This window comes from Arachis ipaensis, chromosome B5 (genome assembly GCF_059453495.1).
Source record: "Arachis ipaensis isolate K30076 ecotype BB chromosome B5, ASM5945349v1, whole genome shotgun sequence".
NCBI lineage: Eukaryota > Viridiplantae > Streptophyta > Magnoliopsida > Fabales > Fabaceae > Arachis > Arachis ipaensis.
Window position 1 is genome coordinate 150,327,592 of NC_142440.1, and position 144,179 is coordinate 150,471,770.

Below are 144,179 nucleotides of genomic sequence, written 5' to 3' on the forward strand. Positions count from 1 at the left end.
TTTTATTTTTTGAAGATAATAAAATATTAAAATTTTTAAAATAAAAACTAAAATTTTAATAATAATCTTTAAATTAATAAATATAATAATAAATTTTAATTTTTCAGTTTCTGTCTTAATATTTTAAAATAAATGCTATCTTAAAATATACTTCAGCTCATTATTTGGAGCAAGGTTTTTTCCAATTGCATTTCACTGAATATCCTAAAACGGCTCATTTTTTTAACTAATGGAAGTTGTTGTTGTGTTATCCTTAGTTTAAAAAAAGCTGTGTTTTAAATCATTAAATCAGAGGTTCAGATTTATATGAAATAAAAATTAAATTAAAATTTACAAGTCAGCTTTTTAGTCGGATAAGTTTGAATTGTGGGGTCATTTGTGAAATATTTTTTTTATTTTCACCCAAAGACAATTAGACGGGTCAGATTTGTATGTAAATAAAAAATTAAATTCAAAAATAGAAAATTGGTGTATTAAATTTGTAAATTAAAACATTTTAAATTCAAAATTGACGGTCTGATCATCAAATTTATGGACTATATATAACTCAGCTCGTGGTCAATTACACATAGTTCATTTTCTTCTTCTCTCTCCTTCGTTTTTCTCCAACTTTTACTACCAATGTTAGAATGTGAGTGACAATGTATTAAAAAAAAATTAGATGATAGAATTATATTAAAAGTATATTATTATAATTAAATTTTATTATAAATATTTGATGGAATAAAATTTATATGAAAAAATTTGTTTAAATTTGTTATTTTTTATATTATTATTTGAAGAATTAAAATGTGTAATTTATAAAAGGATAAATTTTGTATAAATATCTTATATCAATATTTGGTGGATTTATTTATTTTTAAATTATATATTTAACTGACAAAGTGAGTATGTAAGAGATCAACTAGATCACAAGTATCATTTATCGAGTTATACATTGAGTTTGAATAATTTAAAATTGATCGAAATATCGAATAGAAAGACTACAATAGTGACAACGAGAAAAAATTTAAAAGTAACTATAAAATTATTTATCTAAATAAAAGATGAGAATTAAACTGATAATATTATAAAGACAAATGTGATAGAACGTAGAAGTGACAAATGCACTAATAAATTAATATTCTTTTGAGGAATTATCTTTTATGCATATTAAATTTAGAGGCTATACATGTATCAAGATTTTTTGAATATTTAAATGTAGAAATATGTAATTTGAATAATTAATATGATAGCTTTATATTATAGAAATAATTAAATTTGACATACCTAATATAATATGATTATTATTAAGTACTTTATGCAGTTAGTCGAATAAAATTGGTATTATCAGAAAAATAGTATAAATATAGTATTATTTTATAGAAGTTATGTATTTGTATTTGTTTATTTAGTTATGTGTAGTATTTTTTTATTTTTAAATTATATATTTTTCATTTTATTTATATATATTTATTTATAATTTATAAATTTTATATTATATGTTTTTAATTATATGTTATTTATGAGTTATATATATGTATTATTTATTACTTTTATGTATAGTTGTATAATTGTTTAATTATTTATGGTGTTGAGTTGAAATGAGACCAAAAAAAAAAAAATCAACCGGATCGTATTTATCATTTAAGTATTCGTAAGTATATAAGTAGAATTATTTAATTAAATATTATTTAAGTGTTTATACGGTTTTTATATGTAATTTAAAATTTGTAGCAGAGTTTTTTATTGTGGCAGATAATAATAAAATTCAGTACTAAAAAGATTGTGATTGTGGCCGTAAAACATTATTTCATTTGCAAAGGCGTAGATTATCGGGTGTATGAGTCGGAATCTTAGAATTTTTATACCAAATATATACAGTACAGCACAAATTGTAGTTAGCTGATTAGAGTTAGCATATTTGTACTAGAACTACTATTTTTTAAGATTATTTTAAGCTGGATTCCATTACAATTGCAGAAGTAATTAAGTCCTTAGTGGAGGCTGACCCATCTATAAAGGTGAGATTTGTCATTAATGAAGTTTAGTCGAAATTTAATCACATCATAAGTTATTACAAAACATGGTTAGCAAAGCAAAAGTTAATGAAAAAATTTTCAGAAGTTGGACAGCTTCCTATGAAGTTTTGTCCAGATGGTTTGAAGCTATGTGTCACAAGGAGTTATTGATGTATGAGTATCTTTAGTTGTTTTCTTTAGTATTTTTTTCAATAAAGTTAGTGAATTTTTTATTATAATTAAAATTTTTAGTGCTTTAATCAATATTTTTTGAAGTTGCTTTGAGCTTTGTTATGTAAGAAAGGAGAAAATGACAAATAGGTTCTGACTTTTTGCCCCGCGGACATTTTCGTCCCTGACCATTGAAAAATACTTTTAAGTCTCTGACCTTCACAAAACTTGGACGGATTAGTCCCTCCATCCAAATGCTTCCGTCAGACCCAACGGAAAAGTCTGACGTGGCTCCCATAATGCTTGTCACGTGACAAAACTCTGTTCAAACCTACAGAGTTGAATGGTAAAATAGTGGAGCAAGCACCGTATGAGAGGAAGGCTCTCAAAAGAGAGAAAAAGGCAGTTGAGGATGAAAAGCTCTGTTACCTTTGTCATTACTATTATTTAGGGGTGTTCGCGGTGCGGTTTGGTTCGATTTTTTAGAGAAAAGTCATTCGATCCAATCAATTAATTCAACTGCGATTCAGTTTGGTTCGAATTTTTTATCGAGACCATCCGAACCAAACCAAACCAATTGAAATCGATTTGGTTTGGTTCGGTTTGTTCGATTTTTCAATTAATTTCAAAAAAAAAAAGCTTAAAACTGCAAGAACTGTTAGAGCCAACACTGAAGTATAAAAGAATAGTAAAATTGCTATGAAGGCTGTGACATTCATGACAAATTAGTGGAACTTATTTAGTAAAAATCAAGTTCAATTAATCATGAAAATGAGCAAGAGTTGAGGGCTGAGAGTGGAGCAAAATAGCTAAAAATAGTTTGCAATAATACAATAGAATAACTAAGATAGTTCAAAGTTTAACAAATCAAAGGAAACATTGGCATTGTGTAAGTATAGATTTGCACCATTATATTTTTCTTTTGCCCAATCCTCCAAATTATGTATATCATATATTCCCAATTTTCTATTACTCTAAGGATCACAACCCCTTCATCTTCGTGTCGCCAACAGAAGCTTAAAAATTCAACCCACCAAAAAAATAAAACAACCAAATTAAAAGAACCCCATTTACGAATACATAGTATACTGAATAGTGAATACAACAAAAAATGAATAACAAAAAATAGAGAATTAACCAGTTAGAATTGGCTATATAAAAACAGAGGCAAGAACAAAAATTACAACAAAGACTACACGTAACAAATAATCAATAAGAACAAAAATAATGAAATTAAACAATCAAAGCTATCAACAAATAATCCTAAAAAATAATCAGATTATAATTAGGAAAAACAAAAACAATGAAATTAAACAATCAGAGCCATCAGCAAATAATCCTAACAAAAATCAGCAAGTAACAAATGATAAATTAAAAATAGAATTATGATAACAAATTGTGAGAAATAAACAACATTAAAATTGTGAGAAGACTGGGACTGAGAGAGGAGAACGGAGTCTGAGACTGCGCGACTGAGAGAGGAGTTTCTCTAGCAAGATAGCAAAACATTGTTCAACAAGCAAAGAACCTAAAATCAGAAATAGAGTTATAACAAAAAAATTAATACCAAACAATGAAACTGAGTTATATTGATTTAAGTTAAAATTCAACATAGGCTAGAGATATGTGATTACTAGACAATGAAACTAAGTTATATTGGATAATCATTACCCTCTTGGCCTAACTAACCTTCAAAATGGAAATCAAAAAAATTTCTAACTTATAACATGTGCAGAAACTTGTTTGAAACATCATTCATTAACTTATTTTAATCTCAATCTTCAAAGTCAGCAAACAATTCAACAAACAGAACAAAATCAGCAAGTCAGCATCAATAACCAGCAACAATAATAAATAACAAAGTCAGCAAACAATTCAACAAACAGAACAAAATCAGCAAGTCAGCATCATTTTTTTTTTGGTGACTGAAATAAATTAAACAAAGAAAAACAAAAGAAACAAAACAAGGAACTGCTTAAATAGAGGGACAGTCCCGTTTAAGACTACTCTTAAACTCCTCCCAAGGTGAAAGAAGCTCCACATGCGAAAGTTGTAACTTCATCACCATCTTTGCCATAGTATCTGCCACCGTGTTTGCATCTCTCATAATCAAACGAAAGTCAACACGCCAATTCCAATGCATGATATCTCTTATTTTGAGCACCAGTGGATCAATAAACCCAAAACCATCTTGAGTAACAAGATTAAATGCTTCCACACAATCCGTCTCACAAATAACATCTCGTTGACCCACATCCCAAGCTAAGAGATATCCTCTCCAAATAGCAAACAATTCTCCTTGAAGAATACTATTACTCTCAATCATTCCCAAACACCCCCTTTGCCAGCTCCCATTACAATCTCTAATAACACAAGCAAAACCAACACTATCACCCGAACCAAAATAACTGGCATCACAATTAATCTTAAAAGTACCAATGGATGAGGGATTCCAAAAACCATTTAGAGTAGAGGGAAGGGACATACGTTGTAATTCAAAAATATTTCTAAGCTCCTTTTCTGAAGTTAATGCCAGACAAATGACTTTTTCCGGAGGCCAAGTTTCATGGGGATTAAAGATGTCGTTATTCCTTGCTCGCCATATCCACCAAAGTCCCGAAAAGAACTTGAACGGGTGTTCTCTGCTATGATACAAGAACCAGTTCTTCAAATCCAAAGGATGACAAGGAATATCCAACCTTTGCCAGACAAGCTGAGCTTTTGGACAATCCCGAATACAATGTATAACCGATTCCTGGCTAGAAAGACATCTTGGACACCTATCCGATGATGACATCCCTCTTCTAAAGCGAAAACTTGCAGTAGGAAGAGCCTCCTTAAGACACAACCAAGCCAAAAACTTATGCTTTTCCGGAACAAGCTGACGTCAAAGCCAAAGCCAATTCTCCCTCTCCTCCCAACCAAACAGCTGCTTACACAACCACAAGTAACCATTGCGTGAGTCATAGACTTTGGCAGCAGACCCACTCCAATACCAACCCACTTCCGGACCTGCTTGTTCATCTGGATTGTAAGAGAGAATATTATCTTTCAGATTTTGAGATAAAGGAGAATAAAGAGTATCCAAATGCCACCTACCAACCGACCAAATATCCTGTATCCGGAGATTCGAATCAGAAATGTGGACATAATCCATCTCATTAGATAACCGTCCTTCTCTCCTCCAGCTAGAAAACCAAAAATTCTGGTTCAAATCTCCAATACACCAAGCAAACCCATCCTTCAACACTTTCCAAGCCTTGCAAAGACACCTCCAAATGGGAGAGTCCTTGTTCTTAGGATAACTAAAACAGTCATATAGAGATGATCGGTATTTGGCATCCAATAATTGGACCCATAGCTTGTTTGGCTGCTGGAAAAAAGTCCAAACTAGCTTCCCAAGAAGAGCAATATTTACACAATAAGGATCTCTAATCCCCAAACCTCCATATTTTTTTGGAGTAACCAGTACCTTCCAACTAACAAGATTCAATCCTCTTCCATCAACTTGTCCTTTCCAAAGAAAATTCCTCATCATAGACTCCAATTTACTAATGATTCCTTTGGGAAAAATAGAGACTTGCATCTGGTACGTGGGAATAGCAGCGGCAACAGAATTAACCAAGCAGAGTCTACCAGCCCGATTGAGTAAACTCCCTTTCCAGCTTGCTAGCCTACTCCGAATCTTATCCAGGACACCATTGAAAGCTGAACGAGTCACCCTAGAATGGCTAAGGGTAACTCCAAGATACTTGCCCAAATCCTGGACAAATCTGATAGAGGATACCCCAGTGAAAACCTCTTTCCTTGTTGCAGAGACATTCTTGGAGCAAAGCGCTTTAGACTTCTCCACATTAATCTTCATCCCAGATGCTTTGCAAAAAGTCTCTAAAACCAACATCACATTTTGCACTTGTCTCTTTGTAGCTTTACAGAATAGAAGCAAGTCATCCGCAAACATTAAATGGGATATTCTTGGTCCCCCTCTAGAAATAGCAACCGGCTCCCACAAGCCCAAATCAACCTGATGACTAATAAAGCATGCCAGTCGCTCCATACACAACACAAAAAGATAGGGTGACATAGGGTCTTCTTGTCTAAGACCTCGGCTAGGAGTAAAGCCATTCAGACGACTCCCATTCCAAAGAATAGATAAGGAAGAAGCAGTGACACAATTCATAATCAAATTAAGTGTAGGAATAGGAAAACCAAAGCTCTTAAGGGTATGAGCTAAAAACCTCCAGTCAACTCTGTCATAAGCTTTCTCCAGGTCAATCTTAAAGGCCAGTGTGCCTTTCTTTGATTTAGTCTTCTTCATAAAGTGGAGGACTTCTTGAGCAATAATGATGTTGTCAGGAGTTCCTCGTCCCGGAATAAATCCTCCTTGAAGCGGGCCAACAATCTCCGTAAGATGAGGACGAAGCCTATTAACAAGGACCTTCGTGATGATCTTGTAAACTACATTGCAGAGACTAATCGGCCTGAAATCTTTCATAGATACCGGTGATTCAACCTTTGGAATGAGAACCAGTAAAGTCTCCAACATTCTCGGATCAAGAGTAACACTGGAGAATGCCTGCTTAACCATCTTCCAAACATCAAGACCAATGATCTCCCAATATTCTTTGAAGAAGAAAGCTTGAAACCCACCGGACCTGGAGCTTTAAAAGAGTTCATGTGAAAAACAGCTGTTTTGACTTCCTCCATAGTAACTGGTGCCGTAAGATTATTGCAAGCTTCCTCATTCAGAGAAGGAAGAGGCACATCACCAAGGCAACCCAAATCAACATCATCCAAATGACAGAATAAGCTTTTATAGAAAGACTCTGCTTCTTGTCTCAGAACCTCTGGATCAGTTTCCCACACTCCATCCTTGAGAAAAAGGCCATGAATCTTATTATGCTTCCTTCGCACAAGAGTTTGAATATGAAAGAATCTTGTATTCCTATCCCCGAACCTTACCCACTGCTCTCTGGACTTTTGGAACCATAGGAGCTCTTCTTGCACTAGAGTATTATTATAATCATCAAGCAACTGTTGCTCTTTCTGACGCAAATAAATACTATCCACCACTTCCAAACGCTTTTGTAAATAATTAATCTGCTGCTCTAATTCACATTTCTTAACAAAAATGTTACCAAATACCTTCGAGTTAAACTCTAGTGAATTCTTCTGTACTTCTGAAAGCTTGCCATGAATTCCTCTATTACCAGACCACCATGACTGGTTCACAATATCTTTATACCCAGGATGAGTAGCCCAAGCAGCAACAAATCGGAAAGGTCGATTCCCTTTAGGCTGAGGACGACCTTTACAACGCACCAGAATAGGGCAATGATCAGACTGAAGCCTATTTAAAACTTCTGCATAAGCCTCTGGAAAGATAGATAACCAACTACTATTTATACAGACTCGATCAAGCTTTTTTGCCACGTCAACATAATTTTTCACCCTCCTGTACCAAGAAAACTGCCTCCCGATAGTCTTCAGATCAAACAAACCACTATCCCCTAATGAAGTAGCAAACATGTCTGCTCTTTGATGAGAAAATTGACAGCCCTTAGATTCATGAGAAAATTTGACTTCATTAAAATCACCAAGAACAATCCAAGGTCCTTGAAAAACCATGGATTGTGCAACAAGATAATCCCAAAGGAGAACCCTTTTATTAAATTGAGGACTGCCATAAATACCACTACACCTCCAAATTAAATTATCAAAGTGAACCTCAACAGTAACACCCTGATCAAAAGCATCAATGAACTTACAACAAACACCCTTCATAGAGGATAGAAACCAAATACCTCCCTTATGCCCCTCTGCCTCTACTATACCAACAGAGTGATACCCCAACCTTTCCCAAAATAATTTTAAATGCTGAAAAGGGGAGTGAGTTTCAACCACAATAAAGAAAACAGGTCTAAATTTCCTAACAAGTTCCTTACAATGCACCCGGGCTAACTTATTAGAAGCACCCCTAATATTCCAAACAATCATATTTAAACTATCCATAAATAATAGGGACAGAATAAATAAGAACATAAACTCTAAACAGAATCACCAACCTCAATAGGTGGTTTGTCCTGCGGTACTGGCACACTCTGATCCTCAATAATTGCCACCTTTGGACCCCCTGACACTGCACTTGCCATGCTTCCATCTACTAAGGTTTCCTCCGTTATGCCACCATTTTTATCAACTGGCGAGTTCTGCAAGGAGGAAGGCCGAGGACGCTTCCGTAGAGAAATTCCACGACGTGCAGGAGTTCTGCGCGATGGAGATGGCGCAATTTCATGTTTTTCTTGCTTCCCCATCCTAATGCCAGTTGATTTGCCTCCATCACCATGCAAATTGGGCTTTGGAACCCTTCTCGAACCAAACTTGTTCTGCTTTCCATCTTGGTCCTTCAAACCTGATGACTGGCCCATTGTAAATTTTTTCTTACGCAGCACTTGTTGCCAGCCCTCTCCATCATCCATGCATACCTCATTAACAAGACCATCAGGCACGTGAGGAGCCAATGATTCCGTAACCACATCCTTCCCTTTAACAACTCCTAATTTCTCACCCAAATCACGAGCTTCTGATTCAGCCTCTTTTTGAATCTCATGATTGTTGTGTGGCACTAGTGTTGGGGCTTCATTATTTTTTCCATCACCAAAGAAATTTATGTTTCCTTCCAAGGACTCCTTCTCCATGCACAACGATTTATCATGCCCATACCGTGCACAAGTAGCACAAATCAACTGTAAACTCTCGTACTCCACTTCATAAGTCACACCCTCCACTATAATATGTTTGATTACAGGCAACTCAAGATTAATTTGAACACAAGCTCGGGCATATTTTCCTCTTTCTGCAAGCTTAGTAGCCAAATCTACTTTCACCGGAATCCCAATTGCAAAAGCAATTCGCAGCATTGCTTGTTCCTGGTAGCACCAAATTGGAAGTCCCGAGACTCGAATCCATACCAGCGTTGATCCAAAGGATTTTTCGCATGGCCTAAAATCCACATCCCATGGCTTTACTGCAACATAGTGACCGTCTATCAACCACGGGCCACCAAGAATGACTTTCTCACGATCCCCAGCAATATCAAATTTAACCAAAAAATATCCAAATCCCACATCCAACAAATCAAACCCTCCTTTGATGCGCCATACTATCCGGAGCTTATGCATGAGAGCCGTGTAGCCATAATACTTATCCAGCACCTTGATCACGATGGCTTCCTTATAAGGTTCAGCTAGACAGCTCTTTGCCTCCTTTGTAAAACTGACACTTGGTGGATGAGAATCACCCTGCTTACCTGTCACCGTCGCGATACCATCCCCAGATAAAGACCCTACTAATGCAAAGGCCTTAGACTTTTCTGCACCAATGACTTTATCTCTGAAAGAGACTTTGGATGGCTTTCCTAACCCCTCTCGAGAAGAACCCTCCTTAACACCGGATACACACCCACCCACGCTCTCCCCCTTATCTCTTCCGATGGCATGGCCATCTTCCTCACCGTGTTTCACCCTCAACCGCTCGCCCCCGCTTTCTCCTTCTCTCATTCTCTTTGAGTACGGAGTACGTACTCTTTCTCTGCTAAGTATAATTTAACCAGCAACAATACCTAAAAAATACCAATGCTGAGTATAATTTAACCAAATTAACAATGAATCAACAAGTCAGCAATAAAGTAAACAATACCAATGCGGTGGCTGGGTGGGAGACTTGAATCAGTGACTGGTGGGTGCTGTGTTGTGGGTGGCGACTGGCGAGGGTTGTGGATCTGCTACTGCTGGGTGCGAGGCTGTGAGGGTCGGGCTCTGCTACTGCTGGGTGCGAGGGAAGAGGGTCGTGCTCTGCTACTGCTGGCGCTGGGTGCAAGGGATGAGGGTCGTGCTCTGCTACTGCTGGCACTGGGTGAGAGGGATGAGGGTCGTGCTCTGCTAGACTGTTACTGCTGTGTGCGAGGGTCGTTCAGGCTGTGGCTGGGGCTTCGTGGTGCTCTGTCTGCAAAGAACGTGGTGGCAGACTAGGAGGAACGTGGGTTCGCCGCCGTGAGAGGAGAGCGCCACTGCAGAGAGGAGAGCGCGACCGTGAGAGGAGAGCGCGACTGTGAGAGGCTGAGACTGAGAGCTTTGGATTGGGGGTGGGAGGCATGGGGTTAGGGCTCACTGCTGCTCAGGAATCGCGCTCAAGGGAATTGGGGTTTGGCCGTTTGTAGGTGGGGTCGGGGTGTGGGGGGGGGACTGGGGTTGGTTTTTTAGGGGTTTTTTTACTTTATCGGTTCGGTTCGGTTCGGTTAGAATTTTCCTGGTCAGAACTAAAAACTGAACCAAACCGTAAAAAAACTGCAAAACACATTTTTTTGGTTTTTTTATTTTCGGTTTTGTTCAATTTTTCGGTTTTTTCAATTCGGTTGGTCGGTTTAATTCGGTCCGGATTGGTTTTGAACACTCCTATATACAAGAACATTAGACACCCTAACCCTAATAAACATATTCTATCTAACCATCTATATACACCAGAGTAAGGAGTACCTAATTAACAAGGTAAAATACTATTTAATATATAACCTTAATTACATCCCCCCTCAAGCTGGGGTACATGAAAATTGATGAGACCAAATTTGTCATTACAAGAGAAGAAACTTTTAGGTGGCAGTGACTTGGTTAGGATATCAGCAACTTGGTTTGTTGAAGAAATTGGAAGAAGCTTAATCAGTCCTTCCTGAACTCTATCACGAATAGTATGACAGTCAATCTCTATATGCTTAGTCCTTTCTTGAAAGACTGGATTAGCAGCAATATGGAGAACGGATTGATTGTCACAGTACACAACAATAGGACGAGAGAGGTATTCTAAAGTCTTTCAACAAGTAAGAGAGCACACTCCCTCACAAGTGGCAAGAGCCATGGCTCTATATTCAGCTTCAGCCTAGGAGCGAGCTACAATGTGTTGCTTCTTACTTCGCCAAGAAATCAATGACTTTCCAAGAAAGAAACAAAACCCAGATACTAAAAGTCTAGTGTCTGAACAAGCTCCCCAATCTGAGTCAGAGAAGGCAGTGAGTGTGATATTGTTGGAGGTGGAAAATAACACTCCCTTGGCCGAAGCACCTTTAAGATATCGAAGTACATGCAGAGCGGCTTGAAAATGTTTTGTTGTGGCACAATCTAAAAACTGACTGAGTTTGCCAACTGCGAAGCATATATCCGGCCATGTATTGGTGAGGTAAATTAAACGTCCAACTAGCCGTCTATAAGGTGCAACATCATCAAGAGGAGTTCCTGAAGATTTAGATAAATCAGTTGTATAATCTATTGGCGTGGAGGCTGGTTTTGTATTCATCAACCCAAACTCATCAAGCAAATCAAGTGTATATTTGCGTTGATACATGGCAATGCCCTGCTGACTTCTGGCAATTTTCAAATCAAGAAAAAATTTTAATTCGCCAAGATCCTTAATTTTAAATTTGTTATCCAAGAGCTGTTTAATCCTTGTAATTTCTCTCCAATCATCTCCTGCTAAAACTAGGTCGTCCACATAAACAAGGATACATGTGAAGCCTGAATCAGATAGTTTAGTGAACAAACAACTGTCTAATTTTGATTGAGTATATCCATCTTCAATGAGAACACAACATAACTTCTGATGCCACTGTCTACTAGCCTGTTTCAAGCCATATAACGATTTTTCCAACTTACAAACTGAACCAGCTGGCATTGTCAATCCTAATAGAGGTTTTATATACCATCCTTTAGTAGCAGCAATAGCTAAAAGCATTCTTAAAGTAGTGAGTTTGATGACTGGACTAAAGGTATTAAAGTAGTCAAAATCTGCTGTTTGAGTGAAGCCTCTTGCAACGAGCCTTGCCTTGTGGCGTTCTACCTCACCATTGGGTTTGAACTTGATCTTGAAAATCCATTTGCAACTGATTGCCTTCTTTCCAAAAGGAAGGGAAGTCAGTTTCCATGTTTTATTCTCCTCAAGAGCCTTCAATTCAGCACTTATTGTCTTACGCCAGCAATCATAGAGGATGGCCTCTTCATAACTCCTTGGTTCTATGGTGGAGGATATAGCAGTTGAAAAAGTTTTATGCCTTATTGACAATATGTTGTAAAATACATAGTCAGAGATTGGATACTTCACTTCAAAGGAAGTTGGAGATTGCTGAGCCGAAACATTGACTTGCATGCAATGATACTCTTGCAAATAAGATGGCTGTTTTCTTTGCCTGCATGATCTTCTAAGTTCATTAGCATCAGATGTGCTGTTTGGATTACTTAATGATGTAGCAGGATTTAAATTATTTGCTTCAAAAATGGAAGGTTGGCTAGAAGAAAAATTATGAGATGCAAATTCAAGTGAGTGAGAATTAGAAGAGGATGATGCATGAGAATTAGATGCAGGTGCATGAGTTTCAGAAACAAGAATTTCTTCATTAGAATGAAAGTCTCTTGATCTTATCAGTAAATTATTTTTTAAATTAGAAAGAGTGTCCAAATTAAGCAACTTATTTGATGTTTCACTACTGCAAAAAGGATCTGAATGAAAATTCATTTCAAGATGAGAAGCATTAGAATTTTGAGAGTACATATTTTGAGAGTACGAATTTTTAGTGTCTAAAGATTGATCATTTGAAGACAAAATCTCTTTGAAAGAAAAATAGGATTCATAGAAAACAACATTTCTAGAAATAACAACTTCTTTGGTTTTAATATCAAGTAAAATATAGCCTTTTGTCCTTGATTTATATTCAAGAAAGACACACTTTTGTGCTCTATGATCCAATTTCTCTCGATGAGCATATAAAGTAGAAGCAAAGGCTAAACAACCAAAAACCTTTAGAGATGTTAATTCTGGAATGTTGCCATTAAGAATCTGATATGGACTATGTTTAAATGTAACTTGGGGTACTCTATTAATTATGTAAATAGCATGAGCCACTGCATAATGCCAAAAATAATTTGGAAGATTAGAAACAAATATGAGAGCCCTAGCTACATTTAAAATATCTTGACGCTTTCTTTCAATAATTCCATTTTGTTGTGGTGTTTCCACACAACTTCTTTGATGTAAAATTCCTTTCTTCTGATAGAAAGAAGTCATAAAAAATTTCTGGCCATTATCAGTTCTAATGGATTTTACTATGATTCCCTTTTGTATATAAATCATTTCAACAAAATTCTCTAAAAGAGAGCGAGTTTCAGATTTTTTTTCATAAAGAAAATCCAAGTAAATCTGCTCCTATCCTCAACAATGGTTAAAAAATATCTACGACCAGAAGTAGATGCTGTGGCAATAGGCTCCCAATGTCAGCATGGATCAAATCAAAAGGGAATTCAGATTTACTCAAACTATTCGAAAAAGGTAACCTCTTTTATTTTGTAAAATGATATGAATCACATGGTACATCATTGTTTGGACATAAGATGAATGGATGCATTTTTCTTAATTGTTGTAATTTACTAAAAGAAATATGGCCTAACCTATAATGCCAAAGAACACTCTGTGAAGTGTGTGAAGTGTCCTGTTCTTCTGTCATAATATTCAAAATCTTTTCTTCTAATTTGCTAAAGTTAACAGTCATCTTTGCTTGAGTATTCATTGTATACAGTCCTCATTTTTTATCAGCAATTCCAATCATCTTCAAGGTAGGCCACTCCTAAATCTCACAATTATGAGCATTGAACATAAAACAAGATAAGACATTAGTAACTTTTGAAATAGAAATGAGATTACATTTAAAACTTGGTACATATAGAACCTCAGTCAAATAAAAATTAGCTGAGAAGAAAATTGTTCCACATAAGGTTGTAACAATCTGTGAACAATTTGGCATGATAATTTTAACAAATGTGAGCAGTTGCTCCAGTATCTAAAATCCAATCTTGAGAATTCAATTCAAAATCGAAAAGAGAAATGAAATGAAATATACCGGCTAAAGGAGCATGAATGGTTGCCAAATTTTCATCATGAAGAGGTTCTTTATGTTGCTGGAATAGTGCAATAAGTGCTTCTTTCTGTCTATCCGAGAATATCCCATCCAAAATGATATGGCATTCATTTTGGATAACTGTGGGGTTGCATTCTATATTACTTGCAACTACCACTGAGTTCACTGAATTAGCTGAAAGAGGTACTCCATTAGAGTGATTTGGTTGCAGATGTGGTGGAAAGCCATGCTTCTGGTAACATGTATCCACCAAGTGACCTAGTTTTCCACAATAAGAGCAAAGTTTGGGAGCTCCTCTAGTAGTACCTCTACCACCTTTACCACGCCCTCTTCCTCTGATATTGTTGGCCCCAAATTGACCTTTTTCACCTCCAGTATTGACAAATTTGACATTGCCTTGGCTAATCTGGCATGGCTCTCTTTCACCTATAGTCTATAGATTTAGTGTGAACAGCAGTCACTAACATTCTAGAATCTAGTTCGATGAGATGCATCATTTGTCTCTCTTGTTGAAGAAGTAGAGAAAAAACAGTGTTCACATCTGGAAGGGGCTTCAGCAACATAATATAGGAGTGCACACTTGCACATTGGTCATTTAAACCTCCAATAAAATGAATCATATAAGACTGCAACCTATATTACCTCATTATGTCTAATCCACAGCTACAATTACTCAAGCAAGCACAAGTTGGTATAGGTCTGAATTCGTCTATTTCCTCCCAGATCCCTTTCAGTTTTGTATAGTAAGAGGTGATGGATAACTCACCTTACTTTGTGCTGAACAGATCTTCTTCACGCTCAGCAATCCATAGATCTCACTTAGGTGAAGGTAGTAACAACTTGAAAGATCTTGAAGAAGGTTGGTGTTAGATCTAGAAGTGGCTTGGAAAGCTTGAAATGAGCCATCATCTTTGCAAAGTTCTAAAAATCTGCTGCAGTGAAATTTTGCGTATCTGGATTCATCACCTCTGCCTCATTTGTTGTCATTGATGAATAAATCGAACAGATCTACCTTTCACGAGCTACTCTCACAGTCTCACTACAAGTTCTCGTATGTGGTGAAAGATTCACACTTTGTTGTAGGCTCCACGCTCACCGTACCATGACAAAATTCTGTTCAAACCTGCAGAGTTGAATGGTAAAATAGTGGAGCAAGCACCATATGAGAGGGAGGCTCTGAAAAGAAAGAAAAATGCAGTTGAGGATAAAAAGCTATGTTACCTTTGTCATTACTATCTACTTAATATACTAAAACTGGATTTTCCCCAGCTAATAAAGGTGACATGTCGATTTCTCGTGACTCTGTTTTTCCTCCAAAATGAATGAAATTTTTTTTATTCTAAATTATTTTATAAAAAATATCTTTATATCTTTATTATAATTATATTATAATTAATATTTAATGAATAATATATAATTATACTAATTTAGGAACATATCTTCATTATAATTATATCAGATCAATATCTAATGTACTATTAAACTACTTATTAATTATCAATTAAAAATACTTTTAATCATTTTAATAATAATAATAATAATAATAATAATAATAATGATACCGGTCGTAGTAATCATGATAAGAATATTTGATTCTAATTATAAAATGATCAAATCTTATGATATTAATAACGCATATTGATTTTAAATATTTTTAGTTATTTTAATTATATTAATTTAAAAAATATTGATATAATTCTAATTCTTATTCATTATTCAATAATAATAATAATAATAATAATAATAATAATAATAATAATAATAATAATAATAAATTGTAATAATAAAATTAAAATTATCACATGGGTAAAGTAACAACTTAAAATTATAATAATTTATCACGGGTAATCATAAAAATTATAATAGGGTTACGTAAAATTATTTTTAGCATTAGCATATAATAATTGTACAAGTTATTTTTTTATTACTTTAAGTCGTTATAATTCTATTTTCTTATGATATTTATTTCAAACATTTTAAGTTAGCTGACCCGTGCATGATAATATATCTCTAACCCCTTTCTATTTCAATTTGTGTATATTAAGTATAATATTCTTATTCATTATCCGAGATTTCTTTGATTATGATAGAAGATAATAATTCTAATCATGATATGACAAAATTATATAATTTTAACAAAATTAATATATACGATGCGTAATTACTGTATATAATAAAAAATTATCTTAATAATGAATAATTTACATATTTATTTTCGTTTTACTAAAGTCTATATATAGTGTTTTTCTGTGGTACATGAATCTAAATTTGAGAGTCAACTCATAATTTTATATTTTTTTGTTACTACTTCATAGAATAAGAATGTATTCTTCGTTTTTTATTGAAGTTGATCCTTTTAAGGTACAATTTATAACTTTTTATAATATTTTCCATATACTCATTCTATTATATTATTTTTTTGATAATTTATTAATTATTGTTAATCTAAGTTATTCTTATCGTCTAATGTTCCAGTTCGATTGTCTTTTGCCACAATCGTTTACAATGCATCACATCCATGAAATACCTCATCGAGTTGTCTTCACTGATTCGAGTTCCAACTACATGGATGTAAGCGTTCAAAGAAAGGGCAATAATCTCTATTTTATCGAAGGATGGTTGGATCTACTCACCTATTATGGCCAACCTAATGGAATGTGGTTAAAGTTAACTTTCTTGAGAGGAGCTCGATTTTTTATTGAGGAATTGTTTCCACGCAACTTTATAAGCCAAGTTCAAGTTCCATCCCCTCCATGCTTTTTACATCTGCCAGAAAATCTTCGAAGTGGAGCATATAATGAGATTGAATTCTCTCAGCTTAAGTTCAGTTTTGCTAAATTCATGACAAACTCGGATATGTAATTTCAACGATTGGTAATATATTTAAATTTTCTTATTTTAAGCTTTTCGTTATTGGAATAATTTTATAACATATTGTGATTTTTTTCAGAAATTACTGGCTTTCTTTTGCATGCATGCAATGCCATTGAGGGGAATAAGGGTTAGTTTGGTTTTTCGGTGTGACAATTCTATACTTTGCCGTATTGCATGGATAGCGGATGATGAAGCTTATTTAATAAGAGGATGGTTTGAATTTGCACAAATTCTAAATGTTCAAACTTACGATGTTATTTCAGTTGGTTGTCGTTACGAGAATGATTCTATTCTATATGTGACTAAGGATTAGAATAGATTCAATATTGTTTAAGTAATTTGATTTTAATATTAGTATTTGATTAAATTAGTATTAAAGAATTTTAAATTATTGCCTCAATTTATATATTATGAATATTTTTTTGTGAAAATGCTATTTTTAAATATTTTAATAAAATGAAGTGGTGTCAGATATATTTAAGTTTATTTTTATCCTTTATTTCTTTATTTGTATTTTTATTATATTCGAAAAAAATTTCTACCTAAACATATAGTAAATCGTTGACCTAAACACAATTTCTTTGCCGATGAAAACAGATTTTATCTAAAAAAAATAATGAAACATGCATCTTTTGATGATATATACAAAATGTAATAGAAATATAGTAAGTAGATATTATGTTATAATAATATCTTTATTGTATATAATTAGCTCATAAATAATGTATAATTATATTATTTTAGGAAAATATTTTTAAGTTAATTATATCAAATCAATATTTAATATATTATTAAACTAATTATCAATTAATGATATTTTTTATTTTAATAATAATAATAATAGTCTATCCTTTTATTAAAACACTTGTTTATCTTAATTAATCTAAATATTTAATAATGAAAATAAAGGATGAATTTGTGTTTTGAATGATAATACAATTGTATATTTTTACAAACTTTAAGGCTGTGAGTAAATAAGTGATATAATAGAAAAATGCTTCTGAATATATAAGTTATAGGGTATTACTTTATTTAAATTATTATTAATTAAACGAATAAAAGGTCAGTAATTATTTTTAAAATAGACATTAAATTTAGTTTTATGGTATTAATTTGATTGAGTTGTTAATAAAATTTTATAATTTTTAGATTTATACCTACTCAATTTATGTATTTTATTTTATTCTACTTTAATAAAAAATTGAGACGTGCATTTTTAATTATTTATTTAAAAAAGTATAGCGAAATGAGTTATATCAATTAAAATTAATTATTGATATTGATATCAATTAATTGATTGTATTAATTTGTAATAACGTATAATAAATGTTGTGAAATTAATTATAATAAATTAATAATTAATAAATAAAAAACTAAAAGGGATTTTTTTATTGCTTTTTAATGGCTACACGTTTTTATAATTTTACTTTCTCTTTATCTTTTCCTTTCACATTTATTTATTTTAATTTATTGAACTAAATCAATTATATTAATTATTTGTATTAACTAATTAAGTAATTTTTAATAGGTTATTATAATTGTGTCTTTAGACCATAGGTTAAAAATATTATAAAAAAGTATTTTATAAAAATTATTAAAAAATAAATATTTTTAAAATGTATCCTTAAGACAAATTAACTAAATTATTTTTCAATTTAATGTGTTTGATTCATTCAATTGTATTAATTATAACTAATCAATTATATAATTTGATTTGATTAGGATAAATATTTCATCATTTAATATTTTATTTGATTCATTAAATTACATTAATTATAACTTCAAATATTTAATTTAATTGGAGTAAATATCAAATTATTTTAAATTTTGTTTGATTCATTAAACTAAATTAATTATAACTAATTTATTAGTTAATTTGATTGAGATAAATATTAAATTATTTAATAAATAATATATAAAGCAATGAAATAAATGAACTCAAGTAATTTAATTTATTATCTTATTATTTTATATATTTTTTTCTCCTTTTCTATTTTGTACTTCATGTAAAATATTTGTAATTTTTTATATTTATTTTTTATCTTAATTTTGCTAATATTTTTCTATGATTTTGGTTTGTATTAACTCTTTTTTTATTTATTTTGATTAATAATTCTTAAGTGTATTATTATTTTATTTAAACATAATTTAAATTTTTTGTAATATTTTTATAAAAGTTGATTAATAGGTTCTTCTTTAAAATATTTTTTTTGAAAATTTTTTAATAAGATCGTATTTTGATTTTTCTCTTTCATCCTTTGTATTAATTAATTATATTAATCTTCTATTGTAATACATTTTTTATCTACTCCACACATTATCTTTTAATTTCTATCTTCTTTTACTTTTTTTAATTGCTATTTTTACTTTATTTTTAATTATTTATTTTACTTTTACTTCTGATTTATCATAATTCATCACAGGTACTTTTTGAATTTAAGTAATTTTTTAGGATTTATTTTATCATTGATGCTTTTATTTTGTTTAGTGTATTTTTTTAGTCCGTGTTTAATATAATAATCTATAAATATCTATTCTATTATATAAAACTTAAATTTCTACACTTAATGATAAAATTGTCGTGGCATGTTTTTTATGGTGTTTTTTAATTTATTTTTTTAACTCATTAAATTCAATTTATGATAATAAATTAATTATATCAACTAATTAATTTAGTTAATTATTTAAATATTATACAATTTATTATAATTTCTATCAATCAATTAATTATAATTCAAATTGAATGATTATTTTGTTACGAAAATATTATTTCCTAATCTATTTATAGGCAATACATATATTAATTATAATCGCAAATTAAGTTATTTTATATTAAATGACTTATATAATGGTCATCTCATTTATTATCATAAATGATGAATTAAATAAGTCATTATTACTTTTGATTTAGAATTAAATGAGAATAAAACCAGAGATACTATTTTATTTGACCTTTAGGGTTTAATGGGTGTCACACTCATATATAAATAGTGACTTCCGAAATTTGGTTTCTAACATACCAAAGCCACATATGTAACTCCTTTTCCATAAAAGAAATTGTGATGCAACTCTATCAAGGATACAGAAGGTTTTCAAAGAATAAGGGAATGATCTGAATTTGCACGAATTCTAAATGTTCGAACTTACAATGTTGTTTCAGTTGCTTGTTGTTACGAGAATGAATCTAATCTATACGTGTCTAAGGACTAGAATAGATTAAATATTATTTAAGTAATTTATTTCTAATATTGGTATTTAATTAAATTAGTTTTAGAGAAATTTAAATTGTTGACTCAATTTATATATTATGACTATTCTTTTTGAATATATTATTTTTATATTTTTTAATATAAATTTTTTCTTTCTGATTTTTAAGTTTATTTTCTTTCTTGGATATATGTATCACCTTTTTTTCTCATTTTATATTTTAGATTAGTAATGTAATTATTAAAAAAATAAATATTAAAACATTACTATTTTAAAAAAAGGAAAGATACGTGAAAAAAAGAAAACAAAAGTTTAAAACATCACTATTAGAAAAAAAATTGTTAATATGCGTACGAATCGGCCGGGATTGAGGAATATATATGGATATAAAAAATAAAAAATTATTGCACGATTGTAGAATAAAAAATAATCATATATATAAAATAACATAATTATAACCAAAAAATAATTAATATACGTGATTTAAATGTTTTTAATATTCGGTAATATAGAGAAAATTAATATATAGAGAAAATTATTTAATAAAATTAATATATACGTATACATAAATAAAAAATTATTATAATTTTTGGAAATTACACATTAACTATTTTTTTCTCAAATAATTTTTTTTTAATTATATTATAATTAGCTCATGAATAATGCATGATTATATTAATTTAAAAAATATCTTTATTATAATTATATCAAATCAATATTTAATGCGTTATTAAACTACTTATCAATCATCTATATTTCAATCATTCTAATTATATCAATTGATATAGTTATAATTCTCATTCAAGTACAATAATTTTATTAAAAGATAGTTGATGCACACATTAATAGTGACCCATTTAATTTGATAATAATAATAATAATAATAATAATAATAATAATAATAATAATAATAATAATAATAATAATAATAAAGGTCTACACGGTACATGCATTATATTTTAAAAAGGTAAAATATATTTTAAAAAAAATAGGGTATCAATAATCAATTGTGATTAATATCAATATCAATAATTAATTCTTATAATTATTTTTGTACTACTAAAGGTTACATATAGTGTTTTTTTTGTAGAATAAAAAAGATTGTGATTCATAACATTTTCGTAAAGTTATATCGTATGAACACAAGATTAATTAGATAATAAATTGAATTTTAATTAATATGTTTTATTCTTTGCTCAATTTTTTTATTACTTATTTTACTTTTTATATTTACAGTAAATATTGAATGTAAAAAAGAAAAAAAATATTGAATATTTTATATTTTATTTATTTAGAGTCATAATTAAATTTGATATAATTATAACAAGTATCTAAATTAATAATAACATGATACTATAATTTTAAGTTGTATAATATAATAAAAAAAAATGTAGTAATTTATGTATACTTTCTATATAGCAATAATATTATATATATTTATATATCTCCTCTTTTAGCTCTTTCCTAAAAATATTGGCATATAATTAATGTCGATAACATATATATTGAGTAAGTATCTCTATTGAATTAATCATAAAGGTTAATAAAATATAATGGCATAAATTTCACCTAATTGTAGCAAGTATCTCCATTAAAAATATTTGCTAATTATTACCGTGTATAATTAGTGTATATATATATATATATATATATATATATATATATATAAAGATTAATAGTGAATTGTTACAATTATTTATTATCTAGAAAATTCGTACCTCAGACATAGATCTTCTTCTATTTATTATTTTTCATACCTAGGGGCTACTAACTACGATTCTATCAACAGTATTACTTATGATTGATTATGTAATGAAAAAGCTTGAAAAATAAAGGCAAGAATTATAAGGATATGGAAAGTCCCATCCAAATTTGACAAGAACAAGACAATTTACATAGAAATGATTCTCATGGATGATAAGGTAAGTTGATTATTTTCCATTATTCTTTCAAGTGATACTTGGTCTATTTTATAAATATTTTTTGTTCATATTTTAAGTTTATTTGATAAGTAAACCCTTGCACGAATCAAAGACAGTGCGATTTTATAGATTTATAAATGCTAATAGCATTTATATTTAATTTGTTTTATAGTGTGATAATAGTCAATATATTTGTTGTGGATTTAACTATTACTATATTATTTATAATCATATTCAGCATATATATTTGATTTATTGCAGAAAGTAGATTATTAAAAAAAACAATGCATAACATACATATTACTTTTTTATTAATCAAATTATTATAATTCAAATCAATTTTTAAAAAATAATTTAAAATTATAATTTCAATCTTATCACGTGCATGGCACGGGTAATTATACTTGTTATCCATATATATACAAGAACATTAGACACCCCTAATAAACATATTCTATCTAACCATCTATATATCAGAGTACCTCAGGAGTACCTAATTAACAAGATAAAATACTATTTAATATATAACCTTAATTACGTGGGTCACGCATACGCGTCGCCATTAACAAATTCCCATTTCTTCATGAATTCTCCACTTTGCATGCTTTTTTTTTTATTTCTTTCAAGTCATTCTTGCCTTCAAAACTTTAAATCACTCAAACAACCATATCAAGATATCGAATCAGAGAAAAGTAAATTAAATTTAACAATTTAAAGTGTGTTTGACGATTTAGTTTTTTTAAAGTTTCAATTTTTAGTTTGACTATTTTTTTTAAATTTAAATCAATTTAATTCAATATATTTTTTATGTACTATTTTTTTGAGTACTAATTCAAATGACTTATTTTTTAAAAAATGATGTATTTATTTCAAATAAACAATTTTAAATCACTAGTTTTGGATTAAAATTAAAATTAATTTTATTGTATAAAATTAAATTATATTAAAAAGACCATTTACAAAAATATTTAATTTTTAAAAATTAGATTAATTTAATAATAAAAATTAAATTAATATTATTTTAATTATAAATTTTTTTTATAATAATACACCTATATCATTTATACAAATTATGAATTATCTCTGTTCATGTACGGGCGGTGGCGTAGCATGATCTTCCACCGGCAGCGCCTTTCTTGCACGGTACTATAATAACACCCATTCATGCACTGTAAAAAAATGATAACTTTTGCGTTTACATTTTTACGTTAGATTGAAATTTATTTTCTATCTTCTAATTTTATCTTTCATTATTCGTATGATTAATTTTGTTGCTTTTTTTTATAATATTTTTTCTCTAGTACTCTCTCATGAATATTATTATTCTTTATAGAATTCTTATTTTCTTTTGTTTATATATATTTTTCACCTATTATTTTTTTTGTATAGAATAATAATAGTAAAATTATAGCGTACTAAAAAAGAGTACTAAGAGTACTAAAAATATCTATATAAAAATATCATAAAAAACTTTAGATTTATTTTCATCACTATCAAGATAAATATTTAAATTTTATTATTTTTAGTACTCTCTTTTATAATTGTAATTCTCGTGTACTATATTTTAGTGTAATTTTTTTATAATATAAATTATGATCTCATTAAAAAAGATAAATTAAATAAAAAATTAATCATAGGTAATAATATAATCATAAACGTTGGATTCCAAAATAATATTTATTGTGATAATAGTATGCCCAGGATCCAATCTAACATGATTGGCTCTCGTGCAAGTGGGAGATTGTTGGGAATAAGGAGTATGACCACAATCCAATCAATCATGTGTCGAATAATTTGTTATTGTTATTATATTAAAATCTTAATATAATAAAGTCCTTGATTAAATTTAGAGATTTATCATATATTTAAAAACTTTATTCTTCGATTGTACGAAAACTCTCGTATTTTATTCTCATTTCATTCTTATTTTCTCTCTATTCTTGGCATACATATATATAGTATGAGATTTGTTACTGATTTTAAATTTGAATCTCAATTCAAATTTAAATAATATCTTGTTATTTTAATTCTGAATCTTTCAAATTTATGAATCATATCATAACAATTTAAAATAGAATCGATTTGGATCTCATCCAAATTTATAATTCAAATTCAAGAAATAGAATAACTAATTATTCTCAAATCTCATTTAATATTCTCAATTATCATATTATTATTATATTCTTGGTGCTAGCAAAGAATATAATAATATTCTATTTGAATTAATATAATTATTTATTTGATCAAATCAAATTAATAATTAAATAATTCTACAGCAAAGATTAGAACACTCGTTAGTGTGTGACCCCATAGGTTCAATACTAAGCGAGTAGTAAATTAGTCATACTAAATTTACTAATCAAGGTTGGCGTCTAGCAACACTCCTTAATGACCCGATAGTATGAAGTAATATATTTTTACTAAGAACCTTAGAAGAACAAAGTATAATTCCTTCCATCTTTTCAGCTCTTGGTTAACCCTTAGAGTATGGTTTGATTGTCAAACTCTAACTTGTTACCATTATTATAATGAACTGTGAATGACCTAAGAAACTCATTTCTTCATTCATTCAATCCCTTGGCCAAGGTTTTATTCATCTCAGTCATTATAATCATAGAGCTCAAACTCTTTACCGAAAGTTGACGGATTCCTTATTGACTAATCATTAATTCTACAAGTATTTAAATCATACCGAATATCCATTCAACTAGCACCCTAGGGTATTAGGTGTCCGGAATCAAAGTATAATAAATACATTGTTAATTACTATGACAGTCGCAGGTCAAAGGAAACTCTATTACTATGTTCATCTTGAGAATATCCTATTGACAAATACACGGTAATTATAACCATTAGGAATTCTCAAAGTGAGTCAGTTCAATGGTCATATCTCTATATGCACCATCTATATATATAATTTAATAAATGAGATCTATTAATCTTCATCCAATGAAGACCATTATATATATATTGATCTTTCCGGATTATTAATGTCCTTTTTAATAATCTTATGACAAAGAACAATTTAGATTAAATTATAAAAGATTTATCTCTCAATATTATGGTCCCTATCACAATGGTAAATCTCTAAATTTAATCAAGGACTTTATTATATTAACATTTTAATATAATAACAATAACAAATTATTCGACACATGATTGATTGGATTGTGGTCATACTCCTTATTCCCAACAATATTAAAAATAAGATTATTGAGAGTACTGGAATAAGAGTACGATGTAAAAGAATACCAAAATAACATTTTGATGTCAAAACTCGCAATGTAAGGCTATGATGATGCAAAAAATAAAAAAGAAAAAGAAAAAAAGACGACGAAAAATGTTACTAACAGTAACTTTTAACTTTGAGAGCAGTTTCATCATTATAACTTTCTTTAATCATGTAGAGGTTGTATCATTCTTACTTTTCTTCTATTCGATGTCTTGATATATTTGTTTGAGTGATTTAAAGTTTTGAAGGCAAGAATGGCTTGAAAAAAATAGAAAAAAAGCATGCAAAGTGGAGAATTCATGAAGAAATGAGGATTTGTTGAATTCATGGTGACGCGTACGTATGAGATGAAAGTCTGCCAGGCGACGCGTACGCGAGACCCACGCGTACGCGTGACAAACATTACGGGAGCCACGTCAGACTTTTTCGTTGGGTCTTGGACGATGGACTGATCCGTCCAAATTTTATGAAGGTCAGGAACTTAAAAGTATTTTTCAATGGTCAGGGACAAAAATGTCTGCGAGGCAAAAGGTCAGAGACCTATTTGTCCTTTTCTCTGTAAGAAAATGTTAAAAATGAACAAGAATAAGAAGAGAGAGAAACAAGCACAAACAAGGGGAAAAAGAACCAAACATGGATTAAGCATGCAAAAATTGAAGCCTCTTGACTGTTGAAGGAAGCCCATGCATACTACTTGGGGTGCCCGGGATATAACGCACAAAAATACAACCTCTAATGGCTTGCATGAAGCCATGTCTACTACTTGCCAAAGCATGACCTCTTCATATTCCAACAAGCATAATTTGAGATAGAGAGGTCCAAATAAAGTAATTCTAGCAGCGTTAGAAAGCTAACATCAAAGACTTTCTAACAATATATAATAGTTTATAGTAGACATGAGTCTAGCACAGCCTCCTCCTGCATTGAATTCTTGCGTTATACTTGGGAATTCTCAAATTATACGTGAGAATTCCTGCGTATAACATGAGAATTCAAACATAGGCCAATAATTGCCAATGAAAGCATTGCGTTATACTTGGGAAGTTCTGCGTATAACGCAGGGTATTGGGTCACTACTAGGGCCTTCAATTATTCACTAATTCTTCATAATCCTTCATCAATCTCTCCAACTTCAAGTGTTTGTTGGTCCAAGATTGAAGTTTCAAGCCTATTATTTTAACTAAGAAAGGCACCAAGTTTTGAATTTCAATTACAAGGAAGATCATAGTTAATGAAGAATCATTAAGAAAATATTTTATTTAAATTAGATTTGATTCTGCTTTGATTAGTTTGAATTGTGAATTAGTTTTTATGGTTAATAAAAAAAAGGGAAGGAGTCACACATAGCTCTTTTCTCCCCTCTCTCTTCTCGAAGCCGTTTTTCAATTCATAATTCTAGATTTTTCTTTTGTACCATGAGTAACTAATATTCTTTGTTAAGATTAGGAGTTCTGTTCATCTTTTTATGAATTATTAATCTAAGTGTTTTACTTTATTTGAGGTTTATGCTTTGATCTATTTCATTATTGAGTTTTCGTTCTTTATCCCTAAAGAGTTAAAATTGTTGAAAAACATTCTAACTCCGTTTTGGATTCTAAATATTGTTTTGGAAAAAGTAATATGGCAATTAGCTTAAAAATTCATTCTCACTACTTTTTTATTTAACTATGAATAATGTTTTAAAGAGTGTGTGATAAACCCCATTTTTAGGATTTATCTTGTGTTGAATTTAAAGGATTTTATTAATTTTTCTCACATTTATTCACTAAAATAGCATGGTTTTGTAATTCTCCCTAAATTGTGCTTAATGATTGAAAACATACTTTTTTAGCCTTTAAAATTGATAAATTTAATTCACTTTAACTCCATTCGATGCCTTGATATGTTTGTTGAGCGATTTCAGGTTCATAAAGGTAATGATTGGGTGGATGAAGTGAAAAGAAAAGTATGCAAAGTAGAAAATTCATGAAGAAACGAGTATTCGCAGAATTCATGGCGACGCGTGTACGTGGCCCACGCGTGCGCGTGGGAAGGAAATCTTCCATGCGTACGCGTACCGTTACCCATGCGTACGCGTGACAAGCAGCACGTGACCAAATTAAAGGCAACACGCTGGGGCGATTTCTGAGCCATCCAAGCCCAAATCCAACTCATTTCTGAAGTTATTTGATGCAGAATTCAATAAGGAATAAGGGGAGAGCAATTAGTGTAGTGTAGAATCATGCTTTGGGTAGTTTTATAGAGAGAGAAGCTCCCTCTTCTCTCTAGAATTAGGGTAGATTTAGGTTAATCTTTTTTAGATTTAGGATTTATTTCTTGTTTTCATCTAGTTTTTCTTGTAATTTTTTGTTATTACATCTTTGTTCTTTTATTTCTTCTTGTTAATTTTTCTTTTATGCCACTTTAGTTTATGAACCCTCTTGTTAAGTTTCATTTCTTTTAATACAATTTGATATTTTATGCTCTTTTAATGCTTGTTTGAGTTATTATTGTTAATTTCTTGCATTTGGTAGTAGTAGATTTTATTATTCTTGCCATTTTAGCATGCTTTCCCTTTATACCTTTTAAGTGTTTGACAAAATACTTGGTTGGGCTTTAGAGTAGATTTTGTGCATTCTTAGCTTGGAAAGAGAAATTAGGTACTCTTGAGTCATTAATAACCAACTTATGTTGGTGATCTAGAGTTGTTAGTTGATCTTGTTTCTATTGACATTACTTATGGATTGAAATTAACTAGTCTGATTTGATTTTCTCCCGATATTGGAGATAACAAAATAGGATTACCTCTTGATAATTATTGTGTTATGATTAATGACAATGATAGAAAACCTAGATTCTCAATCCTTGTCATGAATGCCTCTTTTTAGTGATTGTTATCTTTAGTTGTTTGATTTATTTTCTTGTCATTTCACTTTATTGTCATTTAATTTCTCACTTCTTTATCAACCCACCCCGTGAAACTCGACCAATAATTGAACACTCGATTGTAATTCCTAGGGAGAACAACTCGGGAGCAATACTCTCGGTTATTTTTATTGGGTTGAACTTGTGACAACTAAAATTAAACTTTGATTGAAGGTTATTTATCGGTTTGGAACTATACTTGCAATTAAGCAATTTCTTTTATTGAGAAGAAATTCTAGACTGACGGTAACCTTTACATCAGTGTGCGACACGCATTGGTTTTCAATTGCTCTAGTTTGAATAAGTGATATAACATTCGGATTAGAAAACTTTTGGAAATCATTCTTTCTTGTAAGTTTCAATCTTTTAGAAATAATCTTGAATTTTATTTGAAATTAAACGAGTTTTGTACTTCACATTTTCTTAAATAATTAACTAAGAAATTAGTGATTAATTAGGTTAAAGAGAAATTGAATTGCCAAGAAATTAGAATTTAATTATTTATGATTTGTCGTTATTGATCTCTGCATGCCTCAAATAAATGAACATAAAGTTTATTTTCCTAGAGAGTGAGCATCTATGAAACATTAACATTCTCACTATTATTATCTTCACATTCACTGCTTGCTATTCTTATTGTTCTCTATTTACACGATTGATTCCTCATTCTCATTCCTCTATTTCTTTGATTTGTCTAATTAAAATAATCAATTAATCATTGTTGCCTAGTCCTTTAATCCTCGTGAAAACGATAACTCACTCACCGTGATATTACTTGATACGATTTAGTGTACCTGCCGAGTTGTGATTTTACAAAATTTTTCATCAGTCATCAACATCACTCCATTTTAAAACCATACCTGCATATCAGGAGAATGACCTAGTTCCTAATATTCGAGTGTTACTGGTGCGGATTTTCTAACCACAGACTTACCGGCAAGTGCACCGGATCGTACCAAGTAATACCTTACGTGAGTAAGGGTTGATCCCACGAGGATTGATGGATTAAGCAACAATAGTATTTGATAGGCTTAGTTAGACAAACAGAAAAGAGTAATTGAGAGTTTAAAAGCATTAAACAATAAAGAAGAGTTTGAAGACAGGCAGGTGAATAGGTGAGGAATAAAATATTGAGAAAGCAGTTAAGGCTTCAGAGTTATCTATTTTCTGGATTGACTTTTCTTATTAACTAATTTTAATCATGTAAGATTTAATTCATGGCAAACTATTTGTGACTAGACCCTAATTTCTTAGACCTTCCTAGTCTCCTCTAAAATTCATCAACTGCCAATTTCTTGGTCAATTAATTCTAATTAGAGGGTGATGATCAAATTCTAGTTTATATGCCACAAGAATCCTAATTATCCAAAAATAAAGGGATTATATGTCACGTATCCCATTAAATACAAACAATTAGAAATTCAGGATAATATGTTTTCAAGCTATTGTTCAAGTAAAGAGTTTTTCCAAGTTATACAAGAACTCAAATAGAACATGGGTCATACTTCCGTTCCACCCAAATTCATAAAATAAAGAACGAAAATAATTATTGAAATATAAATCAAAACATGAATTAAAATAAAAAAATAATATTATCAATCCATACAATAGACAGAGCTCCTAACCTTAACAATGGAGGATTAGTTGCTCATGGAATATGGAATGTAAATTTGTATGGAATAATGTTGTGGAATGTTGTTCTGGAACCACCCTATTGGGATCCCTTTTATAACTAATCCTAATAATGTAAAAATCAAATTTCTAAAATTAAAATTAAAATAATATCTTTTCCTAAAATAAGATTTGAATTTAAATTCGAATTAATTAACAAGTCTTCAGCTAATGGGTGGGGACCACTTGATTTGTCCCTTCTGCAGCTTCTAATCTGTGATTTCTGGGCTAAGAACTGGGTCAAAACAGCCCAGAAATCGTCCCCAGCGTTTTTCTGCGTTTTCTGCACGTGGCGTATGTCACGCGTACGCGTCGGTCACGCGCACGCATCGATGGTCCTTTTTCGCGAGTCATGTGGATGCATCAGTCACGCGTTCGCGTCATTTGTGCAGATTCCAGTCCACGCGTTCACGTCAGGCACGCGATCGCGTCATTGCGATTTCCTCCATTCCGCGCGGTCGCGTGAGTCATGCGTCCGCGTCGGTATTCGCTGGTTATCTCCTTGGTTTCTTCTCTTTCTCTGCAGAAACTTTATCAAATCCATCCGAATGCTATCTAAAATGAATAAAATTGCACAAAACTCAAAATAGCATCCATAGTGGCTAAAATATAATTAATTCTTAATTAAACTCAACAATTTATATGCAAATTCACTAGGAAAAGATAGGAAAGATGCTCACGCATCAGTTACATAGAATCTTCTAGCTAGAGTTATTATCGTTGCATTAGAGCATTCAGACATTGCAAACCAATTATATAGGTACACGAGACTCACTTGTATAAAAAATATAAGGGTTGTTTGTTAATTGCAGTTTCACAGGATCGTAACAATAATATTATGCCTGTTGCATTTGTCATTATGGAGGGAGAGACTTCTGATGTGTGACACTTTTTTCTCAATAATTTACAATAACATGTAGTGATACGGGGTCGTGTGGGCCTCATCTCTGGTCGACACGATTCTATTCGATACAATAATAGAGTTTGGTTGCTTCTGAGATCTTTTCACATATTTTACATCAGACATATAGAGTCAAACTTTTTGAAAAAATTCAAGACACTATATCTACTACAGAACGCGAACACGATTTGTGTTACTAGTATTATCCACAAATCCTAAATTAAACTTCATTAATTTAATTATTAAAATTACCAATTTAAATTATCATGACACTGACACTAAACAAAAACTACCAAAGATCCCAATATCAAATATCATCATTAAAATTCACCAACAAATTAAATTTTAATTTCCATCTTATTCTAACAAATACAATTAATAAACCTATAAAATAAATTTAATTTTCATTAAGACATAATTAATATATCTCTAATTTTTATTATCATACTAATTATTAACATAAACTAACTACATATATAACTAATACTTATCTACACACAGTATATTATAATACTACCATTTAATCATTATAAACAACATTAATAATCTACAATATTAACATTTTCATATTAACACTGAAAAAATTACAAAATAATTACTTACATAATTAGGTTAACTAAGATATATAATTAACAATTTAAAGTTTAGGATAATTAATTTTTTTAATTTTTTGTCTCTTAGAATTGTTGTTAAGTTGCACTTCAATGGTTTCTGATTTTAGACTGATATTGTTAAAAGTTGAGAATGTCATAATAAAGGTAGTAATAGTAGTAAAAGGGACCAGTGAGGAGAGAAGAAAGGAGCTGGAACCTCGCACCAGACGCGCGCCACATGCATGCACGATGTGTGTCTGCGGATAAACAAATCTGAGGCTCAAATTTGCGGAACTGATCCTCACTGTCCAATTTCAAAACATTCAACCTTCGTCGTCCGATTTGAAATGGGAACTAATTTGAGGGTTTGAGTGTATTCGTCCAATCTCCATCGATTTAAATCTAGTTTTCCGATTCTTGCACACACATTTTGGTCAATCGCAAATATGAGGGTTCGATTTTCTTCGAAAACTGATAATCTGATTTGTGTTTAGCTAAATCTGGTCCTCTGATTTGTTCGTTGTCATTATCCACATCCTGATGAAACACACCAACTTCTGATATCGGTGGAAATACCATTGTTACACCAATACAAAATTAAAAAGTGATCTTAAAACATGAGTAGTTCTCCTATAACTTTATATCCATGTCACGTGTATGCATCCCCAAACTATAAAATTACCATGATAAAGTAGGTAAATTTGAAGTTTAGAATTTAGGATATAGGATAGTCGAAAGTGGTGGTGGAGCTGGCTTAAATAGCCACTATTGGTGGTCAGTTGGATGTCGCCAACGGCAGTGATGGTCGGCGGTATGATGAAATTATGATGGTGAGAGAAAAGAAGAGAAAGAGAAAAGGGTAAAAGAGTAATTTTTTTAGGCGGGTGAATTTTTATTTAATAAATTCTTGAGTAAAATGTCTTATTTTTATCTCAAACATTTTATTTCGTCCTATTTTAGTCTTTTAGCCAAATTATTTTTTTTCCAAAACATACCCTTCTATATTAATTTTCTTCTAGATAGCAGCAAAAATCATAATTGTAGAGTCATAGTGGTTGTTGTAGTGATTTGAAAGTAAAAGTGACAGAATGAAAAGAAAAAATAACGATAAAAAATAGTACTTTTAGAAAAAAATTTAATTTTAACCAAAGACTTGAAATATAACGAAATAAAATATTTCGAATAAAAAAAGATGTTTCAAACGTATAAACAAATTTAAGATTTAAACTAAACATTTCTAAAACAATACTTTTTTTTTTTACATTTTAATTTTATAAAATATTAATTTAACTTGCTAAGATAGTATTTTAATAGAATAATTTTTTTTTGAAAGAAAGAGCTCAACACTCAAGTGGAGCAAAGAAAGACATACAAGACACTATGTCATTTCCGGCATAACCATCAACAACATGAGTTATTTACCACATCACTCTGCAACACATGAAAAGGTTTGAGCCACGCAATCTACAACCCCTATTGTCTTACTGTGAAAACTGACATCATTCCGTCGTAACCAAATGTTCCAAACAGCTGAGAAGAACCCCACTAGCCAGAACTTGTGCATCTCTTTTCTCGTCGGCATTGATCTCCAACTCTCAAAATGTTCTTTCAAAGTACCTGGTACAGCCCACGCCTGACCAAACTTCGAGATCCACGCACACCACACCTGCCAAGAGTGCTCACAAGTAACGAATAAGTGTTGTATATTTTCAACATCTTTCTTGCACAACACGCACAAATTATCATTCTATTGTAAGATTTCTAGTCTACTTAGCCGATCCTTTGTATTGACCCGGCCAACCAATACAAATCAGGTGAATAACTCGACTCGAGGCAGAAATAAACCCTTTCAAATTTTCTTGGTGAATCTGAATCTCAGAAGCTCCTCATCCAAAGTCTCTTCCTGCAAAATCTGCATAAATGAGTTAGTAGAATAAACTCCTTCCTTGTCAAATTTCCAAACCACTCTATCTTGCACTTATGCTATCAATCTAACAGATTACAAGACCTGAAGCATCTGGTCCAATGTATCTGTCTCCCATTGACGTTGTTCCCTCCTCAATTGGAAGTGCCAAACCTACTCTATCCCATCCCAGAACCCACACTCCCCAATAACTTATCCTTTTTTGTTTGAAATCAAGAAGAGTTTCGGAAAAGAGTCTTTCAACTTTCCCACTTGGAGCCATGTATCTTCCCAAAATCTGGTGGATCTACCATCTCCTACTTCCATAGCAAAGCCATCAATCATCTTCTGCCTTACATGTTGATCATTTATTTGCACTTGGCATATGTCTCTCCACGGGTCACCTCTTTCTAGTAATTTCTGAGTTGACAACAAGTGATTTGGGTTCAGGTTATTACAAGAATAAACAATCTTCTTCCATAGAGAACAGTCCTCTGATTTTTAGAAAATCACCACCACCATTTAAACAGTAAGGCAGCATTACGGACCACCGCATCACCCACCCCAATCCTCCTAACTTATTTAGTGCCTGTATCATTTCCCACTTCACAAGAGCCATACCAGGATGTCCATTATCCTTCCCCCAGAAGAACCTCCTCTATAAAGAGATGATTCATCGTGCAACCGCATTTGGCATCTGATACAAGTTTAAGTAATAAACAGGCAGACTATTGATTACCGACTCAATGAGCACCAGCTTTCCAGTTTTACTGAGTACCTTTTCTTTTCACAAATTGAACTTCTCTTCTATCTTATCTATAACCGATTTTCATAATGACATAAATTAAAATAGTCAATTTTAAATTCAATAGTTCTGATTTAAATTTTAAGAATGAAAAATATCTAGTAATCTCAAATCTCAAATCTAACCTAAACTCAATTTCGAGCATGAGGTTAATAAATTTTCGAGAATGAGTTTTACTTCAAGCTGCCAAGGCAGTAGTTCTGATCTTGATGACAAGACATTAAGACTGTTCTTGTCTATAATTATTGTTCTTCCAAAATATGCTTCTTTCTATCTACCATATATAAGAGTGTGGCCCATCTTACTTTTGATTAGCACCTATATGGAATAAGATTAATATACAAAGTTTAACCAAAGAAAACAAATTCAAATATTTTATTCATTTTTTAATAAGTATCGTTGTAAAACCCTACCTCCAAATCAAAGCCAATAGGACAACAAAAAAAAAAAAGAAAAGAGCCAATAGATTTCAGAAATTATTTTTTAATAATTTATGCAAATTAAAGCTCATTTTTTATCAGCGCAGATTCTCGGAATCAACGTCCTTGATTCTCGCAATACGTTGCATTCAGTTGGGTCATGTAAAATATGAATTTTTTTTACTCAATTTCATATTCATAATGACCACGTCATGTGATTATTAAATTAAGAATAATCATAATAATTAAAAAAAGAAAAAGGAGTGATATAAAAATGGCGAACCTAAGACCTTTTGGGGCTTGGCGGTGGCATGATTCATGTTAGGGTAGCTAGCAGCCACTCATTTAATTTGCAATTTTTCTTGGACCATATTTGACAAAAATAAATAAAAAAGTGTTTTAGTATTTTTATATTTTTCTGATTGGACCACGTTGTCAACATCCCCGTGAGCAGGAACCAGGTTCTGACAACTGCTTGGATCTCAATCATTCATGATATTTTCTTTGTACTATTCTTAGTCTTAGTACTCTAGATTACTGTAGCATAATTGTTTTTGATGTACAATGTGTATAATGAGTTATATAAATTAAAAAATAGATATCATTTATACTATTTAGAATAATCATTCGGATACTAAAGAATAAATATTTCATTTCAAAAATTTAAACTGATAAAAAAAATAACATTAATAGTTATTTCTCTAATATTGAATCGAATATCCATAAACTTCTATTATATATATTGTACAAATATTTTATTGGCTCTCTATATTTTTTTATTATTTTTTTCTTTTCAATATAGTCAAAGCCAAGTTCTTGTAATAATTTTTTAATATTAAATTATTAAGAGCGAATTTCTCAAAAATAATTCAAAGTATATGTTATATGTTGTTATGGACTTTTATAAAATATCAATAATGTTTTTTTTTTTATAATTCAAAAAATTAATACAAAATATCAATGATATTTTATCTTTTTATAATTAAAAAATATTTGTACTACTTATATTTTGTGTTGGTATTATAATAGTATAAAATATTAAAATAATTCACTTTTCTCTCTTATGAGATGTTAAAATGACACTCCATCCTCTTCCCTCTATTTATAAAATGTATATTTCCATCTCTTATAACTTTTAAAAAACCTCATCTTTAATCCATTTTAAATTTTTTTGTTTTAACTAATGTTAACTTTATCTATTTTAAAAAAAATGAATTATTTTTTACAAAAATACCCTTTAGCAAAACTTTTATTTTTTTTGTTATTAAATTTTGCTTAGTAAAATACTCTTTAATAAATTAATTTTTTATTAATTAAATTGTATTTTTATCAAAATATTTTTTAAAAAATTAATAATTAAATTATTTTTTTCTAAGATATCCTTCAATAATTTTTTAATTATTAAATTAAAATTTTACCAAAATTTTTATTAACAATTATTTTTATATTTTACTATTAATTTTTTGATATCAATATATATTATTTTAACATTAAATAAAAACTTTTTAATATGCATAACAATTAATATATATTTATATTGAAAAATAATCTTATTAAGATTTTTTATTTAATATTAAAATAATATATATTGATATCAGAAAATTAATAGTAAAATATAAAAAAAAAATGTTAACGAAAATTTTGGTAAAATTATAATTTAATAATTAAAAAATTATTGAAGGGTATCTTAAAAAAAAATTAATTATTAATTTTTTTAAAAATATTTTGATAAAAATACAATTTAATCAATAAAAATAATTTATTAAAGAGTATTTTGATAAGCAAAATTTAATGATAAAAAATAAAATTTATGCTAAAGGATATTTTTATAAAAAATAATTTATTTTTTCTTGAAAAATGAATAAAGTTAATATTATTAATTAATACAAAAAATTTAAAACAAATTAAAGAAGAAATTGTTTAAAAGTTATAAGGAAGAGAAATATACATTTTATAAATAGAGAGAAAGAAAATGTTATTTTAGTGCCTTGTAGAAAAAGAGAATGGTATTTTCTCAATAATTAAATATTCTTATATTTCATATTAAAATCATCTATATGTTATTCAATTTTTTTTAGTGATTCAATTATGGTGTGCTTTTGAACTTCTACTAGAATGCGACTTTGCATGCAGGGCATATAAGTAATTTACCATATTGTAGTATTCATGTCCTATTGTTAATTATTATTCTGGAAGGAAGAAGCCACCAAAAGATAATGAAATTATTATTGCTATGAAGTAAACTAGCTAGCTTACATAATTAATGAATTAAAAAAAAAGGTGAATTCCGTATAGTAGAAAGTTAAAGCCATCGATGGTCTACGTCTAGTCTCTAGTGCATAACTGCATACAATATTAAAGAGATGATAATTACGAAACTTAATTACTAATTTATTAATGTTAATAGTTGCCAAAGTGCATTACGGATAAAGAAGACGCAGAAACTAGAAAGTAGAAAGTGGTTAAAAATAAGTAAATATGTCACCTAATAAATTCTTCAATTCATCGTATTTTTCGTTAGTTGTTAATTAAAAATGCTTGATGCACAATAAACTCGATCAGTTATTATCTATATATTAAAAACTAAGAAACTAATGTTTTAGTGAAAAAATATTAATTACTTAATATTTGTATTTATAAAATATATATTATTTTATACGTATATTTCATATATCAATACATATTTTATATAAATAATTGATCTGTTAGCTAATTTTTTTAAGTATATTTAATGTGATTCGTTATTAATATATATAAAAAGGTGAAAAACAAAAATATGAAGAGTATATATATGGTAAAGGCCAAGTCCATTAAACAAAAGTATTGGCATCTCAAAGAGGAACAGAACAATTAAAGGAATGATGATGGGTCGTTCTCATTGATCCCCAAAATTTCAGACGTCAACTGAAGAAAGATTCCAATTTCAGTACCATGAAAGGTGTACAAGATGTCTCTGGTACGGGTTTGAAGGATAGATCGGGAAGCTGCGAGTCGAGACGAGGGCCGGATCCTTTGACTGAAGTGATGGGGAGAGGTACCTGCAAAGACACTCCGACGCTCAAGTCAGAATGAATCTGAGAGGTGTAAGGTGTTAGGAATGAATGAATACCTGGAGGGACTTGAGTCCTCTATTTATAGGTGATGACGAGTATCTTATCTTATCTTATTTGGCTAAGATAAGGTAGACGTTTGAATTCGAAAGTTGGTTAGGAGTTCTGGAGGACCAGTTTCGAGCCTTCTAGGAGAGAGGTGCGGATCGGACCCAGGAAACCGAATTTGGGTGTAGTCCCGAGTCCAGAATCTGTGGCTCGATCCGTAACAAAAAGAAACATATGTTTAACACAATAATAATTATATTAAAATTAATTATTAAAATATAAAATATATATTAAAAATAAATTAAATTATATATATTTATATAAAAATACATAATGATTAATTTTAGTAATTAGTTTAATTATACAAATAATAATATTTTTTTAATCCAAATATTATCCTAACAAAATACGCCTAAGTGCCTTGCTAATAATGCCCAAAGAACACATCACACTGCCAATTATTATGATAATACCTAACCAGCCTTAAGTCTTTTTGTCTTTTTATTTTTGTTAACCACTTAAGCCTTCAAGATTCTAATTATATATGCAATCCTAAGCGTTAAAATCATGGATCCTAAATTTTCTGCTTAAAACATACTAATGTAGTAATGTATGTTTTGTTCTTTCTCTTGTTTGATAGGTGCAAAACTAGAATATTAGTGTCTTGTTATATAAAACAATCGTCTTAAATATATACTAAAATTAATTATCAGTATAAAATATATATTAAAATATAAATATCAAAATCTCTTCCTCTTTCTACTTATTATAAACATGCCATCTTATCAGATAAGCAGGTCCATAATTATATCCCAATAAAAGAAACATTACATTGATTTATTTTTAAAAAATTATTAATTATTGATGAGTCAACTAACTCATACACCACCACTAAAAAATATGTGTGTATTTTACATTTTTACTATAACATCATTATCATCACTGTTAATCACATTTTGTGATGATGAATGGCAGGTAAATAATACAACTAGATACCGACCCGTAATACTAGCCCCCACCACATATATTGAATAGAGGGCTACATGATCATTAAAATAAAAAAAAAAAATATCAATACATTGTTATTACCATTGAATAGATATATAATATATAATTATTTCTTGTTTAATTAACAATAACGAAATGCGTCAAGCTCCACGTTGAAAAATAAAAAAGGAAAAAACACAATGCGTCAAGTTCCACTAGAAACTAAAATACAAAACATAATGCGTCAAGTTTTTATTAATTTTCTTTGACCAACTTCAAAAATAATTAAGAGAAAATTCACATCTATTGGACGACGTTTATAATGGAGATTCTTATTGGTTAAATCGTAGCTTAATTCCTTCTTAATGACATATTGACAACACAATTCAATAATTAAATAGAAGTACAATAATTTCATATATATGTTAAAAATAGTCAACTGACTTATAAAAATAAAACAATATATAGAAAAATGAATTCCAATGCATTATTGTTGTACAATTTTTATATAAATTAAATATTTAGTTATGCATGGCCACTTTAACAAAAATTATTAGACTTTGATTATCCAATACTTTAAATTCTAAAACTAGTTTGACATTGACTTTGTTCTACCCAAAAAATGGCAATATGTGAAACTATTCTTTTATAAACAAAAATTTCGTTCATAAAAATATAAGATTTATATCTAATAAAAAAGATAAATATTTTCTATAATGAACTATTATTTAATATAAGGCATAATATTCGATTTTAAAGAATCTTAATATATAAAGTTAAAAATAAATCTAAATCTTTTGCGTTTCTCAATCCACACATTCGCTATTACAAAATAATAGAATATTGTTTCTCTTTCTTTGCATATATCTAAATACTTTTTCAATCCTTAGAAACTTCTATGAACAACAGACTTTTTTTTTATAGGATGTTCCTCCAAAAAAAAAGCGTCCTGCATGAGAAAAGGAGAGGGAGAAGTGCTAGGCCATAAGATTTTGTGATTTATAATTGTTAATTAATTATTATTAATATTTTTAATAATATAAAATTATTATTTTTTAATTAAATACTAACCAAATTTTAATAAAAATATTAATCCTTCGATTTTTTCATCCTAATATATAAATCTATTTTATACTTATGAGTTCATCAAAATATAAAATAAAAAATATAACTGCTGATAATATAAATCTATTTTATGTTTTTTTTATTCTGAATTTTAAATGTTTTATGTTTATTGTTTTTTTTTTTTTTTGAGAGTGTACTTACAAGAATTTTATCTCTCGAGTTAGCATGAATTATAAAAAATATTAAGTTAGAAATTATACTAAATTTATGCATTTAAAATAATACATATACCATGAAATTATAATGTTATAAACTTATCTTCGTAGGTGATTTTAAAATTATAAATTGTCTTTAGGTTTATCTAATTTTAAGATAATAAATTGCACATTTCTCTCATCTTTTAAGTTCAATTCTCTTATATCTATGAATAAAGTATTAAATTAGTCTTTTATATTTGGACGTAATTTTGTTTTGATTTTTAAGGTTTAAAGTGTCCTATTTAAATCCAAAAAAGTTTCATTTAGCATCAATTTAGAGGTCAAAATTAAATAATTAACGGAATATCCTACATAACAACAGTACAAGTACAAGAACAAAATCGATAATTTGAAGAACAAGTACAAACTCCATAAGAACAAAATAATCATTGATGCATAAATACATTTATTTATCATTCTCTTTAATTTTATAGAAAATATTTTATTTTATATTATAAAAAAAATAATAAATAAATATATTGATGTATCAATAGTTGATTTTGTGCCTCTGGAACTTGTACTTATTCTCTAGATTATTGATTTTGTGTTTTTGTATTATGTTTAATGATAAATTAGAATAAATTATAAAAATTTAATTTATTCTCATTTTTTTATTTAAAAAATTTAAGACAAAAAATATAATAAAAAAAATATAATTATAAAAAATTAACAAGAATAATAAAAGAAAAAATAAAAAATAAATTGTGTCCCTTATTAATGTTTTTGTGTCTTTTTATTAAGATGAATACAAAATACACTAATTTAATATCTCTAAACACATTATTTCTGTCCATATATTCTCTGTTAAATATAATTTTATATCTCTATATCTTTGTTTTAGTGTCTTGTCTCTGTAAACAAACACAACCTAAATTTTTTTCATTATTGAATCAGATTCTTTGTTCATTACCAAACTTAGTTTGTTAAAAGTTTGAATTTTGCCTATAATAATATATTTTGAGTTCCATTTTAACTTTATTTGTAGATTTAAATTCTTAAATTCAAATCTTACATAGTTACTGTACAAAATGTCTCTTATACGGGTTGAGAGATGGATTGAGAACTTGCGGGTTGAGGCGTATGCCGGATCGCTTGACTGGAGCAATGGGGGGAGGTACCTGCAAAGACACTTCGACGCTCAAGTCAGAATGGATCTGAGAGGTATAAGGTGTGTGGAATGAATGAATACCTGGGGGGACCTGGGTCCTCTTATTTATAGGTGGTGATAGTTATCTTATCTTATCTTATCTGAGTAAGATAAGATGGGCGTTTGAATTTGAAAGTTGGTTGGGGGCTCTAGTAGGGTCGGTTTCTGGTCTCCTAGAGGGTTTTGATGGTCCGGACCCGGATAGCCGGGTTTGGGTTTATCTCGGGTCATGGATCCGTGGGCCGGATTCGTAACAGTTGCCCCCGTAGCGGGAGAGCGAGCGAGCGAGGTCTGTCGCTGGGAGATGTGGTTTTGACCGTGAGCTAGGTCGGTTTGTCGTTGGGAGATATGGTCTCGACCGTGAGCGAGGTCGGTTGATTCTTTTTGTCTTTTTGAGGGGAAGTCGTTGCGCCGGCCCTGATCTTTATGGTCATACCAAAGATTCGCCTGGCCGTTTTGGTCTGACGTGACTCTTCTGTGTCTAATGCGCCTGTTGCGTTTTTCGAGGCGTACTTTATTGGCTTCTTTTTCCAAGGGATTTATTGTGAGTGGACGTTTTTAGGTGTCTTTCCTTTATTGCCCCTACGCGCCTTTTTATTATTCAGGGCTATTTGCGTCTTTTTGCCCTTTTTTGAAACCGTTTTGGCTTTCCTTCTTACTTCCCTCGTTCATTTCGTTTTCTCTTCTGAAAAAAAATCTCCTTCTCTCTGTGGCGTTTCTGACGTTTATTTGGGGTTGAGTTTCTGCTTCCCAGCTTCGGCGTTTTCCAGGCTTGTTTTCTGCATTATCAGGTTGGTATCTCTCTATTCCTTCTTGCTTTCATTATTTTGTGGTGCTTTGTTATTTTGTATTTGCCATGCATTGCTTTGCCATTTGCTTTTTGTACTGCGTTTTGTGTTTTTGGGTGGTGGTATTCGTGTTTTGAAGGGGCTGAGCACCGCTGTGTTGGGTTGGTAGTGGGCAGTAGGTTTTCGGTTGTCTTCCTTGCTTCTGCGTAGGGTTAGTAGGCTGATGGTGGTGCTCCTTCCTGTTTTAGGTATGCATCGGCGGAGGAGTGAGGGTGTGGGTACTCCGATAGCCCCTTCCAGGGCATCCCCGCTCGCTATACCTGGGTGACTAGCGATGTGTGGGGCGTTCCGTTGCGGATGACAGAGGCCGATCTCCAACGGCTCCGTGATCAGGGGGCGATTTATGGTAGCGGTGATGCGGAGCGGCAGTACGAGCTTGCCCGTCCGGACGCCGATGAGCGTGTTTGTTATCTGAACCTTGATTCGCCCACTATGCCGGACTGGATGTGGGTTTATGAATCGATGTTTACTCGGCTCGGCGTGCGACTTCCTTTCTCGCCGTTTGTTCAGGATCTGCTGGGTCGGTGTTCCGTGGCGCCGTCTCAGCTTCACCCGAATAGTTGGGCGGCCGTTCGGTCTTTTGAGCTTGTGTGTCAGTATCTCGATCTTCCGGTTTCTGTTCCTGTCTTCCTTTTTCTATTCTTATGTACTCTTCCGACTAAAGAGGAGAAGCATAAGAAAGGGTATATGTCGTTCCGGGCTCAGCCTCATCGCCGCATATTTGGTTTCTTTGAAGATTCCTTTCATGGTTTCAAGAGAGAGTATTTTAAAGTGCGCCCTGTCCAAGGGCATCGTCCTTTTTGGTTGACGTTAGAGGGCGAGCGCCGGTTTCCGACCTATTGGAATTTTCGTTCCGGGCCGTCGGTGTTGACTAAGGTCACCTATGATGGTTTGTCTCCAGAGGATAAGAACATTGCTAGTGTCCTTTGGCATTTGTTCGGGGAGCGCCCGTTAAATCCTCGAGACTTTATGGGGGATCCTATGGCCTGCCGGGCGTATATTGGTGTGTGGCTGCTGCTTTCTCTTGTTTTTATGTTTGTTTTCCAGTTTTGTAACTTTGAGTTTTTCTTTGATTTTTCAGTTGAGATGGCCAGTGGCTTGACTTCTTTGGCGCGGCTGAAGGCAGCGATGGACCGGGAGGAGGGGTCGTCGGCATCTCCAAGTACCCCAGTCTCTAATCCTACTGCGGATTCTCGAGCTGTTTCCCAGGAGGTGATTTCGTCTGGGGTTAGGGTTGGAGCTCAGGCTTCCCCTGGCCCCGTGAACTCGCCGGAGGAGGAAGTCATTGTGGTTACGGCTGCCGAGGCCTCCCGGAAGAGGAAGAGGCCTGAGGAGCCTAGCAGCGAGAAATTGGAGGAGGATGGTGCTGTTCCTACCGTGATGGACCGACATTTTGATGCTTCAGGGTTCATAGATCAGTATTTGATGCCTGGCACTGAGCCATTTTTTGATGACTGCGATGTCTCTTTTTCAAGCTAAGTCAGTGTATCGCGCCCTCCTTCGATCTGCTGTTACTGTCCGGAAGGCTGAGCCCGTGATGGCTCAGGTCGGTTTGTTGGACAAGAAGCTCCGTCTCTCCCAAGCTGATGCGGCTAAGTTGAAAGAGCAGCTTGAAGCTGCCGAGATAGCGAGAGAGAAGGCAGTGAAGTCTTCCGAGGAAGCTGGGGCCGAGATCCTCCGTCTTTCCGAGGTTAAGACTTCTCTTCTCTCTCAGCTGGGTGTGGAGCGGCAGCGGGCTTCCGATGCGGGTTTTCAGGCAGCCGTGCTCCTTGGCGAGGTGGAGGATTTGAAGGTTGAAGTTGCTGCTCTGAAGAAGGAGAAGGCGGAGTTATTGGCTGATGCGAAGGGTGCGATCGTGGCTACCGAGGAAACAATGAGAGCTCAGGCTTCGGTGTTGGCTCCAGGTGTGGACGTGTCTGTGATGGGGGCTTTCAAGACCGTCCGTGATGGTCAGATCATTGACCTCGAATAGTTTTTATTACATTTAGTTTGAAACTTGGTTTTATTTTGGATGTTTGGTTGGCCCTGTGGCCGTGTATTTGGTATGTTTTGAACTTTTGTTTATGCCATTGTGGCCGCTTATAATTTGCTTTTTCTTTGATGACTCGCTTTTTCTTTGATGACTCGTGTGGCTGTTCAGGCTTTTATGTTTTTCGAGCCGTTTGCATGTTTTCCGAGCCGTTGCATGTTTAAGCCGTCGTGACTTAGGGCCTTTGGTAGGCCGTCAGCGTTTGAGGACATCTGTTTGTTAGGCCCCAAGGGTGATCAGTTCTCGGTGTTGTGGCCGTGTTTCTGTTCCTTTTGGGGAGGTAAAAAGGGGGAAAGGTAAAATAAAATGGAGTTTTATTGGGCCTCGTTAAAACCCTCAGTTTATGGCGGGAAAGAGTACCCGTGATTAATACTTAAATTCAAAGGGGAAAACAAATGTAGTAAAGAAGGAAAACGAATAATAAAAGAGAAGAAGAAAAACAAGGGGTGACCTAAGTAGGTTAGGTCAGTCTAAGTGTAGTAGTGTCGTAAGTTGGCGGCATTCCATGTCCTGGGGATTTCATCGCTGTTAAGTCATTCAAGCTTGTATGCTCCCCTTCCGATTGTGGCTTTGATTCTGTATGGTCCTTCCCAGTTGGGGGTGAGTTTCCCTTCTCCTGGGGTCGGGGTTCCAATGTCGTTTCGTCGTAGGACGAGATCGTTGGGTACGAATTTCCGTCGGATGACGCGGTGGTTGTACCTTAGGCTGATTCTTTGTTTTAGGGCTAGCTCCCTGACATGGGCTATGCTTCTTTCTTCGTCGATGAGGTCTCGTTCTGCATCTTCGTCGTTACCCCCGACCGTTCTCCTTGGGCTTGGCTCTCCTATCTCTACTGGGATGACGGCCTCCACGCCGTATGTTAAACGGAAAGGGGTTTTCCCGGTGGTCGTCTGAGGGGTTGTTCGATATGACCATAAGACTGATCCGAGTTCGTCGGCCCATAGTCCCTTGGCCTCGTCGAGCCGCTTTTTGAGCCCTTTGACGATTATTTTGTTTGCGGATTCCACCTGCCCATTTGTTTGGGGGTGTTCTACCGAACTGAAACAGTTGGATACATGTAGCCCTTCTAGGAATTCTCTGAATTTCCTATCGGTGAATTGGGTTCCGTTGTCCGAGATGACGATCTCGGGGATTCCGAACCGGGTTATGATCTGCCGCCAGAGGAATTTTCGGCATTGGGTTGCCATGATGGAGGCCAGGGATTCGGCCTCGATCCATTTAGTGTAATAATCTACGGCGACGATGAGATATCGGAGTTGACCGGGTGCCGTAGGAAAGGGCCCGACGAGGTCGATTCCCCAGGTACCGAATGGCCGTTCTGCCGATATAATGCTGAGTTGGTGGGGGGCGGCTTGGTGGATATTGGCGTGCTTTTGGCATTTATCGCAGTTCTTTACCAGCTGCATGGAATCCCGGATGATCGTGGGCCAGAAGTATCCTGCCCTGATGACTTTCTGGGCCAGGGTTTTACCCCCGATGTGGTGGCCGCAGCAGCCTTCATGGATTTCGCGGAGTATGTATTCCGTGTCCCTGGGCTCGACACATTTGAGAATGGGTTGCGAGAATCTGCGCTTGTATAGTTGTCCGGCGATGACCGTATAATTGGCGGCTTCTCTTTTTGTCCGTTTTTCCTCCTTGGGGTCTTCTGGCAGTGTTCCGTTGAGGAGGTATTGTAGGATAGGGTGGGTCCATGATCCTTGGCTGGAGTGTGTCAGACAGGCGTTAGTCGTGGTCGATATGGACGGTGACTTAACGACTTCCTAAATTAGCAACTTGTTGCCACGTCCTGGTTTGGTGCTGGCTAGCTTAGAAAGGAGGTCCGCCCTGGCATTTCGTTCTCTAGGAACGTGTTGTATGGTCACGTGATTGAATTCTTCTTTTAGTTCGTTTACCTTGGCAAGGTATTGTTGGAGTAGGGGATCTCGCGTTTGGTAGTCTCCGTTAATCTGGGAACTGACTACCTGGGAATCGGTATTTACTTCCAGGACCTTTGCTCCGACTTCCTTAGCTAGGGCTAGGCCTGCCAGGAGGGCCTCATATTCAACCTGATTGTTTGAAACTGGGAACTCGTATCGTACTGACTGTTCGATTACGACCCCGTTTTGGCTTTCGAGTATGACTCCGGCACCTCCGGAGGTGACGTTTGATGAGCGTTGACGTGCAGCTTCCATGACTCGGGGGTGGGGTTTCCCGGTGTCATCTCGGCAATGAAATCGGCCATGGCTTGTGCTTTGATTGCGTTTCGGGGTTCGAACTTGATTTGGAACTGGGATAGCTCGATGGACCATGCTAGCATTCTTCCTGCTAGGTCGGGTTTTTGTAGTACCTGTTTGACGCTTGGTCGGTCCGGACTGTCACGGAATGGGCTTGAAAATATTGTCGTAAGCGCCAGGAGGCCGTGAGGAGTGCGAAAGCTAGCTTTTCTAGGCACGAGTAACGAGTTTCTGTGTCTTGTAGGACTTTGCTTATGAAGTATATGGGTTTTTGTTCTTTTTTCTCGTTTTCGCGGATGAGTGCTGCTGCGAGTGCCTCTTCCGTTATAGAGAGGTATAGGTAAATGGTCTCCCCTGTTTGGGGTTTGGCGAGAACTGGTGGTTCCGCTAGGACTCTTTTGAAGTGCTGGAATGCTTTCTCACATTTTGCTTTCCATTTGAAGGGGGCTCCTTTCTTCATCTGTTTGAAGAAGGGGATTGCTTTTTGTGCTGATGCTCCGAGGAAACGGGATAACGCGGTGAGCCGGACGGTGAGCTTTTGTATGTCGTTAAGGTTTTTTGGGTTTGTCATATCGAGGATGGCATGACATTTCTCTAGGTTAGCTTCGACTCCGCACTGCGTGATCATGAATCTGAGGAACTTTCCTGCCTCTATTCCGAAGGCGCATTTTGTCGGGTTGAGTCGCATTCGATGCTTTCATAGGGTGTTCATTATGAGCCTGAGATCGCTGATGAGTTGCTCGCTTGATTCGGTTTTAGCGAGCATGTCGTCTATGTAGACTTCTAATTTGGTTCCGGACAGATTCTGGAATATCTTGTTGACAAGTCTTTGGTAGGTGGCTCCGGCATTCTTTAGGCCGAAAGGCATGACTGTGTAGCAGTACATCCCGTCGGGGGTGATGAATGCTATTTTTTCCTCATCGAGTCGGTGCATGGGTATTTGATTATAGCCGGAGTATGCGTCCATAAAGTTGAGGTATCGGTGGCCAGACGCGGCGTCTACCAATCTGTCTATGTTTGGTAGGGGAAAGGCGTCTTTTGGATAGGCTTTGTTGAGGTCCGTGTAATCGACGCACATTCGCCACTTCTCGTTGGACTTTTTTACTAGTACGATGTTTGCCAGCCACGTCGTGTAGGGTATTTCTCTGATGAAGTTTGCTTCGAGTAGGGCTTTTACTTGTCTTTTGACCTCGGCCGCTCGGTCTGACGACATTTTTCGTCTCCTTTGTGCTATGGGTTTGGCTTTGGGATCTACGGCTAGCCGGTGGGACATTAAGTCGGGGTCTATTCCGGCCATGTCGGCTGGTGTGAAGGCGAACAAGTCTCTGTTTTGTTTCAAGAATTGGGAAAGACCTTCTTTAAGGTCGTATGGAAGGTTCCTGTTGATAAAGGTGTATTCGTCTTTGGTTTGCCCTACTTGTAGTTTTTCCATGTCGCCTTCTGGTTCTGGCCTAGGTTGGCCGCCTTGTTGAGCGTCCAGGTCGGCTAGGAATATCCCAGCCGCGTCGCGAGACTTTTTTCGTAAAGCTAGGCTGGTATTGTCACATTCTGCTGCGACTTCTCGGTCTCCGTGGATAGTACCTATGGAGCCGTCTTCCGTTATGAATTTCATAAGGAGGTATTTGGTAAAGATGATGGCAGAGAAGTCATTGATTGTTTTTCTTTCGAGGATGACGTTGTAGGCGGTGGAGTCTTTTAGGACCACAAATTCTGATAGAATTGTCTTCCTTTGGTTGCCTGTCCCTATGGTGAGGGGGAGGGTGATGGAACCGTCCGGTTTGAGAAAGTTGTCTCCGAGTCCCGTGACGCCATTGTGGTGCGTTTGGAGATTTTCGTTGCGGAGCCCGAGCTTGTTGAAGGCTCCTCGGAAGAAGATGTTGGAGTCTGCGCCGGTGTCTACCAGTATTCTTCGAACTAGTCCCGTTCCGATTCTTGCCGAGATGACAAAAGGTGCGTCTTCGGCTGAGGTGCCGTGTTTGCAGTCCTCAAGTAGGAAAGTTATCGTTTTGTCGGCAGTGGTAGTTGGAGCTTGGTCTCTGACGGCCAGGACTTTGAGGTCCTTTTTTAGTGTTGATTTTGACTTGCTTGACACGTCTTTGCCCGTGATAACGTTTACTATTATGGTAGGATCGTCTTCTGGACTTTCCATGGGGGGTTGTTTTTGCGTTCTCGGGTTGCGCCCTTCTCTCTCTGGCGACCTGTCTCTTTCCGCGCGTTTTGGTTCTCTGATGATTTTGGCAAACTCTGGGAGCTTGCCGTCTCTTATGGCTTGCTCGAGGGCGTCTTTAAGGTCGAAACAGTCTTGTGTCCTGTGCCTGTAACCTCGGTGGTAGTCGCAATAAAGGGTTTTGTTGCCGCCTGTTCTTTCTTTGAGTTGTCGGGCTTTCAAGATAATACCTCGATCAGCTATCTGGTGGTATATCTCGGTAATTGGGGTTGTTAGGGGTGTATAATTAGAGAATTTGCCGATCCTGGGTGGTCGGTTTGTGTTTGTTTGTTTGGGCTGGTCCCTCTAATTTTCTCTGGATATTGGATTATGCCGAGATGTCGAATTTCCGTGTTGGGCGTTGCCGTGTTGCCGTTTGTTGGTGGCGACGACCTGGCTGACTTCCTCATCGTTTATGTAGTCTCTGGCGACGTTCTGGATCTCGTGCATGGTCCATACTGGTTTGGTGGTAAGGTGTTTGCGGAAATCTTCGTTCATGAGCCCGTTGGTTAAACAGAGGCTTGCGACAGAATCCGTGAGTCCGTCGACCGTTAGGCATTTATCGTTGAAGCGGTCGAGGTATTTTTGCGTGGATTCGTCTTGTTTCTGCGTGACCCCTAGCAGGCTGATGGGGTGTTTAGCCTTGGTGATTCTGGTTGTAAACTGGGCCATGAACTTTCGCAAAATGTCGGGGAAACTGGTTATGGATCCGTTAGGGAGGGCGTTGAACCATTTGATTGCCAGTCCGGCTAGGGTTACCGGGAAAGCTCTGCATCGGACTGGGTCGGCTGCACCTTCTAGGTTCATCCTGGCCTCGAAGGCCGTTAGGTGCTCCTGGGGGTCTTTGGTTCCGTCATACTTCATGTCCGTGGGTTTGTCAAATCCTTTAGGGAGTTTTGCTTTTAAGATCCTTTCCGTGAAGGGAGTGGCTCCCATTATCGTGTGTTCGTTTCTCGTGCGCTTGGTTTCTCGGTGTCGCCGATCTTCGTCTGAGTCATGTTGACGACTTAGATCACGAGAAGCGCTACGGTTGTACCTTTTACTGTGTCGCCGTTCTGGCGATTTTTCACGTCTGGGGCTGCGCGAGGTGCTATGATTGTTTCTCTCGTCGGGTTGGCGATCGGCCGCGACGAGATTTTGATCTAGAGGTTGCGTGGCTTCCATTTTCGGCGTTGCGCCTTTCCCCGGTGGCTATTCTTCCTTCTAGTTCCTGGACTCGAAGGTAGAGATCTTGGATTATTTGTGCCGCTTTTTCCCCGGTGTTTTCGGGGTGCCGTGGTTCTGCGGCGACGTGTTCGTTTTCTTTATTTTGCGCAGGAGTGGCGTGGTGGATGGTGCTTGCTATCCTTCTGCGGTTTGTGACCTCTTGGTGTTCGGGGGTTGGGTTCCTCGTTCGAGAGTTGTCTTGGCTTAGGGAGGTCTCTTCCGGTATGTCCCCCATTCCGGCTTGATTGGCGCAAGTTTCCCACAGACGGCGCCAATGTACAAGATGTCTCTTATACGGGTTGAGAGATGGATTGAGAACTTGCGGGTTGAGGCGGATGCCGGATCGCTTGACTGGAGCAATGGGGGGAGATACCTGCAAAGACACTCCGACGCTCAAGTCAGAATGGATCTGAGAGGTATAAGGTGTGTGGAATGAATGAATACCTGGGAACCTGGGTCCTCTTATTTATAGGTGGTGATAGTTATCTTATCTTATCTGAATCTGAGTAAGATAAGATGGACATTTAAATTTGAAAGTTGGTTGGGGGCTTTAGTAGAGCCGATTTCTAGCCTCCTAGAGGGTTTTGATGGTCCGGCCCCGGGTAGCCGAGTTTGGGTTTATCCCAGGTCATAGATCCGTGGGCCGAATCCATAATAGTTACATACACTTTAAATTTTTTAGGTTGACCTTATTTAACTGATATGTAAAAATAAAATATTCAGCCATTCTATATTTTATAAGATCAAATATTATTTATGTACGGTTAACAAAGTAAATTACTTAATGACAATAATAATTTGTATAAAAAAATAAAAATGTTGGGTTCAAATTTTTGTTCACTCATCATACGTATATATATTTTTATGAATATATATATATATATATATATATATATATATATATATATATATATTAAGAATATGAATTAAATAAATAAAATTGATTTAATACTTGCATTTGATCTTATTTACAGCAAATTGAATTGTCAACTTGCTTCAACTAAGTTTGAACGAATTATTAGACACCTGTAGATACGAGTCGTGTTGCCTATCGCTTTGCTGCTACTTATATTAATACAAAAAATTAGAAAAAAATTTTTAAACAGTTATTGACAATTATTTTAAAAGATAATGAAATTTTTAACAAAAAAAAAATATTTTTGATTTTTGATTTTTATTTTTATAAGAATAATTAATTTCTATGTCAATATTAATAAAGGAGTTAATCGATTCTATAAAGTTAAATATAAAAAATTGAAAAGAATATTTTTTTTTATTTAAAAACCTCGTAATCTTTAAAAAAAAAAATGATCAAGAATGGAAATAGTATTTACTCTACAAACTAATGTATTACATCTTCAAATGGTTGACGGAAATTCAAAAGGCAATTTGTGTTTATTATATAGACATCGTAAAACATTGGACAAAGGATGCTCTGTTTTCCCAAAACAGAGGAGTTAGCACTTAACCGTGTATGAAAATTCAACACAGAATATTATCAAAGTATCTCCAAGGTTTATTCTAGAAAGTGGCAACTAGTCCACCACTTCGTGTCGTGAACCCAAAGATGGAAAACAAAATGGTTTAATTACTGTATTATTAAACAAAATATTATATTATTGTTTTTCTACTCGTTTAGTTTAAATCGGCAGAAATTTTTTAGAAAAAATTGTGAAGCACCAATATTTTTAATATCTAAAATAATTTAATTAAAAGAGGTTATATGTCTTGTCTCTGTAAACAATTTTGTTGATTTAAGTAATAATTTTATTATACATCTAAATTTTTTGATAATTAAATCTAGTTAAATCAGTTTAAATTTATCAAAAATTAATTTTATCAGTAAAAGTGTGAATATACGTTTTAAATATTTTTTTCGGTTTTTGCATTTTTTTTTCTTTTCGCATTTCTCTTTTTTTTTTTTCGTTTTTTTCTTCTACTTCGCGTATTTTTTTTCATTGTCGTTTTTTTATCGCTGTTATTATTGTTGCGTTTTTTTCTTTTTTCTTTTTTTTTCTTTTCTTCTTAATAATTTTGTAGTATTGATTTTTTTTTTATTCCTCTTAAGAAAGTGAAACAAAAAAGATTATAAAAAAATAAAATAAGAAAAAGATGAAAAAAAATGAAAAAGAAGAAGAAGCAACGAAAATGAAAAGAAAGAAAAAGAAGAGAAAAAGTTTTGAAATATGCAAAATTTATCAGAACAAATAACATCGAAATTTCTTAACAATAACATATAAATTTTTTAATTTTATACCGATTTTGTTACAAAAGCACAAAAACGTTTTCTTTAATATTATATTTTTTTCTTCTCATTCTTCTTTCTTTCTTTCTTTCTTTCTTTCTTTTTTGTTGCTCTTATTTCTTCTTTAAGGAACATTACTTCTCATATTAGAATTGAATGAACATGTTTGTATTGTATTGCAATCTTATTTAATTAAATGAACGTAGGTTCTTTGTTTTTTTAGTGATTTTATAGTATTATATATTTCTTCTTTTTTTGTTTGATTTTTTTTATTTTTATTCTTGTTAAGAGAGTAAAATAAGGAGAATTATGAAAAAGTAAAATAAGAAGGAAAAGATGAATAAGAAAATAAAAAGAAAAAGATGATGATGATGATGACGATGATGATGATGATGATGATGATAATGAAGAAGAAGAAGACGACGTTTTGAGTTATCATTAAATAATTTTGGTGCATTCTGAATTTGAATAAGGTGCACTTTTGGTTTGTGCTTGTTTTAAATTAAGTTTATTTGTGTGACGTCATCATTAAGTAATTTCAGTGTATTCTGAATTTAAATAAGGTGCACTTGGTCTGTTTTTGTTTTGAACTGAGTTTATTTGTGTATCGTCAATATTTTATGTGTATTTTGGATTTAAATAAGATGCACTTTTAGTTTGAGCTTGTTTTAAACTGATTTTATTTTGTGTGTTATCAGTATTAAGAAATTTCAGTATATTCTAAATTTGAACGGTTATACATATAAGAAGATGCTGATGATGATAATAATGATGATGGAGTAGGAGGTGGAAGAGGGAAAAGAAAGAAGAGATCAAATAAATTCAAATGAAAAAAGTAAGAGGATGAAGAGACGGAGGTAGTGGCGTGGTGGTGGTGGTGGTGACGAAGACTATAATAAAAGAGAAAAAATGAAAAAGGAAGAGAAAAAGATGACGACGATGATGACAATAAAAATAACAATAACAATAACGATAACGATGATGATAATGATTGACAATAATGAAGATAGAAGAGAATGAAAAGAAAAAAAGGAGATGAAAAAATTTAAGAGAAGATTTAGGGGTCAGCACTTTTATTAAAATTTGGCTAGCACTTAACTAACAAAAGAAAAGTGAGTAATCTTATACTATTGGATGAAATCTCACACCATTAAAAATATCATTGATAGTTAATTGATGGTTACAAATCACAAAATTTGCTGGCTCCTAGCATTCCTTATATAAATTAAAAAGAAAGAGGAGGAGAAGATGGTGGTAGTGAAGGGCACAATGATAACGAAAGAGAAAAAAAAATAGTAATAATATAAGAGAAAAAAAAAATACAGCACCAATATGATAAAAAAGAAACGCGCCTAATTTAAAACCCTTAATAATAATTCAATTGAACTTAATTAAATATTTTACTATTATTTATAAAATTTTTCTCTTTAAGTAATCTACAATTTAATATTTAAAATTTTTTTATATCTAAATTTAAAGCACTCTGTTTGATTCAACCTCTCACTTGGCCACTTTTGCTTAAAAAGAAAATTCTAAATAAAATGAGGAATATATTTATAAAGAAATAAAAATTTACGTATAATTAATTTTATATAAAATTAATAGTTAAAATTTATTAAATATATTATTTAATAATTTTTAATTATTAATTTTACATAAAAATAATTATATAAAAATTGTTATCTTATAAAAAAATTTACAAAAACTTATAAATAAGAGAAAATAATTTCTTAAATAATAATAACACGAGATATATGTCATTTTCTATTCATTTCTTTTGTCTAATTTCTTTAAATAATCGTACACATGGCTATATTTGCAAATGACATGTTTGCTTAGTATATACCATCAAATTTATTCGTTGATTAAACTGAATTGGATGAAAGATTAGCCAAACCGTGATACATGCTTAATATAAATATTTTAGAGATTTACTTGTTCTTTTCTTCCCAAAAATTTGGGTAATTTCTTAAAACATACTTATCCTTTTACTCAAATGTTTATGAATTTAATTTTTATCATAGATATATTATTATCTTAATAAAAATGATTAATTTTAAAATTTATTATTAAATAATTCAAATCTATAAATCTAATTCTTGATATTTATTTAACAAGTCTTTTAAAAATTACGTAACACAAATTTAATTTAAGTATATCTAATTATATATCATCACATAGCAAAAAAAAATATCTTTTTATATCTAATATCTATATTGATAGTGTAAATAATTATCCTAACTAACAAATCAAATCTAATTGATCGACCGAATAAAATATTGTGTATGAAAATCAAAATTTGAAATAAAAATAAAAAGAAAAAAGGTTGTTCATGGATCCCAAAGCATAACAAGAGACCCTGAAAGACCTTCAAATACCACACGAATTCGCCCCATTGTTCCAGCCACCTGTTTCTCCTTCAAACCCCCTTTTCTTTACTTCTTAAAACTTCAACTACCCCTCAACCTTCCCACACACAAAAAAAAAAAAACATTAAACTCCCTCTGTTTTTTTTTTCTTCGGTCAACTCCGTTTACTATAAATATGTTTACTTTGATCTCCTTCTCCGATCGTTGATATAACTACCTTCCTTTCTTCGAATGGGTTCAGTTACCGTTAGTAACAAAAAGTCTCAAACAACTTCCCTCAACAACTATAACAACCTCGCAACCGCTCCCGTCGCAAACAAAACAGAATCTGTTACGATGAATAATTACTGTAACGGGTGGATCGGTGGCGAGGGAGCATCAGCGATGACGTCAGCTCCCAATCTCAAGCCTAAGATAGTGTACGGCACCGCAGGTTACATCCTCGAAGACGTTCCGCATTTCACTGATTATATTTCTGATCTTCCAGTACGTCGTCGTTTTCTTCTTCTTCTTCTGAACTATTCTACTCTGCTTTTCTCTTACGCTGATCACTCATCGTGTCTTAGCTTTCTTTTTTCCGCTCTGTTTCACCTTTTTTGTGCTCTTTTCTCGGAAAGTTTTTTTTGTCGTTATTAAATAAATAAATATAAATATATTGTTTGGGAAAAATTATATTTCTCTATTACTAATCTCTTGGTTCATGCATCAGTCGGTGGTTTATTGCAGTTATGTATGAATGGTCCCACTATTTTTTTATTTATTTATTTTTTGGTATGTTAATTTAATAATTTTACTTTTGCGAATTATTTATTAATTTTGTTATCGATTTTAGTGAAAATTTTTCCTGCTTCCATAATTGGGTCAAAACTCAAAACCTGCGGCTGATAAGCGGTATATTTTTCCTATTTTCGTGTTAATTTTTGCAGACATACCCGAATCCTTTGCAAGACAACCCTGCTTATTCTGTAGTTAAGTAAGTGTTAATTTTTTTCTGTTCGTGTTGAGTAATTTTCCGTTTACTTTGCTACCTCTTGTTTGTGATTACTTACTTTCTTTTATGATTGATGTCTTGAACTTGTTTTTTGCAGGCAATATTTCGTGCATGTCGATGACAGTGTTCCTCAGAAGGTTTGTGATTATTATTAATTATTATAATCATTATTTTCAGCTCTTTTTAATGTATTTGAATTCATGTATTGTGTTCTAATCATATTACCGAAACACCTGCTGGCCTAATTAATCCACCTATGAATCTATGAACATCTATATAATAAACTGAATACTAATTTGTATATTAAGGTGGCGGTACCGTTACCCCCTATGCCAGGTATGGACCCCCCAGTCCAAATAATGGAAACGGTGACTAAGTTGGAAGCATGTTTAAGACGGTGGTCCAAAATCATGTTATCAAGGTCAATTTATTTTTTTTTGGGAGGTTCCGCAAAAAAAAAAAAAAAAAATCCCGGTTTACTAGCATCCCACGTTGACGCAGTGTCCAGGAAGGACTGCACCCAAAGGGTGTGTAATGTATGCAGCCTAATCTGATAATTAAATCAGTGGCTGTTTCTACTGCTTAAACCCGTGACCTTGAGGTCATAGGAGATAATGCAGCAGTGGCTCCAAGGCTCCCCCTTCTTGTGGAAAAGCTGGCCTAAAATGTTGGTTGCAACTTTAGACATCCCTAAAATCATGTTGTTCATTTCCATTTCTGTTTTTTAATCCTAAACAGGTTGTTGTTCACAAAGATAGCGAACGAGGAGTGCATTTTAGGCGTGCTGGACCTAGGCAAAAGGTATATCTCCAGCTCTGTGGCTTTATTTGTGGAATAATGATTGGTATGTATGGTGCTTTCTTATTGCTAATGGCAATGGCCTTTTAAAATCGGAATTTTCAGGTGTATTTCGAGTCGGATGAAGTCAAGGCCGCTATTGTCACTTGCGGGGGACTATGCCCTGGTCTCAACACCGTCATTAGAGAGCTAGTGTGTGGCTTACACCATATGTATGGTGTGAAGAGAGTGCTTGGAATTGAAGTAAGTTTATGTTTATGGCATTACTTACAACTTTCCTAAAAATAGTTGGCTCTTTACTTTTCTTTATGAACTGTAAAGAATAATAAATGTGAAATTGTTAAAATCCCATTAAATTGTAATATCGCTTTTCTTTAGTTCCCTCCTGTGCTGTATTTGGGTGTATAATGCTTCATTACCTTGCTTTCTCCTTTCTTCGTTGCATAACAAGCAATTGCTTTCATACTTGGTTATTTTCATCAGTCTCATTTAAAAAAAATTGAAATGGACTTTTTTGAAACATTGAAAAAAGTTATCTATCGAGTCATTTATAGAATAAGAAATCTTCTGATTAAAAACTCAACGGGACCTCCTCGAGTTCATCAACAAAAAGAGTGGATCCCTGTTTAACTGAGAAAAATATTGTGTTTTGTAGGGCGGATACAGGGGTTTCTATGCTCGAAATACAATTAATTTAACTCCTAAAAGTGTTAATGATATACACAAGCGTGGTGGAACTGTTCTTGGTACATCCCGTGGCGGACATGATACCAATAAGATAGTTGATAGTATACAAGATCGTGGAATCAATCAGGTATATGACTCTGCATTTCTTTCTATTTACTTAGTGCATATGTTGTGTGTTCTTCAGACTAATAATATCTCTCTCAATTTCAGGTTTACATTATTGGAGGAGATGGAACTCAGAGGGGTGCAGCTGCAATTTTTGAGGTATATAGGATTTCAAAAATGAGACAGTTGACTTTGGGTTTAGGGATGTAACTGTTCTTTTACTTAGATTATATTGATCAAAGACTTAGGCGGCTAATTGTATCAAGATAAAGTAGCAATTTTCTAATAATTCAACTTGATCATCCATGCAGGAAGTTAGAAGGCGCGGTCTCAAAGTTGCGGTTGTAGGAATCCCCAAGACTATAGATAATGATATCCCGGTACATATCTTGCACATTCTAGTTTCCATATCAAATGATTAAAATGCAATTATTAATTAGATGAGGATGTTAATTGCAATTCTTTGTTTTCCTAATGTCTCTCTTCTGCTTAATAGGTTATTGACAAGTCCTTTGGGTTTGACACTGCTGTTGAGGAGGCTCAACGAGCTATAAATGCGGCACATGTTGAAGCTGAGAGTGTTGAGAATGGTATAGGGGTTGTCAAGCTGATGGGTCGCTATAGTGGTAAGTTACTATGTTTCCCTGTTTGTTATAATAATGGCTTCACTCATCAACTAATTAAACATGATCACAAGAACTTGACATTGCTTCCTCGGTTCAGGATTTATCGCAATGTATGCTACTCTTGCGAGTCGAGATGTTGACTGCTGCTTGATTCCAGAGTCACCATTCTACCTTGAGGGTCCTGGTGGACTTTTTGAATATATAGAGAAACGACTTAAAGAAAATGGGCACATGGTTATTGTTATTGCCGAAGGTGCAGGACAGGAACTTATGTCTGAGAAAATGCAAACCATGAACAAACAGGATGCTTCAGGAAACAAGCTTCTTCAAGATGTTGGGCTGTGGATATCCCAAGAGATTAAGGTTGGATTTTTATACGCTTTGTCTGTAGTAGATGTATTTTCTCTTCTATGAGATCTTTGGAAGCATTATCCTCTTAATTACATTGTCAGATGTGGATTGCCTTGTTTATTTCACACATTCATAAATTTGTCTGCATGGTTGAATTCTCTAGGAGTTGTAACAGAACATTCTTTGTCTGTCATGCTGAATTGGAAATGTTTTCTGTTGTCTCAAGTTTCCAATTGATGATTTCTATGTCTATCTTTTGTAGAAGAGACCAAAGAATTTACTTTGAACTTAGTGTCTGAGAATGTCCTTTCATTAGTTTATGGTAGACCATGAAAAAATAGAGTCTATTTCTTTCTTCAGCATTTCCTTTAACTATCAACAAACGTTTTGTGAATATATTTTCTGCTGCTTATTTTCCGCATTGTGTTCTTCCAGGATCATTTTGCAAGAGAGAAGACGATGGCCATAACTCTCAAATATATAGGTTCGTGAAGATTGAACTTAGAATTCTATGTATTGACACGCTACAGATAATGATGACACTGAGAGTATTGCCTTCCCTTTTCTGTTTTACAGATCCAACTTACATGATTCGAGCCATTCCAAGCAATGCTTCTGATAATGTGTACTGCACACTTCTTGCTCAAAGTGCTGTTCATGGAGCAATGGCAGGTTACACTGGCTATACAAGTGGACTTGTCAATGGAAGACAAACTTATATACCCTTCTATGTAAGTCCATCATTGAACATTTGGTTCTTCATTTTCATTTTCAATGTTTTTTATGTTCATGTTTTAATGAAGCTGCTTGTTTCCCTCTCTCTCTCTCTCTCCTTTGCATTTGTTTTCTCATTCTAACCAAAAAATAAAGCAAGTTAACTTTTGTTCAGGAAGTAATAGTAGCAGACTAAAGATTATTACATTTTTTGGTTGCAAAAGTTGTGGAAGTCTTTTGGCCTAACTCTTTGTTGGGTTCATTTTTATGCAGAGAATCAATGAGAACCGGAATCATGTAGTGATAACTGATAGAATGTGGGCTAGGCTGTTATCTTCGACGAATCAACCCAGCTTTTTGGGCGACAAGTGTCACAACGAAGACGACATTGAAGAAGAAGAACCATTAAACCAGTTGCTAGATGGAGATCTTTCAGATGATACCTTGAAGGTTAAGAAAGAAATCAGCAGCATTTAACAATATGCTTTCCAGATGTTATTACCATTCCTTCACACCCCTTCACCGTGCTATATGCATTTAATTTTTAGTAGTATATATGAGCTTTTTCTTCTCTTTTTTGGCCCCCTCCACTCCATAAGATGGCTGTGGAAAAATCAGCCCCACATGAACAAGATTTCAGTTTTTTTTTATATGGTTCTGTCTTGTACCTTGTGAGCCAATAATTGGAGTGTCTGCTTTATCCACAAATGAATATTAGTGGCTTTGATTATGTTGTTATGTGCGCACTATCGGCATTAGGTAATTCGAATATCTATAATAATGTAGGGAATAGAGTAGAAAATTGCGTCAATGTTGAGGACAATGTTAATAAATAAATAATATATGTGGATTTGTGTGGGATTGGATACTTTGAAGTTTGAATTATATTATTGGACCTATATGATATTGATGGCATTCAATGTTTCCATGATCCAACAGTTGAACATCACATGCTGCAAATGTGGTTGGCAAACTCGTGGAAGAAAAGGAAAAAAGAAAAGAAAAAAGGGTCATGATGAATAGATATGATACGTGAACGTGATTATTGCTGTTTGAATTCAACTGATGATGTTTGCAGAAGGGTCTAGCTTTGGAAGTTTGAGAGTTCTAGAAAATAGAAAACGTGTATGATAATGATCCCCCATCCTTGTGCACCATCGCATGGGAAACTTGTAAATCTTGCACATGATATGATGATACCCATATTCAACTTTTTTTGGCTAATTGTTATTCGGAAAAAAGATTGTTTTCAATTTTTTTTTCTATATGATTATATGCAATGATAAACTAGAATGAAAACTAAAAAAGCAAGGGTTATTGCACCTGAATAAACTGATTTATTCAATTTTTTGTCTAAAAACGTAAGATTTGAGTTAAAAAAATTTAAAATGGATGAGTAATGTTACATATCCAAGTCTTTTTATGTATCAAATCTAACCAAGTTAAACAATAAGACTTGGAATAATGTTAGTTATAACTGATTTTTTTTTTATGTTATATCAACTTAGTTGGACTTGATTAACAAAAAATTTGGATGTGTAATATTATTCTAAGAAAAATTGTAAAAGTATCTCTAAACACAAAAAATCAGCTATTATTTATTTATATATATTTATACATACTTTTTTACTTGTGTTTTTGTACTAATCAATGACCAAAATAATTACTCTTATTTGGAGTTGAGTAATCAAGCTTTTGATAACGAGTTAAATCTTAAAATGGTCTTTAAAGTTGATGTTGTTTATTAAAATTGTCTCTGAAATTTTAATTGTACTAATTACGTCTTTGAGATTGACAAAAATGTACCACGTTGGTCACTGACCAGCGTGATCAGGGACGGATCTAAGTGGAGTGGTGTGGGGGCAAGCGCCCCCACTACAATTTGAATTTTTTTTAGTAGTATATGATAATAATATTTATTTGCCCCCATTAGATTATTAAATTTGACCCCACAATAATTTTTTACTCAACTTTTGGTACTTAATTGTCAATCTAAAAATTTTATATTAGATATTCGTTAGAATGATCAATTCTCAGATTTAACGAAATTAGTATTCGTTTTTAAAAATCAACTCAAAAGAATATTATTTATCTTCTTTTCAAATTAGCTTTAATTTTTGCGTAGCAACTCTATTAATTGAAAGAACTTTTTTAACTATGAATATCAATAAGAGTCGGCTTCTAATTGTATTGGGAAGTAAATTTTTAAGACTAAATCCCCGTAGTGGTCCCCCAGATTCAGCCCGTGCACCAATTTAGCCACTGAGATTCCAATTGCACTGTTTATGTCCCCCAGATTGCGATTCGGGCAACATAATGGTCCTTCGGAGAATTTTCGGCGTGACTCAGCGATAGCGTTGCTTATGTGGTGCAGCCACTGCCACGTTGGACATTCGGAACGACGTCGTTTCATGAGGCAAAACGATTGAAAGCCCACACGTCACCGTTTTGATCACAATGAGTGTAGTAGTAGCTTGGGTAAAGGGTTTGGCATTCATTACGTCTTCTTCTCCATATTTTTTCACCTCTCTCAACGCTTGGTCTCCTCCTCCATAATCAGTAGCGACAGGCAAGGGCACTGCTGCCTGGTTTCTTAACATTGTTATACTGAACTTGGGGGAAGGTTCGTGGTTCACCATTGAAGCAACGACTGAAGAACCGTTTAAGCTAGCTTCAAGGTACAAATTTTATTTTATTTTTTTTTTATTTTTGGATCATGTTTCATTCCTGATATGGCCGATTATTAAAGTTACTTGAACATGATACATGTAGTTTGTGTTAGAATCCACTGCTTGTTATGGTTTTAGTGTTTTCCTTCTTCAAACCAGTAATGCATGCTCTGTTTCTTGTGAAAAGAACAGGGGGTAATCTCTGGTGGTGTGTAATATCTAAGTTATTTGTTGTTTTTGTGTTGCATGCGAGGTAAATTTTTTTTCCTCTGTTATGTTGCAGATGAACGCCGAATTGTTAGACATAATGTTTCATCATGGGAGAAATTTTGAGAGGGGTAAAGATGGGAGATGGACATACACACCTGACAATAAGCATTGTTTAGGTGATCTGGATGTGGACAGGTTGGATGTATTCTACCTGATAAATTACTTCAAAGAGCTAGGCTATGAGACCATGAAGGAGGTTTGGTGGCAGGTCCCTAGGATGAGCCTAGAAGTAGGTTTGAGGCGTTTAGACTCTGATAATGAGTTGAGAGAGCTGTGTTCTCATGGTGGAAAGAACGATGGGGTAGTGGATGTCTATATTGAACATGGCATTTCAGAACCTGAAATAGTACAAGGAGAGGATGCTGTTGTGCATGTTGATGACCAGGTGAGGGATCTTGGAGAGCAAGCCAAGTCAAATTTCAGGATGGTGAAAGACCCCCTGTCAAACCTACCACCGAAAAGGACCCTCCTATGAGTTTAAGCATGGTAACATACAAGCCCTAAGCTAAAGAGGCGTTACCGAAGAAGACCAATGTGAATTCTAACATGGAGTCCCAGCCTAAGCCTAAGTCAAAGTCTAAGCCTAAGACAGTTCCCAAACCCAAACCCATGCCCAGACAGAACAATGTAACTAGGACTAGGAGATATTGTCTAAGGTCTGTAGGGAAAGGTATTTCAAAAGCAAAGGGAAATGCTGGTGACCATGTTCTTTTATCCTCTGACTCAGACTCTCATGACAGCTACGAGAGTGCTGAGGACGAGGCCTATAAGTCACAAGAGCCGGATGATAGCTCGGATGAATCGAGCATTGGATATACTGTTCCTTCACAGAAGAAGAAAGTCAAGAAACCCAATGCAAGGAAGAAGGTCCAGGCAGAGAGTGGAAAGGAAAAAGGAAAGGCCAAGGTCTGTGTTGATGATGATGGATTTGTGGAAGATGATTCTGATGAAGATGTGGACATCGAATTTGTGGGGGGAGGTCTAAAGGGGGATAACCATGACGCTTTTGATCCAGGGTTAGAATCGGATGGTGGCAATTCGTGGCACTCTTTGGAGATGAAAACACCACCTAATTCAGAGGATGAGCTGGTTGGAGAAGAAAGTTCGGATGAGGTATTTTCGGTGTTTAGACAGGGTGCTAGGTTCGGGGAACTACATTTAGAAGTCGGGATGAAGTTCAATACTAAGTGGGAGTTCAAAGAGGCAGTGAAGGAGTTCACTATACAAGAAGGGAGACGGATGAGGTTTAGGAAGAATGACGGGAAAAGGGTAAGGGCAGTATGTAAGGTGAAGGATTGCAAGTGGGTTGTGTACGCATCAAGGGACAACGAAGACAGTTGCTGGCAAGTTAAGACTTTCTTCAATGACCACACTTGTCCACGAGAGGATAAGAACAGGGCAGCAAATAGAAATTGGGTAAGTTGGTCAAAAAACTAAGGAAATATCCCAATTTCAGGAACTGTAAGGCTACAAGATATTTCAAGACGAAATATGACTTGTCGCTCAATAGAAACTCTATATCACGGGCACTGTGTGATGCTAGAAATATAGTCTATGGGGATGAAAAGAATCAATATGCCATGCTTAGGGACTATGGTGAAACACTGTTGAAAATCAACCCGGGATCAACTGTTCAGATTTGCACAAAGCCACAGCCTAGTGGTGAGGTCATATTTGAGAGGATGTATGTCTGCTTGAGTGACTGCAAGTCAGGTTTTAAGGCTAGCTGTCGTCCGTTAATTAGACTTGATGGGGCTTTTCTAAAAATTGTTTTCGGGGGGCAAATTCTATTGGCTGTTGGACAAGATGCTAATCATCATGTCTACGTTATTGCCTGGGCAGTTGTGGAAGTGGAGAACTTTGAGAATTGGAAGTGGTTTCTAGAGTTGCTACATGAGGATCTTGGCGACTACAAGACTCATGGGTGGAATTTCATCTCTGATATGCAAAAGGTAATTTCCTACTGTAACCTTAATCCTTAATCTCACATAAGTTTTAATGTGTAAAACTGTGTTAGCTTGATTTAGTGCATAAAGAGGAGTATATTGCCATATTGTGATGATACCTCTGATATAATTGTTTGATTATATACTATACCTCTGTGGTGTGCTGTTAGGGACTACTGCCATACTGTGATTACTGCTCTGATATAATTGTTTGATTATATACTATACCTCTATGGTGTGCTGTTAGGGACTATTATGGTGATTGATTTTCAAAGTTAGGGACTATTATGGCGATCGATTTTCAAAGTTAAGGACTATGGTGGTAACATATTGTTTGCTATCTTCAGGGATTACTGCCTGCCATGAAAGCCGTGATGCCTAATGTGGGCCACCGATTCTGTGTCTGGCACTTGTGGCGAAATTTCAACAAGCAGTGGAAGGACCTGGAGCTGAGGGGACTGTTATAGGAGTGTGCTAGAGCTACAACATTTCAAGAGTTTAAGGTACATAAAGCCACTTTTTTTTGCAACTGGAGTTAGCTTACATGGACTTTTTTCCCAACTATTAACTGTTGAAATTCAGGAATACATGGATAGGATAAAGAGACTGAACAAGGACGCATGGAAGTATCTTGACAAGTGGCCAAAGGAGGCATGGACGAGGTCACAGTTCAGGCACAACCCGAAATTGGACTCGATTTACAACAACGCTTGTGAGGTTTTCAATTCAAAGATCAAAGAAGCAAGGGGCAAGCCTATACTTACTCTTTTAAAAGAGGTGAGGATGTTTGTCATGAGGACTATGGCTAAGAACAAGGTTAAGTTGGACAATCACTTGGGGCTGTTACCACCCGTAATCAAAAGTAGGTTAGAAAATGTGAGGAAAGAGTCCAGACATTGGCATGCTATATGGTCTGGAGATACTGGATATGAGAAGTTTGAGGTCCATGGGCGTCCTACAAACCATGTGGTGGACTTGGGGAAAAGATTATGTACCTGCCAGTTCTGGATGTTAACAGGTTATTTTTTCCCATCCACTTACCTTTGCTCATTGAATTTTACACTTGTGTTATAAATAATTTTGTTTTAACCTAAGCTGGATGTAAACTGGACTTGTAGGGATTCCATGCGTTCATGCTTGTGAAGCACTGGCCAGAGTCAACAAGCACCCAGAGAATTTCTGCCATAAGTTGATAACCATGGAGTCTTACAAGGAAACATACAAGTACAACATCAATCCTATACCTGGCCAAGCCTTCTGGGAACAAAGTCAGTTTAACAGGCCATTGGCACCACCAATCAAGAGGAAGCCAGGGAATCTTCAAACAAAGAGGAGGAAGGACTCCGATGAAGGCACAAGTTCTAGCAAGAAATCTAAACCAATAACAGCCTTGAAAAGACAGCTTCGGCCTTTCACCTGCAAGTACTGCTTGCAAAAAGGTCACACCAAGAAAGAATGTGAAAAGAAAAGAGCAGCTGATGCTGCTCAAGCTGCAGTTGATGCTGCGGCTGCTGCAAAGGCAGCAGAGGCTGCTAAAGACCCTAAAAATGCTAGTGCACAAGCAACTGCAATTGCCCAGGCCACCACAACTGACATTGCAACTGCCACTGCATCTGCCAGTGCCACTGCAACTGCAACTACTACTAGTACAGCTACGGCTACTGCTAATATTACAATCAATTCTGCTCCTATTGGTCAAGCTTCAGAAATTGATCTGTCACAGCCAATTTGTTCTGAACCAGAAGACTCTCAAAAGGTACAATATTAATTCTATAATAAGCCTTTGTAATTCATGGAGTAATAACTCTGAAAAAGTTTTAGTGGGTGACAAAGTTTGGTATTTATTTTTGGTTTGAAATTTGTATAGTTCACTGAAGTAACCGGAGAACCAGCCACAAGACCTGCCAAACTGCCTGCTAGAAGAAGGTCACCACCAACAACCCCTTCTACAGCACTGGACCCAATGAAGGGTGTGAGTTCTGCCACTGCTTCACAATTCACAAATTTTCTGAAGTTTGTGTCGACTCCTGGATTTAAGCACCCCCGGAAGAAGTGAACTTTAATATTAGAACATTAGGACATTTTTCTTGTCAAGTGTTTGTTTTTTGTTAAAAGATACAGTGACTGCGCTCACTCTAAACAATGGTTCATTTTGTTGATTACTAATCAAGTATGTCATGCTACTTGTTCAATTACTTATGGTTGTAATGTGTTAAAACTATGAATGGTTTGCCATATTTTGGTATCGATTAATTAATATTGTCCATGGTTTGGATCAATCTTTCTGTTACTTATTTACAAGTACTTTTACTTCATCCAACAGGATATTATGTTATATCAAACTAAGATCATTTACACAAACCTTGTTATGTTACCACATAACACTTTCATTCATTAATTTGGAAACTACATTACATTGACATGTTCTCAACCGTTTAATAGCACCAATTCTACAAAAACAACAACTACTAAGAACCCAAATCCAAGAACATGAGTTATGAATTTCAGATTCCTAATGTCTGCCTCCATCTTGCCCATCCGCCATGCAAAGTTCATCTTCCTGTCACCATCATCATCTCCTGCAACAGCTCTTTCAGACAACTCCTCTTGCACAGAATCAGCCCAGACGAATAACCCACACCATATTTTCCCACTTGTCTGCAACCAACCAAAATAATCAACAAAAAAAAAAAAATTCAATCAGCTACAAATTATTTACTTTTACTCACATTATAGTTGGGGCAACCAAAGAAGGGCTTGTTAGGATGTGACTCCGTCCCTGACCACCTTAGCACCGGGCGACAACCACAGCCGCACCAGTCCGGAACCCGTCCCTGCCTGCTTCGCGTCGTGCTTCTTCTCCAGTTCTCCGTCGACGATGACCGGTTGGAACTTCCTGCAACATGGCTCCCACTTCCTCTCATGGGGACAGCTATTGGTGTACACAAGAGATGCAGAAGGAGACGTTGATGGCGAGAACCATTTAGGATTTAAACATGAAGACAGTGACTACATTGGAGAATTTTACCACACAATCCACGTCATCTATACACTATGGCGTCCAACATGGCAGTGGCTGTGCCACCTAAGCAACGCCGTCACTGAGTCACGCCGGAAATTCACCGAAGGACAATTATGTTGCCCAGATTGCAATCTGGGGGACATAAACAGTGCAATTGGAATCTCAGAGGCTAAATTGGTGCACGGGCTGAATCTGGGGGACCACTATGGGGATTTAGTCGAATTTTTAAATAATTATTTAGTAATATATATGGAAAGAGAGAAATTTTGATGGTAGTGTTAAGAGAAAAATTACTTAATTTTTTAAAAATATAAAACCTAAAAGAATAGAATTTTAAATTATATATTATTATTTAAATAACTATTTTCGTGTTTTAATTTGTATATTAGATATTTTGAAGGCTAATCATATTTTACAATAACAAAATATAATCATAACAATAATCATGCTATATGTACATAAAAAATAATTATCTGTATAAAATATATATTAAAATATAAAATACACCTTGAAAATAAGTTAAATAATACATGTATTTATATATAGATATATAGTGGTTAATAAATAATTTAATATTTAATTTTTTATATACACATATTATTTTTATTATAAAAATTATTATCATGTTATATAAATTTTACCCCTACTACCAAAATTTTCTGGATCCGTCACTGAGCGTGATGACATGGCTTGATGATGCAGACTGTTAGTGACACGTGTCACTCCATAGTTTGACCATGTGTAATGGTATGATGATATGTTGACCAGTGACACGTGGCATACTGACGTGGATGGTTCATAGTTGTACCACGTGCCACAATACTATTTGGCCATGTGTCAGTTTGTGTCACGTGCCGCAATAGTATTCGACCATATGTCGTCCACTATGTTATTATTGTATATGCACTAAAATAGTCCCTCACTTTATATTAAGTCACCCATTTTAGTTTTTGAAATTGAATGTCGCATACCAAATTAGTCCCTTTACTAGTTTTTTTTTTTATAAATTCAAAATTCTCAATATCTTTGAATGTATTAATTTTAATTCAATTTTTTTATAAGTTGTTTAAATATAAGTGCTTTTATAAAATATTTTTTTTTTGCAGATACCCCTAATCACTGTCTTGGAGCTGACGTGAACGTATTTTAAGCACTCTCACTACCATCTCTGACCTCTTTCATCTAGGTAGTGAGGTTTCTTGAAGTGTCTTCAGTCTAATCCATTTACACACAACTGAAAATGTGTATTTCATAAGAACCGAAAAAAATGTCTATTTTTATTCTTGATTTCTTGTTAAAAACACGCGCTTTTGGATAAAAAAAATGTATCTAATCAATCATATATTTTTTTATAATAGCATACTTATATATTATAAAATTTATCGATGTTAAATTATTATAGAAAAATTATATAATTAAAACAAAAATATTAAAATTTTTTAGAAAATCACTTGTATTTAAACGATAGGTGAAAAAATAGAATTGAAATTAGTGCATCCAAAATTTCAAATTGAGAATTTTGAGTTTTAAAAATAAAATGAGAAAAAAAACGGGTGAAGGGACTAGTTTGATGCACGATATTCAATTTTAGGGGAATAGATCCTCTCAATTGTTGAAAAAAATTGAAGGAGTAAAGTGTGATCTATAACCCTTCAATACACACTCTCTCATGTTTTTTTTTTGTCCTACTTATAACAATTAATGGTGAGAGATCACACTTTACTCTCTCAATTGTTAAAAAAAAATTGAGAGGATCCATTTCCCAATTTTAGAGACTAAAATGAGTCACTTAATGCAAAATGAGGGACTAATTTGGTACATCTACAATGATAACTGATGCGTGAGCATCTTTCCTATCTTTTTCTACTGAATTTTCATTTAATTTGTCAAGTTTAATCAAGAATTAATTATATTTTAGCCACTATAGATGCTACTTTGAATCGTGTGCAATTCTATTTATTTTAGGAAGCATTTGGCTGGATTTGATGGAGTTTCCGCAGAAAAAGAGAAGAAGGCGAATGATGCTGTCAACTCCGACTTCCTTGCACTCAAACAGGAATAACTTGAGGTATAGAAGTCCAATTGACGTGATTCCAGTGGCATTGAAAAGCTAACTTCTAGGACTTTCCAACGATATATAATAGTCTACCCTTTCTCTTCATTCTGTACGATCAAGGTGGCGCCTAACTTGGATTTCACCAAGTTAGGCGCCAAAGGAAAGCTCCACACTCCAGATGCACATCAAGTGACGAGTTATTTGCTGCCTCAACAGCCCCTAACTTCAATTTCATGAAGTTAGGCGCCAAACCCAGCCAATTAATAAGGGAAGAAGTGGTCTCGCGTCCAAATTTATGATGGCAGCGAAGATATTATTTATTTTCTGATCAAAACTTTATTTTAATTACAAATAGAAAAAGATATTATTTGGTTTTAGAAAATATATTTTACATTAATTAGGATTAGATATAAAAGGGAAAAGAATCAGCTTTTCAGGCTCCTCTCTTCTCTTCTACCTCATTCCACAATTTACAGTTTACCGAAATCCTAGTTTTTCTCTCTGAACCATGAGCAACTAAACCTCCATTGTTAAGGTTAGGAACTCTATCTATTGTATGGATTGATACTATTATTTTTCTATTTTAATTCATGTATTAATTTCCATTTCAAGAATTGTTTTTGTTCTTTATTTTATGAATTTGGGTAGAACGGAAGTATGATCCTTGTTCTAATTGAGTTCTTGTATAACTTGGAAAAACTCTTTACTTGAACAACAGCTTAAAAACAATTTCTCCTAAACTTCTAATTATCTGGACTTAATAGGATACGTGACATATAATCCTTTTATATTTGGGTAATTAAAGTTTCTGTGTCACATAAATTAGAATTGAATTTCATCCTCTAATTGGAATTAAGTGACCAAGGAATTGGCGGTTGATTAAAGTTAGAGTAGACTAAGAAGGTCTAAGGAATTAGGGCTTAGTCATATATAGTTTGTCATGAATTGAATCTTGCATGATTAAAATAGTTAGTAAGAAAAGTCAATCCGAAAAATAGATATCTCTGAAGCCTTAACTGTTTCTCCATACATATTTCACAACCTGTTTACTGCTTGCTTTATTAATTTTTTGAATTTACTGTTAATGCGTTTGAACTCTTAAAACATTATTTTCTGTTTGTTTGACTAAGCCAATCACTCAACCATTGTTGCTTGATCCATCAATCCTCGTGGGATCGACCCTCACTCACCTAAGGTATTACTTGGTACGACCCGGTGCACTTGTCGGTTAGTTTGTGAACTTTAAATTCCACACCAATGACATAACGGATAATACGTGAAGAAATACTGTTGTGATATGTCATACAAACTGATATGTAGCCAAATAGCATTGTTACACGTGGCACAACTGTCTATATCAGTATGACACGTGTCATTGGTCAACACATTATCGTACTATTACACGTGGTTAAACTATAGAGTGACATATGTTACTAACAGTCCAGCCAGGTAGGGGTGCACATGGCCCGGCCCCGCCCGGCCCGAAGACCCGGCCCGACCCCGAACACTTTAGGGGCTAATTTGATGTGATTTCACCGGGTTTAGGGCCGAGTAAGGGGTCTCAAAAATAGACCCGGTCGTTACTTCGGGTCGGGTCCGGGCCATAGCTCGGGTCACCCGAACTCGGCCCGGTGGCCCGGTCATCATACACAATTAATATTTTGTGTTATTAGTGATGGATCATGGCTATTCTTATGTAGAATTTAAATATTGTAAACCTTAATATTTTGTGTTATTAGTCATTATAAGACTATAAGTTAATGTTTTATGTTTAGAATGCATAAGACTTTAGACTAATGCATAATATTATGTTATTTGTATTGATTTAAATATTTGGTGTTATTAGACAATATTAGTATTGATTGTGGTTATGTTTTAATTTTGAAGAAGGGTTGGTTCTTATTATATTTTTCTGTCAAATAATGGTTGGAGTCTTAAAAATTTGGATTTTTTATATGCTAGCTTACAAGAAGGTATTAACGTAATATAATGTTAACGGCCCGGTTTTCACCCGGTATAATTGCAACCCGAAAGTGTATTGGTTCATCGGGTCTAGGGTCGGATTCGGGTCTAATAAATAGACCCGGTATATATTTCGGAGTCGGGTCTAGGTCACATCAAACCCGGCTTCACCCAACCCATGTGCACCCCTAAGTCCAGGTCATTACACCATGTCATCATGCTGTTAACAAAAAATGGGTTAGAGACTAACGTAGTGCACTTTTGTCAATTTCAAGAACCTAATTGGTGTAATTATAAAGATGAACATAATTTTATTTTAAAGATGAATATAATTTAATTATTTTTTAATAAAATTTAATTATAACTATGAATAAATTTAATTATATAAATGATAAATATAAATTTAATTTAATTATATTGATGATACAGTTCGATTAAAAATATGAATTTGAGTTCCTTCCCTGTTGCTACACACATAATTTTTTTTAAGAAATTGTTAATAAAAGTATTAACAAAATAAAAATGTCAGGTGAGTGAGGGTATGTAAGAACTTAGAGGAAAGGAGGAGGAGGGAGAGTGCACAAAAATGGGGATCCGATTCGTGCTGATGGTGAACAAACAAGGGCAAACGCGACTTGCCCAATACTACGAATACCTCACTCTCGAAGAAAGACGAGCCCTTGAAGGTGAAATCGTTCGCAAATGCCTCGCTCGTAACGAACACCAGGTACTAACCCTAATCCCCCTTTCACATGCTCATCGAAATTTACCGACTTTAATTACATTCTGAGCAATTCGATATCTAGTTCTCAGAACGCACGATCATAATTGATTTAGATCTACGTTGGTTTTCATAATTTTTTAGATTCAGGTGCTGCGTTGTATAGGAATTGGATTAGGGAAATCTAACCTAGCCTAAGCCTCGTTATGATGGGATTTTCCTGATGCTTGAAGAAGAAATTCAATTAATTGATAATGATGATTTGGATTGACATTATAAGATTTAAAAGGCCTGTTTGGTGACACATTGTGTTAATTGCATGTTGTAAATTTTAGAATTTGTGCTCTGGTATATGTAGTTAAGTTCATTGTTATATCTGTATCAGCATGGAACCTTATCAAAATGCAGTTTTTGGGATTTGATCATCTAAAGTGAGGACTGAAAAGGTTTGTAAAGCAAGAAATTGAGAGAGATTAATGATTTGATCAATAAGTTTTAATGTGTATGGGTCCCACTAAATAATCTGAGAGTGGTTAATCCTTACTTTCTCACTTTGGAGAAGTTAAACTCCAGTTTCAGTCTGTATGTTCCAAAGGGTGCGTTAATAGGTATTTTGTCCCGAGATCGGTTGCCATCATAGAATATCGCAAGGATTTCTATCCAATGTGGACATATTCAAGCCTCTGAAGCCTAGATTACTATTATGAATAGAAGCATTTGCTTAGCTTGTTGTGATTATATACGCCATTGTTAATACTTTTGTGGTTAGCATACTCCAACTGCATTGAGGAGTCTTATCATATGCCTAAGGAATTAAGCACTTGGCTACTTTTCTTAGCAATTTTTCTGATTTAGGCATTACAAAGTTCCTGTGAGTTGGTGAAGCCATTTCAATTATTAGCTTAAATATGAGATGCCTGGGTTACCAGGATGCCCAGGAGCGTAGGAGTATGTATGTTTATTTTTCTAGCCTCTTACTTTCTGCATTGTGTTATACATCTATTGTATTCTTTTAACTTTTTAGCTGAAGTATATCAATCTTAGAAATTGTCATATTTTTGTTTTGAAATTACTTATTACATAATTCATGCTAGTGTAAGTGTGCCTTCTATGCGTAATGAGTACAAGCCAAAACTGTGGACAGAAGCGGTCAATAAGAGCAGATGGAGGAAGAAAGAATTCATATTACACTGAAAAACCTTAAATTATTGATTGAATATCATAAACCTAATACGAATTACAGACAATACTAATAATAGAATCAACTACTTATACTGTCAAAAAACCTACTATATATAGGAATCAGTCACTACTAAAAGTAACCAATTTCCTAAAGGGGTATAAACACTTTAATTGGTCTAAACTAATATGACAGCATTCCACAACTAATATCTGTATCCTAACACACTTACATTTGTTTTGACAAGCATTTAGTCTATTGCAAATATCTGACTTACCTTACTGTTGATGCTGTTCAAAGTATAATTGATTCATTTTCTTGATGACAGTGTTCATTTGTTGAGCACCGCAACTACAAAATTGTATATAGGCGCTATGCATCTTTGTTTTTCTTAGTTGGAGTTGATGACGATGAGGTAAATAAATTTTTCTCCATGTCTTATTTTACTTGGTTTGAGGAATGAATGAATTTGAAAACAGCAAATCATGTAATACTAAGTACTCACTGCTTTGTCATCTGCATCCAAAACATAAAGGAAGATTTTGCTTGTCCAAAAGAAGAGGAGAGGGCATTTCAATAAAATAAGAAATCGTGGAAATTATTAATCTTGTGAAAATATCCAACTTTTTCTGTAAAACACAGAGTTATAGACTGTAGTTTGAAAGTATGCTTGATTACATATTCTTCTTCTATGGATAATGTTGCAGAACGAGCTTGCTATTTTGGAATTCATACATCTATTAGTTGAAACCATGGACCGTCATTTTGGCAATGTGGTAAGAATAGGAGTCTATGGGTTTTTGTAGTTATTTAGTTTCCTAGTTTTATCTTTGAAACCTACATTACAAATCATTGTTCTGCCATTTTCGTCCATTTTCTGAAAGTAGATTTCCCATTAAATAAATACGTTACGATGTCTCTTTTCTTCTTACAGTGTGAACTAGATATCATGTTCCATTTAGAAAAAGCGCATTTTATGTTGGAGGAAATGGTCATGAATGGTTGCCTTGTGGAGACAAGCAAATCAAATATTCTGACTCCAATTCAGCTGATGGACAAAGCATCTTGAAGTAGAAAAATAAGACTGGCCGATGATTTCTGTATGATTATTGACTTTCAAAGTCATTGTTCTGTGTACAATATCATCATTAATATTTCTATTTGTTTTAGTTCTTTTCCTTCTTGTATGAATGATTTTGTACCAATAAGAACTACACATACTGAAGAACATTTTGTTTGGAATTTTGCTTCACATGTATATGTTTCTTGCATTCTTATCGAGATGCCATGCGTACCATTCTTTGGCAATTCTTCTTTAATGGAGATTTAGATGCTCTGAAAGTATAGTTAACCACTCTTGGATCATTAAGTAGGAACTACCATACCATGGAAGTTATAATGACACATTAGGTCAGTTATGACACAATTCATAACTTAACAAAGTGGACATCTAGTTGCAATAATTTTGAATTTGCAGAGAATAAATGATGTGTCAGTGTGGAATTGGCATAAATTTTAGTATTCAACTACCTCTTACACATTGTTTGGATTGGGAGAGTTTGAAGGGAAAGAAAATAGGGAGAGAAAATGGATTGAAAAGTGAATTTTTTGTTGTTTGGATGAGAAGAGAAAATGGAATGGAAAGAAAAAAAAAGTGTGGGTCCACTAAAATATTTTTATCCCAAGGATGAGATGAAAATAGAAAGAAATGTGACAAACATTAATAAAATTATATTTTTATCCCTTATCATTAATAAATTATAATTTATATATAATATAGATAAGGGTATTAATGTAATTTTATGCTTTTACAATTTTCTTTCTTCTCATTTTTCTTTTCATTGGAACAAAAAAAAATTTCTCTCTATTTTCTTTTCATCCATTTTCTCTTTATCCAAACAACACACGAAAAAAATTACTTTTTCTTTTATTTTCTTTTTTCTCATTTTCTTTCTTTCCATTTTCTTTTCTACATCCAAACAAAATGTTAATGATTTTGAAGTAATATCAGAAATTAAGAACTTGTAGAAGTTACATCAAATGCAATGTCCTCAAGCTTGTTCATTAGGTCAGTTCATTCGTCTGTTTAAACAAATGTCAATAATTCGAGTTTTGTTTTGTGTATACAACAACTTATTGGCCAGTGGTAAACTCTTAAATAAAAAATTTTTATGTACCGTGAGAAACCAAAAAAGAAACAAAATACAAAGGCTTATAGTGGTGCTAGATTTGACAGAAAATTTTTCTAGTTATCTACCCTTCCACAATAAACAATTAAAACGAGAAATTGAATATGTACAAAGTATTTTATACAACATAGCTAAAAATCTTCTCTTTTTGTTTTAAAAGTTCCAATCTCAATTGATAAAAATCAAAATATTAAACAGCTGCAGGACGTCCACCCTTTCTGGGGTCACTAACACCTGTTAGAATGCCATTCTTTTTATGTACATTTTTTATGTCTTCACTCTTAGTAGTTTGAATAATAAGCTGAGTAATAGCTAGTGCTCCAGATTCACTCAATTGATGGCCTCTCTCTTGTAGGAAAATCCTACTTGATTTTAAAAGCTCAATGTGATCACCATCATTAGCAGTCAAGTTCTCATACCTAACTACATTTGGTATTAGCTGCATGAAAATGAAACATTCATTTAGATTGTACTTAAGGAGCATAGAAGTTAAGGAAATGTTTGAACAAAGACAAGTTATTAGTTGGAACCTTGTGATAGATCCTTGGACTTTGAACTGCATCCAAAGGTTCCATTCCCAATATGAAGTGATTCATGAACACTTGAATCACTGCTGGAATAATGTTCATTCCACCACTGGCTCCAATTACCCCAATCAAATGATCATCCTGCCATAGAATAGCAACAAGAAGCTTAGTGCATTACTCTGGAAGAAAAGGTGTTATCTCTCTGTTCCAAAATATCTGCTACTTATGAAAATTTAGTATATCAACGATTCCACATATCTGGATACAATTTATATCAAAATATGTGTATATCAAAGATCATTATGTTGCAAAAGAAAACCATTTCTTTCAGATTGCAGTCATTTGTTGAAAGAAATCATGATAAGCAAGCTGCATGCAATACCTTTGTGATGATAATAGGAGTCATGGAAGACAGAGGTCTTTTCTTAGGTTCAATAAAATTTGTTGGAGCTGGGGGAAGTTTATCAGGGGATATATCAGTTGGTATAGAGAAGTCATCCATCTCATTGTTGAGCACAATGCCAGTAGAAGTAGAAAGAACTCCAGCTCCAAAATGAGAGTTCACTGTTGTTGTCATTGATACAGCATTTCTATCAGAATCCACAATGCAGAAATGGCTTGTACCATGATCTCTAAGTGGACTCCACCTGCAGGACATGGTTATAGATGAAACCTTGTTCATATCAACAACATTACTATGCAACATGCCAAGCAAAGAGTTTTTTTTTTCATTCAAATTACTATGGCAAGTGGATACATTCATACCTGTTCAAGTAGTACTCTGGAGGGAAAGTAGTGTTGTCAAATATCCTGCGCTGAATTTTTTGTGCAAAGGATGGGGAAAGCATATCAGATTCAGTGGAACTGATGTCTACGAAGTCCGGATCGCCCAAGTTCATTCGGACAGCATACATGTGTTTCAACGCTTCTATTAATCGATGAAGGCCTAGATCGCCCTTTGCAGCTTCAGGATCTCTATAACTGTTGAAGATGTTTAGAACCTGAAACATACCGATAATCAAAATAAAACATCATACAGTGAAAAATGACAATAACAACAACAATTAAGTCTGGTATAACTAGTTGGAGTCGGCTATATGAATCTGATAAAAGAAACAATAGTTCCTTCAACCGATACAACATATATGCCTCTTTCCATATGTTTTATACCATAATCATTCAAGAAAGGATAATGTCATTTAAAAACAAATGAAGGGATAGAATGTAATGTACTCACCAAAGCTAGGCCTAGTGTTCCACTTGAAGGAGGTGGCATTCCATATATTGTGTATCCCATCATATTCAAAGTTGCTGCATCTGTTATTTTCACCTTATAATTTCTTAAATCCTCCATTGTTAAAATTCCACCAGCTTCTCTTACATCCTTCACTAACTTCTTACCAATAGTCCCATTGTAGAATGCTTGTGGCCCTTGTTCTGCGACTGCCTCTAAGGTGCGGCCAAGTTCCACATTAAAACACAATTCCCCTTCTTTTAACAAAACTCCATTAGGTGCATATATGCTTTTTAAACCAGGATCATTGAATATTTTATCTGAATCATCAGCAAGGTAATCTTCAAGAGTTGGAGATACCAGAAAACCATCTTTAGAGAGTTTTATAGCCGGTTCGAATAAGGTCTTCCATGGCAATCGTCCGTACTTTAACCATGCTGCGTGAAGGCCAGCTATCTCGCCAGGAACTCCCATTGCTAAAGCACCTGAGCTCTTAGCTTTAGGATTATTCTGATACATGTTCTGTTTTGTTGACATTAATATATCTAAACAAACATTAGTTGCTATTTTCAGATTTATAAGCAAGAAAAATTATCAAAATCTAAGCACATCGGTTAGGTGCAAACCTACAATTGCTTCATTCTTATCAATTTTGTATCCTAAATCATTTCATTTAACATGAAAAGTTAACTCAAACCTTTGAAGCATGTGAAGGAGCGGTTTCTCTCATGTCAAAAGCTTGGGCTTGAGAGGTTGAAGAAGACCGGACAACCATGAAAGCGCCGCCTCCAATGCCACTTGAAGCTGTGAAAACAACACCAAGGCATAATGCAGTTGCCACTGCTGCATCAACAGCATGGCCACCCTGCCTAAGCATTGAAGCACCAATCTCTGAACACCGCGCATCATCGGCTGCAACAACTCCATGTTCTGATTCAACAATGTCTGCCTGATTTCTTAATGCACCCTCATTAGAACTTTCAAACCTTGGTACAACCTCAAAATTTATGCTGCCTCTAAATGCAAACCCAACAACTGAAGAAGAATAGTGTGATTAGGCAAATATAGTAGGTTTGAAGCTGGTCGAAGGGCATAAAGTTCAAAATACCAGTCACTTTCAAATCTGCATCATTTTTCTAGATTCTGCTTCTCTTCTATTTGTGATTCTTAGTCATTTTGGTGGCAGCATGAGAAAACTACATTTCTAGGTATATAACATGGATTTAATTTTGATGCTCTGTTGTTGTAACTACTTTTCAGATTGCATGAATAGTCATCCAAAAAAGTGGATGTGATGGACCCACTATGTAACAAAATTAAACTCATAATATAGCTCATAGAATCTTAATTTTTACAAACTAAGGGTTATTTTTGTCTCTGGTATCTAAACTAAATTTTATGCTAGATTGCAAGTAATCATTAATCTGAATATTCATAAAATCTAATCCAATTTGAAAAGCATTCTGCTTTGAGTTTCCATGGCATGAATGAATATGGTGAGCACTGAGCAGTGAAAATGAGAAATTCAAGAAAGAATTTTGAACGGTTGCATATAATTTGGGTACTCAGCACACACTTTTTTTCAAACAGATGATAGAATCAAACTTTTTATCCATACAATTGATTCACAACATAAACAACAACAACAATCTGAGAGTGGAAGTTCCAACAAAATAGGGAAAATGAGAGAGAGAGAGAGAACTAACAGCTGAGAGCGACCACAAGGGTTAGAAGGAAGGTGAGAAGAATCTTGCATTTTCTAAGATTGTTACTGGGGAAAGAATCGGTTCCCAATAAAGGGGAAGAATCCATCATGCTGTTACTGCAAACAAAGATCAACAAAACAAGAGCTTATATATATATATCAGTCCAGTGGTTGTTGGTTGGATTTGGAAAATCTCAAAATCACAATACCCAGCTGATGATGCTATCTAACTATCTTACAACTGTTTCGTACATTTAAAATTTCATGAATCTAAAAATAAATTACGTCTAAATACATTTAATTTTAAAGTCACGGATATTTTAAATTTTAAAATATCGATTGCTTTAAAACTTTTAAATATCTTTATATTTGGATTTTTTATTTTTATAAATTAAATAAATATAATAATGACCAAAATAAATAATTTAAAAAATATTTATCGAAATAAATACATCTTTCTCATCTCGTTTATACTAAAAGTTTAAAATATAATTTTAATACACGTAATTTATTTAATGACCCAATTAATACATGTCACTATTCTATTGGTATATAATATGAAATTTTTTTTACTTAAATTATATTTCAAATTTTTATGTAATCCTATACTTAAACATATCCTATACTTAAAAAAGATTTCATAAAAATTTGAAATATAATTTAAATAAAAAAGATTTCATATTATATACCAATAGAATAGTGACATGCATTATCTGTGTCATTAAATAAATTACGTATATTTAAATTATATTTTAAATTTTTAAATAGTAGATAGTTAGAAAAGAGGTAACCATGTTAATAGTGGACAGTTTAATGGTTTCCAAATAAACGTATTAATCTTTATTATTTAAAATGGACTAAAATTGATCAAACATATTCATTTTAATATTTTCTACCAATATTTTTATATACTAATTGCATGCCAAAAGTTTGAATTATTGATATTATTAATATTTTCTATTATTTTCAAATTTTTTTAAAAAAAATACATATATCTCGTTTACACTGTAAACGAGATAAACATGTGTCACGTACATCTGTCTTATTTCGTGTAAAATTATTTCGTTTACCGTATAAACGAAATAAGAGAGATATTTATTTCGGTAAATATTTTTTAAATTATTTATTTTGATAATTATTATATTTATTTAATTTATAAAAATAAAAAATCCCTTTATATTTAGCTTCTTTTTTTCATCTCATACTCATTCATGAGAAATATATAATTGGATGCTGCATCATTATGTTTAATGAAGGTTTAAAAAGATTCCAGTAGTGATTTATTAGTTTATATTTTCGTAAAAACTACGAAAATATTCTATATGGCATGGGAGGTGTCAATGTCACATAGTTTCGTTTCGTGTGTGCCTAAAAAACAATAAAAATAATAAATATGGGCTTGTTTGTTTTCTCTTTTGTGGCTGGGTGTCCTTGTCATATTTCGCTTCCTTTTCTTATTCAAGATTCTTTTCTATTATTGGTTGGTAAGCACCTCAGATCTTTTAATACTATTCGCTCATTTCTCTCTATTATCCAAGGCCAATCGTTTTAAAATATAAAACTTTTGTATTATTTATCGCATTTTTATGATATTGTAACCTAGATTCATATTAACAAAATTAATAATAATTAAAATTCTAATTTTATGTTTTTTTTTAAAATAGAATGAACAATTATATTATAATTTTATATATAACGAGGATTCGGTAGCATTTCGTGAGACAATAACTTTTTTTCTTACCTTCGTTCTTTTTTATTTGTGGGAAGTATATTTGGTTTGATGAAAAATGAATGGAAAGAAAATGAATGAAAAAAAAAATGAATAGAAAATGATATAAGAAGGAAAGAAATTTTTTGTGTGGGTCTTATTAAAATTTTTTTTTTCCATCACAAGTAAGAAAATAAAAAAAAAGTGATATAATTTTGTATTTTTAATACTACCCTTAGTTATATTATTATTGACAAATATTAATATAAATTTAGTTTTAATATATTATTATAATAGAAATTTATATTTAAACATTATATGTATTAGATAAATAATTTAAATTAAATATATAAAATTATAATATTTTATAATATTTATAAAATATAATAAAACATGAATAAATAAAAATATTTATACTTTATTTTATAATAAGGGTATTAATATAATTTTATACTATTATAATTTTTTTTTCTCATTTTTTTTCATCCAAATAAAAAAAAAATTTTCTCTCTATTTTCTTTCCATATATTTTCTATTCATCTAAACAACATACAAATAACTCAACTTTTTTTTTTATTTTCTTTTCTCTTATTTTCTTTTTTCTTATTTTCTTTTCTTTCATTTTCTTTGCAACATTCAAACAAAGTGTCAGTGAATCTTTATTTTTGTCATATTGTCAAATAATTTCTATAAATGTAGGTTACTCATATAAAATAATGTGTATTTCACGAACAGTATCTCACTATGGAGTAGAGAGTGAAGAAGTGAGAGGGGGATATGAGAAGGGGCTGGAACAGAACGAGGGAAGAGATGCGCATATTTTTACTTTGATCTCTTTAATTGAAACACATCGTTTTACTATTATTGTTTACCATTAGAAATTTTAAGGCAAAATTTGACGATAAGATATGCGCCATTTTAATTGTTGTTTTGTGTCATTTATTATTATCAAATTTTTTGACGAAAAAATAAATTCGATAATAACGTTTTTTAGAAACAAATTTTCTTTTTTTATTATTATAAAAAAATTGCCACTAAATCTAATGATAATGTCTTCTACTAAATTCGACAATACTGAACGCATTTGTATAGTATCTCATACCTAAAAAATGCTACTATGGATAAAATAAAACAAAAAATGATATAAACTTGAGAAGTCCCCAGCTAAAAAAATATCAAAAAATATTTTTGAAACCTATAAATTTATCGTAAAATTTTCTTAATACTTTATTATTCTTAGGATCTATAAGACTATTAAAAAAAAATTTTGGATCTATTTGTCTTTTTATTTTTTTTATAAGGGTAAATTATAAAAAATATATTCGAATAATTTTATTCTTGACAACAACGTACTTGAATTTTTTTATTAACAAAAATGTCCTCAAATAATTTAAAAATGCAACAAAAATGTCTAACATTAAATATGTGTTCTCAAAAAACACTTTAGAGATTGAATTTTTATGCGATTTTTTGTAAGTATGATTAAAAAAATAAAATATTTTTATCCTTAAAATTTAGTGATTTTTCGTTAAGTATATAATTTTCTTTTTGAGGTTTTTTGTCAATAATCAATAATACTTTTAAAAAATAAAATAAAATATAGAGATCAAATTTTTATCCTATTTTTTGTGTATATTTTTCAAACAGTTATTTGAATATTTTTATAAAATATTGGATCAAATACATAAACAATTTGTCAAATACAAAAGTCATTTGTCACTTAAAAAAAATAACGTTTTTTAATATTTTTGTCACTGAGAATATTTTTGCTGATAATAAAATTTAAATGTATTTTGCCAACAATAAAATTATTGAGGTGTATTTTTAGTAATTTACCCTTTTTAAATTAATGATAGGTATCTATTAATATAATAATAAGATTACAATAAGTATCATACTTGAGTTAACAGTAACAGCAGAAATTAAATTTTCCTTCAAAATTGGATTACAACCAAAATAGTAGATGCTTCTTTATTGTTCATTATTTTCTTTCATTATTTTAAATTAAATATCTCTTATATTCTGAATTCATTGAAAAAATTATATCTAACAAGTATTTGTTTAAATATATATATATAGGATAAAATAGACACTTATTTTTAAAAAGAGGGATTATAGAAAAAAAAAGGATTAGGAGAAATTCTTGCATATATACTAGCGATAATAAACATCTTCCCAAAACTTAAACTGATTTTGGGATTTACCAAAAATTGAACTCTTGACTTTTCAAATCTAACGCTTTAATACCATGTCATGATACCACTCATCCCAAAAGTTTCAACTGATGAAAAAAGGTAACACTAATAATTATATCTCTAATACTCCCTAAACCTCCATTGTACACATTGTACTCATGATAACACTAACACTAATATTTAGCATTCATTACTTGTTGCGACAATTAATTAATGCTAAATAAGGCAATTTCTAGCTGCTTTTTTTTTTGTCTACCTAACATTACCCATTCTTAAATTATTCTTATCTTCTAACTTTTATGGTAATTATGAATTCAAAAAAGTGACAAATAAAAAAATAAATAAAATACTTAATTTAGAAATATCTACAATAGTTTGTTTTAGAAAGTACATTTTCTTAGTCAAAAACCGGATTTTACACGTGAAACTTGTTTAAGCATAATTTAGAGGAAATTAAAGAATAAGTTTCCGTTTGGGTTTGCTGAGAAATCAAATTTGTGATGTGCAGCATCCTTAGCTTGACCTGTCCCTGTCTATGCCAAACTTTTCCCATTTTGATAATAATAATAATCTAATAGTGTATTTACCTTTGATTTTGGATGATATTCAAAAATTGCACATTCCTATCATGCTGAATCTGAAAAAGAAATACCATTTTGAGTAAACATTCTTTCTGGATTTTCACAAATTATTTGAAAGACAATAATTTTTTACAATTTAAAATTTTTTATTCGGTCCTCAATTATTCAAATAATTGATCTAAGCAGTTTATTAGTAAACCATTTATACATCATTGCATATCTAATGCAATATACAATTTGAATATAGTTACTTTTCCAAAAGAAACGAGAAGTTGGTTCTATGAATTGGTAAATAATGTACGAAATGGCCTACTAGCCAAACTTTCGTGTCACTGCCCCATTTTTAAAAATAAACGTGTTCTTCACGTTTAATTTTGATGGAATATTTAATCTAATATTATTTCATTGTGTATGTTAACATAAAATGTTACTAGATGTATGCTCATATGTCATATCACTTATAAAAAAAATAAAATTAAACATAGGATATTAAGTCAGGCTTATATATATGTCATGGTCATGCTATTTTGTTCCCGTTGTTAGAAACATGAGTTGCGACAGATTTGATAAGATTTTTACTTTTCTTTTTTTTAAAAATAATTTATCAAAGTTAATTTTTGATAAATAAATGTAGAATAATATAAAAGAAATTATTTGGAAATTGAGTTTGAAAGAAAAAGATAAGTCTTTTTTAAGAAAAAAGGAGATACAGAAACACACAAGAAAAACAACTTTATAAAAAAAGGCGGAATGTGAGTAGAAGTAACTTCGTGGAGAATGTGAAGTGGCGAGTGAGAAAGCACAAGCTTTGGAAAACGTGTTGTTTGAAACAGTAGTAATGGAGTTTTAATAATAATTATTACTGATTTGAAAAACTGACGTTTGTGGATTAAGTGCTCTAATTTTCGATGATTTTATTGAAAACAACCACATTAATTCAAAGGGGCAATTTGTTGATCGAAAATATTTTCGATCCAAATAGGATGAATCGAAACAAGTTGTGTGGCCTTTTCGAGAAGGTATAGGATTGAGTTGAAGATTGAAAGAAATCGGTACTATTTTTTAGGTTTCGATTGAGATAATAATCGGAGAAAGCCAAATCGAGTAAGAGTCTCAATTCGAAGAATTATGAGTAGTTTTCGAAAGAGCCGTTCGAATATTGATGGAAGCGGGAAAGTTCGTGGTTTTTATCGCACGAGGAAAATATTGGAAATATTTACAATCACACTATGGGGACGGTTATCAAGAGTGATTGTATTTTAAAATTGTAATTTTTATTTAATTATAACTAATTATAATTAAGTTAACCGTTATGTAAGATAGTCTATAAATACTGTGAAGTATTAGGGAATTGAGGTTGGAACTTTTACTCAGAAAAACACTCAAGCACACTCATATTTCAGGGAATTTCTGAGTCTGCAATCGAATAACTTTTCTGTAGGGTTTCTTCCACCTTCCTTATTCTTTCAATTTATTCTCCTGTACATTTAACATTTTAATTGATTTTATCTATTAAGTGTTCTTTATTTTATTGTTCAATTTACCTTTCTGCGTTTAAATTTTACACGTGGAAGTCCTTTGCTTCAAACAAAGGCAATTTATTGTTTTTTCCTTTAATTTCTTTGAAAAAATTGTTGATTTAGTTTACAAAATTTTAATTTCTGAATTTTATTTGTCAATTCATAAACTTATTTTATTTTAATTTTTAAATTTAGTCTAATCGAAGACACTTTGATGCACTTCTAGAAAACTGGTACGCGCACAGAGGAGTAGGTTTCGCTCCCAGATCACTAGATATCGAACCACCATCGATTTGCTAAAAATCGACAAAACAAATTGGCACGCCCAGTGGGACAGTTTTAAATCGAAGTGTGTCAAAATAGTGGTTTTCCACAAGTTTCTTAGTGTATGCGATTACGAAGTGGGAAGATCATTCACATGGCTGATGAATTATCGAACGTGAATGGTGGTTTTTCCACCAATGATAGTATACCGGTATCTGTACAACAAGCCGACGTGTCTTCACGTTCGAAAGGTGCAATCGGAACCGAAAGCATAGTCGTCACGACTATTCAAATTGGAAATGTTGGACGTAATACGCGTCCACGTGACTCTGCGCCACCGTTTCAACCTCCATTAACCGCTGGTTGGCCCCCTTATGGTCTTCCTGCCGGTTACACCCCATCGGTGGGTGGGTTTGTCCCGCCTATCCATTTTGGGAATACAAATGGAGTAAATATCATGCAAAACCCACAACAATACTCTGAGTATTCTCGTGAGTATCATGTGGGCTCCATTTCGAATGCTGCGAGATCAATGGCAGCGTATCGACAACAAGTGAAGGAAAGTCATCATGACTTGGTTAATTTATTGACTCAGCAAATGACTACAATTCTGAATCCTATGATGGCCAATCATGAATCGAGATTCGAGCATCTTGCTAGACAAGTCGAGAGGATCGCTCGAATCGTCGATTATGATGAAGGCGAAAGGCATAATGCTCGAGGAACTAATGAGGAGATGAAAAATATTTTTCAAAATGAAAATCATGTTCCAAATCGAGAAAATTCTTGCATAGTTCATCGACATGAGAATGCTGATAATGTTTTACATGGATTGCGTGGTGATCGTTATCAGGTTACCCGAATTATAGAAGAAGTGTTAAATCGGGTTGGATTGAATGTTAGTTTTATGAATCAGCCACATTTTGTCTCGGCTTTTCCCTAAGTAGTTCAAATGGCTGAAGTGCCAATAGGGGTAAAAAATCCGAAAATAACTACAAAATTTGCTGGAGAAGTCGGAGAATCAACAACTGAACATGTTGCTCGTTATTTGGTCGAGATTGGAAACTTAGCAAATGATGAAAATTTAAAAATGAAATTTTTTCCGTCATCATTGACGAAGAATGCATTTACATGGTTTTCGAATCTTAGACCAAATTCGATTACAACATGGAATCAGTTGGAAATTGCTTTTCACGCTCAGTTTTATCGAGGGGAAATGAACGTAGTAGTTACTGATTTAGTAGCTTTGAAACATGAAGATGGTGAAACCATTGATGATTATTTAATACGTTTCAAAAATGCTAGAAGTAGGTGCTATGTTACATTGCTTGAAAATGAGATAGTGAAAATAGCAACTATAGGGTTAGGATTCTATATGCGCAGAAAGTTGCTTAATGTGCATATTCCTGATTTGGCTCATTTGGATGAAAAGGTTCAGCAAACTGAGTTAATGAAAAAGGAAAAAGAAAAACATAGAACTGAACAGAGGTCGAAGAGTAAACCGTTTACTCGAAAGCAGAAGGTTGCTTATGTAACCATGGAGTCCTCAGAGGAAGAAATTGATTTCGAAACAGAAGTCGATTTGGCCGAACTTAAGAAGGGCCCTCCATATGTTTGTTCTTTGTTGAAAAAACTCCCTGGTAGTGAAAATTCGAATGATTCAAAACTTAAAAGTGGAAAGAAATATAGTTTTGATATTTCAAAATCTAATCAGATTTTCGATGTGTTGCTTAAAGATAAACAATTGGTTTTGCCTGAGGGTAGAACATTACTTTCCTTGAAGGATTTGAAAGGAAAGCCTTACTGCAAATTTCATCAAGCAACAAGTCATTCGACTAACAGTTGTGTTCGTTTCAGAGATTTGATTCAGGAGGCAATAATGGAAGGACGTTTGAAATTTGATGATGGCAAAAAGGAAATGAAGGTTGATGTAGATCCCTTCGAAACTGATGCCAGTTATGTGGAACCCTGCTTTGGAGTGAATATGGTAAGGATGTCTTATGATTTTGATGTGGCTCTTGATGATTTTGAGTCACAAGTAAGAGCTGTGTACCCTAGAACAGGGGATGGTTTGTTGGACTTCTTGGTTTAGCAAAAAATCAAAGACCGGGACGTATCTCTGTGTCCACGGTGTAATGCTGTTTTTGATGCTGAAGCGGCGGCAATCTTTGGAAAGGAAAGAATGAAGAAAGAATTAGCCCACAGGGAGGAACAAGCACGTCAGAGATACGACGTGTAAAAGCTTCTAGTTCAAAAATTCCTCTACATGATGTGGATACACCTTTGAGCCGACCTCAGGCTATTGGTGTTCAGTGGATCAGAAACTGTCAAGAGTTTCAAAGGCGTGATCACTTATATCGACGCAATCCTCAATGGGGACACAGAGCGCCGTCTCAAAATAAGTATGCCGCTTTTCGAGGACGAGCCAGAGGATACCCGAGAGGAAAAGGAGGAAGGAGAAGTTTCCATCAGAATATTAAACTTCAAATTGATATAGGGAAGGAAGCAAGCAAGGGGGCAACTCCTTTGGTGCATTCCCAAATTGTCTTTCCTTCTGATGGAGAGACTTATCCTAAAGAGATTCCATCACCAGCCAAGATGGATAAAGGGAAGGCAATCGCTCAGTCTTCTGGGGTAGATAAACATAAAGATGTTGATGTCGATAAGGAATACTTTGACGAAGGAGATGATGACATGGTGGGGACGATTTTGATAATCCCTACCGAGTACCTTGGGGAGTGTGAAGGTAATCCATATGAGGATTACGATCAGGAAGACGAAGAAGCTTTTTCTTTTATTCGCATAGAAGATGAACCAGGTGTCTTCCTTCGCCCTACTGAAAAGCAAATGTCTCATTTGCGTCCTCTTCACATTGTTGTTGTTGTGAATGGTTATAAGATAAACAAGGTATTGATTGATGGAGGGGCAGCAATAAGTCTTTTGCCTGAAAGGATGCTAGGAAAAGTAGGGAAACATGTTAGTGAGTTGGTCCCTACGAATATTGCTGTAACTGATTTTAGTGGGAATTCTACACCAGCGAGAGGGCTGATTACCTTAACTGTGAAGGTAGGGTCATCGGAGAGACACTCAGTGTTTGTGGTGGTGCCATTGAAGGCAAGTTATAACGCCTTACTTGGGAGAGATTGGATTCATGGAGTAGGTGCGGTGCCATCTACGGTGCATCAAAGTGTGCTTCTATGGACTGAGGAAGGCAAGCCTGAAATTGTCAAAGCAGATTCGAGTCTTTATGTCGAACAAATGCATGCCGATTTTAGGATATATAATCGCAAGCTGAAGCCTTTAAATGTTGATCGGTCTCTGAATCCTTACAATTGTGAAGGTTGCTATTTGACTTCGGAGGGACTGTCGGTGAAGTTGCGCTACCCAGACATACCCTATGAACCAACAGGTTGGGATTGTGATTCTTGAAGGCCTCGAAGACTGAACCATGGACCAGGTTGAGGAAATTTCTGATTACCTGGTAACTTTGCATAATTATTTAAATAATTTCCAAGCTTTAGAAAATAAAGATGATTCTTCTGATAAAGTTGAATCAGATAGGATTAATAGATTTGTTAGTAGTAATATGTTTGATTTGACACCTCTAGTCGAATGTAGTAATGATCTTTTTGTTACTTGTAATGAAGTTAATGATATGAGTCGGACTGCCGATTTAATAGCAGAGGCTCATTGTTTAGAGAATAAAAGTTATGATGATTCCATCAAAGATCAAGTTTCTACTCTTTCTCATGATGTTATTGATTTTACTTTTGATTGTATTTATGATTTGGAACCTATGGGATTTGAAAAATGTACAACTGAAGATGATCATTATAAGGGGTTTGAATCTCAAGATCCTTTAGAAGAAGTTAATTTGGGTACTCATGATGATGTTCGAATTACATATATTTGTAAAGATCTTATTGATCCTTTTCGAACTAATCTTATCGATTTGTTACATGAGTTTAAGGATTGTTTTGCATGGGACTACCATAAAATGCCTGGTCTTGATCGATCATTAGTAGAATATCGATTAGCATTGAAACCCAATGCTCGACCTATGAAACAAATCCCTAGATGTTTTGCTCTTGAAATCAATGTGAAAATTAAGGAAGAGATAGAACGCTTGATTAAAGCCAAATTTATTCGAACTGCTCGTTATGTAGAGTGGGTGTCGAATATAGTTCCAGTGATGAATAAAAATGGAAAATTGAGGGTGTGTATCGATTTTCGAGATTTGAACAATGCTACACCAAAGGATGAGTATTTCATGCCAATTGCAGATATGTTAATCGATTCTGCAGCAGGAAACGAAATCCTAAGCTTCATGGATGGTTATTCTGGATATAACCAAATTTTTATTGCGGAGGATGATGTGGCCAAAACTGCTTTCCGTTGTCCTGGGGTGTTAGGTACATATGAATGGGTGGTTATGCCTTTTGGTTTAAAAAATGCCGGAGTGACATATCAACGAGCAACGAATGCCATTTTCCATGAGTTTATTGGAAAATTTATGGAAGTGTATATTGATGACGTAATGGTCAAATCCATTTCTGTAAATCAACATATAGACCACTTAAGAAAAGCATTCTTGACTATGAGGAAAAAAGGATTGAAAATGAATCCTTTGAAGTGTGCTTTTGGTGTATCGGCAGGAAATTTTTTAGGCTTTGTCATTCATAAAAAGGGGATAGCTATCGATAAGAATAAAGTAGATGCAATATTGGCTTTGTCTGCACCTAAATCGAAAAAAGAAGTGCAATCGTTTTTGGGGAAAATTAATTATCTTCGAAGGTTCATTTCGAATCTTTCAGATTGAAACAGGGTGTTTGCGCCTCTAGTAAAATTAAAGAATGGTTCGAAATTTGAATAGACTACAGAACATCAGTCAGCATTCGACTCGATCAAAACTTATTTGGCCAAAGCCCCGATTATGGCGAATGTTCGTCCATTTGAGCCTTTAAAATTATATATTGTAGCATCTGAGAATTCGATTGGATGTATGTTAGCCCAAGATGATGAGAAGGGGCATGAGTGCGCAGTTTATTACCTTAGTCGAGTCCTAATTGATATCGAAACAAGGTATTCACCGACTGAAAAATTATGTTTGTCATTATATCATGCTTGTATGAAATTAAAGTGTTATATGGTGGCGAAATCGGTAAAGGTGATAGCGCAGACTGATGTTGTTAAATATATGCTTAGTTTCCCTATGTTAAGGGGGCGTTTGGGAAAATGAATGTTAGCATTAACAAAATTCGATTTGCAATATGTCCCAGTGAAAGCTGTTAAAGGACATGTCATTGCAGACTTTCTTGTGAATAATTCGAAAGGTCTGAATGACCAGGGGGCAAATATTATTGATATAAAGATCAATTATTGGAAATTATATTTTGATGGATCTAAGCACAAAGATGGTGCAGGGGTTGGAATTCTTATTATTTCACCTGAGGATGTTCCATCAGAATTTTTGTTTGAATTAAAGTATCCTTGCTCTAATAATGTCGCTGAATATGAGGCTTTAATTTTAGGTCTCGAAATTTTAATTGATAAAGGAGCTTTGGAAGTTCAAATTCTTGGAGACTCACAGTTGGTTTTAAAGCAGTTGTCAAAGGAGTTTAAATATAATAATGAGACGTTACAAAAATATTTAGTAACTGCTTGAGAGATGTTAACTTCTTTTTAGAAGGTTTCTTTGGTACATATCCCTAGAATTTATAATGAAATTGCTAATGAATTGGCCCAAATTGCTTCAAGATATCGGGTTAGCCCGGAAACTATTAGAAAATTTTTTAGTATCCATCAAATTTTAGTGCCAGCAAATGAAAGAGAAGTGCTGTGTATGGATGAATGGGAGGATTCTGATTGGAGAAAGCTTATTGCTTAGTATTTGAAAGATCCCAATACTGCAGTTGATAGAAAAATAAAGTTACGGGCAATGAACTTTGTTTTATTGGCTGATGAGTTGTATAAAAAAAGGATTGATGGAAGTTTGTCGAGATGTTTAGGTCGAGAAGATCAGAATGTTGCTCTGGGCGAGGTTCATAATGGAATTTGTGGTGCTCATCAGGCAGGAAGGAAAATGAGATGGGTGTTATATTGAAATCACATATATTGGCCGTCTATAATAAAAGATTGTATTGATTATGCAAAAGCATGTCAGGAATGTCAGAAACATGACTCGATACAACAAATTTCGGCAGCTGAGTTACATTCGATAATAAAGCCATGGCCATTTAGAGGTTGGGCTTTGGATCTAATTGGCTTGATTCATCCTCCTTCATCAAGATAACACAAGTTTATCTTAGTGGCTATTGATTATTTTACGAAGTGGGTCGAGGCTATTCCGTTAGTAGAAGCTGGGCAAACTAAGATAATTGACTTTATTGAAGAAAATATTATCCATCGATTTGGAATTCCTCAGACATTAAGTACTGACCAAGGAACTATGTTTACTAGTCAAAGAATTAAAAACTTTGCAGTTTCGAGGAATATTAATATGGTCACTTCGACTCCTTATTATGCACAAGCTAATGGCCAAGTTGAAGCAGCAAACAAGATATTGATAGGCTTGATTAAAAAGTATATTGGGAATAGGCCTCGAACATGGCATGAGACTTTAAGTCAAGTGTTCTGGTCTTATCGAAATTCACCAAGAGGTTCAACAGGAACCTCACCTTATAAATTAGTATATGGTCATGATGCAGTATTACCATTAGAAATTAATTTAAATACTTTAAGAGTGTCGAAACAGAATGATTTGCCTGTCGATGATTACTGGAATGCAATGTTTGATGAGTTGAACGAATTAGATTCAGAGCGAATTTTGGCACTTGAGAATGTCATTCGACAAAAAGAAAGTATTGCTCGAAGTTATAATCGTCGAATTAAAGAAAAATCTTTCAAGATAGGCAAGTTGGTGTTGAAAGTTATTTTACCAATGGAGAAGAAATCGAGATTTTTGGGTAAATGGTCCAATAGTTGGGAAGGCTCTTTTCAAATAATCGAGACATATTCTGAAAATGCCTATCAAATTAAAGATATCGAGTCGGGAAAGGTAATTAATTCGATCAATGGCAAATATTTAAAATTCTTCTATTGCTGGCAAACTTAGAAGTTCAACATATGTTAAAGTTCCAAAAGATAAGAGGACACTGATACAAAATAAAATTATAAGTAAAAGGGATTCAAGGTGCCAGTAGCTTTGCCAAATCGGAGCGCAGCTTTGTTCTTTTATTTTCCAGGAGTGTAAGTGCTTCAATCTGCTTGAACTTGTCGGCTTGGATTTTTTCAAGTTGTTTTTCATATTTTTCTCGTTCAGTGTCGGGTGAGACAAGTTTTTGAATAAGAAGATGCTGTTCTTGTTGGGCTGTAGCAAGAGGTTTGGCTACAGTAGCTCGGTTTTGGCGAATAGTAGCAAGTTGTTCCTGAATTCGAGCTAATTCTGCTTTGAGTCTTGCTTCTTCTTGATCATGAAAAGCTTGTACAGAAATGGCATGAGAGATTTTCAGATCATATTCTTCGCGAGAAGTTTGAATGGGTTGAGCGATTGCAAGAATGTTGTCTATTTTGGATTTGGCAATGGCCTCTTCATTTTCAGCTTCTTGGAGTTGAAACTGAGATGCAACACTCTCATTGAGAAGTGGTTTGAATTCTTGAATTGAAGCAGAGTATGGTGTGCTGGTTGAGAATTCAAAGGAGAATTTCAAAACATCAGCCAAGATTTGATTGAGAATTGGATCATTAACCCAGGCGGCAGGAGGATGATCCAAGAGCTTGATGAGTGACCGAAGTTGTTCCTGAGTGGTAGAAGGTAATTCGATCAAGGGCCTTGATGTAGAAGGTTTGGAAATTGCTACTGCAGGCTCTGGTATTTTGTGCTCTTGAATAATTCTATTCAAAATGGAAGTCAAATCCTCCAAGGTAGCACTAGTTGGAGTGATGGGAACATTTGTCCTTGGAGGTGGTCTTGGAGGAGTTTAGAGTGAAGAATCAGCTTGCAATTCGGGAGGTGTCTCGAGCACTTTAGATCGAGAAGAGTCTGAATTAGTAGTGTCAGCAGCCTTAGAAGCAGAGTTAGAATCTGGGACTGCTTGGTTTTCTTCAGTAAAAGTAGCTTGATCATTTGGAGAAGTTGTTTCAAGTCTGATGGTTTCTTCTAGAGAATGCTGTAAAGGGCTTGTGGATGAATCAATTGTTTGTGTTATGTGAGGAACAGGAGGAAAAGTGGCTGGAATTACTTGAGTGGGTCCTGTGAATTGAATAGAGTCGTGTGATGTTGATTGTTCTTGACCTTGTGGGTGAGGTAGGATGGATGGGTTGAGAACCCCAGCAGTTGCTGTTGAATGTGCAACATTGACAGGCTAATATAAAAGGTACACAGTTATAAATTGAAATTTTATTTTAAATCAAAATGTGATATGTGTAGAAATAATAGTATTACCTGAGGAAGCCTAGATCTTAAAATTAGCCGAGAACTAGGATCAGAATCGGCTGCTTCTTCTGACGGAGAAGAGACAGTGACAGCATCTTTATTGACTGGATCACTTTTGTCAGCGCTTTCACTTGATGTCAACAGTATTAACTGATAAAAGGTCCAGAAGTAAGTCTACGTGAAAAGGGATAACCTATATATAAGGCTATTAGGTTAAAGAGAGGAATTATAAAATTACCTTTCGAGAAGTCTTGGTGGGAGTTTTTCTACTTTTTGATGGTGGAGGTCGAGCGGCTTCAGCTTTTCTTTTTTGAACCCTTTTAGGAGAACCTTCAGCAATAGGAAAAGTACGAATTGCAGCCTGCTGAATTTCTTCCAAGGAGCGAGTGTACCTGGAATAGTAAGCAACCCACCATTCAAAGCAGGATTTTGTGATATAGAAACTGCGATCGTATGCCACAAAATTGAAGCGTTCTTTGCGTTGTTGATTCTTTAAGAGACAAGAATCGAAATCTTCTTGAGTAGTTAAAGTGAAGTGGCAGAATGGTTCATCATTCCGAAGTTTTGGTGATGGGATGGCTTGAGAAAGTCCAAATTGTCTGGCTGTCATATTTGGAGCATACAGGGTAATTTTGAATTTTTCCTTTTTGTATAAAGGTAACCCTGTTGGTATTACTTGTAAGGCTAGCATATTTGCTCAGCTTCAATTTGCAAGCTCGTTTGCTTCATCGGTGTCAGGGAAGAGTAAGCGTTCTAACCAGGCAGGATCACGGTTGCGACGCAAGAAATGGGTGAAATTGAGTTGGTCATTCTCAAAATCTTTACTAGTATGGAAAAGAGAGAAAACAGCCCAAAATTTATCTTCATCTGATTCAGCATCCGGGAAATTGGGTTTGAATGCAGACAAGCGAAAGCCATCGATATATTGCTTATTGGTATTGCTGCTGTTCGACTTAGTCATGTAGTTTTCAAAAACGGCGTTGAGCTATAATTGCAGAAGCCATAGGGGCCCCCTGTGCTGATGATTTTGTTGTCTCGAAGGTCACAGACAAGTTGACCAAGTTCTTCGAAGATATGTCCTAGAAGAAGCTTGGCTAAATTGATGGATTTTCCTTCATGAAGAAGAGCAGCTAAAGGAAGGAAAAATTTTGACATTTTAACACTTCGAGAGCAAAATAAGACAGCATTTAGCCAGTAAAATAGGAAAGTAACATGTTCATTATCAGTGACTTCGCACCTTCAGCACCTATGTTGTGAGCAATAAATTCACTATAAGGGCTGGTTAAAACCACATTGTAGTGACGCTTTGATTGCATGTTAGGGGTACAATCTGGGAAGTTGATTGGCATCCCAGTAATAGCCGCTACGTCCAAAAGGGACATCCCAATCATTTCACATGGAAGATGAAATTTGTTGGTTGTTCTATTCCAAAAACAAGTCACGGCCCCGATCATCCAAGGGTATGTGGTGAGTGAGAAGTGGGAGAGCCTTAATAACTCATGAATCCCTAAAGCTTTCCAGTCGGCACTTTTAGTGGGTTCAAGGCGTCGATACCAGGCAATGAAATCATATCCCCGATGGTTAGTTTTTGGATTGTTCCTAAAAGGTTTTTGATTAACAAAATGGGAAATGTTGAAAGATTGATTTATTAGTAAGTCTTCTCCTCCAGCGCTTGGAAAGTAAGAGAGTTTCTTATTTGCTTTCTCTTTAGTTTCAATTGGCCCAAGAAAGCAATGCATGTCAGTTCCGATTGTAAAAGGGATTAGGATTCTGGTTTCATTAGGTTGCAAATGGGGATCGTCAATGACTTCGTCATGGACTTGATTGAGAATATGGAGGGCTGGCGGTGGTGGTGGAGTTATTTCGTGACCTTTACCCTTGTCTTGGGTAGTAGTTTGAGAAGAAGAACTAGCCATTATCAGAAGAATGAGAAGGGAAATAAAGTTGGGGACTTTGTAAAAAATTGTTAATGAGAAAAAAAACTGGTGAAGTTCAAGAGATTTGGACAAAGAAGAAGATGGGAGATTTAAAGAGTTACTGTAGCCGTTACAGTAGGAGGAATGTGAGTAGAAGTAACTTCGTGGAGAAGGTGAAGTGGCGAGTGAGAAAGCGCAAGCTTTGGAAGACGTGCTATTTGAAACAGTAGTAGTGGGATTTTAATGATAATTATTACTGATTTGAAAAATTGACGTTTTGTGGATTAAGTGCTCTAATTTTCGATGATTTTATCGAAAACAACCACATTAATCCAAGGGGGTAATTTGTTGATCGAAAATATTTTCGATCCAAATAGGATGAATTAAAACAAATTGTGTCGCCTTTTCGAGAAGGTATAGGATTGAGTTGAAAATTGAAAAAAATCGGTACTATTTTTTAGGTTTCGATTGAGATGATAATCGGAGAAAGCCAAATCGAGTAAGAGTCTCAATTCGAAGAATTATGAGTAGTTTTTTAAAGAGCCGTTCAAATATTGATGGAAGCGGGAAAGTTCGTGGTTTTTATCGCACGAGGAAAATATTGGAAATATTTACAATCACACTATAGGAACGGTTATCAAGAGTGATTGTATTTTAAAATTGTAACTTTCATTTAATTGTAATTAATTATAATTAAGTTATCCGTTATGTAAGATAGTCTATAAATACTGTGAAGTATTAGGGAATTGAGGTTGGAACTTTTACTCAGAAAAACACTCAAGCACACTCACATCCCAGGAAATTCCTGAGTCTGCAATCGAGTAACTTTTCTGTAGGGTTCCTTCCACCTTCTTTATTCTTTCAATTTATTCTCCTGTAAACTTAACATTTCAATTGATTTTATCTATTAAGTGTTCTTTATTTTATTGTTCAATTTACCTTTCTGCGTTTAAATTTTACATGTGGAAGTCCTTTGCTTCAAACGAAGGCAATTTATTATTTTTCCTTTAATTTCTTTGAAAAAATTGTTGATTTAGTTTACAAAATTTTAATTTTTGAATTTTATTTGTCAATTCATAAACTTATTTTATTTTAATTTTCAAATTTAGTCTAATCGAAGACACTTTGATGCACTTCTAGAAAACTGATACTCACACATAGGAGTAGGTTTCGCTCCCAGATCACTAGATATCGAACCACCATTGATTTGCTAAAAATCGACAAAACATAACCCACATATTAGGAATGATTATCTTTATCAAGTCTTAAATTCATGTTTATTTAAAGCTATTTAATTTCTTTTCTAAGATTATCTTTGTTAAAAAAAAGACTTTCTTAAAAATATATAATTTAAAAATTATAATTTTTTAAATCTTTTATCTACCAAACATATTTATTTTAATGACTAACACATACATAACTATAGTTTAAGGGGCAAACCTGAAGTCTAACTCGACTCGACCTTCGTTGCCTCCGTACACCAACAAATATAAAGAAAATAATACACTAAACACTTAGACATAGACAATTTATATATATAGATCAAATAACACAGTTACATATAAGCATATAAAGCATACACAACGCTATAAGGATTTTTTATTTTAATAAATAAAATAAATATAATAATTACCGAATTAAATAATTTTAAAAAATATTATCGAAATTCACGATGCTTACTTATCTCATTTACAGATAATTTTGCACGTATCTCGTTTAAATAAAATTAAATAATTTTTTACAAATAATTTTAAATGGGATATGACACATCAGCTTGACACGTGTATATCTCGTTTACACTGTAAATAAGATAAAGATGGGTGACGTCTTTAAATAGATGTCATTTGCAGCCGTTGACTGGGCCCTATTTTACATTTTTCAACAGCTTTCTCTTTTCTATTATCCATTTCTGACTATATTATTGACTAATACTACGATGGTGCGCCAGACAGAAAATGACGGAGACATCAACAGGCCGAACGAGACATTGTATTATGTCGGGACAATCGACTTTGAGGTTAGTTCTGTTCTGTTTAATTATGTGCAATCCCTTATGGAAATATTTTTTGTATGTAGCCATGGTCGCAAAGAACTAGAGCATAGTTTGTAACTTTAGCAGTAGGTCTTTAGTAGAAATTTGGAACTTTATTTGCTTGTGGTAGGTTGTTACAACGTAATTATTAGTTTGGAACTCTGTTTTACTTGTACTAAGTTGTTACTACTTATGACGTTCTAGTTAGGTTTTGTTTAGTATGTAATATGTAATTTAGAAATATGTGTAAGTTAGAAACATAGAAATATGTTCTTAAGTAGAAGTAGCTGTAAGTTAGAAAGAAATATCTATTTAACTTTAATGTTTTGTATATCATATTAAATTGATCTAATTACAAAACTAAAAAAAAGTGTAAGAATTCAATACAAAAAAAATTTAAAATTATTTGTTTATGTTACTGAATTTTTTTTATTCTTCAGAGGCCTCGCCTTCTACTATCGCGGCGAGTGAGTCATACCCTTCGTCCACCTGACGCCATCATCCCGTATTTGGCTGAGGCTGGATTCGGCGACACGGTGCCCCTCAAGGATTTTACTTTTGACAATTCTCTAATTTCGGCATTCGTGGAGCGATGGCGTCCGGAGACACACACGTTTCATCTCCCGTGGGGTGAGGTCACTATCACCCTGCAGGACGTGGCGTACCACCTAGGTCTACGTGCACACGGGGCCCTAGTTGGGAGTACCTCCGTGACTTCGGTAGGTGGTACCACACTGAGACGTGGGCATTGGTGGAGCAGCTGCTTGGTGCTAGGCCTCCGGTGGCTCCACAGCAGGCTGCGCAGAGGAAGGAGTTGGTCACGCTCAAACTTAAACTGTAAGCAGCGTTTATGAGGTATCTCTTCCCCTCGACTGACTTGAAACGAGCCATGAAATTCGCAGCCATGTGATTGATACAGTAAGCATGGAACGCTCTAGGGGGACGCCAACCACTGTCATCGGAGCTGAGGGCGGCCTTGATGGCCTGCGATCTGTCAGATATAACCAGCAAGTCGTCTTGTGGGGTGACATGGCGTCTCAGATTAGTAAGGAAGACGACCATGACTTGGTGCTCTTGGACTCCACAATGGCAAAAGCAATAGGCAGGATGTTGCTGTTGCCGTCTTGTGCCACAGCAATAAGCAACACTCCACCGTATCTGTCATACAGATGCGTACCGTCGACGGAAATAAACGGCTTGCAATTCTTGAATGCCTCGACACATGAGGGAAAGTCCAAAATACTTTGTCGAACATGCTACAGTCGCGGACCAAAAGGTGTCCATCATAGTACGGTCCGACCCGTAGGTCACAAATAGTTCCAGGAAAACAGCTCTGCAGTGCTTGAAGCAATTTTGACATCTTGTTGTATGACTCTTTCCAATCCCCGTAGATCTGTGCAATTGCCTTCTGCTTCGCCATCAACACCTTTCTGTAGGAGGGTTTGAAGTGATAGTTGGCCTGGATCGCACCTTGCAACACCGGAATGCTGACGGAGGGGTTAGACTGTATCAATGGCAATATGACCCTGCAGATGAGACTACTGTCTAACTGACGATGGTCTTGAGACATGGTGGGTGCTAAACAACTGTGCGCTCCACCAACCCTCTGAACCTCCCTAACACAACAAACAGTATTGGTTCATCCATATCTCAAACCTACTTAATATATTGCACAGAAGTACTCAAACACACAATTAAAGTTGAACTTACCAGTATTCGAGGTTCTACCGAAGGGCCATACGGAGGCTCCATTGACACCCAGTCGGAGCTTGATGACACTGCACATGGTACTTTAATCGGTCCGATTCGATCACCCAGTACTCAGCACTCCTGCAAATACTGTAGTTCTTCACACCCTACAGCATTGCATCTCATCATTTGAACCTGTGACTGATCCGAAACTCTACCCCACCATCTAGGTTGTAATTCTCTTCTTCCGTGTCAGAAAACAAAATCCTCTCATGCATGGCGTCTAGATCGAAACTATGATAGTGACTCGGCACTACCGATAGCGCCGGAATCGGGTGAGGTGGAGGCAAGACATGGCGCGTCACATGCTGGGCGGGCGTCTCTGGTATAAACTCCTCCTCGTCGCCCCCTTCGGAAGAATCACTGTCGGCACTATCCGCCACGTAGTCTTCGTCTGACTCCTCGTCGCCCTCCTCTGCATCATCCACTGGAATGGCGACATGAATGGGTGGTGGTGCGAGAGATTGGTCGTCCTGTACATAGGTCGAGTGTACAGAACCACCACGACCAATATCTCCAACCTCGGCGGAAAGCTCCATCACCTGTTCCGCCATGATCCTCCCATGGATTTCGAACATGAGTCGCACATGCTTGTCCCCTAGAAGCTGAAATAGTCGAAATCGAAAAACTCCATTACCTATGGGTGCTAGCAACCTATACCCCACCCCTCCGACCTCCCTCGCTTCTGTACCACCGAGGTTGCTCAATATCAAACTCTTCAACTCCGACAACGTATTTACACGCTGAGTGCGCAACAGTATCGGATTCTTACACTCAAATGTCACTCCATTGTCGTCATTTCTCATACGACAATTGGGATAAACACACACAACTATGTATACGTTGTTACTGGCCATTGTTGCCTTGTTTTTGTGAGAAAAATGAGACAGAAAAAGATATGAAATATGTATGAAGAATGCCAAGGATTACACATCTTTTTATAACAGTTAAAAATTTGTCTTCTTTTATCTCGTTTATAGTGTAAACGAGATAATTTTATACGTATCTCGTTTACAGTGTAAACAAAATATACACGTATCAGACTAATGTATTTTATCTCATTTATACTGTAAAATTATGATAATAAAAAACAAAAATACATGCAAAATTATGAAATAAATAAGGATCACAGATTTCGATAATATTTTTTAAAATTATTTAATTTAGTAATTATTATATTTATTTTATTTATTAAAATAAAAAATCCCAACGCTATAATGCAGGCTCAATTTTATCGAAATGGAAACTATATGTGTGCTTTTCTTGGATATGGAAGCATGGTGTACTAGACGTATATGTGGGACAGTTTTTTGGCAGTGTCATAGAGAAGAACTCGGACCGTGGGTTTTCTTTGTTTCTGTAATTTGCATACGAAATCTCACGGTCCGATTTGTCTGATAATGGGAATTAAAATTTTGGGTGAACCAAATCGGACCCTAAGTGTTGTAGAAGCCGCATGGTCCGAGTTCCATGCTATAATTTTGAGAAGAACTCGGACCCTCCGTTTTGAGTGCATATCAAAATTGTTTTGGTGAATTGCTAGCTCAAATCGCATGGTCCGATTGCATTTCTTAAGATTATTTTAATCATGTTAACCTAGTCAAAGGGTGCGAGTTCTATTAAGTGGTCCATATAAAAGTGAGAAGTGAACTCATAACTGATGCAAGTCTTCGTCCCGAACTTGAGCGGCTGCCCCTTCTGTTTCTTCTTTCTCGTTGCTTTATTATTTGCTATTTTACAGTTGAAGATCTACTAGCTATTTTTATGTTTTTTGGGGGATTCACATAAATGAGTGATAGAGTGTTACTAAAAGTGTATTATTTTGGTCAGATTTTATTACAAACATCTGAAGGAGTAAAATTTATTTGTGAAAATCCGCTAGATGTTGTTATTCCTTTTATCATCTCATTTGAAGAGCTCAAAGGTGTGATTTGTGAAAAGATTGATTCTGAGAGGGCAAGAAAGATATCCTGTATTCTCTACAGATATCCCTTACAGGTGTTTGGTGGATTTATCCAGTTTCAAACCAAATATGTGACGGACGAAGCGAGCATGCAAGAGATGTTTTCAATGTATATTGAAAACCGGACTCAGATCTCGTTCATCGAGTTGTATGTTGAGTTTGAACAATCTGAGGCTGACCGGAATATTGTACGGGAAGATTATAATAGTGACAGTGAAGAAGAGTTCAAAAGTAACTACGAGTTTGTTGGTCCAAATGGAGATGAAGATCAAGGTGAGGAAAATACGGCTCCAGATGTGACAGAGGTGGCAAATGCACTCGCAAACGAAGTGCCGTTTGAGGAGCCATCATTCATGCGAGTTTTGGACTTGGAAGCCATGCATGTTCCGGAGTTTCCGGAATATATGACTGCAGGTACGAGAGACGTCCTATTTGAATTTTTTTTAGTCATTTATTGATATAGTTATCAATAAATTAGTATTTATTTGCCATTATTTAATCATGCGTTGATGTCATAGTTCTCAGCATCGAACCGGCGGTCGAGCAGCTCAGGTGACTGAGTCACTGGTTCAACCGCTGGTTCTATGTAAATAACAAAATAAAAAATAGTAGGAATGTTAAATAACAACGTTGAAATGTATGTGTTTTATAACAATAAATATTTTTTTCACTTATATATGTATAGTATAAGTACTTATTTGGTAATAAGTATATTCTCTCGAACATGATTAGTAACTATTACGTGAGTTTCTAATTATCATTCGCAGTTGATCGATCCCTTCATTGGTTAAAACCCACTGAACCGGATCGGTTAGGTTCCGGTTCTTTTGGCTTGGCGGTCGAACCGGCTTCTCCGTCCGGCCTGTTTTTAATATCTTCTGTTGTTCTTTTTTTAATTAGAGTGACATAGTAACATGTTGTCAGATTTGGATTTATATCATACTAGAGGCAGTGACTGTAGATGTACCCATATTATTGGTTTTGAAATATCTCTGTCTTTATTTGATTTTTCCTATGGTGGTTGTCAATTGCAGAGATTCTTATTGTCGCAGATGGTGAATTTGCCGTCGGTATAGAGTTCAGTTCCAGGGAAGCTGTTATTAAGGCGATAAAGGATTATACCATACGACGAAGCGTTGACTACCGGGTGTATGAGTCTGAGCCATTGACATTTTATGCGAAGTGTACGCTGTACGGGTCCGGGTGTGATTGGCTTATCAGGGTTAGCATGATCAGCAGGAAGTACTGTTGGGTTATAAGGAGGTATTATGGTAGTCACACCTGTACTAGAGCCACCATTTCACAGGATCATTCGAAGCTGGATTCTATCACAATTGCGGAAGCGATAAAGCAATTAGTTGAGGCTGACCCCTCCTTAAAGGTAAAGTCGGTTATAGCAGAAGTGCAATCGAAGTTCAACTACACCGTCAGTTACCAGAAAGCATGGTTGGCTAAACAAAGGGCGGTAGAAAAAATATTTGGAGGTTGGGAGGCATCGTTTGAAGCGTTGCCTATATGGTTCGAAGCCATGTGTCATAAGGAGCCATCAGTTGTTGTCCATTTTGAGACTATGCCTGCATATCAAGGCGATGAGTTGGTGGGTGATATTCAAGTACTGCATCGAGTATTTTGGAGTTATTACCCCTGTATTAGGGCATTCAGACATTGTAAGCCAATTGTCCAGGTTGATGGGACTCACTTGTATGGAAAGTATAAGGGTTGTCTACTAGTGGCAGTTTCACAGGATGGCAACAACAATATCGTCCCAATTGCGTTTGCTATTGTGGAGGGAGAGACTTCTGATGCATGGCACTTCTTCCTTAGTAACCTTCGTCAGCATGTTGTCACTCGGGATGGTGTGGGTCTAATATCCGACCGACACGAATCCATCAATGCAGCTGTGGAACGCAGTAACGGAGCTTGGTCACCTCCTAGAGCTTTTCATATATTCTGAATCAGGCATATAGAGTCGAATTTTCTGCGAAAATTTAAGGCACCGTACCTCCAAAAATTGGTCGTCAACATTGGTAACCATTTACTAAATTTAAGTAACTTATTAACAGAAATAACCTTCAATATTTATTTCGACATCTATAATTATTCTTTTTTTTTGTTGCTATCCTCTAGGATATTCGAGTACGGTGCGGGAGTATACCAGCGATTACGGGAACGGGGGGAAGCGTATACAAACTGGTTAAACCGAATTCCTCGCGAACAGTACGCATTGGCATTTGATGGTGAATACCGATGGGGTCACATGACAACGAATCTAGTGAAATGCATCAATTCAGTGTTGAAGGGTGCACGCAATCTTCCCATTACTGCTCTTGTTAAGGCAACATTCTACAGGCTAAACGAGCTGTTCACTAGAAAAAGAGTGGAGGCAGAAGCGCGGATTAATGCTGGCCATGTGTTCTCCGAAGTCGTGACCTCGAAGTTGCATGCAAACCAACTTGCATCAGGAAACATTCAGGTCAGTTGCTTTGACCGGCAGAATGAGGTCTTCGAGGTGCGTGAGATGCCAAGCGGACTAGAGTTTGCAGTCGATCTACGTGGCCTTCGATGTGACTGTGGTGAGTTCCAGGTGGACCGGATCTCCTGCAGACATGTGTTCGCATGTTGCGCCAACCAGCGACTGGATTGGAAACTGTATGTGCATGATGTGTATAAGATGGACCAAGTTCGGCGGGTGTACCGAGCAAGATTTAGGCCACTAGGTAACCCGACGACATGACCTGCGTACAACGGTCCTCGCTTCGTACCGAATCCGTATCTGAGACGAGTCTCGAAAGGGCGCCCCAGGATGACGCGCTTCTTGAATGAGATGGACACGCGAATGTTACGTCGTCCTAGGCGATGTACGCTATGTGGAGCTAAGGGACACAGTCGTAGTAGATGCCGTCAGTCAGCTGGTACAAATGCCGACGGAGATGCTCAGTAGGTTCACATTATGGTAGGTGTAGAACGGCACTAGTATTGCATGGGTTGTCCATTTGAGGTAACTTGACTTGATATGTGTAACATTGTATAATGTTTTTAATTTGTTTTTATTTTAAAACAGTTTTTATTTTTGAGTTTTCATAATTTATTTGGTAGTTTATATCTATTATTTTAATGTATACCAGAGGTATGTATTAAAAAATAAAACGGATACGTATCACAAAAATATATTATAATTTGCGTACTTGTTGAACCGGCCGGTCCGCTTCACAGTTTTTCTGATTGAACCGACCGGTCCGGTTAACAGTTATTCTGATTGAACCGGTCGGTCCGGTTCAATCAGTTTTTCTGATTGAACCGGCTGGTCCGGTTCACAGGTTTCCTGATTGCACTGGCCGGTCCGGTTCATAGTTTTCCTAATTGAACCAGCCAGTCCGGTTCACAGGTATCCTGATTGAACCGGCCGGTCCGGTTCACAAGTTTTCTAATTGAACTGGCCGGTCCGGCTTCACAGGTTTTCTAATTGAACCGACCGGTTCGGTTCACAGTTTTCCTGATTGAACTGGCATGTTCGGTTCACAAGTTTTCTGATTGAAGCAGCTGGTCCGGTTCACAGGTATTCTGATTGAACCGGCCATTCCGGTTCAATCAGTTTTTCTGATTGAACCGGCCGGTCCACTTCACAGGTTTCCTGATTGCACTGGCCGATCCGCTTCACAGGTTTCCTGATTGAACCGGTTGGTCCGGGTCACAGGTATCCTGATTGAATCGGCCGGTCCGGTTCACAGGTTTTCTAATTGAAATGGCCGGTCCGATCCAATTTTTATATCAGTACATATACGATACCTGTAGCTTATTATAATATGATCTCAATTGTCCAACTGAGGTATATTGACATGATATCTATAGCAATATACTCAGATTTTATGAAACCTTAATACGTAGTCAAGATCAATAATATCTGAATAGGGTCATTAATGCATAAATACTCTAAACATACAATATAAATCTTACCATAGTCCATTTCAGTAATTCATAATGTCCAACAGATACAAATTAGTCTAAACACAGTCCAGGTGATTAATACTTAAATAAATAATTTACACCACAACTATTTTCTCATGGCCCACTTCACATCCTTGACAAAATTCTTGCATTTCTTGGCCGCCTTTTTGAAGACAGATGGAGTGTAGCGACTAGCGCTGCGACGTGGTGGATCAATCCTCAGATTGTAACCTTTGGAGGTTTCATCCGGAGTGCGTGCCTGACTTGTATACAATTTATAAAAAACAATTAAATGTAGTACATCAGGTAATCAAAGCAAGACATATACCACATATCATTTACTAAAAATCAAATAGAGATGCCAATTATGAACAAAAAATAAATAAGTAATCGAACATGTAAAGTAAAATACAAAACATAATACCATCATTACGAGATTCCTCATCCTCATCGAACTCCTCTATTTCATCATCCTCATGATCCTCCTCGTCATCCGGGTCATCTACTAGATACGCATCGGTCTCTTTCTCGAGTGTGTTAGCATTTTCCTCAATGAGTCCCATGGAAACACGGTTAGGATTCTGACTAAAAAAAGCTCCGCGTCCACCGTCACTTCTACTAGAGTCAACCGACACAAACCCCCCAGAAGCAACCGATGAGGTATGGCCCGGGTACCTCGCATCCAATGAATATCTACCTGCCATGAACTCAGGCTGATGTCCATATTGTGATAGTCCAGGATCTGCAGACATCAACCCAAGCAACTGGCTAAAGGAACCTCCTTCTCCTGTTTCAAACTGTGAGGTTCCCCAATATTGTTGACTTATTGGAACTGATGGGGAGAACTGTGTCTGAGGTACATACTGGCTTGAGGACTGAGGTTGTTCTTCTGGAATCGGGTTTGGAGGTAATATATGTGGCGAATGTGGCTCATGTCCTTCATTGTCATCATCCATATCCTGACTACCCTCATCGGTATCCTGATTATCCTCATCCAAATCCTGATAACCCTCATCCATATCATGATCACCTTCATCATTATCTTGACCCACAAGATTTGACAAGTTCAAGTGGTCCCCATATTTTGATCGGTACCAATGCATGTAACTATCTAGTAGATGATGTGAAGGCATGGGAAGCTCAGATAGAACGTAGTTATACCTGTTTGACCAATGCATCACCCAAATTGAATGACTCGGTACCGTGGCCCAATTAAGATTCTTGGGACCAGTCAGGGTTTCTCCATGCGCCTTGTCTAGATTCCGCTCCTGACTAGGTAATCCCTGAACAAAACCAAACTATCGCCTAAACCTATCGGTAGCATGCCACTCGACACATTCAAATGATACCAACGGAACTGTAGTGCTCCAAACAACCGACTGCATGTAGATTTCAGGAGGAATGATGTTCGGATCCACGCGATCCACATCATAAGCAACCCAAAACAAACTGGAAAAAACAAAGGAACCTCATTATTACAATCCACAATGCCAATTGCAATAACAATGTTGTATAATTATGTCTCAGACCCTAAACCGAAAACTAATACTTCTTTAATTAAAACACATCTGCCCTTCCTGAAGTTCGTCAAATGCCTTCCTAAAGTGAGCTAACTTCAGATATCTATATCGTCGGTCACCACGCTCCCAGTTCCGCCACCTAATATGATATATTCAATTACCTCAACTAGCATTAACTGAATCTTAAATATCAAGATACGGGTACATTGTAACAAATTATTACCTGTTTGCTAGCGAAAAACTTCAGGGTTCCCTAGGTAGCGGCGATAGATATGGCAGCCTGATCCAAGCCCAACAGAATAGAAGTGTTAGTGGACCATCTATTTCCTTGCAGTTAAAACGAGATGCCCGGCATAATGCCCTGTAGAGATGTGCTAGGCATGCCGCTCCCCAAATATACTGACCAATACTAACAAAATCACGTAGCAAGGGTAGAAATTTCCAATGCACCCCTGCCCCAGACTTATCCCCAAACAAGATCGTCCCGATCAGCAACATAATATGGCACCTCACATACCTCTGTATACTGATATCATCAGTAGGGATGGCAACGGGTCTCCATGGGGGCGGGGACTTGCCCCCCGCCCCCGCCCCCGCCCCCCGCCTCCATTATCTGTCCCCGTCCCCGCCCCGTCCCCGTCACGGGTAACGGGGACCCCGTATCCGCCGGGGATTTGGATATCCGCGGATATCCGCGGATTTTTAAAATAAAATAAAAAATTGAAAAAAATAAAAAACCTTAATTATCATTACAAACATGATTTTCAGTCTTCAAAAGACTTAGATAACAATTAGCAACAAACATGGTCTCCATTCAAATAACTAAACATTCATAACATAACTAAACATATCCAAGTACTAAACAGATCACATTCTAAGAGAAGTATTTCATCATGCATGGTAGATTCCAATTTGTTTAACTCCTGCATCAGAAAAAAGAAAACAATTAAAAGTTAAAATCATGTAATAAATCAACAATAATATCCTAAGAATTACATAAAATTTCAAGAATCACAAAAATAAAATCTCAGCAATCACAGAAAATCCTAAGAATCACATAAATAAAATTGCAGCAATTAGAAAATCCCAGGAATCAAGAAATAAAATTCCAGAAAACATAATCACAAATCACATAAATAGAATCACATAAATTAGTTAAATAGAATCTCAGAAATCACAGAATACTCCAAGAATCACATAAATAAATTAGCAGAATCACAGAAAATCCTAAGAATCAAGAAATAAAACGACAGAAATCAGAAATCACATAAATAAAATAATAGAAATCAGAAAATCACAAGAATCACATAACTCAGAGAAATAAAATCTCAAAAATCACATAAAATTCTAAAAATCACATAAATAAAAGAAGCATAAATGACAAAAAGTCCAAGGAATCAATAAATCGGAGACTGACTTACCGGCAAAGAGGCTTTGACGCGGCGGAGATGGCGACGCCTCTGCCATGGCGGGGTCTAGCGGCGGCGACAATTTCTCTTCGGTTGGGTGGGGGCAGCGGCGGCGACTTCTCTTCGGCTAGGTGAGGGGGCAGCGACGAGGACTTCTCTTCGGTTGGTTGAGTGCCAGGCGGCGAGGACGTCGCTCTCTTCAACTGAGAACAGGCATGCTGAACCGTGAGGAGAGGAGGTTGCGGAAGGCAGTGGTGGGGAGGTAGGAGATGGCGACGGCGGTGGTGACTGGTGAGAGGAGAGGCTTTGAGTTTCAGAGAAAGAAGAAGAGAGAACCGTGAGAGAGAAGGAGAACGGCGGAAGTTAGGGATTAGGGTTTTAAAATTCAGAAACTCATATATATATATATATCATAGGGTTTTTAAGTAATTTCATATATATGGGGATTAAACGGGTCTCCACAGGGCGGGGACCTCTATCCCTGCCTCCGCCCCGTATAATAAACGGGTCCTCGCCCCCCGTCCCCGCGGGTATAAAATTGTCCCCATATCTGCTCCCTAGCGGGTAAATCCCCGCGGATACCCGCCTCGCTGGGGATTTTTGCCATCCCTAATCATCAGTCAACTCTAAATTTTTTTTTAGATCCCGCAGCCAGGTAAGTTTTATGCAACTACCTCTACAATCCGACTTACGCGGTGCAACTCCAAATTGAATCAAACACTCCGCCTCCAACGCTTCAAAACTGCTCATTGTCATCCCTGTGACTGGAAGACCATCTGTGGAAAGACCAATAATCAGAGCTACATCTTCAAGTGTCACAGCACATTCACCAATGGGAAGGTGAAACGTATGTGTGTCTGGGTACCAACGTTCAATTAGAGCATTTACCAATGCTTTCTGACACTGCACTATCCCAATCTGAGACACATGATAGAATCCGGTAATTCGCAAATGATCCTCCACCCTTTCGTTGTACCGATCCGGAGGAACTGGATGATTACATGTCAACATTCTTGATTTCTACAAAAAAAAACATAACAAATTACTAGTCAAATTATTAACAATTACTAACTTACCATCATCAATCATTTTACTGAATCCTTATATAACTAATTCTTGTAACTTCTAAATTTATTTAATTAATCCTCAAAATTATTCATAACTGCAAATGAAACTCATTACAAATACATATATTCCTAATCATAATTCTCAACAATATTACAACATCTACAATAATATCAAATGTTAATTACTCTTTTGTTAAAAATTTTTTCCTTTGTAATAAAAAATATTAACAATCAGTATATGCCATCATTCATATTCTAACAACGGTAATAATTAACTTGCTAATAATAATTACTAGAATTAAAAATATTTAAATATTCTCATAAAAAAAAATCTAACATGACTTAATTAAAATAACCTTACTAATCAACTCAGCATTAACACTTTATCACAATAACAATAACATTAACATTTAACCAAAATCGATAACAGTTATAGTTAATTTTTAAAAACACATTTAAATAAGATTGGCTTACAAATAATTATACTAAAAATAAAAAAAATTAAAAAAATTTACATTATCTACTATTTATTACAGTCGAAAACACAAAACATAACAACAACATAATCATAAAAAATTTCCTAATCATGATATATATAATTAATAATCTGTAAAAAAAATTTTAAAAAAATCTAACAAATATTCAAAAATTAGTCATAATCATTCTATTTATATTCTTCAACTGCACGTCTAACAACAACATAATCATAACAAATTTCCTAATCATGATATATATAATTAATAATCTGTAAAATAATCTTAAACAAATCTAACAAATATTCAAAAATTAGTCATAATCATTCCATTTATGTTCTTCAACTGCATGTCTAACAACAATATAATTATAAAAAATTTCCTAATCATGATAAATATAATTAATAATCTGTTAAAAATATTTTAAAATAATCTAACCAATATTCATAAATTAGTCATAATCATTCTATTTATATTCTTCAACTGCATGTCTAACAACAATCATAATATTAAAATTTTATATTTTAATAATTATAAATATAAAAAATTTAAAAAAATTTAAAAAAATACTTACATAATCAGGATCACTGAGATAATGAATAATATGAAGCTCAGATCGATCAACATCTTTAACTTTGTATTTTTTTGGCATTGTTGTTGGTCCTCCACCATGCAAAACCCAGCGAAAGGGAGAAGAAGGTGACTCTAAGAGTGAAAGGTTAGTGAGTGAAGTGTGTATTCGGATGGTGAGAGAGGGTGAGCTTCTTTGTGTGTTTTTTAGGGGCACCGTTTATGGATCAGCGGGGGAAGCGACGCGTGTTCATTGTTAGACCAACTCGAACCGTGCGATTGGTCCACTGAAAATCGGACGGTTCGTGAAGTTCCGCCAACTCGGAGGGTCCGAGTTCGTCACCAACCTGAGCCAAATGCACGCTACTCGGACCGTGCATTTTGTGGCTTGAACTCTGAGGGTCCGAGTTGCTTCACCCCTGATACCACAATTTGGTTACACACCTCCCACCCCCATATCATACTCATACACCAGCTTGGGATCCATATGTAAATTAAAAAGCGCTATAATGCATATTCAAACAATTTAAATAAATGCCTATAATAAAGGGTATGTCTAACTTATTGTCTGGGAACTCGCGTGTCGCGCACTTTTCACAAAACCAACAATTCATCGGCCTTTCCTCAAGGGTATGTCTAAAACGGGTATGTCTAAAATGAGCTCAACACTTATGTACTTATTGAATGTGCCACATTTATATAGACCATTAGATTTTTTTAGATTAAAATCAAAGGCTAATATAAAAGAAGAGCATTGATGGGCTCTAATAAATACAGAATATCATAGTACATAAATAAATATTTTAAATGACAATACTTTAATACACAATACTTTAAATGACAACATAATCTTTTATTCTTAAATAATTAAATATAAAATATATAAATACAAAATATCTAAATATTTTTATTTATTAAAATTAATTATTATGCAAAATTTTTTATAATATTAAAAAATTATATTAAAATAATATTTTAAACTGTAACATAAAAATATAAAATTATTAAAATTTTATTTTATATTACTTGATAAATAATTCAATTATTATATTCAAAATTTATTACCTAACTACTTTTATTAAAATATATAATATAATTTTTCATAAAAATATTTTTAAAATATAATTTATTTAAAATATTATATATAATACATGATATATATACGTTGATTATACAATCTTATATATACGTAAATTATATTTTTAATGACATAATAATACACGTAAATGTATATATATAAAAAAATTTACTCTTATCAGTATATAGGAATTAAATTCGTACCTAATGAATAAATTATTATAAAAAAAAATAAATTTGATAAAATAATTCTATAAAGATTTTTTTTATTTCATTTTTTTCAGCACACTACCCAAATCAAACTCTCACAGTGAAGTGAAGTATGCTGAAGAAAACCAAACAGGACTTAAGGATCAATTAAACTGGCATTATTCGATATAGAAGTATCTGAAATGTGTTAAATAAAATTAATAGTCTAATAAGTAATAACTAACTAATTACTATTAACCTATATATAATAAAATATAATTTATTTAAAATATTATATATATATATAGATTATACAATTCTATATATAAGTAAATTATATTTTAAAAATATTTTTATGGAAAATTATATTATATACTTTAATAAAAGTAGTTAGTTAATAAATTTTGAATATAATAATCGAATTATTTATCAAGTAATATAAAATAAAATTTTAATAATTTTATATTTTTATGTTACAGTTTAAAATATTATTTTAATATAATTTTTTAATATTATAAAAAAAATTTACATAATAATTAATTTTAATAAATAAAAATATTTAGATATTTTGTATTTATATATTTTATATTTAATTATTTAAGAATAAAAGATTATGTTGCTATTTAAAGTATTGTGTATTAAAGTATTGTTATTTAAAGCATTTATTTATGTACTATGATATTCTGTATTTATTAGAGCCCATCAATACTCTTCTTTTATATTAGCCTTTGATTTTAATCTAAACAAATCTAATGGTCTATATAAATATGGCACATTCAATAAGCACATAAGTGTTGAGCTCATTTTAGACATACCCGTCTAAAACGAGCACAACAATTATGTGCTTATTGGATGCGCCACATTTATATAGACTATTAGATTTAATTAGATGAAAATCAAAGGCTAATATGAAAGAAGAGCATTGATGGACTCTAATAAATACAGAATATCCTAGTACATAAATAAATGATTTAAATGGCAATACTTTAATACGCAATACTTTAAATGGCGAATGAATCTTTTATTCTTAAATAATTAAATATAAAATATATAAATACAAAAATATGAGTATTTTTTATTCAATAAAATTAACTATTATACAATAAATTTTTATAATATTAAAAAATTATATTAAAATAAAATTTTAAACTGTAACATAAAAATATAAAATAATTAAAATTTTATTTTATATTACTTGACAAATAATTAGATTATTATACTAAAAAATTTATTAATTAACTAATTTTGTTAAAAATATTATTATATAAAATATTTTTCATCAAAATATTTTAAAAATATAATTTATTTAAAATATTATATATAATACATAAAAATATTAACCTTTTTTTCATTTTTTTCAATTTTTTTTTAGAAAAACGGAATAAAAATAATATAGTTCTAAATACATGCCTATCACATTATATATTTACTTATATTAGTAAGACCTAAATTAATCAAGCTTACGTAATTAAAAATATAAAACATATAAATAATATGTGCGTAAAAAGTAATCTTTTTTAATATATTTGTATTTACTTTAAACTATATTTAAATCAATAAATTAGTTGTGTGATATATATATATATATATATATATATATATATATATATTATACTCTTTTAATTTTTGGATATTTAGTTGTTACAAATATAAATACAATTTTATTTCTTGTTTTAGTATTATTTTTAATATTTTTAATATCTCCGGTGTAAAGCTCTTTTGTAAAGAAAATATATTCTTGCAATTAGAAGAAAAACTACAAAATAACATTAGTATAATAAGTGGTTACATTTGTAATGTTTTACAAATGGAAACAAAGTAGTTATTATACCTAATTGAATTTGATCAAAAATCTATTTTCAAGAAATATTAAAAACTACATTAAAACTTGGGAAGCACAACAAAATAAAATATCAATGAAAAAATAAATAAATTTTCATCAAAATATTTTAAAAATATAATTTATTTAAAATATTATATATAATACATGAAAATATTAATCTTTTTTATTTTTTTTTTAATTTTTTTAGAAAAACGGAATAAAAAATAATATAATTCTAAATACATACCTATCACATTATATATTTACTTATATTAGTAAGACCTAAACTAATCAAACTTACATAATTAAAAATATAAAACATATAAATACAAAAAATAAATATTTTTTATTTATTAAAATTAACATTTAAAGTTTCATATATAATATTTAAAATTATATATTTATAATAAGATCATTTTTTATTTTTATTATTTTCAAGTATCTTTTTATTGTTTTAGTTAAATTTTTTATTCTCTAATTCGACTATATATATATATATATATATATGAAAAATTAGTGTAAATATCATAATATTTTCAAAATATTTTTTTGTATTTAAATATATTATATTTTTAATTACGTAAATTTGATTAGTTTAGGTCTTACTAATATAAGCAAATATGTAATATGATAGGCATGTTTTTAGAATTATATTATTTATTCTGTTTTTAAAAAAAATTAAAAAGAATAAAAAGGTTAATATTTTCATGTATTATATATAATATTTTAAATAAATTATATTTTTAAAATATTTTGATGAAAAATTATATTATATAATAATATGTTTAATAAAATTAGTTAGATAATAAATTTTGAATATAATCATCTAATTATTTATCAAGTAATATAAAATAAAATTTTAATTATTTTATATTTTTATGTTACAGTTTAAAATTTTATTTTAATATAATTTTTTAATATCATAAAAATTTCTTGCATAATAATTAATCTTACTAAATAAAAAATACTCATATTTTTATATTTATATGTTTTATATTTAATTATTTAAGAATAAAAGATTCTGTTATCTTTTAAAGTATTGTGTATTAAAGTATTATTACCATTTAAAGTATTTATTTATGTACTAAGATATTCTATATTTATTAGAGTCCATCAATGCTCTTCTTTCATATTAGCCTTTGATTTTCGTATAATCAAATCTAATGGTTTATATAAATATGGCGCATCCAATAAGCACATAATTATTGTGCTCGTTTTAGACATACCATTTCCTCAATCACCATGTATTAAATAATTTTCTAAACCAACTTTGGTTGGTTGAGTGGTAAGCTCACTCGTTCATTTAAGCAAGTGTCGGAATTTAAATTTTGTCTTGTGCACGTAGTAATTTATTGGCCACCGCCAGACCTTTAAATAGAGTTCAAATCCGCGACAAATTAGTCCATGACCTGTCAGATTAGGAGATACCATGAGAAATAAAAAAAAATAATTTTCCAACATCAAATTTTGTTTTATAATTATGAATTATATTCAACTTGTTAAATTTTAAAACACTATGCATCAAACAAATATACTAACTAATTTTTATTATTATTTAATAAATCTCAACTTTACTAATTTATTTTAAATACTTCAATCATTCCAATTATTCTGATTAACTCAATAATCATTAAAAATTATTAAAACTGAATTAAATCAAACTTCAATAAAAAAAATCAAACCTCCGGCGAGCAGATTTGGCTGCATTTCTAGGCAATTCAGGGACGTCTCCGGCAAGCAGAGACACTCGGATCCAGCAGTAGCAGCGTGGCCTCAGTTAGCTCCAGTGGCGGCGACGGTGTACTCCAACGGTGGTAGTTCCGGTGAACATGGAAGACGCAGATCGCGGCAGTGGCGGAGCAGAGCAGGAGAAGCAACGACAGCAGCTCCGACGGACGTCCTTCGGCGAGCTCTCCCTCCCTTCGAACCAAATGGCGGCAGCGATGGAGCTCGGAGGCGGCAGAGGCTCCAATCGGCCGGAGCAGCTTCCATCCTCCTCCGTCGCAGTCCTGTTCTCCTCGGCGTCTTTCTCTCTCTCTCTCTCTCTTGCACCCTCCTCCTTCTTCCCCTGTTCATCGTTCCCTCTGATTCTGTCTCGCGTTCTCTTCTTCTTTCTTTATTGTTTTTAATACGCAGTTAGTGAATAATATTTAAAAAAGAGGAATGCTAGGGCCAACAACTTTTGTGATATGTAGTCATCAAATAACCATTAATAATACTAAATACTGATAAAAGTTTGAAAATAATAAATGATGCTAAATTTTGAATTTTCTCTTAATTATCAATTTAAAAGTTTTAACTAATGTTGCAAGATCAGCAGCAACATAAGGTCTTATACCAGCTAATTTTTTTTATATGAAAAAAATTTTGGTGTAATATTCAACTATTAAATTTTATGGTAATTTTTTTTAATAATATATCCTCTTGTATTAACAATACACTTTTTTTTGTAATGTATATTTTAAAAATATACAATACAAAAGGTATATTATTCTACTCTCACAATTTTAAAAAATACTATAAAATTCAATAATTAGGTATTACACTAAAATTATATTAATATGTAAAAAAATAAACTTCCTATACTACTTTACCAGTCAGTTTATCAAACAGAAATATGACATTTTATATATTTTAAATAAAATTTTATATATAATTATTTTTATGTAAAATTAATAATTAAAAATTATTAAATAATAATTTTATTAAATATATTAAATTATTTAATAATTATTAGCTATTAAATTTATATAAAAGTAATTTTATATGAGTTTTCACTCTATATTTATTGTATTATCTTATTGTTGTTGCACCTAATGGTCTTTTTGATAAAAGAATAAAAGAAAATTATTTTAGTATTTATAAAGAAATATTGTTAGGATTAGGATATATGGTAAGTGTAGTAATGTATATGAATCTAAAGAATTTTTTTTAAGAGGGAAAGTGAATAAAAAGAAAGATTTTAATTAAATTTTTGAAAAAAATACATTATATATACCATATTTTATTTTTTTTTATTGTCAAAAAAGGTAATCTTTAATTTTTATTAAAAAACACTTTTTATCATGTGCGTGTTACCCATGAATCTAAAGTAGTTAAGTTAGTTAGTAATGCTACAATTGATATTGGTGAGTAGTGGCTTTTTTGATAAAGTAATGCAAAGAAATTAATTTTTATCAGCTAATTAATATCAGATAATTTTTTAAAATTATTTTATTTATTTTAAATTTTAAATTATTAACTCTAAATGTTAAATTATAAATTCTAAATTTTAAATTTTAAAAATTAAAAAAAAATTAGAATTAAAAAATATAATATTAACTAACTAAAACTTAGTTTTCTATACTTTCTTCTCTTGGTATATAAAATCTATTAATTAGTTCTCTCTTATCTCTATTATATATAATAAAATATAATATAATAATATACAATTTGGGTATTTCTATTGGATTGGTTTAAAAAATTAAATTAAAAAAATCCAATCTAATACAATTTATTGTGATTTTGGTCGCCTTTTAATTTGGATTGATGGAATTAGATAGGATTTAAGATAATTGTGCTATTTATCACTATATATGGTTGAAGAATAAATTCCTTACACCATTCACATCATATCAGTTATATGCCTTAGTTAATTATTGCTTAATAGGATAATTTGTTTGTAATAAAGTCGAGCATATTATAATTATTTTTGTAAATAAGTAGAAAGAATGTTCAAATATTATATAGTTATATATAATTTAACCAATAACATTTACAATAACAATATTCATACATTAAATACTTTTGAGACAAATATATATAAAATACAATTATTATTAATTAATTATATTTTATATTATTTTTAATTAATAAAAAAAATTAAAGAAAATACGCATTGATTGTTAAAAAATATTAATGTCAATATAATATCTATTATAATAAAGAATGTATGCTAAGCATTTTCAACTGAGGAATGCTAAGGGGCCAGTAATTTTAGTGTTTTGTAACCATCAATTGACTATCAATAGTGTTTTTAATGATGTGAGATTATATTTAATGGTGGGAGATCACTCACTTTTGTTTTGATAGTTAAGTGCTTGCCAGAAAACACAAAAGTTGCTGGCCCTAGACTTTTTCTTTTCGAATATTTATTAGGGTAAAATTGTAAACTATCGAGAAAAAAAATTAGTGTAAAATTATAAACACAAACCAAATGAAAACACTTTATTGATTATATATATATTACACACTGTACTTCAACAACTCATAATAAGTGTGGTACTGCATTTTATTACAATGTATGAAGGCTTAACTCTTAAAGAAATAAACAAATATTGCACTCATAATTTCTAACATTATTAAAACTTAATTAAAGACAAGACAAGAAAAGTAAACAATAATTATATGCATGACCAGTCCCAGATTCCACTTAATTACCACTTGAGCTTTGATGGGAAATACTGCAAAGAAAGAAAACAAAATAACAAAATGATTTTACTAATATGTATATGGATTGAAATACAGTAAGATACAGGAAAAAAAATAAAATAAAAAATTATTATATTACGTACCTTCTCAATAAGAGATAAATAGTATGGTTTAACTTTTTCAACATCAATTAAAACATTGCTCTTGCTGTACAGATCATATTTGCTGCGTAATAGAATAATGTAATAATTAATAACCAGTTATAAGATAAAATCATATATACAAGTCTATTTGCTAAAATTAATTAGAAACTAAAATAATAATAAAAAGAAAACTATATATAGCTCACTGGAATATGTGAAGCCACTTCAAATTTTCAACATCCTCTTCACGGTACAAGTGTTTATATGCCCCAGTTTGGAATAAAGCTGTCAGATTATTACATATACAAAATTATTAAATTAAAGTCGTATTTTTGTAATTTATTATTTTTAAGAAGATATATTAAATAATTCTTACGATGAAAGGAGTGATAGCGGATAATGAACAATGCCACAGGAGGTAAGTTGTTGCTATTTCCCTTAGCAACCTACACAAATAATATTATTGCTATAATTATTAGATATTATTGAATCAAACAAAATTAAATATTTTACAAATTTGAAGAGACGTTTAGTTTTTTTTTTTTTTTTTTTAAATTCATGCATATTTAATTTGTTGGACTCATCACTCACCAAATACATGTATTCATCATGTCCCCAAGACATGATAACATTGTCTAATCCACATCCTTCGGTATAAATCCCATTTTTAGTGTTATAAGCAGGGTTGTTGTTATCTGGATTGTTCTTAAAATACTGCATATAGAGAAGAAAATATTGTGAGCTGACTAATAATATTGTTCTTAATAATTTTCTTGTGTGTTGAGAAAATTAAATAAGATTTTACCTTGTGGTGAGTGTTTGCTTCATCAAAAGCACAGCCAAGAGGAAATGAATCTCCTGCAATAATAAATATCATTTTTTTTGTGTTAGTAAATAGTTCGTTAAAGTCTATTGTTGGGTCCTTTTTTCAGGGAATTTAAAAAAAAAAAAAAGTATTTGAATGGGTTTTTATGTATGATTAGGTGTAATATTATAAAATGTTATTTTATATTAGAAAGTAGTTAATTAAAGGAACAATACTCACCAACTACAGCCCATTGAGGAAGCTCACCAAAATTTGGAAGGAGGAGAACCTTTCCAAGATCTATAATTAAACCAACAAATTAAGAGTAAGTTAATGATTTTTGAGATGAAATTTTAATATATTACTTTATTTTATTTATTATCATTCACTTCAAAAATCGAACAATATTGAAAGACTAGCAAATTTTATTATTTTTTATTAATATTTGGTCAACAAAAATATTTTTATACTAAATTTTTAACTATAATTTTAAATTTTAAATTCTAAGAGTATAAAAAAAAAATGTTAACTCAAAATATTGATAAAATGTGTTGACTCCTAAATATTTTTATTTAAAATTTGATACATTGAATTAATAATGACATACCAAATTTGTACTATATACAATAAAATGTAGCAAGATAAACATTATATATAAGTCATACATGTGCTAAGAATAATACCATGAATAAGAGCAGTCAAATGCAACCAATCTTCATTTGGATAGTCTTTTCTAGCAGCTTCAGCAGATTGAAAAGCATGTTGAATTTGAGATTCTTCTAAATCAGGATCACTTGCATCGACGATTCCTTCAAGAAGTTCACAACACTCCCATATGCCCATTTCCGCCTTGTTCAACTTTCCATACTCGGCTCTCATCTTCTTGGCCTATAATAATTAATTAAAAAGTTTGCATATATCATGCATGTGTGAGAAGTCATATATATATATCTTAACAATTATATCCTTTTGACATTGATGGGAAGAAGATTAATGGCTGGCTTACAAATTCATAAGTTTGGTTGGTGTGTTGTAATTTGTAGAATTCCTCCACAGACTTTTGCCTTGCGCTTTCACCATGATAGTTTCTGTTTTTGTAGAATAAGAAGAGAGAAATAAATAAATAAATAAATAAAATGTTATGTTTAACTCTAATTAATTAAAATTGTCAAAATGGGTCTATTTAGCCAATTTAAACTTGGTCCATTTAAGCTAGTGGGTTATACGAGCTAACATGTTTAATTTTTGTTCAATTACATGCTTCATATTTTAGGTTTGGATTGTTTATGAATATAGCGGATTATATATGAGCTAGTCGGATTTTTGTTGGGGAAAAAAAATTGGACTCAAAAGTAAAAAAAATAAAAAAATATTTGACAAAAAATAACTATTTTTGGAAAAAAAATTATAAATGTTTTTTTTTTATATTGGATTAACTTGTGTTTAGTTGTTTTTAGTGGGTTGATCAAATTTTTGGATCACATCAGAACAGAAATTGAAAATCAGCTGCAATTATTTGAAAATACAAAATAATTTAAACGACCGTTAATTTTTTAGATTAATCGACTAATTTGTTTAATGTCACATTTTCATGAGTCTAATTTTAAAAGTAAAAATTCATTCGTTTAAGTTGAATAATCAGACTGACTTTTTTTTTATCAAAGGTATGAGACTCATACCCGCAACCTCATAATTAAATATGTGGAGACTATGTCATTTGAACTATAACTCATTGGCAATAACCAGACTGACTTGCATTGACGAATTTTATCATTTTAATGGCCCTAATTGCAATGCACATATAATATAACACATTTTTATATATAATAGATATAAAAGAATAAGTGAAATAAATATGAAAAGACTTAATATGGAGACCTAAAAGAGCGGCCATAAGAGTTGATTTGAGGGGCTTTGAATCCATCTTCTGAGAGGGGCTTAGGCAACGGAAATCCACCATCTAAGACCAACTCATTTCTCATTTGCTCATCAATTCTCTCTTGATGAGCTTCTGCCATTGTTGATAGCTCTGGTTGCTCAATGAGGATAGTCATATTTTCTGTGTTTGGGAATATAATAATAAGAAAAGCCAGAAAACAATGAAGCAATGAAGTTAATTAAATAATCAAATCTCTATGAAATGTTTGTGATAAGATATGTAATCGTAGAGGGGATATATATAGCCACTCTGGTTCCTGAATCATGCAAATAAAACAGTTATTCCGTACGTTTCAACTTTCAACTACATGTGTTTTGAGTTTTAAGTTTTAAAAATGTTTAAATAAATAAAATATAATTATTATATATTCTTTTTTATTTTACGTACATTATTAATATGTATGTGAGTATTGTCTTAAGGTGAAAATTTAGGTACAGGCGACTTCACGTGAAGTTGATAGCTGACAGCCATTAAATAAAAATTTAGTCAAATCAGTCAAATCATCTAACGGCTCTCAACTATCAACTTCACGTGAAGTCGACTGCACCTGAGTTTTCACCTTGTCTTAAATATTTTCTTAATTTAGTTGGACGTAAACAATTGAAAATATCTTTAAAAATAATATATTTTTAAAAATATAATTATTTATATATTTTTTTATTAGTTTAAATTTGTGTGAGAATAATCTCATGATAAGTTATCACTTAACAGAACTTTTATGATCGAAAACTTTATATTTCAATTTTTGTTGAACCGAAAAAAAAATATAAGATAAATAATAAAAAAAAAACTAAGAAATGTCTATACAAAATTTACGTAAATATAAAAAAAGGCATTTTTGTGTGAAGAGACATGATAGATAAATAATTATTTGTGTATTTTTTGTACTGATATTTAATATTTTTAAAAATAATTTTATTACAAAATTTGTAATATATGTTTATAGGAAAATATTAACATACACTTTTTAAGAGTAAAAAGATATATCTAAATATATTAATGAATTAAAATGACCATTTATCTTAAGATGAATGGAATAATTATTAATTTGAATACACTGCTTATCTGATATGATAAGTTTATTGCAAATGATCTGACTGACCATTTCATACTGTAAATAAAAAAAAAAAATTGATATTTGTGTCACGTGATGGTTATCACTTATGACTTGCTTGACTATCCAAACATAAATAGATAAACAAAATCTTCTTATTTAATTACTCAACTCGAGTTCCTTGTTTTTAATTAATTATTATTACTACTTTTTTAATATATTAAAAAAATATTTATTTAATGTCAAGATTTTAATTTAATAAAATTTTATTATAAATATATTTTATATTAAAAATAACATTTTTAAATTAAAAATGACATTACTAATTTTAAAATATTAACAGCTAATATAACAATTATTTAAGGAGGAAAGAAATAATACATAACAATATAAGCTAAGTTCAAGAATATAAAATTTAATTAGCATGTTCTTAAAAACATATATTAAAAGCCAATGAGTAATAGCTCAAATGGCATAGTCTCCCCATACTCAATTAAGAGGTTGCGGGTTCGAGTCTCCTATCTTTGGTATATAAAAACATATATTAAAAACTTAAAGTATGTATTTTTTATAGGTAAATTCTATCTAATTTTTTCTAAAATAAAAGATAATAAATTATCTCTTTAACATGTTTAATAATTATTGAATGAAATTGATTGACTTATCATGATTAATTTTAATTTTTTATTTAATCTAAATTTTTTTTAAATTATAAAAATTATTAGACATCAAATTTTTTTAAAACTCTCCATAAATTAGAGAGAGAAGGGATTATATATATATAATACTACATAAAAATCAAAGAAGTTAAAAAAAAAGAGACGATGATAATCAAATTTAATTTCTCCTTGCCTATATGGTAGGATTTGATAAAAAAAAAAGTGAATATAAGAAGTAATTGATAAATATAAATATATAAAAAAATAGTTAATAATATTAATGATAAATCATGTACAGTAGTACTTTCTCTTGATGTTAAGATAAAATGACACAAATAAAATTTTTATTGGTTTTTAATCTCAAAAGTTTATCAAAAATTTTATTTGTTCTTTTTTTTTTTTGAAATTTTTTTATTGTGTAATTAAAATTACCAAATATAAATTTTCTAATAATTTTTATAAATTACAAAAAAATTATACCTTAGTTAATTAGTTAGTTTGATTATTATAAATTAAGTTAAATTAAGACCAATAAATAATGGTGAATAGAAATATCAAATATGGATCCGCAGCCAGCATGGAATGATAAGAACGTTGGAATATTTATGAGATGCAAAGTCAGCACCACGCAGTATAAGCAATAACGTGTGGGGCTTAGATTTTTTAGTACGAGGACAAAACGGTCAAAACCTCTGACTCAGTGACTCGATGCCACCTTTCATCCAACAGTGGCAAGTTGAAAATACTTCATGGATCCATGATAAAAATAGTAGGATTATGCAAAACAGTTAAAGAATCCATGATCAAATAAAATTTTGTAATAATACAATCTTTATCTCCTTTTCTAATTTCTTGATTAAGAAAAATGGTTATATGAACTTAATAAATTATTCCACACATATATAATTGTTTTAAAAAAAAATCGTAATACGTACTTATCCATTTTTTTTTTAACCGAAGATAGGAGACTCGAACACGCAACCTCTTAATTGAGTATGAGAAGACTATGCCATTTGATCTATTACTCATTGGCTTATCCATTTTTGTTTTAATATCGAATAATAATATTTTATAATTTATAAAAAATCAAAGAGTATAAAAAATGTATCATAGGAGTGAAAAAAAATATTACTAAATAGAAGAATAATTGGTAAATAAATAAAATTATTTTTTAGTATATATAATTTTTATGGTTAATAAGTTATGAAATATAAAAATAAGTAAAATAAAAAAAAATGAAATTATATTTTTTTGATAAATTAAAAAAATATCACAATCGTATAATTGATGATGGACATATAACTATTAGATAATAAATTATAAAAAAAAAGTATTAATAGAAATATTAGATTTGATATTAAAATAAAAATATAAACAATGAATAAAAATCTAAATTTTAAAATCAAAATATTTAAGATCAACAAAGCAAATGAAGAAAAATTTTTGATAAATAATAACTCAAACATTAATATGACAATAAATTAAATCAAATAATATATATTTAAATTAAATAAATTAAATAATTAATATAATAAATTAATTATAATTATTTGGCTGAATAAAATAAGTTAAACAATAAAAAATATCTTATAAATATGTCATATAAAAATTATAACACTTTTAAAAATTATTAATCAAGAATATTAAATTTTAACATGTAACAATGTTGATCATATTACTTTGATTTTAAGAATAAAAATATACTAAAATATAAAACAATTCTAAGTATATTTTAACAAAAATAATCCTTGATAATAATTTCTTTTGCTATGATAATAAAAAAGGTAATTCAAAAACAAATTTTTTATCTCATGTTAGATTATACTCTTACTTAAATTAATTTTAATATAAGAGTAAGAAAATTTAAAAATTTTACTCATAAATCTTAAGAAAATGTCTCCAACTTTAACTAGTAATATTATTTAAAGAAAAATTTTTAAAAAGATAAGATTCTAATATAAATATTTTAATTTAATCACAAACTATATATTACTATCAATGAATAATTGTTATATTTTAAAAATAAATAAAATTATTACTTATTAATTTTATTATCTATAATATTAAAATTAGTTAAACTTTAATTTTAATTAATTTTATAAAATTTTTATAATAAAAATTAGGGATAAATATTGTTTTGGTCCCTAACGTTGAGGGTCAGAATCAAAACCATTCCCAACGTAATTTTTTATTTAGAATCATCCGTAACGTTTTTTTTTTTCGTATTAAAATTGTTCTTTTTAATAAAATTTTTAATTTTATTTCTAAACTACCTTTATTTTAATAAAAAAATTGTAACATTTTTAAAAAAATAAAAGAAAAGAACGCATTTTGGGGGGAGGGAGGGGAAAGGAAATGCATTTTTGGGGGTGGGGGTGGGGAAAGGAAACGCGAAGGGGGGAGGGGAGGAGGCCATCGCCTTCACCGCGGGTCTCCACCATCGCTTCTTGCTATCGCCGCTACCTTTGGGTCCTTCGCCATCGAGCACGAGCAGCGAGAGAGGAGATTTGAGAAAGAGAGAGGGAGCACCGGTGGAGGGGAGGACGTCGCCGCCGTTCATGCATGCTTCTACCGCCGCCATGGAGTGCATCGCTGGGAAGGGGAGCCCGACGCGAGGAGGGCGGCACGCGAAGGAGAGAGAGGAATCTGAGGCTGAGCTGGGTTCCTACTACCGCCGATCTGCCCAGCCGCCGTCGCCCACGAGTTGCCGGTGGTTCTGCTTCAGCTTCTGCATCTGCGTCTTCTTCTTGCTTCGCCTTCTGCTCCTTGCTTTGGCTTGAGCTTCTGCTTCTGCTTCTTGTTGAATTTGTGCTTCTGCTTGTGTTGATTTGGCTTTGTGCTTGACTTTCTGCATCTGTTTCTGCTTCGGTTTCTGCTTTCTGCTTCTGCTCGTATTGATTTTTTCTGCTTGTGTTGATTTTTATGTCATTTGAATTTTTTTTAATGTTGAATGTTGTGTTATTATTGATTTGAATGTTATGTTATTGTTGATAATGGATTCTTGAATTTGAATGTATGTTCTGTTGTTATTGTTGTTGTGGAAAGAAATGGCTGATAGTGGAAATAAGGGAGGTGACAGTGGTGAAGAATGCAGAATGAATGGTGGTGGTGGAGAATGCAAAATGAACGGATGGCTGATAGTGGAAATAAGAGGGTGGCGATGGTGGAGAATGCAGAATAAACGGTGGTGGCAGGGAATGCAAAATGAACAGTAGTGCAGTTGGGGGTATTGTTGTCTTTTAAAAAATTATTTTATTCAAAAGGACGATTTTAATACGAAATAAAACGTTAAGGATGATTCTAAATAAAAAATTACGTTGAAACGGTTTTGATTCTGACCCTTAACATTAGGGATCAAAATAATACTTATCCCTAAAAATTACTATATATATTTTTGTTTAAAAAATATTTTATATATTTTTATATATTATTCTGTGCAAGACACCGTACATGTACTAGTTTGTGTAAAAATCAAGATTTACATTTTTATATATTATTATTTATATGATTCTCATACTCATGCTACAAATTAAGAAAGAAAAAGTGTTTTTCTCAGCCTGCAAAATAAGTAATAAATAAATTTTCAGTATATTGCACGGGTGTTTCCAACGAAATATGGACAAATAATTTTTTTTTTTGAAATTACAAGCTCAACACCACCGGTGGAGCAGATAAAGATCAAACATAAGAACGACTCAAAGAAAACCATCACTAACAACAACCCAAAGAGTTACAGCAACTCCTAGTCATTTTCGGCATTGCCATTAATAACCAAGGGGAGCACCACCAATCCACTCGTCGGATAGCACAAAGGACCTGTTGATGATTTCCACCACACCGGAGCCTTGATTATTGAACACTCTATCATTTCTTTCTAGCCAAATTGCCCAGATCGCCGCAAAGAATCCAATCAACTACCTCTTCCGCTCATTCCTTCTTTGTGAAGCAGTCGTCTAGCTCTCAAAGTGTTGCTTCAGTGTACCTGGGATGGTCCATTATCTTCCAAGGACAAAAAGCCAAGCACACCACACCTGCCACGTGAGCTCACAACCAAGAAACAGATGAAAAGCAGACTCTACAGACTTACAGCACAAAGTACACAAATTGTCAAGCTGGTCAATGACACTTAATCTACATAGTCTTTCCTTAGTATTCATTCTCTCAATCAAAACAAACGAAGAAAACAATTCGACCCTAGGTGGGACGAAACCCCTCCAAATAGCACTTGTGAAGCTGTAGCTTGTTATTTCTTTCGGAAGTACTGCTTCCTGCATCACCTACACAAATGAGTTAGTAGAGAAAATACCAGTTCTATCAAATTTCTAAATCACCCTATCCTCCCTCTCAACTATAAGCTTAACTGAACGTAAGATCTCATGAAGTTGGTTCAAAAGTTTCAGCTCCCACTGAAATAACTCCCTCCTCCACTACTGAAAGCTCTATATCCACTCTAGCCCATCCTAAAACCCGTAGTCCCCTATAACAGATCCTTTAAGGTTTGAGACCGAGAAAAGTTTAGGAAACAGATCTTTTAAGGCATCACCAGTTATCCAAATATCCTCCTAAAAACGGATTGTTCTGCCGTTCCTTACATCCATTACCAATCCGCTGATCATCTTTTCTCTTATTTGTGGCTCTCTGATTTGAAGCTGACAAATATTCTTCCACTAACTCCCTCTTAAAAGAACAGGTTGACCACACAGCATTTTAGAAGAGTTCATGTTATTACAAGAACATAAAATAAATTATTTTACATATTTTCTACACTTCAAAAGTTTATTGCCATTTCTATTTTAGCTATTTTGTCACCTTAATTAAAGGGATACACTTTACAATAATATTTTAATATTAAAATTTTTGATAATGATGTTTTAGATGTCAATAATCAAATAATATTTTTTAATAAACTTTAAAAACTTGTTAATAATTATGTTTTAAATTCATAAGTTGTGTACATAAAAATACAGATTTTTTTAAAATTTGAGTTAAATACAATTTTTTTTTTTATTTTCATTAGTTTTTATTTTTTATTTTCCTTAAAAAATTGCCGTGGGTTGGTAGATGATTCATGCATGATGCATGTGTTATGTGTACCTATCATTTCCAAAGCTGATTGGGCTACCCCTTATTTATGGGGAAAAATCAGTTAATTAAAAAGTAATGAAATCATCATGGATCGATAAAGTGAATAAGTGTTTGTGGAATAAGTGTTAATGGTTTAAATTTTATTTTATATATGTAGTAATTTATTGACCAACAATAAATTTTTAAATAGAATTTTAATAAATAACAAATTAATTTTAAATTTATTAAATTAAAAGATACCGTAAAAATAAAAAGGTAATGACATAATGTTCTTCTAAATAATAGAAAAAGTAAAGATTATAATATTATATTAAAATCTGAGACGCAAATGTTTGTGGAATAAATATGATGAGGTAAATATCAAATCGGTACTCAAAAGATTCTGACGTTGATAAAATAGTATCTGACTTTTGTTATTGATAAAATAATCCCTGAAAGATTTTAAAATTTGACAAGCGTGTTTCCAATCTCACCGGAGCATATCTCCGGCAAACACGCTGCTGACGTGACCACCGTGCTTTGCTGAGATGGCAAAAAATCCTCCCCAACCCTAATCCTTCTCGTCCCCAACGCACTCCCCTTCCCCCTCCCCAATGCACTCTCCCCCTTTCTCCTCCCGAATGCACTCTCTCCCTTCCCCCTCCCCAACGCACTCCCCCTCCCGACGCACTCTCCTCCTTCTCATTCTCACACATACACTAAAAATTACTAACAACAAACTACCAAGAATCTTACTCCAGATGAGAATGGCTAAATGTCAGTGTAAAAAGTTTCCCTCTTAGTTTCTATTATGATGGCAATGAAAATTTGAAAATATGTTCATAAGCTTTACAACTAAAGGTAAAGATTTCTCATCTAGCCACATTTTCTATTTCATTTTTAAGAAAGTACCAAATCCAGAAGGATCCTTCTATATCCAGTACCAAATCCTAAACACAATTCACTCTCTTCCAAAGTGAGTCAGAAATTATTGCTTTAATGGCTAAATGCTTACCCCACAGCAATTTTAGAAAAAAAATGAGAAGCCACAAATTATATTCTTTTCTATTATTGTTGTTCTTGTTCTTTTAAAAAGGTTGAGAAGCACGACACGCAGAGAAAGAGGCAGAGGCAGAGAAGGCAAGTCACGGTGGAGCCAAGACGGATGCTTCAACACAGACCGAAGAAGAGGCATGGCAAGACAGCGACTGGCTGCGAGCAGCGAGCAAATACGAGCGAGAGAGCGAGAGTGTATTAGGGAGGGGAAAGGGAGGATTAGGGTTGGGGAATTTTCACTTATTATTGATTTAATTTGATTATTAGTTACATCTAAGTAATTAGTCTAGGAATGTTGCTATCTCAGCAAAACACGGTGACCACGTCAGCAGCGTGGTCGCCGGAGATGTGCTCTGGCGAGTTCGGGGGTACGCTTGTCAAATTTTAAAATCTTTTAGAGATTATTTTGTCAATAACAAAAGTCATGTACCATTTTGTCAGTATCAGAATCTTTTGGGTACCGATTTGATATTTACCTCTAAATATGATTTTATAATATAATTTCAGAATTTTTATAATTAAAAAATTTAGAATTCAGTTGTTATTATTCTTTAAAAAAATTAAGCATAAGTAGAAAAACAATTAAAAAGGGAGTGGGTATGCACAATTCATGTCTTAAAAATAAAAAAAGGTTCTTGAGTAATAAAAGATAATATTAGATATTAATTATTTATATATCTCATATCTATTGTTAATTTAAATTTTTTTAAAAATAATTTTATTAGATAAACTACCAGTTAAATTTAAATATATTTGTGTCAAATATAAAATTATTTATGTATTTTTTATTTATTAGTTTAAATTTTTAAAATAACTAATCATATAATATAATATCATAACTTTTATAATAAAAAATCTTAATTTAATTATTGTTACTCTCAAAAAGAAACTAAAGAGGAAAAAGAGTCTGTACTATAGTTGTTAAAATTGGACCGGACTGTCCGGTTCAATTGAAAAACTTTTAAACTGGAAGTCTAGTCGGTTTAATTCGTTATTTGAACTGTATAAGAAATAAAACCAGTCAAACCCATTGAAAATCAACAGTTTCACAAGTCAGCACAAAATCGGTCACGAGTTAGCGTACAAAAAACGCACTTATCTACGGTAGGCAACGAGAGAAGATGCACCTCAGGCGTACGCTAAACTTAATTGAATATATAAGTTTTATAAAGGGTCTGTACTATAGTTGTTAAAATCAGACCATTTGTTTGACAAAAAAACTGCTAAACTGAAAGTTTGGTTGGTTCGATTCGTTATTTGAACCGTATAAGGACTAAAACCGATAAATTTGTTAAAAACCGGTAGTTTCACGAATCAGCGTAGAACCAATCACGAATTAGGCCAACGAGAGAAGATGCACTTCAGGCGTAAGCTAAATTTTATTGAATATATAAGCTAAATTGACAATTTCATGTATCAACGCAAAATCGATCACGAGTTAGTACACATTAGAGACCAGCGAAAGAAAATGCATTTTAGGCAGACACTAAATTTTATTGAATATATAAATTTTATAAAGGATTTTCTTTTTGTTGATATGGCCGATGTGGCACTAACAACAAGAAAAAGATTTTTGGAATGATGTGTATTGTGCATTGTGCAATAAGCAAAATACGAAATTTTGGTTTATATTTATAACAGTTTCAATTAATTTGGTTTATATTCATTTAATTTAATTTAATTTTAGTTTCTACCGATTCTTTTTTAAATTAATCATATTTTTTAATAATGAACAATTGATAAAATAAATAAAATATTTTTTATTAATCATAACATATTTTCTCTTTCTATGACTATGGTATTTAATATTTAAAGTATATAATTGGTATAAATTAGTTAATAAATTATTAGAATTAAAAAATAATAGTTAATATAATACAAAATAAAATTAAAAATTATTTAATATAAAAAATATATAATTTTATATAATTATTTAATTATAATTGATTCAACGTAATTTGTGATCCAGTTTCATCACCAGTTTGATTCTAACAATTAGAGTTTTGATTAATTTTATTTCTATTTTTGGATTAGTTGTTTTTAAAATTTAAAATTTGATTGTTCTTAAAATATTAGTAAAAATATGTATTTCAAATTTTAATTTTATGTTTTTTATTATATTATATTTTTTATTTACATAAAATCACTTCTATCAATTTAACTAATAATTCATCAGTTAAACCAATAAACTAATAAATTAATAATATGACCGATTCGATATCGACTCAGTTCTAATAACTATAGTCTATACAAAAAATAATACTACAAGTCTAAAACAAAGTAATTCTTATGTAAATGGATATTTATTAATTTAAATATTTAGAAATGATTGAATTACAATCTGGACTGATAAACGCTGATACTTGAATAGTTGAATCGATGATGACAATACACCACGTATGATTACATTGAACTTTCTTTGAAACTTGAAAACAAAGTCAATTATATATATAGCAGAATCTTCGTTATAAATAATTTTATATAAAATTGATAGTGAAAAGTTGTTAAATAATAATTTAATTAAATTTATTAAATTATTTAATAATTTTTAATTATTAATTTTTTATAAAAATAAAAGTACCTGAATTTTTACTTATGCTATTTTTTTAATTTCATTTTATTTTATTATTGATTTCCACTTTGCCAGCTTCTACATACGCATACTACAACTTGCTATGGTGTGGTGCCGTACGTGGAATAATGAAGGACAATCTTTACATGCGACTAGGTACCATTTTATATGCATAAGCTAATTAATTAATGGTAAAATAATATCTTGCTACATAATAAAGAAATTTAGTACTATTAGATATACGATGACGAGGATCCAACGGAAGCAACATGTGGCTATATTGCATTATTGCCTTATCACTCATCAATGTGCCCACCATGAGAATGGGCTTTTTTTATTGAAATAAATAAAGAAAATTCATTATGGAAAAGTACGAGGAGCCAATGGAATATTTATACAATACGTATAATAGAAGTTTAGAGAATATTAGAGATATAATCATTAGTGTTATCTTTTTTCATCAGCTGAAATTTTTGGGACGAGTGGTATCATACATGGTATTAGAGCGTTAAATCCGAAAAATCAAGAATTCGAGTCTTGGTGAATCCGAGATATTCATTTTGTAACTCAATAACCTATTGTACACATTGTACAAATAGTCCATTGTCTCCGATTCATTCATTTCTCGACCACCACCGACAAAATGGATTTAGCTACCATTTCTTGAATGCTCCCCACGAAATGGAACTCAGAGAAGCGTTGACCATCGTTTCAAGTCTGCCACCCACAAAATGGAGAACTGCACATCATTGGAGCGAAATGGGCACATCATTGTTTGACGTTTTTCAATTTTCTTTCTTTTTTAGTTTGCAAGAAAAGTTGAAAGATTTGGTATGAGAATAAAGTAAAAATAGATTAAGTGTGGATGCAAAGTTATTAGATGCTATTATTTTAAGATTATAGGTAGATTCCTTGAAGTCTCATTTATTTAGTTGAGATAATCTTGCAATAGGATTCGAATGCGACATTTTCAAATTCCATGATAATAGGGATAACTACCATGAATTCTCTAATACTTTTTTAATTGGTACTTGATTCTAAGGTAATAGATAATTCACTTTTATTAAAACAAAACACGATGATGTGTTATAGATATTTTGATTAAATAATGAAATAAATTTATATTTGTTATTAATAAAATCATTATATATTAAAAATCAATTATCAAACACTAACACAAAAATACATATTTAGTATCTCATAAAAAAATTTAATATTACTGCAAATAAATTTTGTTATACTCGTTTATTATCAATTTGATTTTTATTATGACGGGTTTAATTATTTAATTAATTAAAAAATATAAATTAATATATATAAAATATACATAAATATATAATAATTAATTTGATGATTGAGTTTTAATATTTATTATTATAATTTTTGTTAATTAATTAGTCAAGGTAAAAAAGTCAATTAATTTAATTTTGTGACATCATCTCAAACATATACACCGTATAACTAAGACTATGCATGTACATAGCTATTCTATTCTTTTTTCTATGAATAATTAGTGTCAATGATAAAAAAGTAGTGTACATAAATTATTTGTAGTGCACATTATTGTAATTTCTAAAGGATATATGATACAATAATATGGAATAAATAGTATACTACTTATTGCCATTTCGTTTGTACCTCCTAGAAAATGGCCCAATTCGTGGGTACCTTCTCTTAAATGTCCATTTTTTGAGTGTCTGGCGCATAATGGCACCCTGACCCAATTCGTGGGCGCCTTGCTTAAGTTGGAGGTTAAATCCATTTGTTAACGAACCTTGGCTCTAATGGCATTTTTCCCCTCTCTCCACTTCAAGGTCTAGGGTTCAAATCCTAAAGGATGCAATTGAGGAAAAATGTGATAAAATATGTGAGAAGTGTATGGGTGTGTTGTGTACCTAGGATTGAGGATTGTCCAATCCATTAGGATACCTAGGATTGAAAGTTGTCCAATTCACCAACAGAAAAAAAAAAAAAACCATTTCATGGATGGTGGTCGAAAAATAGTGATGCGCATTTAGATAATAATTTTCATAGGTGCGTATTTAGGAAAATAATGAATCTTCTTTATTTATTTCAATAAAAAAACCCATGAGAATGACTCTTTCATTTTGTCTCTTTTACGCCAGTGTTGATACGAATTACGAACACTTAGTTTATTTAATTACTTTTTTGGAAGAAAAAATAATATAAATTATATAATTTATTTTTAAAATTATTCTTAACGTTTAATTTATTTTAATTTAATTTTTAATATTTTAAATATATTTCAATTATATTATTAAATATTAACTAATATAAAGAAAATACTGACATATTACTGACGCGTAACAACTTTCGATCAGCGTACCATTAATAACACGTTAATGTAAATTATCACGTTATATTTTGTCTAATTCCAGAATATAATAAAAATATTAGAGATAAAAAATAAAATTAATAATTAAAAACTAAAATTAAAATATAACGTAAACTTAGAAAAAAAATAGAATCGATGTTTATTAGTCACTTAAAAAAAACTTATGGATTTAATTTGGACATATTTTAAGAATATGCATTTTTTAAATTTTTTTCATATATCCAATACACCAAAAATATTAATTTTTTTTTAATCTTTTTAATTAAATATTTTTATATAATATTTTAAAAATATACCTTTAAATAAATATGAGCAAGAACCAAGAAGAATTCTTTTTTCAAACTTTGGTCAATGTCAATGTACCAAAAAATATAGTTAGTTGTACAATGATTTTAGCGTGACAAAATTAGCTGTAAGTTGTCGCAAGGCTTATAGCTTATAGCAGGCACAATTTGATAAACCTCGAAAAGCAACTTATCGTCCCGCCAAAATGATTTCTATATTATTTTTAAAGAATTTAATTTTGATGCGCTATCAGTATAAAGTAATTTTATATGTACATCTAATTACGTAATATCATATTAGCAAAAATAACTACATTTTATATTAGCTACATGAATGATCATAAAAAAAAATAGATATAGTTGTATGACTGTATAATATATATTATACTGTAAGTACATTAAAATTAAACTCTATTTTTAAGAGTCCAAATATTCAAGTCATGGAAAATATATATATATATATATATATATATATATATATATATATCAAGCAGGAACAACTTAAATTAAAACAAGATTGTTTTATAGAAAATAATATTAAGAATGTCATAAATTTTCATATTTTTGAAGAGTAAACAATAAAAACTATATTTAAAAGTTTCCGAAGTCGCTTTTTTTTGAAAAAAAAAAAAAAAAAACTCTTTTTAATTTCTTTTGAGATTGAGATAAGGTTAGGGTTTCTCTATTGAGAAGCCAGGTTGGAGTTTCAACTTTCAAGCACCAAAAAGATGTAAATATATGCGGTGGTGGAGCTTAGTTCAGATAAGGGGTGGCCATGATCCCCCAAATTTTTTATAAAAAATTTAGTAGTATTTTTTTAAAAAATAAAAAATAGTTTGACTTAAATACTTTACTATGACTTAAAGTATCTAATAAGTTCAATAAACAACACTCTCTCTATCTTTAGGTTCAAATATAAAAAATTAGATATCTTTTATTTATTTAATTTAATATTATTTTATATTTTACTATTTATTTAATTTAATTTTTTATATGATAAAAAATAATAGAATATTCAATAAGTATTAATATTATTGTATTTGTATAAATTGATAAAAAAATTCAATAAATATTATAAATTTTAATATTTGTCCTTCTAACTTCTTCTTTATATATTTTACAGGATATATATTCAAATTTTTATATAAAATAATAATAAAAAATTAAAAAATTGATACATTTTTTAAGAGGAAGACTAATATTTAAGAAGGAGAACATATAACTTTTACAATATCAACACATGTAGATAGTTCTTCTACTTTAATGAATCACGAAGAAAGTGAGATATAACCTTCAAAAGTTCAAAAAGTTATATCTCATGACTTTAACTTTAACTTTTTGGAACGAAATCTTGAAAAAGGGCTTTAAATTTGGCAGTATCACCTAAACCAGAGAGATGAGATTAGACGAGTTTATCTTAAATGAGGTCCATATAAAAAAATATTTTGACAATTATTTTCTATTTGGCCCCCTAAAATTTTGTTTCCGGTTCCGCCACTGAATATATGTATGCATGAATCTAAATGAAAAATGTAAATATATATGCATATATAAATTCAAGTACTTGTTTTGATAAATGATAGTTATAGAAGAGTTACTTTTAAATTTTTCTTTTAGCAATTTTTTGTATCATTAAAATATTTGTCATTATTAAAATGGAGGAAATTGTAGATATATATGCTTGCATAAACTGATCAAATATTTTAAAAACGTAGCTTTTTATAAATGACAATTATAGAAATTTGAAGATCATCAGGTGCGACAAGAAGAAGAATTAAATATTAAAAGAAAAAAGAAAGGCTAGTACAATGTTTTGAAAAATTGAACATATAAGCCAAGTAGAGATTTATTTGTTAAGCTTGATTCGAGATGTTAGTTAAAGTGAAGTTGATTATGTCTGGCGTGTTACTTTTCATTCTTTTTCTCTTTTTTCTTCGTCAGCCAGGTTCGTGCTTGCTTCATGGCTATCTCCTCCATTCTCTTAGAGTTTTCGGATTGAATATGTGACTTTTTTGCCTTTGGGGTTGCTCGCATGTAGGTTTCTTTCGAAGGGTTTTGATTGAGTGGTAGTTTCCTGTAAATGGCACCAATGTTTAGTAGGGGTTATCTGGATGAATTATTCGTGAGGGATAAAAGATACCAAAAAGACATATGGATTTTGAAATACCCTTGATTTGTGTTTGAACTTTTTAAACAAATGTTGAGGCAAAGGTTTGATCAAACAGTCTACAACTTAGTCTGGTGAAGATATGTGCGTCACATAAAGAGCTTTTTGATTGACTAGATCTCTCAAGAAATGAAAATTTAGTTCTAGGTGTTTATATCTGCTATTATAGGATTTGCCACTAATAGGCATGCACTCTGATTATTATAGTATATGGTTGGTGGAGATGGCTGAAGAACATTCAACTCCCCTAAAAATTGTTGAATTGACATGATCTCAGTTTGGGTAGTACACATAGATTGATATTCTGCTTTCGTGTTGCTCCTACTAACTTTAATTAGTTTGCTTATTATTACTCTTCCAAAATATGAGTTTATTGTCCAAATAAATGCAAATCTCTGTGATTAATTTTCGATCATCAAGATCTCCACCCCAATTAGAATATGTAAACGAAAGAATTCTGAAATTAGAATATTTATTGAACAAAATTCCATTATCCAATGTACTTTTCACATATCGAAGTATTCTTTTGACACCTTTCTAGTGCAAAAGAGTTGGATTATGCACAAATTGAGAGACACGGTTGACAGCAAATGTAATATCTGATCTACTCATTATTAAGTATTGCAAGGCTTTTACTATAGATCTGTATTTGGTTGGGTTATCGAAGAGCTCAGAATCATTTGAGTATAACTTCGAATCCGTAGACATTGGTGTAGGTAATGGTTTAGCATTATTTATTCCAGACTTGCACAGTAGCTCTTTGGCATATTTTGTTTGTGACACAATGATGTGTCCTTGTGGGAGATATATGGCTTCAAGTCCCAGAAAAAAATTGAAGCTACCAAGATCTTTTAGAGAGAATTGCTTATTCAATTCAACAATCAAAGATTCAATTTCTTTCGAACTATTTTCTGTCACTATTATATTATCTACATACACCAAGAGGTAAATAACATAGGAGGAATTATGTTTAATAATAGTGAAATATTAGATTTAGTACTCTTAAAGCCAAAGTTTTGAAGAGTTGTTGCGAGTGTCTTGAACCAAGCATGAAGTGCTTGTTTCAAGTCATATATGGTCTTATTTAGCTTACAAACTAATCTATGATTATTACTCACGTATCCTTGAGGTTGTGCCATAAAGATATTTTCTTCGAACTTATCATTTAAGAAGGCATTGTCGAAGTCAAATTGTCTCAGTAGCCAGCCTAATGACACTGCAATGGTGAGAATAACTCTTACTGTTGTTGGTATGATTACTGGAGAATAAATTTGTTCATAGTCCACCCTTTCTTTTTTGTGAAATCCTTTCCCAACAAGCCTGGCTTTGTACCTGAGAATCTCACCTTTCTGATTTTTCTTAATAGCGAATACCTACTTACTACCTATAACGGCTGCATTTGATGGAGGTTCAGTGAGAGTCTAGGTATTGCACCTATTCAAGGCATGAATCTCAGCATTCATAGCTCTTTTCCAATGTGGACAGTTGAGGGCTTGATTAACTGTAGTTGGTATACTATGTATAAGATTAGCAGATTGAGTTAAAAAGGCTTTTGGTTTGTGTATTCTTGCTTTGGCACTTATTATCATAGAATGTGTATTTAAAGGTGTGATGGGAGGTAAGCATATCCCTGAACCACTTATAGAAACAGGTGTATTGGGTTTGTGTGAAGGTGTATGTTAAGGTTTCCTCACTAATTCCAGAATATCAAGAGGTACAGTAGCAGATAATTAACAATTAGAGTAATAAGAGGTGAGAGATAGAAGATATGATAGATAAAGGTTGAGGTATCAATGTAATACTCTCAAGAAATATTATTCAAAAAAGAAGGAATAAGAATGAGTAATGAAAGAAGATTCACTTGGCATTCGAGAAGCCAAACTCTCCACTAAATAGTCACTCCACTTATTCCCCGCCTAAAAGCTTTTCAACTTTCTTATTTATATTATCCATATCTTAACTACTTCCCTAAACATGTGGAATAACAATAATTTGAAGTTTCAATCAGTTACATATTTTTTCCTTCTTCTATAAGTAAATTTAAAAGGAGTTAAATCCCGATTTGGTCTCTCTTAGTTTGTTACAATGCCCTCCCCTCCCCATGAAGAGCCACCTTGTCCTCAAGGTGGAAAGATGGATAGGCCAACTGTAGTTTGTCGGCCCGCTCCCATGTACTTTTAAATTTGGGAAGATTCTGCCATTTGATTAACACTTCCAGGTTTCCTTGGTTGCTCATACGGCTGTCCAGAATTTGTTCAGGTTCCACTAGTAGTTCTCCTTCCTCAGTGAGAGCCTCGGGTAAGTTTTGGGGTTCCACTGAAGATCCCAAACTTTTCTTAAGTAGTGAAACATGAAAAATAGGGTGTATCTTTGCAGAGGGTGGTAACCGAAGTTTATAAGCCGCCGCACCAATTTTCTCTAATACTTCATATGGACCATAAAATCTGGCGCCGAGCTTCTGATTTGGTTTGGTGGCAAGAGACCGCATCCTGTATAGGTGGATCTTTAAAAACACGAAGTCTCCTACTTCAAAAGTTACATCTCTCCTCTTTTTATCAGTAGCTTGCTTCATGCAATTCTGGGCTCTATTCAACTGAAATTGTAACTCATTGAGCATCTGATTGCGGTCTTCCATTAGTAGTCTAACTTCCTCTACTGCAGATTCCAGCCCCCCTCTTAACAATGGAGGTGGCTCCCTCCCGTATAAAGCTCGAAAAGGGGTCATGCGAATGGACCCGTGATAAGTAGTATTATACCAGAACTCAGCCCAAGGCAGCCAAGTGGACCACTGTTTTGGCTTAGAGCCTGTGAGGTAGTGGAGATAGATCTCTAAGCACTTGTTAACAGCCTCCGTTTGGCCGTCGGTCTATGGATGATATGCAGAGGACATCTTCAAGGAGGTTCCAGCCTGTTTGAATACTTCGGACCAAAAGGCACTCATGAATATTTTGTCGCGGTCAGAGACAATGGAGGATGGAAACCCATGGAGGCGAACAACCTCCTTAATGAACAAGAGAGCAATGTCTTTCGCTGAGAAGGGATGTGCAAGCGGGTAGAAATGAGCATATTTGAAAAGTTGATCAACCACTACCGAAATTGTGTCCATCCCTTTAGACCGTGGTAACCCTCCGATGAAGTCCATAGAAATGTCAGCCCATACGTTTGTGGGTATGGGAAGAGGTTGAAGTAGGCCTACCGATTGAAGGGTGGAATGTTTATTTTTCTGACATACTTCACAATTTTTTACGAACTCCATCACATCTAACTTCATACCTTCCCAATAGAGAATGGAGGAAATTCTCTTGTAGGTTCTAAAAAACCCAGAATGGCCCGCCAATTTGGAGCTGTGAAACTCCATCAAAAGCTTAAGGATCCACTTGGAGGTCTTGGCAATCACCAACCGCCCTTTATACATTAACTTGCCATTGATTAATTCAAATCCAGACACTGTCTCATATCCTTGTAACAGCTTCTGCATAATGGTCTTTAACTTATCATCTTCCAAAACCTCGGTCTCTAGTTCCCCCCATTCAGCAGCTATGGGAAAAGAAAGAGATGAGAAGTGAAACTTTCTTGAAAGAGCATCTGCAACTCGATTTTCAGTCCCTGCCTTGTATCAAATGGCAAAATTATACCCCAATAGCTTGGATAACCATTTTTGCTGCCCTTCATTTGCAAATTTCTGGTCAAGGAGGTATTTTAAAGATTTTGGTCTGTGAATACTGTGAAATGCTGTCCAAGAAGATAGTGCCTCCGTTTTTGGATGGCCAACACAATAGCCATTAATTCTCTTTCATACACGGATTTGTTTTGAGATGTTGTAGAAAATTGGCTCATGGGGCGCCCTTCTTGCATCAGAACTGCACCAACTCCCTTTTTCGATGCATCTATCTCAATCTGGAAAGGTTTGGAGAAGCTTGGGACTGCCAACACAGGTACTGAGACCATTGCTTGTTTAAGCTGTTGAAATACTCCTTCCGCCTCATTAGTGCAGTAGAAACAATCTTTTTTTAGTAGCTGGGTCAGTGGCCATGCAATGCCACCATATCCTTTGACGAATCTTCAATAATATCCCGTGAGGCCAAGAAAACCACGTAAACCTTTAAGGTCCTTAGGTCGCGGCCAATCTAACATAACCTGTAGTTTTTTGGGGTCGGCTGCCACACCTTTTGATGATATGATATGACCCAAATACTCAATGCAAGATCTTTCAAAGCAACATTTCTTTTTATTGACCAACAATTGATTTTATCGTAACAATTCCAACACTTGCAGCAGATGTCCGCGATGGCTGTCCACATCCTTGCTGTAAATTAGAATGTCATAAAAAAACCAATGTAAACTTGCACAGAAAGGGTTTAAGGATGTTGTTCATTAGCGCCTGAAAAGTAGATGGTGCGTTGGAAAGCCCAAATGGCATTACTAGGAATTCGTAATGACCCTCGTGCGTGCAGAAAGCGGTCTTATGGATATCATCCTCTTTTATCCGGATCTGATGGTATCCAGATTTCAAATCGAGTTTGGAGAAAACTGCAGTCCCCTCCAATTCGTCCAACAACTCTTCGATTATAGGAATCGAAAATTTGTCCGGAACGGTGATTTTGTTGAGCGCCCGATAATCAATATAAAATCGCCATCCGCCATCTTTTTTCTTCACAAGAATTACTGAACTAGAGAGTGGACTAGTACTAGGTCTGATAATTCCTATTTGAAGCATTTCCTCAATTATCTTCTCCATTTCCTCCTTCTGATAGTGAGGATACCGATAAGGGCGTATGTTGAGAATATCTGAATTCTCTTTTAATACTATGGCATGGTCATGTGATCTCTGAGGAGGAGGACCAGATAGGGACTAGAACAGATCATCGAATTGGCTCAAGAGTTCAGTGGTCTCGGAAGAGATGGTGACAGAATCTTCATCGGCATCAGGGCAGAATAACAGAGTAACCAAAAATCCCTCTTCAGCATTTCGTAGTGCTTGTAGAGTCACCTTACTACTGGCATGAGTCCTTCCCAAGGTTGGATCACCCTATAATATAACCTTCGAACCAACTTGTACCCAGCTAAGCGATAAAGTGTTGTAGTCACCTTCAAATTTTCCAAGACTGACGACCCACCCAGCACCCAAAACGACTTCGGGTCGTTTTACGTCCATAACCAAAAAGTTTGCAATGATGGAAATTCCTTGCACCAGAATTTTGACATTCTCGCATCCACCTAACCCCTGCTCAATCGTGCCATTACCCACCTCAATGTGGAACAAAGGTAGGCGCATTAGTGGCAAACCCAAAGTGGAGACTAGAGTAGAAGAAATGAAATTAGCCTTAGCACCTGGGTCTACCAAAATAACCACCTCCCTACCATTGATGACCCCACGAACTTTCAGAGTTTGATGGGATGTGAGAACCCAGTAGCTAAGGGACGAGAGGTGCAGAGACAGTCTGTGAAGAGCTACATCAGGTTCTGCCATGGTAGGAGCTTCCTCAAGGTCTTATGGTTCGTCATCATCCTCACCCAAAAGGATCAGCTGTTGGTGGTGGAATTTGCATGTGTGACTAAGATTTCACTTGTCACCACATCGAAAACATAATCCTCGTCGTTGTCGTTCACTTCATTCTTCATGGGAAATCCAACGGGAAGTAGGCTTGGATCCACTAGAATTAGAAGCAATAGAGGGACCAGTGTCATTCTTGGATTCTGATTTGGAAGTAGTAACAATGGTGGGCTTACCCTGGTCTACCGGAGGAGAGTGAGTATTGGGCTTGACCCAATTAGAGTTTTTAGAAACTCCCATCCTGAACGTGATGCTGTATCTTGCTTTCTACCCCCTAGGTGCATTCCTTCTTCTTCCCATGCTAAATTCCTGGCTTCAATAACCACTTCTCGATCCATTAACTCCTGGAGGTTCTCAAAATCCTCCACTTTTAACTCCGATTTGATGGTCGATTTGAGACCTTCATGAAACATGCATAATAAAGTGTCACCTCCCAATTGTCGGTGAGAGCGCGGTGCTAGTTCGAAATCGCGACGGTATGCCATCATTGAACCTGTTTGCTTCACCCGCAGTAATGGATCTAGTGGGTTTGCCGTCACGCCAGGTTCAAAGTGCTTAAGCAAGTCTTGTTTGAAGCGGATCCATGTGTGGAAAGTGGACTGGAATTCCCACTATTCGAACCACGTCAAAGCTTCTCCATGAAGTGCTAGCATGGCGTATTCAAGCTTGTCCCCCACCGGGATTTTTGAGATGCGAAAATAGTGATCCATTCGCACTAGCCATCCACTCGGGTCCGAACCATCAAAGGAAGGGATGTCCACAGAGCGATTGCCATCGCCCCTATTCGGAATGGGCTGTCGTCGACATCCGCCTCCAGGATCATCGTTGCGTGAGTGTCCACCTTCGGCTTCGGGTGTTGGTTGCTGTGAACGTAGCACCAGTTCTTCTATTTGTTTCATCATTGTTTTCAATAATTGGGTTTGTTCAGCGACCTATTTTTCCAAACCATCCACGCGTTCTTCCATGGCAGCGATGGTGCGAGTAAAGACCATCTACATGTACTAATCCCAGATCGAGCTCGGATACCAATTGTTAAGGGTTTCCTCACTAATTCCAAAATATCAAGAGGTACAGTAGCAAATAATTAACAATTAGAGTAATAAGAGGTGAGAGATAGAAGATAGGATAGAGAAAGATTGAGGTATCAATGTGATACTCTCAAGAAATATTATTCAGAAAAGAAGGAAGAAGAATGAGTAATGAAAGAAGATTCACTTGGCATTCGAGACACCAAACTCACCACTAAATAGTCACTCCACTTATTCCCTGCCTAAAAGCTTTTCAGCTTTCTTATTTATATTATCCATATCCCAACTACTTCCCTAAACATGTGGAATAACAATAATTTGAAGTTTCAATCAGTTACATGTTTTTCCCTCCTTCTATAAGTAAATTTAAAATGAGTTAAATCCCAATTTGGTCTATCCTGATTTGTTACAGTGTAGTGTCTGTATTATTTGGAAGATGGCTAGTAAAGGCTGGTTGTGTGGCAAATGTTTCTGATATGGTAGGAGAGTTAGGTAAAATAGGTAGAGTCTGTGTAGAATGAATTGGTGTTATATATATATATATCTCAAACTTCGTAGAGTCTGACCTGTGATCTGATGCCTCTAAAGAGGACTTTGATGAGACAGTACTAAACATAATGTGATAAGGAAATAAATTTTCAATAAATTGAATATGTCTAGCTAGGTAAACTTTCCTACTAGCAAGGTAAACTTTTCCACTATTAGTCATACACTTGTATCCTTTGTGATTGAAATCATATCCAAGAAATAGACAAATGTCATATTTATAATCAAATTTAGCACTCTTATATGGTCTTAAGTAAGGGAAGCATGCACATCCAAAAATTTTAAAAAATTTAAAATCTGGTAGCTGATGAAATAGAACTTCATAGGGGATTTTATTGTCAAGAACACTAGTTGATAATCTATTAATTATGTAAATAGATGTAATGAAGGCATCTTTTCAAAACTGTATTGGGAGAGATGTTGTTGCTAACAAAGATAATCTCATTTCTGTAATATGCATATGTTTTCTTTTCACACTTCCTTGTTGGTGACGTGTGTAAGGACATGACATTTGTGTTGAATGCCTTCATTAATAAGAAAATCAGAAAAGGCTTTAGAAAAAAACTCACCACCCTTGTCTGTTTGTAAGGTTTTAATATGATGGCCAGTCTAATTTCTATTAATTTCTTTTAGTTTTGAAAAGATAATAAAGTTTGAGCCTTATTCTGTAATAGAAAGATCACCGTGAATTTTGAAAAATTATCCACAAAGTAAGCATAATACCTGAAATCATTTCTTGAATTAATGGGGCTGGTCCCCAAAGATCAGCATACACACATTGCAATGGTTGATTATATACAGTTTCAGTTTGATTAAAATGTTATTTATGCATTTTGACCAAAGGGCCAATTTCACACAAATTTTGCAAAGAAGAATTAAAAGATAAAACAGGAATTAAGCATTTATTCATTACTTGATGTACTATTTTCATGGCACAATGCTCAAGTCTTTTGTGCGAAGGCACTAAAGTTAGGTAGATTACTATCTAAATTGCTAATTACATGAGAGTTACAAGAATCAAAAGAAAAGGCATCTAAATCAGAAGTAGTATTATAATGAGAACCACGAAGATAACATAAAGCAGATTTCTCACAGAGACTTAAGAACTTTGAGATTGTCAAAGCAATAAACTCCATTCCTAGCTATGCCATGTAGAAGATAATCCCTAGTATCCTGATCATGAATAACACAATATTCAAACCAAAATTCAAAGAAAATTTTATTTTCTGCAGCAAATCTGAACACACTTAGCAGATTTTGTGTAATTTGAGGAACATGAAGCAAATTCTTTAATTGAAATGTAACATTTGCATATTTATTATATAAGATAGAAGAACCAGAGTTCTTGATTGCAATACCTGTACCATTACCTATGAAGACTTGATCTGATTCAATGTTGCTTGTAGTTGCAGAAAGAAGGTGATGGTTATCAGTGGCTAACAGAAAGGGGGTTGAATCTTAGCCCCCTTTTTGCTTATTAACACTTGCTGGCCTTTGAAATAACTTCTGGAGACTTTTTGCTTTTTGTCTCGTAACGTGCATAACTCATTAAATACCATCAAATCAGATTTTCTCTTTCCATTTACTAAGGCATTTAAAGCTAATTTATAAAATTTGAATTCCAACCAAAGTGAGAGTGAGATCCATTGAGAGCATGCAGGATTTGCTTTCTCTCTTCTCAAATTTTCAAACCAGGCTAGTTGGTCACAAACCAACAATTGATTTGGGCTTACACAATTAAATTTGGCCCAACTAATACATCACTAATTCAGCCACAAATATTAAACCATTTTTGTACCAAAGGCTGAGTTTCTTCAAACTATTGGGCTTGCCATATTTTTTCTTTTCGGTCCAAAACAAAATCTGCACAACAAAATTATCAATTAGCAATTGTGAATTGAAGATCAAATTAATAATTTTGTAATTAATCATTTTAATAATATTTGATCATCATCAAATTAATTTGGAGTTTTCCAAACTCATCAATCTCTCCCTTGATGACAAACATTATTAAAAATTGAAATGAAAAGCTTTAGAGTTTAGAGTACTCCCTTTGAAGATTTGGAATCCTCCCCCTTTTCAACTGTTACATAGCTCCCCTTAAATATATGCCATTTTACCAAGGGAAGC

At 33.1% G+C, this 144,179-nt stretch overlaps 8 protein-coding genes and 1 pseudogene across 9 annotated transcripts; 4 read left to right on the top strand and 5 right to left on the bottom strand.

The window, feature by feature from the left end:
- Window positions 1–45,746: 45,746 nt before the first annotated feature.
- Window positions 45,747–46,274, bottom strand: LOC148566202 (uncharacterized). Its single transcript, XM_088487439.1, has one exon. It carries the CDS (start codon window positions 46,272–46,274, stop codon window positions 45,747–45,749), a length of 528 nt encoding a protein of 175 aa, XP_088343565.1.
- Window positions 46,275–54,090: 7,816 nt separating this feature from the next.
- On the top strand, window positions 54,091–59,721 carry LOC107644457 (ATP-dependent 6-phosphofructokinase 3). Of its 2 annotated transcripts, XM_016348318.3 has the most exons (14): window positions 54,135–54,711; window positions 55,152–55,198; window positions 55,314–55,353; window positions 55,955–56,017; window positions 56,120–56,257; window positions 56,670–56,828; window positions 56,912–56,965; window positions 57,118–57,186; window positions 57,303–57,432; window positions 57,530–57,795; window positions 58,219–58,267; window positions 58,360–58,514; window positions 58,771–58,947; window positions 59,437–59,721. In XM_016348318.3, exons 1-14 carry the CDS (start codon window positions 54,457–54,459, stop codon window positions 59,518–59,520), a joined length of 1,686 nt encoding a protein of 561 aa, XP_016203804.2. In that variant the 5' UTR covers window positions 54,135–54,456; the 3' UTR covers window positions 59,521–59,721. The 2 variants fall into 2 exon arrangements, with proteins under 2 accessions (XP_088344886.1, XP_016203804.2); XM_088488760.1 differs by lacking the exon at window positions 59,437–59,721 and having other exon boundaries at window positions 54,091–54,711; window positions 58,771–59,372.
- A 1,728-nt stretch (window positions 59,722–61,449) lies between these two features.
- Window positions 61,450–63,418, top strand: LOC148566203 (uncharacterized; annotated as a pseudogene).
- Window positions 63,419–64,580: 1,162 nt separating this feature from the next.
- On the top strand, window positions 64,581–65,349 carry LOC148566204 (uncharacterized). The gene is made up of 2 exons (XM_088487674.1): window positions 64,581–65,138; window positions 65,269–65,349. The coding sequence occupies exons 1-2, from the start codon at window positions 64,581–64,583 to the stop codon at window positions 65,347–65,349; spliced, it is 639 nt and encodes a 212-aa protein (XP_088343800.1).
- A 460-nt stretch (window positions 65,350–65,809) lies between these two features.
- LOC148566205 (uncharacterized) lies at window positions 65,810–66,306 on the bottom strand. Its single transcript, XM_088487696.1, has 2 exons — window positions 66,112–66,306; window positions 65,810–66,040 (listed from the first exon to the last, which is right to left on the bottom strand). The coding sequence occupies exons 1-2, from the start codon at window positions 66,304–66,306 to the stop codon at window positions 65,810–65,812; spliced, it is 426 nt and encodes a 141-aa protein (XP_088343822.1).
- A 4,568-nt stretch (window positions 66,307–70,874) lies between these two features.
- On the top strand, window positions 70,875–73,578 carry LOC107644459 (SNARE-like superfamily protein). Its single transcript, XM_016348319.3, has 4 exons — window positions 70,875–71,149; window positions 72,652–72,738; window positions 73,031–73,099; window positions 73,258–73,578. Exons 1-4 carry the CDS (start codon window positions 71,009–71,011, stop codon window positions 73,390–73,392), a joined length of 432 nt encoding a protein of 143 aa, XP_016203805.1. The 5' UTR covers window positions 70,875–71,008; the 3' UTR covers window positions 73,393–73,578.
- A 973-nt stretch (window positions 73,579–74,551) lies between these two features.
- Window positions 74,552–78,295, bottom strand: GGT4 (gamma-glutamyl transpeptidase 4). Its single transcript, XM_016348320.3, has 7 exons — window positions 77,980–78,295; window positions 76,971–77,308; window positions 76,277–76,795; window positions 75,805–76,040; window positions 75,422–75,686; window positions 75,043–75,180; window positions 74,552–74,951 (listed from the first exon to the last, which is right to left on the bottom strand). Exons 1-7 carry the CDS (start codon window positions 78,086–78,088, stop codon window positions 74,703–74,705), a joined length of 1,854 nt encoding a protein of 617 aa, XP_016203806.1. The 5' UTR covers window positions 78,089–78,295; the 3' UTR covers window positions 74,552–74,702.
- Window positions 78,296–98,352: 20,057 nt separating this feature from the next.
- LOC148566206 (uncharacterized) lies at window positions 98,353–98,955 on the bottom strand. The gene is given in 1 exon segment (XM_088487812.1): window positions 98,353–98,955. A coding segment is annotated over 1 exon segment (603 nt).
- Window positions 98,956–116,590: 17,635 nt separating this feature from the next.
- LOC107644462 (inositol oxygenase 2) lies at window positions 116,591–119,928 on the bottom strand. The gene is made up of 10 exons (XM_088488761.1): window positions 119,649–119,928; window positions 118,777–118,858; window positions 118,454–118,658; window positions 118,011–118,070; window positions 117,771–117,823; window positions 117,557–117,679; window positions 117,342–117,411; window positions 117,172–117,250; window positions 116,966–117,047; window positions 116,591–116,854 (listed from the first exon to the last, which is right to left on the bottom strand). The coding sequence occupies exons 1-10, from the start codon at window positions 119,822–119,824 to the stop codon at window positions 116,828–116,830; spliced, it is 957 nt and encodes a 318-aa protein (XP_088344887.1). The 5' UTR covers window positions 119,825–119,928; the 3' UTR covers window positions 116,591–116,827.
- Between the last annotated feature and the right edge of the window lie 24,251 nt (window positions 119,929–144,179).

Excerpts from the sequence above, each read along its gene's own strand:
- LOC107644457 (XM_016348318.3), top strand. The coding sequence starts at position 54,457 with ATGGGTTCAGTTACCGTTAGTAACAAAAAGTCTCAAACAACTTCCCTC. Across the intron at positions 56,258-56,669 it reads AGAGAGTGCTTGGAATTGAA|GGCGGATACAGGGGTTTCTA; the intron begins GTAAGTTTATGT and ends TGTGTTTTGTAG. Across the intron at positions 58,268-58,359 it reads CATAACTCTCAAATATATAG|ATCCAACTTACATGATTCGA; the intron begins GTTCGTGAAGAT and ends TCTGTTTTACAG.
- LOC148566204 (XM_088487674.1), top strand. The coding sequence starts at position 64,581 with ATGGAGTCTTACAAGGAAACATACAAGTACAACATCAATCCTATACCT. Across the intron at positions 65,139-65,268 it reads AACCAGAAGACTCTCAAAAG|AACCAGCCACAAGACCTGCC; the intron begins GTACAATATTAA and ends AAGTAACCGGAG.
- LOC148566205 (XM_088487696.1), bottom strand. The coding sequence starts at position 66,306 with ATGAGAGGAAGTGGGAGCCATGTTGCAGGAAGTTCCAACCGGTCATCG. Across the intron at positions 66,041-66,111 it reads TTGGTTGCCCCAACTATAAT|ACAAGTGGGAAAATATGGTG; the intron begins GTGAGTAAAAGT and ends GGTTGGTTGCAG.
- GGT4 (XM_016348320.3), bottom strand. The coding sequence starts at position 78,088 with ATGATGGATTCTTCCCCTTTATTGGGAACCGATTCTTTCCCCAGTAAC. Across the intron at positions 77,309-77,979 it reads CCTTGTGGTCGCTCTCAGCT|TTGTTGGGTTTGCATTTAGA; the intron begins GTTAGTTCTCTC and ends ATTCTTCTTCAG. Across the intron at positions 75,181-75,421 it reads CTCCTATTATCATCACAAAG|GATGATCATTTGATTGGGGT; the intron begins GTATTGCATGCA and ends ATTCTATGGCAG.
- LOC107644462 (XM_088488761.1), bottom strand. The coding sequence starts at position 119,824 with ATGACTATCCTCATTGAGCAACCAGAGCTATCAACAATGGCAGAAGCT. Across the intron at positions 118,071-118,453 it reads TTTGACTGCTCTTATTCATG|ATCTTGGAAAGGTTCTCCTC; the intron begins GTATTATTCTTA and ends GTTTAATTATAG. Across the intron at positions 117,412-117,556 it reads ATGATGAATACATGTATTTG|GTTGCTAAGGGAAATAGCAA; the intron begins GTGAGTGATGAG and ends TTATTTGTGTAG.
- LOC107644459 (XM_016348319.3), top strand. The coding sequence starts at position 71,009 with ATGGGGATCCGATTCGTGCTGATGGTGAACAAACAAGGGCAAACGCGA. Across the intron at positions 71,150-72,651 it reads TCGCTCGTAACGAACACCAG|TGTTCATTTGTTGAGCACCG; the intron begins GTACTAACCCTA and ends TCTTGATGACAG. Across the intron at positions 73,100-73,257 it reads ACCGTCATTTTGGCAATGTG|TGTGAACTAGATATCATGTT; the intron begins GTAAGAATAGGA and ends TTCTTCTTACAG.
- LOC148566202 (XM_088487439.1), bottom strand. The coding sequence starts at position 46,274 with ATGGTCCATCGAGCTATCCCAGTTCCAAATCAAGTTCGAACCCCGAAA.